The sequence below is a fragment of the Marmota monax genome, unplaced genomic scaffold (assembly GCF_021218885.2).
Source record: "Marmota monax isolate L192 unplaced genomic scaffold, Marmota_monax_Labrador192_F-V1.1 WCK01_AAM20220418_F8-fsc00004, whole genome shotgun sequence".
In the NCBI taxonomy this organism is placed as follows: Eukaryota; Metazoa; Chordata; class Mammalia; order Rodentia; family Sciuridae; genus Marmota; species Marmota monax.
In genome coordinates this window covers 24980591-25124769 of record NW_026692881.1, presented here as the reverse complement: position 1 = coordinate 25124769, position 144179 = coordinate 24980591, and the positions used below count along the sequence as shown (strand labels likewise).

Sequence of the window (144179 nt, the reverse complement as noted above, 5' to 3'; positions counted from 1 at the left end):
TATTATAATAGCAATACCTTGCATGGACTTTGTAGTCTTATATTCCCAGAAGAAATTTGGACTCTGCCATTTACCAGGGATGTGCCCATAGTCAAGTTTCATAATTCTTTCTGAGCCTCAGTTTTCTTGTTTGTAGAGATCATAATGCTTATCTCATGGGTGGCTCAGGATCAGATGAAAGATTATGTGTAAAGTAGCCAGTGACAGAGTGTTTGGCACATGCAGATGCTAATTACAACTACTCTTATTTTACTAATATCAATGACATCTCAAGTTAATTTTCTTGGATGGATTCCTAGAAATTCACTTCCATCTCAAGGTGAATGGATAGTTTTAAGCTTCTTGGTTTGTATTGTCAAATTGAGTTCCAGAAAAAGGATCAGCAGAGATATAATCCCTCACATTAACCACTATTCCTGGGCTCAGATGAACACCTTAACCAATGCATAAGGACAAATTATGAGATTAGTGTTGGGCTTTGAAAAGATTATAATTTATTTGGGGCAAACAAATCATATGCATGAAATAAGTCCAAAAAAAAAAAAAAGGAGTTCATTAAATCAAATGTTTATTGAGCACCTGCTGTGTGCTGGCTACTATCCTAGATGATGGATCTTATACATTGGGGCATGAAACAGTAATGACCCTTACCCCCATTTAGTCTATGGATCAGGACTAAGTTGCAGCATTTCATTCCATGCAGAATTTGGAGGAAGTGGAGACCGATGAGAAGAGGCTTTAAGAAGGAAGAGAACCCAGAAGTAGACCTGGAAAAGGAGCAAGGATTGGGAGCAGTGGGTTCAGAGGTTTATAATGCACTGCCTTAGGTGGTTAATGGAGGGCAGGAAGGAAAAGGGCTGGCAGGGTCTATTATGGAAGACCAGGACAGCCTGGCAAGGTCTAATGTGTTTTGCTTTAGAAAATCAGCGGCTCATAAAATTTTCTGAGCAGGGAAAAGCCAATGAAAGGTGTCTGGGAAGAGGGGAAGGCTCTGGATGGGCCAAGCTGAAGTCTGAAGGCCACCCAGTCTTGGGTGCTGCAATGCTTGGTGCCATAAACCTCGCCCTGTTTCACAAGGAAGGGCTCAGCAGCATGACTTGGTGGCCTGGTAATGCTGCTTGGCACATGGAGTCCTGAGTCCCTGTCCCATGTCCTTCTCCACCTACCATTTCTCTTGATGACCAGCATTGAGCCCTCAGCAAGCTCTGAGTGTCTCTGAGTGGTTGCCATTGTTTTCTGGGGCCCTGGGCCCTGGGGGGTGATCAGACCCTAGATGCTCTAGTCCTAGGGTTCATCAACCTGGAGTTTATTATTAACTTTTTGGTCCATAGGTGTCCCTGGGCCAGTGATTCTTCCAAGAATTTCTTCTGTTTCACTGAAGTGTGTTCCCCAGAGGATGGTGACTATCTAATGATTGACCAACTCTCTGTCCCCTTTGGTGATTAATGTGCTGCTGTAGAGGAATCAGGGTGCAGAGAAAGTGCCTTCTGCACATTTCCACCTGACCACTCAGCATGTTCACGATCCAGTCAGATGTAACAGGAGCTGGGGGGTGGGTGAGGTGGGGTGCTAAGGAACTATAAGGAAACTCCATGTGTGCAGAGACCCGTCATCCAACCCAACCCTCCACCCATTCCTGAGTCACAGGCCCTGGAAGCGAGCAGGGGCTCATTTCGCATCTTCCCTGAACATAGAGCCACTTCTCTGATTTCCTTCCATTCCTGTAAATTGGAGCATTGCTGCCCATATAGAAATGATGATTGTCTTGTCTAGGGACAAGGGCAAACCCACTGAGGCCACCAACATACTCTGAGGCTTTCCAGGGCTTCTCTGCAGTGGAAGAAAGCAACTCCCATGGACACCAAGCTCTGGGAACCCTGGTGAGACAGTTATAGAGCACTCAGGATCACCTGTGAACCCCCTCCAGCCACAGAGAGGGGCAGTGGTGTTCAAGGCCACTGTCAGGGGATGGGGTTAGAGTAGGCTCAGCACCCAGAGCTCCTGCACCCAGGCTGGAGCCCCCACCCACTGCTTTGCCAGGCCTCCGGAAGCCAGTCTGTCCTTCTTGAAGGTGATTTTCACCAAGAGAGGTGTTTTCTCCTTGGCATACTCCTCTTTTATTTAAACAGCAAAGTTCCTGAATAGGTACGGAAAACCCAGATCCATGTAACCTTCAAACCAAAACAATTCAGGTAAAAGCACAAAAGTCTAGAGAATTGCATCCTGGGAAGGCTGCTCTCCCCACCCAACTAAATATGGATGCTGCCAAGGACCAGGGCCAAGGTGGAAGCAAGAGAAACTGGGAGGCTTTCCCAGTGGCCATTTTTTTTTTTTTTTTTTGGAAGGGATGGAGGAAGGGGTTTCAACAGAGTGGGGAAGGGAGGAGAGCTTAGCAGAGGGGCCAAAAGGGGACTTGAGTCAAAGGGTGGCTAAGAAACCCTCTTCTGCCTGTACGTGGTGGGCACTTGGGACCCTGCAGGGAGGGAAAGAATGACAACAGAAGCCTCCAGGTCATGAGGTGCCTTGGGGCTGTCCAGCACATTCAAAGAGCCTGGACTTGAGGAATGACCTGAGCGCTATACTAGCCCTCCATGTCCTCCATGCGTCTACTTCCCCCGGGGAACCTTTGCTCTTGCTGTCTTTGTCCTGAAATGCTCCCTGCTGTCATCTCTGTCTGATGACATCACAACTATCTTTTCATCATCTATTAATTAATTCATTCACTTGTTTATCATCAATGTGTAATAAGAGGTCAGACGGTTTTGGGCACTGGACATGAGATACAACTACAAACATGACCAACAGAGTATTGGCCTCCGGGGCTCACATGGGAGATGATGGGGCAGGGCTGAGGGGGTGGAAGGCAGACCTCAGAACAGTACGGAGATGACTGATTGCACAGGCGATCAATACAAAACAGTCATGATAAGAACCAGGAAGAAGCAGTGCAGTCTATTCTGAACGTGGGATGGATCCAGCCCTCTGGGGCAGTCAGGGAGGGCTTCCTTGAGGAAGTGACACTTAAGTAGTGTTCTGGAGACTGTGTGTGAATTAATTAGTGGGAAGCAGAGGGCCCTCCAGAATGTGTGCAGCACCTGAGCAGGATGGCTTGTGGGAGGGCAGGTGGGGTGGGGGAGCTGAAGTAATCAAAATGAGGGGGTTAATATGTCCTCCACCAGCGGAGGGTTGAGGTCCCAAACTCATGGGCCAGGCAGATGAGTTACGGTGTTGCAGTCCAGTAGAAAGGGAACAGGGAGGGTGGGGACCGGGAAATGCTAAAGGATATTTAAACTGCACCCAAAACATCTGAATTTAATGTCAAGACCTATAATTCACCAAAGCAAAATCTGCTGATTCATAGAGCTTGGGGCTTCTGATTTTAGGGGAACGGGTTGCCTGGAAACAAAGCCTGTGGGGAAGGACCTGGAGCTGCTTGACCAGAGCGCCAGAAAAAGAGCCAAAGGGCCCTTCTGGTCCTTTTTCCTCCCTGAGGCTGTCAGATCAACCACTCTCCACCCGCCCTGCTTTGTGACTTCTTCAGCTTGCTTTTCAGGGCTCATCTGTCCCCAGAGTCATCCCACTTTTACCCAAAGCAGAGTCAAGTCCAGGATGCTAACTGCTGCCTTATGAATGGTGAACCTGCCTTAGCTCAGGAGGGACCATCCACTGACCGCAGCCATCACTGAGCCCAATGAGACTGGCAAGTTCCATACAGATTTATGGGATCAGTGGAGCTGGGGAAATAAACTGAAGGGGGATGCAGAAAGGAGGTGAAACAGATTCATAAGCCGAGAAAATAAGATTAGAGAGTTGACACCCTCCTGTGTTATTCTGGTGTTCATTTCCAAGCACAATTTTGGGTTATTTGCTTCCCATTATTGGTTCCTTCAAAGCTTGAAAGTGGGGGAGCTTATTTAAGGGCTGCTTCTACTTCCCTTGTGAAACATAAAAACATGAGTGAGTTTATCTTAAAAGCAATATCATATTTAATCAAAAACAATCCTTGTTTTCTCCCCTCTGTGCTGATTTAAATTTCCTTATGTGCACAGTGTTGGGGGTTTCTAACCCCCACCATCTTCACAGTCACGTGGAGGGAAGATGCTCAGCCTCCACGTTTCTGCCTTCTTGGCAACACTGAGTAAGAAGTACACTCATTTTTGCCAGATCTTTGTAGGGCAAACCTCTTTATGTGGAAGGAGATGAATTTTCTTCTGTCTCATAAAGGAAGGAATATTTTTAAAGTCCATTTCAGTAGGTAGACACTGCTCTCACCACACACACAGCTAATGGCTTGTTTCCACCACCCTCTAAAGCAGAATGCGAAGATATTCCTTGAAAAGAGCTCAGCTGCCTGAGCCAGAATTTTCAAAGGACAGGCTCGTGAACAGCAAGTCCCCAAAATGTAGAGAGCATCTGTGGCTTCCTCATTGCCCAGTGTCCATGCCTAGAGTGCCAGAAGAGCTCTGGGTTTATCGTCAGAGGTCCACTTTGTCCTTCTCAGTCCACAGGATGCCAATGGCATTGATTCCTCCTTGAGTCCTGGAAAAGGAATTTCATCCAGGCTAAGACAACTAGGCAACCATGTTATCTCTCGGGAAGGGCCATCCGACCTAAACCTGTCCAGAGCCACAGAGGCTTGATTTCAGCTAGGGGGGAAGAGGATCCCATCCATTTCCTGCTGGAACACAGCCTGAGAGGATGCAGAGCTTGGGCTGCTATGGCTGTCCTTCCTGTCTGTGAGATGGACGCACTACACATAAAGGTGGACCAAGATAGAGAAATTGAGTCCAGGTGACTTTTGAATCTAGCCATACCTAAAGCTGGCCCTACCCCCAAGGACTTTGAAGCTATATGGAGGGTCATTTTCTAGTTTTTCCCTAAGGCAATCTGAATCAGGTGTTCTCGATCTTCTGGGTACCATCTATCTTATCATAAAGCAATGTGGCTGGTTCCCATGTATGATTCCAGTAGAATCTGTCCCATTATTTTGTAGTCAGAACTTAGGCTCTGAATGACACTGTCAACTTCTTAAAGCACCATGACCAATGTGCCATCACATTTCATCCAGACCATTCTCAGAGGGGAGTTTTCCTACTTCATCCTCATGTACAGGCGGCTTTCCTGATGAGACACAGGACTACACAGAACAGCCCGATTCCCCAGCAGGCACCTCAGAAGACTGCTTCATTGCACACCATTTTTTTCCCTTCAGAGAAATAGTTTAATATTTAAAAGACTGACCTAGGAAATTCAGTCTGGAGAAGGGCAATTGCAACAGAGATCCTTATTTCACTATAATCCCACTAGGAAAAATCCTAAGCAATCATCCCTTGGACCGCCAAATGCTAGAAAAGTATAAAGTCCTTAACAAGCAGAGCCGAATGTATTGCACAAACAATTGTGAAGAAATAAAGTTTAGTGAAAAGGCCAACACTGGGGATAGTGTGCTATTGCTTCACGTTTTGAAACAGTAAAAGCCGGTGTACACTTAATCTTGCAGATACCATTTCTGGCAGAAACCACCGTGTTACTTCTAGAAGGTGCTCAGGAGGCTGGAGATGGGGATGAGAGCAAGAAGGACTATAATTTTTTTTCTTTTCTAGATGGTACACCTTTCCACCTTTTCATTTTTGCATAATGTGTACGCCTTACCTATTTTATAAGTAGATTAACTTTTGAAAGAGAAATGCAACAACTAACAACTACAAAAGCCCTCATTTTGATGTGAAAGCCTCACAGAGCTTCTGAGGAGTCAGTGACTGGCCTCCTTCGGAAGCTGGAGCTGAGGCTTGATCTAACTGGATGCTGATCTTTTTCAGAGGGGGTTGCAAATTAGAAGTCAATTTTGAGGGTTCCCAAAAGGAAAAAAAAAAAAAACCCTGACAAACACAAAGTCTTTTGGAGCAATCAGGTAACAAGCAAATGAAATCTCTGTGGGGAGTAGAGGGGGAACTGGAAGACGTGCTTCAGGAGTGGGGCTTCAGGGACCCACAGCGAGGAAAGAAAAGAGGCGCTGATTATTTTCTAGAGGAAAAGTCAGGTGCTGAGCACCCAGTCTGTGCATTCATTGCACATTTTAACATTTTCATCATGTGCCTTCCATCCAGCCATCCGCTGGAGCTACATCTGCAGAGGCCAGGGCCAAGACTGCCTCATTGTATGTTGCTTGAAAAATCCCTCATGACAAAAGCTGTTTTAAAATGTACTGAGCTCACAGGGAGAGAAGAAAGGAATGAAGGATGCAAGAACCTAAGAATATCCTGAGGCCCTCAACATCCCCAGACCCTTGAGGAGGTGGCACCAGGAACACAAGGGCCACAGCAGAGAACAGAAGCAGGAGCTGCAAAAACTCTGACCAACAATGCCCCAAGGTATGACTAGATGGTCCCTACTGCTGCTTCCTCTTCTAGAGTGCAAATATGACACGTTTATTTATCCAGTCTGCTATTGGTGGACATTTGGCTTGTTTCCACTTTGTGACCATCACAAGTCATCCTGCTACAAACGTTCCCATACTCATCTTTGGGTCCTCACCCTTTGCCGTTGGTTCCTAGGACTGGGATGGGGCCGAGCTGCAGCTTGGGGTCAGCTGAGCATTCTCAAGGACTTCAGCAGGTTTGATGCCCTCAGCCTGAGCCAGAGCTCCTGCTCTTCAGTGTCCTCAGGAATATTTGAGACTGGGAGACATTTTTGTTTTTGTTGACCTGGTGGCTCTGTGACCTTTGTTATTGTTGTTGTTTGCAGTGCTGGGGATCAAACCCAGGGCCTCAGGCGTGCCGGGAAAGTCCCCTACTTCTGAGCTACAACCCAGCCCTGTTGTGGTTATAGTATCCACTTTCCTGGTGGCAATGAGCTTGAACGCTTCTCGTGTTCACAAGGCATTGGGACTTCCTCAGGCAAAGTGCCTGTTCATGGTTTTTACCCATTTTTGTTTGAATCAATAATTATAACTCTCTTGATGGTATGTCTTTCATTTTATGGCTTATTTTTTAATTCTTTCTATGTCTTTTCATGAAATGAATTTTAAAATTTTAGTGTTGTATATTTCATTGTTTCTCGACCTATCTACAGGTGATGAACCAGTTTTTGTTTGTTGTTTTTATTTCCATTAGTGGCGTTCTGATACATTCTAAAACAAAATAAGATTATTAAAATAAGTTAAAAATAAAAAGGAAAACTGTACTAAAGCAATTGTCATGGAAACCATGCCGATCCCTCTTCTGGGACTTTAGCTCTTCATACTCAGGTTTTCTTCAAATGAAGCACCTGCATTGATCCATACATATTTAGACACGCGAACAGATGCTTTCGAATTTAGAATGGAGAGGATAAAAATAACAGCCCTGGATTGCTAGAAATGGAACATGAAAGAAAACAAAATCGAGCTGGCAGACATGAAAAAGAGGAACACTAGAACACGAGGATAATGACAAAATGTCCTCACAGAGCAGAGTCTGAACACAACCAGATTAAGAATGGAATATATTCTACCTCGGCACATTTCTTACCATATGAAATGGTCTACCAGAATCGGAAGCCAGGAACACAGCGATCTTCATTTACATGCCATTACCCAGAATGTTCTAAGGCTTCATCATTTTGAGGAAGAACACTGCTAGCGTCAGAGTTTGGAAATGAAAGCAAATTAATTTTAGAAATGGCAGAATCATCCATTCCACTTGTTCATGGGATTCTTCATTAAAGTTTTGGTTGTGTATCACTCAACGTCAATTAATCTCTCCAGATTCTATCTGGCATATTCCCTAAGCTTTCAAGCTTAGAGAGTTAACTCAGGATGGTCTGTTTCAAACAGGTTCCCTTTAACAGCCAAGCACACAGTAACTTTTGTTGAGGTTGTTTCTAAGTGGGTCACCTTTCCGGGCCAGCTTTTCTGTAATTAAAGATAGAGATAGACAGGGATAGAGACAGACATAAGAGGGAGATGGAGACAGAGAAACCAGTAGGGAAACCAGCACCCTATGGCAGTTGGGTCTTCATTTGTAAGAATTACCTGCTCATTTTTCTTGATCTTCTTTCTACCAGACTCTGATTTGGCAGATAAGTGACATAAATATTGATAACTGGAGCCAGGCACGGTGGCGCAAGCCTGTAATCCCAGTGGCTTGGGAGACTAAGGCAGGAGAATCGCTAGTTCAAAGCCAGCCTCGGTGATGGCGAGGCACTAAGCAATTCAGCAACTATTTACAACCTTGTTTCTAAATAAAATACAAAAAAGAACTTGGAATGTGGCTCAGTGGTCAAGTGGCCCTGAGTTCAATCCCCCGTATACCCCCCCCCAAAAAAAAATTGATCACTGGGCTGGGACTGTAGCTCAGCGGTAGAACATTTGCCTGCACATATGAGGCACTGGGTTCAATCCTCAGCATTGCATAAAAATAAACAAATAAAATAAAGTCATGCTGTCCATCTACAACTACAAAACAAATATTTTTAAATAATTGATAACTAAGGAGCAGGAAAGTGGTGGATCTTTCCTAAGTCATTTTAGTTCTCCACACTGTCCAGCTTTCAGTTTTCTGGCTAGTAGGCAAAGAAATGGGATATAACTCAGAGTCCTCCAGCAGCACAGATGTTCAGGTTGTGCATGGACGTGTGCATGAGTGTTGAATGTGTGGGCACGGAGTGTGTGTGTTTAATGAGATTATTGCATGTGTATCTGTTCAGTATGTATGTGTGCAATGAGTGTGTGTTGAGTGTGAGTACATGTATACTGAGTTGTGTATCTGTTGGGTGTATGTATGTAGCATGTTTGTGTGTTGAATAACTGTACAGATGAAATATCTGAATGTTGAATGTGTATATTATCGAATATGTATCAATTATGTGTGTGTGTGTGTGTGTGTGTGCACATGTGTGTCCCTGTTAGGAATGTGTGTGTTAACCAGAGTTAAAACTCATCCACTTTAGGTCACAAATGTTGCATCAGGAATCCAAAGGGCTGCTTCCAGCATCTGACTTCTTTTGTGTGGTTTGTACAAATGGGAAAGCAAAGACCTGCTATTATTTATTCAGTGGGAATTATTTTGACAAATTTGGAAAAACAGAGGACACCAGGGCTAACCTCACAGTTGGCTTCTTCTTCATTATGTCTTCCCTGTGACTCCTAACCCACTTTTCTCCCTTTGGAGTTAAAGAATAAAACTAATTATCCAGAGATAATCACCTGATAGAACACAATTTTCACCAAGAAAATGTGTGGGGCAGGGGCAGGCCACGACAACACACTGACCATCCAGAAATGGCTGGCAGGCTCTCTTGTCGAGTCACCTGTGTAATCTAGACCCTCAACCAGAGAAAAAGCTGCTCCAGGTCTGGGGTTTTCTTATCATTTCCTTACCCAGTCCCTCCTCCCCACCTCATACTTCACACTGCCAAGCTCTTCATAATCACTATGGTAGGAGCCCAAACTGGGCACCTGTGTGTCATGCACAGTGGGGAAATTTCACTCCGGTTGACCTCTGCCTTCTCAGCCCTGTGCTCAAGCCACACCAGGCTTTTTTCCTGTTCCTTGATCCCATTAAGCTTGTCCCCAACACGGGGCCTTTGCTCTTGCAGTTCCCTCTGTCTGGAATGCTCCTGCCAACTCTCAGCACAGTCAATCTGTCAAACTCCACTAGAAGGAGAACTGGATTCAAAATGGAGCTGTTGTCGCTGGACTTGGGCAGCACAGACTTAATTGGTCATCCTGACAGGGGTGGTCTCAGTGGCTTTGTGGAGACAGGAGCTCCAACCACAGAGGCTAGAGGAGAGAACAAAGAGTGAATAAGCTGAGATGGTAACTACAAAAATTTTACCACAAAGGGAAACAGAAAATAGGGTGATGGCAAGACAGAGGTGTGAGGTCAGGGAAGGTTTGGTTTGTATATTTCCTCATAAAGCAAGAGAGGACAGCAAGTCTGCATATGGATGGAAGTGACATTGACCTCTGCCATAGGGCTCAGATATAGGGGGAAGGGGGATAATTGCTAGGAAGAATCATTTGGAGAGGAGCAAAGAAGCAATGGGATCTGACTGGAGAGTGTTGTGGGATTTCCAGGCACTATTTAATTTGTTCAATAAATGTAATGCTCACAAAATCCTGTGAGGTACATAGTGTTATGCTCCTTACCTTAAATATAAGAAACCTAAGGATCAGTGATGTTAACTTGTCCAAGATCACATTGCAGACAAAAAGAGGAGTTGGGGTTTGAAGAAAGTTTCTGACTCCTGGTTAATTATGAGATCTGAGTGAAGATTATGAAGGATGGAAAGTCAATTCTAAATAGCCAGTAGAGAGGATTTTGAATGTTCTCAACAGAAGTAATTGATAAACATATGAGGTGGTAAGATATACCAATTACCTTGATCTAACTATTACACATTGTATACATATACTGAAATGTCATGCTATACCCCATAGATAGCTATAATTACTATCTGTCAATTAAAAATAAAAATATATTTAAAAAGCAAAAGAAAAGTCAGCTCCTTAATCAAAGGCTATCAAAGATACAACTAAAACCCCAAGGTGCTACAGAAGTGAAATAACTCCAGTGGTTCATAAATGGGAACATTTTGAAGATTTTGTTTAGGTGCTAAAAAAAAAATATGTCTGTTGGCAATATGCTACCTCTCATACTGGGAGGATGAATTTTGGTTGTTTGCACTTGAGCTAAATCACTAATCCACATGTCTGCTCTGTGTATTTTTGTGTATGAATGTTTTACAATTAAAGGTTTAAAAACAAAGCTGAGCTGCCTTGTTGGTAGATACATTATGGTTTAGATATGGGCATCCTCCCAAAGCTCCTGGGTCAATGCAGGAATGTTCAGAGGTGAAATAATTAGGTTATGAAAGCTATAACCTAATCAGTCCATCCTAATTTGAAAGTACTGCTGCTCTGGGACAATGGGGCATGGCTGGAGGAGGTGAGTTGCTGGGACAAGCCCTAAGGGATTGCATCTTGCCCGCTGGCTCTTCCCTCCCTCTCTCTCTGCTTCCTAGCCATTGGAAGTGGAGCAGTACTTCTCCTCCTCTGATGCCTTCTGCCTTCTGTCATGATGTTTGGCCTCATCTTGAGCCCAGAGCAATGGAGTTGGCTGACCATGGACTGAATCTCTGAAACTGTGAGCCAAAATAAACTTTTATTTCTCTAAGTTGTTCTTGTCAGGTTTTTTGGTCACAGTGACAAAAAGGTGACTAACACAAGATGATATGTGAATGATGCCTTTCAAAATATGGCCTAACTGAGTAGTTCCAAACCTGATCAGTTATCAGAACCACCTGGGAGAACTTCCGAAATAAAGATTTCCACCTAAGACCCAGCAATTTGCTGGAAACTTGCACAGTATCATCAGAGAGCCTCAGTGACTAAGGCTTGATCAAGTCTGGGGACCACCAGCTTCAAATACATCAATTCAGTTAAAATTAATGTTTTTTATGGTACTGTTTCCTATGGCCTGCAGAAATACTCAAAATATGCCTCATGCAATACAGAAGTCTGATTAATTCAGAAATGTTGTATGTTCTCTGTTCCTGCCTTATATGCTGAACTAAACCTGTCCTTTGCCTTCCTTCTGACCTTTCTGTTGCTTTGAATCATAGACAGAAAACATATGCAAATGCAACATAAGAAAACTCTTCAGCTTAACCCCAAATGACCATAAACTCAATTGTATCTCTTCCTTCCCTTTAATGTCTATCTCTCTTGACAGTTCCTGGGGAAAGACCTCCTGCCACTCTGAGAGGAGAGCTTAGTAGGGAGGCCAGGGCATGTGTGGAAGGGTCCATCTTCTCCACCAAATGAAAGCAGTGGCAGGGTCTCCCAGCTAAGAGGACCACAGCAGAGTACTGGGGGAAGGAGCTATTCTCCACACTCATCTTTGATCTAGAGCCACCTAAAGACCCAGAGTCACTGAGGCCACTCCTGGGAAGGAAGGGCAGAGGAGCTCAGATGTGGGCCGACTCTGCGAGAGACAATGAGGCTGCAGCAGAGTCAGACTGTGTCCATCCCGCAGATTCATAGGGGTCTTAAGGCAACCAGCTCTGAGAGCATCATTTTTCCTCATTCTCTAACCAAGAAAGAGCACAATGGAAGCACAGTTCTATTTGCTGCCCTTCCCAGGAAGAAAGAAGAAAGGAGCAGTTTGAATCTCAGGAATGCATAAGAAACAGCAGCACTGCCTCTGAGCAGAGCCACTCTATTGAAATTTGACTCATCTTGGCAGTTTATTGTGTTTCCCCCTCGCCTTCCTTGTGACACAGGAGTGAGGTGAGTAATGCTCTGCGCAGTGAGAGGAAAATAGATTCCCAAATGCCTTCCATTATGCTAAAGGCCTGTGTCACCAGCTGTGGTGTCAGGGGGTGTGGTCACCACCCATTAGCAGGGGAAGATGCAGAATATCTGACTCTCTCGCTGCTGCTGCTGCTGCTGCTGGCAGCAGCGGAGGCTATTTGTGGTTGTAAAAGCCCAAGCAGGATCTGAAAGAGGATCCATGAAGAGGCCACCTAGATCCCCGAGATCCCTGCTGGAGTCTCAAGGGAGCCAGAATGGTCAAGAGGCCCCATGCCAGAGCTACAAGGCCACAAAAAATGTAAACAGTGGGACCTACTTTCTGCAGCCCGATCTTGCCAGCCCCTTCCCCACAGGTATAAGAACTACCTCTTCCAAGAGTAAAACCAGCCAGTATTTCCTGAGTTGTGTTAAATGCTGAGCAATGGGCAAAGCATTTTTTAAGAGTTCTGTTATCTAATAAATTGCAAGCTTGGGCATGCACTTACGCATACACACCTCTGGAAGTACTGTGTTCTTTCTCAGAACAGCAAACCCCAGGAAGGTTCAGTAACATGCTCAGGTTTTCTGGATTCATTCAGGACACAGGCCAAGGCCAGCTCAGGCAACAGTTCCAGATACAGTGCTTGAGCACACCTGCTTGGTTATATGTGCAGTTATTTGAACAATGAACAAGAGAAGGACAGAGAAATGTTTCTGTTGCCCCATTTCTTTTGCTCTATAGATGGATGCATCCAGGTTCTCATCACAGAAACTGGGCCCCAGATCAATAACCCCAGACTTCCTATAGGCATTCTTTTTATTATAGTCTAAGAGGAGGAAATGGGGAGGTAGTTGCTGCTAGAGTTGGATGCTTGTTAACCAGGCAGCAGTGAGTACAAATCACAGCAGAGTCTCCCTCCCCTACAGAAACTTAAAAATAAATAAATAAAATTAAAAGCCTCCTTTTCTCCTATTTAATTTTTTAAAAATATATTAAGTTCTAATAGATCAGAAACATCTTCCCTTTCTGGAATTGACTGCATTATCCTCCTACCCAGGTGGAACCATGCTAGAGAGAAAAATAAATGTGTGTCTCAATGGCATTTTCTGATTCAGCTAATTGATTTTTTAAAATAACAATAATGCTTGAACATCCCGCCGCCTAATTACCAGCAGCTTCTTATTTGCACTACCATTAGCTTCACAGCTGCCTTGTCAGTGACAAGCGGGACCACAGACATGTCAGCTGCAAGTGTTAGTTTCTGAAAGAAGAAACAGGTCCAACTCCTCCTCTGCCAAGGTCGAGGTCCAACTCTTCCTCTGCCAAGGTTGGGGCTAGTTTCAACAGTACTGGTCGAGGAAACATGTTGGGTGGAAGGGACCTTGGAGAGTATCTGGCTCAACTTTCCATTTACAGATAAGGAAACTCAAGGTCCATAGAGGTTAGCTGACTTGCCTAGGATCACACAGCTAATCAACTTCAGTACTGGAACTGAAGTCTAGGCCTCCTGGTTCCTTAGTTATCAGAATTTTTTAAAAAATTGAATCATACAGAAAAAATGTACATAAGTGTATGGCTTAAGTAATTACTTTCACATGAACACATTATTGTAACCATCACTCAAGTCGAGTAAACGACCATCTCTAGCACCTTCTGTTTTCCTTCCTTCATTGCAAACCCTCTCCTCAAAAGTTACTTCTAACACCACAGATTAGCCTGGCTTGTCAATATACTTTGAATAAAGAGCTGTTTTATGTGAAGCTAAGCTATTTGGACCTCAGAAATGAACTTTATCTTTCATGGAGTGAATTAAATGTACTTCTTACTGGGTATGGGGCTTCCTTTGAGGGTGATGAAAATGTTTTTCAATGAGACAGAGATAGTAGTGCCTCTCCAGTTCTACAGTCTTTGCTTTTCTTGCATCATCATTGATCTTCTTGATTTTGCCCCTTGCCTCATTTGCTGGACTATTCCCTCTTATTTCATCCCCTGGAATTTGCTCTATGGTCAGCCCAAAGCCTACCTTCACACAGTCATTTCACATGCCAAGTGACCCTTTCTTAATCCCAGTCACTTCCCTAGAGAAGTCATGGGATCATTCCATTACTTGTGAAAATAATTCATCTAGGGAAGTCTTAAAAGAGAGTCTATCCTACACTAAAATTGCTCTAAAAAAGGCCACTTTCCAATTTAAGCTGGCAGGGACAGTCTTCAAGTAGCCTGCTTCCCTGCAGACAGCAGACCTGGAGATGAACTTGTCTTACCTCTCATGATTACCTTGTATAGACCCAAATATTGACATTAACTCATCAGTTTCCCCTTCTCCTATTTTCACTCATGTATTAAACTCAAGTTCTCTTAACTCTTCCAGATTGTCCCTTCCCATTTGGTCCCTATAATTAACTGTCTTATGCTCTGGGGCTGAGATCTGGGAACCAGAGTACTATAGTTTTTCTTTTTAGTCATAAACATGAAGAAAAAGTATTATTCATGATCCCAGTTGTCATTTCCTTTTTTTTAACTACATAAAGTCACTCTGGTGGTCAGGTGAATTCCTAAGCAGTGATCCTTTGGTGCAGGGTTCCCATTCTACCCACTTATACAAGTTGAACCTACTTACAGAAGCAGAAGCATGAAGCTTATTTTTTTTTAGAGAAGCTACTAATCTGACCTACAAGTGCAGTTTTATTCCTACCAGAATATAAAATCCTCAAGGACAGGGACTTTGTTTAGTTACCGTTTATCGCCACACTTAGCCTTTATATGCACTGACAATTAATTCAATGACAATGAATTCATTCATTTCACAAATGCTTATTGATGTATTTATGAAAGAGGACACTGTGTCAGGTGATGCTTGAGACAGAAAGAACAAATGTAGCCAGGATATTTTGGCCATAAGTAACAGACCTTCCCTAAACACTCTGGCATTTATTAGTGCAGGTAAGTGGAAGTCCAAATTTAGATCAGCTCATGTTTGCTCAATCCACCATCCAGGACCCAGGCTTTATACAGCAACCATCTAAGATTTTTTTCTTTTTGGAAAAGATCATAGGATGAACATCAGGAAATGAGGATAAGAGTAAGAAAGGGTGTGAAACTCCCAGAAGAATGAGGAAGAATCCTCCCAGAAGCCTCCAGCAATCCTCTTGCATTTCAGTGGCCAGAAATGGATTATATACCCCGCTCCTGAATCATAGATTTAACCTTAGACCCATCAGACCCTCACCTACAGTAAGGGTGGGGTCAGTTTATGCTGAAACAAGGGGGCTGTGTGGACAAAGTGGACTTCAGAGCTGATGAGTATACACATGAACACACACCTGCATACAAAGGTATGCTGCACATGTACATATACATATATACACCACACATATACCATACATACATAACTACGTATATATACACCTGTCTACTTGCTATATATATATATGAAAAGTAGAAGTTAGTAAATTATAATTTACTACAAATTATAATTAGCATTTACCAAAAAAGTCTCAAGTTTAAAATAGTGTCTGTCTATATTAACATACAGCTCATTTGATCCTTCAGTGATGGTAAAGCAATGGTCTGTCAGGACCATCTGTGGAATGATTCTGATCCAGAAAGATTGAGATGGGACCTGGTCATTCATAGTTTTTGAAAGCTGCAGACACCCAGCCTGCGTTGCATACCTAAGCTGTATGCTAAGTAGCACCATCTTGCTGGTATCCACATAAGAATTCAGCACACAGTCTCTGCCCTGGAAAGTCCATAGTAAATGTCAGTTAAGAGACTTTCACATACATGCCAGAGCAGTTTCAAGAAAAAGCTCCCTGTAGCCAGAATGTTAGCCAGAAGATTCCTGGGAGACAAAGAAAATGTTGGAAAAGGTTTCTGGAAGACAGAGAGACCTCCAAAGATGATTGAGACTTGAGTCAAGATCCAAGGGGAGCAACACAGCCAGAAGGGCACAGTATGAGCTGGGAGTGGGGAGAATGGAACAGTTGTCACATTCATGTGTCATTTTTGTCAGAGGGCAGGCTGATCTATGGTTTGTTGCCATATTAGTTCATGGGAAAGGGAAATTTTCTCATCTTGAATCAACGACTAGAGAAACTGAGGGTTTTTTTTTTCCAGAATTTGGTGAATCAGTGCTATCTGATATTCCTGATACTTTGCTGGAATTAGCATCTAGCTTCCTCTTAGAGCACAAAGGGGATTTTAAGAGGCAGTACTGGGGCTTTTACATATTTATGTTTTTAAAATCAGATACACTGGATGGAAAAACCCTATGAGATCACCTCTGTGTTCTACCCAAGCTGTGCAAGGGGTACAAAATCATCTTAGAGAAGGAAGCATTTCGATTCTGTCCTTCAAAGCAGACAAAGATAAACCAAATCAAATCCAGCTATGCTGCAAAAGTGATTAGGAGGAAGGTTGGAAACAACCTGAGAGTATGGAGGAAGTTTGTAAACTGGTTGGCAATTGGATTCCATTTAAAAATTCAATTAGTGACAGATTCAGAATAGAGCTTCCTTTAGTGAGTGTGTTAAATTATCAGGCAGAGGCTGGGTGGTTTGCTGATAGCACAAAAGGTGAGTCATCCAGCATCAGCTCCCTCAGCCAGGCTGGGACAAATGTCACCCATTCACTTTGATGGATGCACCTCATGCTAGAAATATGTGGACAGATATTGATTTTTTTTTTAACTCTGCCATTACTCACTATTCTTGACAACTTACCTTCCTCCTTTGGCCTGCCTTTGTTGGTGCTACTTCTGCTGCTTATAAATTGCTTTTTAGTGAACTCTGAAGGGGGCTCCCTTGCTAAAGAACAGAAACTTGGATAGACAGTTGGCAACAGATGTTCAGTGTGTGGCTCGGGCTGGACTCTCAAGAGGAACAGTGCTTCTCCCAGGTTTCAAGAGCCCTCCATATTATATATTAAGTGGGTTCAGGATGAAAACTCTTGGCTAATCAAGAGGTAGCTACAGAAAGCACACGTGGCAATTAACTTCTTAAATAAAAATTAAATGTGTGCATGCCTTCCAAGTAGGGATCATGATGTAACATTTATAAAAGAATGGTTAGCATCTCAGAGGATTACAGAAAAGAAAGAAAGAGAAAGAAAAAAGCACCAGGCCACAGAGGACAGAACTGGCTGAAGCCAATGAGGGAAGAGTTGAGAGCTGGCTCACTCAGTTCCCAGCTCTATGCTCAACCAGCTTTGGCAGAGAAGAGGAAGTAGAAATGATTGTGGAATGTGATGGTCATCATTATCCAAAGTACATGTATGAAGACACAAATTGGTGCGAATATATTTTGTATACAACCAGAGATATGAAAATTTGTGCCCTAAATGTATAATAAGAATTGTAATGCATTCCGCTTTCATATATAAATAATAATAATAATAAAAAGAAACAAAAGGAGTCATGAGAGGGCAACCGATGTGGGGGTGACACAGCAGCAGAGGCCTCCCTACAAAATGTAAGGTGACCTGTTTAGCCAGGAGGGTCAGACCTTTCTGTGAGTCCCATCTTTCCTTGTCTAAGCGGTCCCTAAGTTTAGAGAGAATCATTTTCCTAGTGTTAATTCGGCAGACTTCTCTTTGGGAGAGCCTGAAACCAATAATGCTGATGAGCTGGAAATGATTGTAAACAAAAGATAATATTTGGGAGAAATTTGGGTCTTGTTTTGGCAAATGAGTTGCTTAAAGGTTAGAAGCAAGGACCCTAGAAATATGAACGACAGGCATGAGTGCTATTCTACCAAAAGTAGCATAGAAAGCAAATAAGAGCAGTCTATTACCTATAGCTGAGCAGAATGTGAAAAAATTTTCAGTTTTATATTTCTAAAATTTCCTTTTAGTTCTTTATTGAGTTTCTGTTCCTTTGCTGAGGTTTGCTCTCTGTTCATTCATGATGAACATATTTTTGCTTATGTTCTTGAGCATTCATAATATTTTTAAATAATTATATCCTAATTTCATATCATCTTAAGCTCAATCTCCACTGATTGTCTTTTCTTTTGAATATGGGTCACATTTTTTTAATTATTCAAGAAGTTTGGATTATGATCTGAACAGACTATAATTTCCATTATGCTCCTGTGAAAAGCTTTGAATTGTTTGTTTTACTAAACTGTTAATTTGCCTAGACTAAAACTCCAAACTCTTTCCTCTCTGTGGTGGGCAAGGGCTAATGATTCTGCTCAGTTATTTTATCATTAGCTAGGGTATTTGAAGTCTGCCCTAAGTGTGTTTAATTTAGAGACCAGCCAGAGATTTGGGAAAAGTTGATATATAGAGTTTGGAGCTTCTCTTTCTGTGGTTCCTTTCTTTCTAGGATTCCCATTACCATACCATTTTCTAGTTGCTGTGGTAGCTGTGAAAACCTAAAGCTCTATCTTCTAATTCCTCAAATCAGTTCGTCAAAACTGTGAGTTTCTATCCAAATTCAAACTAGAGCCTGCCTTCAGACAAAAAAAAAAAAAAAAAAAAAAAACACTTAAAAAACAATCAAAACAGGAAACTCATCCAGTACCATTCTCTTCTTCCAAGTGCCAACTTTCTAGTTTTGAGTTCACTCTTTGAGGACTTTAGGTCAATTTTTTCCCTCCAGAGTTTATCATTGCTGTTTGCAGAACGATTAATCCAATGTGAATTACTATATTATTAGTAGACATGGACTTCCAGGTTCTCAATAAATAGTTGTTGATTAAATTCTTGTCCACTTTACATCTCCTTGTTGACCTTCAATAAACAACATAACTTAATTTAGTCCAAATTAAACTCAACTTCTGTTCTTCTTTGTCTCCCACTACCACCTCCAGCAAACCTGCTCCTCCCCAAGTCCAGAAGTATAGATTTTTTTCCAGCTGTCCTGACATTTCCACTTGAATATTTAATAGGTCTTTCAAACTTAATATATCCCAAACTGGCACCCCCACACCTCAGAATCTTTGCATTCGCCATTCCTTCTGTATGGAATGCCTTCCACTAATTCTTACTCCCTTCAGGTCTCAAAGTCAATTTTTCAACAGGGCTTTCTTGACCATTTGTTATAAAACAAATACAACCATCCCCTCCTTTTGTGCCACCCATCTCCTTACTCTTTGGTTTTTCTCCAAAGTGCTTATGTAACTGCTACAGATCTATTTTTTAAATTGCTGCTGTCTCCCCTCACTAAGGCATAAGCTCTCTGAGCACAAGGCCTTTTCAATGCTTGACCCTTGCACAAGGCAACAACTTCATATGAAGTTGGTATTCAGTAAATACTTATTAAATGAATGTGAGAAGAAAACACGAGTGAGGGATGAACACTAATGTTCACAGGCTATATGATAGAACAAGAGCCTATAAAATAGAGGCCACAACAGCCAAAGGGAGAAAATACAGAGAGAATAATGTTACAGAAGACACAGCAGGAGTTTCTATAGGGCAGATGTAAAATATTACAGAGATCAAGTGAGGTGAGAACTGCAGAGTGGCTGTCTACCTTTCGGAATTAGGAGGACCTTGGTGACTTTGTGAATACAGTCATTTCAGTGATGCAATGGAAGAGGAAACCAGATCACAGTGAAATACGAAGTGGCAGCAAATAGAGACACAGGGCAAAGGCTGGGGAAAAGGCTAGAAAGCAGGTAAGGTTGAAGTTGCAAAGATGACAGAATACTGAGGGGACAGTGGAAAAGAGATGAGCTCAGACTAGCTGGAGGGGTTTGCCTCCTGCAGAAGGAAGACCTCTGTTTTTGACTCTGAGATACAAGGAAGGAGGGGAAGAATTTACTACCTGTTTGTTTGCTGGACATTCAGGGATGCTACGTGTGGTTGTATTAGTTATGTCCTGTCTGCAACTCCTAGCTGAGAAAGGCATTCTGTACTCCAAGTCATAAGCCTTGATGTGAGGCTGTGTCTACCCAGAGGGAGAGGCATTTTACTAACATAGTACCTAAGCTGAGCCTCTCTGATGCTGCATCTGCTGGAAGGGCATCTTTTCCTAAGATTTAAATTTCAATATGGTCATTACCTCAGCACATTTCCTGTTGCTACCTAGCCCAAAGACACAGACTGGGTAATTCATAAGGAATAAAGGTTATTTAAGCTCATGGTTCTAGAGGCTGGGAGGCCAAGGTCAAGGGACTGCATCTAACAAGGTCCTTTTGGCTGGTGGGAATTCTGCAGAGTCCCAGCATAGCACAGGGCACATTGTGAGAGGGGTACAAACCCACTCTTGAGATGACCCATTACCCCATTTGTTCCTGAGGGCAGAGCCCTCACTCATGACCTAATCACTTCTTAAAGGTCACCAGTTCGAAATTCTAACACATCACAATGGGGATTAAATTTCAACATGAGTTTTGATGGGGACATTCAAACCATAGCAGTCATATTTTTTCAATCCTTTTCATGATGAATCAACATGAATAATTTTTAGGTGTGTGTGCTGGAGGGGGGAGGTGTCTGAAGAATTCTTGCCAAATGACCTTCCTTTTCTCTGTGAAGGCAGAACAACTTTTAAGAGATAGCTATAGAGTTCTTGAGTGTCCTCCTTCAGTCAACTTACATTAATTGAATCCACACCAAATGTCTAGACCTGGGAGTTGCTGGGACAGGTGGGGGAGGGGAACAAGATAGAATTTCATACATGGCATCCTGCCTTACTAGAACTTACCAGCAGACTAGTACGGTTTAATTTGTGTAGATATGGTACACACTGCAGCAGAAACTCAGAGGGAAAAGAGATGGGTGATTAAGTAATTATCTATGGACTGGTTCCATCAGGGAAGACTCACTATGTTCACTTTCTTGACATTCTATAAACTTAAGAATCAGAGTCTTAGTACTATAAGGAAATAAGAAGATGGGGACCCACTAAAGTTCCAGTCTCTCTGCTGAAGGTCTCAAAGTGAGTGAGATACAGTTTCCACACTAGACCTACAGATTCCTGTCCAGTGTACTATTTTACCTGCTAGCTATGAATACAGAAATATCCTCCTTTGATCATAAAATAGAGATTTGAGAATGATGTAAAAAGTTAAAAAAAAAGAAAGAAAAAAAAATCAAAATATAACCTCAATAATAACCAAATTCAACTATAATGTTCACTGACAGAAAAGCCCTCTGTCATTTAATTTGGGCTTACAAACTGTTGGAACCATCTTTATATCAATTTGTCTTATGAGGATGCAGAGAAATACATTATTCTCATCTTTTTCTCCCAGATAGAACACGAAGAAGTAAAACGTCTTAACCCAGGTCACTTTAAAAGTCATAGCAAGAGAGTAAATTAATGTGGGCACATGTATCTATATATTGCAGTCACTTTTTTGTCCTTTTACTGAGTGTGAGGTTACCCAACTCTACTTCATTTTGCCTGTGGAGAAATCAAGTTTGGATGTTAGTCAGAAATATGAAGAAATAAAGCAGAGATACATTGATGGAATTGTTTATATCCAAGTTGCTGTTACAGTCCTCATTTTTCTTATCTAAATCCTCACCAGCACACATGAGTGTAAAAATCTCTTCCAACTACATGTGAGAGATAAACTGTAATTAGGATCAATCAAAAGATCTGTTCATTATGAAAACACTTAAAACATTAACTCCTTATATTTTCATATAGTAATAAGCTTAGTAAGAAATTGATGTTATGGGCACCAGTGTTAGGAAACATAATACCAATTACAAGGAATCTTTATAGCCACCAAAGTCAACTGTAATGTTCACTGACCAAAAATTTGCTTCCTCCATGTTCCTAAAGAGACTAATACTCAGTCCAATTGGATAGTCATGCTACAGAGAATCCACTAGTGCAGGCACACCTTGCCAGAGGTTGAAAATACAAGAAATGAGATGTAATTACTGCCCCTTACGATATGATATCTAGAGAACTTATTCTAAATACAAATAATCCAGGGTGCTTTAGGTAGATTCAAGATTGCTAAGGGCGCAGAAGAGGGAAGTTCTACCTGTGAAAGCTGGTGTGCCATCACTAATGTCCATCTGAAAGATGCGTTTAAAGACACTCTTGTAGGGGAGAGAGGAAAGCAAGTAAAGTAGAACACACACCCAGGGCAAAAGCAGTAAGGCAGGTTTGTACATGGAGTGTACAAATCTGTTAAGGCTGTGACTACACCATGATGGCTTTATGTGGTAGGATAACAAATTAGGATTTTAATATGTAAGTGTAGGGCTTAGATTGGTGCTTCTAGGTCAGTTGGACAGCCAAGAGGGGAGGAAGGCATCTCAGGGAAGGAATCCCATTCTTAAATTTTTGCATTAGGCTAAGTGAAAAGTGTTGAAAGTCTGGTCTGAAGCATAGGGGTGGAAGGGTTGAAGACATATCCAGAAGACCTTAAGGGGGTCATTAGGATTAGTCAAATGAACGTAGGTGGATAAAGTGATTCCTTCAGTTGAAACTGGAAAAAAATTAGGAAGAATTTTGTTCAGGACCCAGTACGTTTAATAGGTACTTTTTATAGTGACACCCTCATCCCTTGTATTCTGTTAACAGAATATAAAAGAAGCCAAGGTCAGGAAAATTTTAAATTAAAAATCTTTTATAAATAGCTGATCATACATTGATTACCTGCAAAGAGGCTATATTCAGAAAGTACCATTTATGCCTTCTCCCCTTCCTTTTTAAAAATAAAATTCACTCTAATGGCGTTTAATATACTAGAGTAAATAATCACCAACTGTGCCAAAAAAAAAAAAAAATTGAAGAGTATTCTTCAATAGAGGAAGTACTTAATCTTCATACCTGAGAGGCTTATGCATAATTAAGCTCTCCTGAAGCATAAAATATATATATCTGAAATCAATTTGAAACAAACATGGTATCATCTGCAGGAAGCACCAAGGCATTTTTCCATTAGTTTTAATCTGAGGAGAGCAAGATGAGAAGGTGACACTGTTTCATGGGTTCTAAGTAGCCTCTGCACAAGAGGCAGTGTCACAGATCCCAAAACAGGAGTGATATGAGAAAAGTGCCTTCTTCCCGATTGTAGTGGGTTTTGCCCAGTCTCCTCTTCGGCCCTGAGGTACTATCTCCTAACAGTACAAGTGTACTCTGCTGAATTGCTCTTAGCCCTCTTCACAGGGGCGGCTGATCAACTGATTAACAATTAAGGTTGGGCACATAAAAAGCCCAGCCTCCCACATAGAAGGGACTGGCTAAGGCATAGCAGTTCACCTTCTCCCCACCACCTTTTATAGGTGATATTCCCAAGGGCACTCTCTCTTGCACAAAAATCTCAGGAGTCATTGCCCAGAAAGTCCAACCTACAAACCTATCAGGACCACAAAAAGCCTTTCATTAACAATAATTACAAGGGATGAGGGTGTCACTATAAAAAGTACCTATTAAACGTACTGGGTCCTGAACAAAATGACCCATACTTCCTATTTATGTTCTAAAACTAACAACACAAAGATGCAGCACTCAAGTGGTCTAAAGGGCTTTAGATATAAACGAATACACAAAATTTATTAAGGAATCCCATCAAGGACACATAAAAACATGTATTTAGAACCAAACTGAGAGTTGAGTACAGATGATCTGCAACTCTTCATCATTCGGATACTTAGTTGTTTGGGTTAGTAAGCCATAGTTTCAAAGTTTGTTTTAACCCTTCTCCCCATAAACTACTCGGTAATATTCACTAAGGCTCCACAGGCAGTGGGGGTGGTGTAGGAGCATGCTTCCAAAAATGCTTGGATCCTGACTGCCACCTAATGGACTTCTTGAGTATTAGGATCTCTAGTAACTTTGAGGTTGGGTTGTTTAGCTGCTTACAATGTATCAATAAAATGGCTATATGTGGCCATATTAAACCAAAGGTCACTCATCTTGAGAGGGCAAAACTCTAGGGCTCATTTTGGTTTCCGTAAAAAGTCAAGTTCACTGTCTCCTTTTTCCACTCTACCTGTCAGAAGACATATTCCTGGCCTCCATCGTTGTTTGGTTTAACCTTCAAAAAAGATCATTCTGTTACCACTGTGCAGAAAAAGTGATATGAAATATTTCACCCTATTTCTCCTTTTCCTAAAATAAAAAGCTGTAGGTGTTATGAATATGGGGGTATGAAATTCCTAGATAAAAAAGGTGCTTTCACCAAAGCAATCCTTAGCAAGAAGAGTAAAGCAGGAGACATCACAATACCAAACCTTAAATAATACTACAGACCTATAGTAACAAAAACAGCATGGTACTGCACCAAAACAGGCATGTAGACCAATGGTACAGAACAGAAGACACATAGACAAACCCACATAAATACAGTTATCTCATAGTAAACATCAAAAACATATATTGGAGAAAAAACAAATGGTGTTGGGAAACTGGAAATCCATATAAATAGTTGATCATACATTGATTACCTGCAAAGAGGCTTCATTCAGAAAGTACCATTTATGCCTTCTCCCCTTCCTTTTTAAAAATAAAATTCACTCTAATGGCATTTGATATACTGGGGTAAATAATCAACCAACTGTGCCAAAAAAAAAAAAATTGAAGAGTATTCTTCAATAGAGGAAGTACTTAATCTTCATACTTGAGATGCTTATGCACAATTAAGCTCTCCTGAAGCATAAAATATATATCTGAAATCAATTTGAAACAAACATGGTATCATCTGCAGGAAGCATCAAGGCAATTTTCCATTAGTTTTAATCTGAGGAAAGCAAGATGAGAAGGTGACGCTGTTTCATGGGTTCTAAGTAGTCAAATGAAATTAAGCCCTTATCTCTCACCCTGCATGAAACTCAACTCAAAGTGGATCAAAGACAGGCATTAGAATAGAGACTCTATGCCTAATGGAAGAAAAAGTAGGTCCAAATCTTCACCATGTTGGCTTAGGAACTGACTTCCTTAACAAGACTCCTAAAGTGCAAGAAGTAAAATCAAGAATCAATAAATGGGATGTATTAAAACTAAAGAACTTCTCAGCAAAGGAAACAATCAACGATGTGAAGAGAGAGACTATAAAATGGGAGAAAATCTTTACCACAGAGCATTAAACTCCAGGATATTTAAAGAACTCAAAAAACTTAACACCAAAAAAAAAAAAAAAAAAACAATCAATGAATGGGTTAAGGAACTAAACAGACACTTCACAGAAGAAGAAATACAATTGATCAACAAATATATGAAAAAAATGTTCAACATCTCTAGCAATTAGAGAAATGCAAATTAAGACTACACTGAGATTTCTTTTCACTCCAGTCAGAATAACAATAATCAAGAATACAAGCAACGATAAACATTGGTGAGGATATGGGGGAAAGTACACTCATACATTGCTGATGCGACTGCAAACTGGTGCAACCATCTTGAAAGCAGTATGAAGATTCCTCAGAAAACTTGGAATGGAACCAACATTTGACCCAGCTATCCCACTGCTCAGTTTATACCCAAAGGACTTAAAATCAGCATACTACAGTGACACAGCCACAACAATGTTTATAGCAGCTCAATTCACAATAACTAAACTATGGTCCCAACCTAGGTGCCCTTCAACAGATGAATGGATAAAGAAAATATGGTGTACATACACAATGGAATGTTACTCAGCCTTACAGAAGAATGAAATGAGGGCATTTGCCAGTAAATGAACAGAGCTGGAAAATAACATGCTAAGCCAAATAAGCCAATCCCAAAGAACCAAAGGCCAAATGTTTTCTCTGATATACGGATGCTAATTCACAATAAGGAGGGGGGCTAAGTAAGAATAGAGGTACTTTGGGTTAGATAAAGGTGAGTGAAGGGTATATGGGGGTAGGAAGGATAGTAGAATGAATCAGACATTATGACCCTATGTGTATATATGATTATACAACTGGTTTAATTCTACATCGTGTGCAATCAGAATGAGAACTTATTCTCCATTTATATATAATATGTCAAAATGCATTCTGCTTTGTATGACTATTTAGAACAAATTAAAAATTTTTAAAAATAATGATTTAATATATTCAATAATTGGGTCCAAGACTTTCCTACATCTTTATATAAGTACTGTGGAAATCCAGTGATGAATTTAAGCATGACATTATTCAGGATTAAAAGATTCTATGTCTTCAGTGGAAGTTTAAGAGGACTTCCAAGACACACATGCCTAAGCTTAAAAGTACCCAAACCTTTCTAATGTTTCCTAGGGTTAAATTATACATGCAAATGACATATGGATTTCATTTGCAATCATCATTTATTGCTTAACATTATGCCATAGTACATGGAGTAAGAGGAGGTAATAAGTTTGCTTACTCAGTTCTGAAGCCCATCTGTGCATGTTATTCACCCTAATAAAGAAAATTAATCACACACACAAAAAGGTGTTTTCAGAGCCCATGAAACAGATGAGTCCAATTAACTCCAAGTTTAAAAGCCAACCCTGAAGGACTGCTGCTAGAGCTGTCCTCTAAGAAAACCAAACAAGGCCAAAAAATGTAAACTGCTCCTATCCCCATACATCAGAGGGCAAGGCCTATTGGACCCTCTTGTATGTAGAGAATTCAAAATAATTATTTCACATTTTAATTACACTTTCTTTCCTAGCCTTCGAAGACCTGCTGGTGACGGCTTCTTTGGCCTCCACTGCCCCCATCTTTCCCATTAAGCCTTGACCCATTCACCTTTCTACTTTTGTTTCTGATAACCACATATACATTTGTCATCTCCCATATTACTTCTGATCTTTCTAAGCTATTCTAATTCCAAGAGTTTCTTCCTGAACTTCCCCACCATTCCCAAACACATCCCTTCCCCAAACTATTCTAAAAGGTGTTCTAACCAGGCTATGAATACTTTTCCTCATCTTTTTATTTTGAAAAATATCAAACATACAGAAAAGCTGAAAGACTTGTACAGTGAACACTTAACATACCCTCCACCTAGACTCAGTGACTGCTAATGTTTTGCCATGTTTTTCTGTCTCTCTATATAAGTATATATATTCATACACACATTTTGTAAAATTTTATGCAGTTTTTTGGCCAATTTGAGAGTAAATTTATTATTTGTTTTTATCCATAGCAGAAATGAGTTTCAAAATTGTACTACCATTGGTACGATATTTGAGGGTTTTTGCTTTTTTGGGTTCTTTTTATGCCCAGAATATATACCACAAGAAAGGTATACTTGTAAGTTGAGTACGCTTAGTTTGAAAATCCCAAATCCAAAATGCCCCCAAATCTGAAACCTTTTGAGTGCCAAAAAGACATCACAAGTAGAAAATTCCACAACTGACCTAGTGTGATAGGTCATAGTCAAAATGCAAGTGCACTAAAAATACTGTATAAAATTATCTTCAGGTTATGTGTAAAGGTATATATTAAATAGAAATAAGTTTTATGTTTAAACTTGCATTCTGTCCCTAAAATACCTCATTATATACAAGGAAATATTCCAAATCTAAAATGCTTCTGGCCTCAAGTATTTAAAAAAAGGGATACTGAACATGTGCTGTTAAACAACACTTCTGAATAGGTCTAAAGAATTTTGAATAACAGTGATTTCTGATCCTTGTAAAGCTTTAGATTATCATCTTTTTCAAACTGATGAAATCCTTTTCTATTTTTAGTGGCATGTTTTCTATTCCTTTGTGATTGTTTTCTGTTATTTAGTGATAGAGAAAAAACAAAATGGCTGGAAATGTACATCCTAAGACCAGCAAATTTAAATGGACTGCTACAACCTATGAATATCTAATCATCTGCACTTACCAATATCTATCTAAGCCTTTAAAGTATGATGCCATCTAAGTATCATCCCAGAATATATGTATTAAATGCCATGTACCCTAAAACACTCAAACACAAAAAAGCAAATAGTTCACCCAGTAGCAAATTTCCATGCAAACATTTGAAACCTTTTATGACTAAAGAAAGCAAAAAATATATAAGCAAGTGTTAATACTGTGCACATTTCTAATGCAACTTAGGCATTTGTGGAAATAGGAAATTTGCGGGAAAATCTGAGGCTACTTTTAATCAGGTAGGATACAATAAAAGTGAAATAATGCAGTATCTCATTTGACCAACACATTTTGTTTATTGTTTTCTCTTTGTCCTATGGTGGGTGGAGTTTTTCCTAAGGCAGCAGCTATACTTCTATTTTATTTAGTAGTCCTTCAGTTTTCTTTAGATGTGAAGGAAAATAGTTATATAATCTGATGGCAATTTGGAGACTTTACATTTTATTTACTCACTGGGTTTCAATGAAATAAAGAACTGGAGGTTTACATACTGCTCTTTGTTTTTGCTGTTCTAGGATTGAATCCAGGGCCTCATGCATGCTAAGATACTGCTCTTTTTGAATAATAAACATGATTACATTTAAGTGAGTGTTTTAAGAAAAATCAGACATGGTAGATTTTGACACTTCAAAGGTGGTAAGTCAGAAAGCCTATCTGAAGTATCACTTTTCATCAAAGCTTATAATAACACCACACAGAACTGAAAAAGTTGAATACATGTAAAGTGTTCAGAATGGTGTCTGGTACATACAACTGCTATCATATCTTAGTGATAATTAAAATTCAATGTAGCTTTTCTTTATAAATCAATATTACCTAGTTTGAGAATTAAAAATAATACTGAAAACAAAACTGCCAAGATGGTATAGAAATCTATGTTGGAATTTATAATAAATATTTCCCTATTTTCTGATTTAGAAGGTTCAGGGAGACTTCTCATTTGAGAGATTTTTCACACGTTTTAGCATCAGTTCTTAAAATGCAAAATTAGGATAAGAACCGTTGTCAAAAATTACATTTTATTTCAAATCAATCTCTATTTAAGGAAATGTACATCTTTTTTGGTTTGTCTTCTTAATTAGAACTACATACTGCTGCCCTCTGCAGTATTTTCACACTTGCAAGTTGACTTCCATCCCAATCACACTCACATACCTGTCCTGATTTTCTTCTCCATGGTTATCTAACTTACTGTATGGAATGTGTGTGTGTGTAGACAAAAATGGAGCTCCTTCAAAAGAAAGCAAGGAACTAAAGCAAGATGTTGCACAAATTCAAGAGGAGGAACTGAGAGAAGGGTCTTCTTAGTTAATCCCCCAGGGAGGTAGATATTTGGATAGCTTTAGTTTCAAGTTTTTATCTTTTTTTTAAAGAAATGAAATAAAATTATATAAATATGGTGGGAAAAGAGGAGGGGGAAGAGGAGGGGAAGATAGAGGAGGAAAAAGGGGAAACAGTAAAAAAGATAATGAAAACATTTGGCCTCCATTCCAAACCTTAGATAGGTTTGTGCGTCAGAACTCACATATATTGTATTATTGCAAACATGCACATTTAATGAGCATTTCTTTTTGGACATAAATGGAAGTCTAATACCAGTCTACTTATCACTCAAGACTATAACCCGAGATTGTTCTCTATTAGGCAAGATAATTAACAACAAATAGGTTAAACGGATTTTAAATAAATCAACCTCTTCTCAATAGTTTTTGCCACAATTAACTTTCTCTTCCTATTAAGGAATTTATTATTACACAATGTAGAGGTTCTCAAACTTCAGTGGACATCATTATCACCTGGACAGCTAATTCAAACAGACTGCGAGTCTACTGGCAGAGTTTCTGAATTCCAGAGGTCTCGGGCTGGACTTAAAAATTTGCATTTCCACTAAAGTCCCAGGCGATGCTGATGCTGCGGACTCAGGGACTACACTCTGAAAACTAACCACTAGTATAAAAGCTGCATTAAATTCCACCATAGCTAGCTTAAGAAGGCAGTCAGAAAGAGCCTAACAGAACACGCTTCACGATGAATATCCAATGACTACCCACTTAAAGCCGGAACTTACGTATGAAGATCCTATACACTGCGCCCGGCGCAGCCCGGTTACGCCATTTCCTTCCTATTAAGCCCCGCCTACTTCACCTCCCTAGCGAGAGCAAGCTTGACCGTCTAGAGGGCGCCAGGAATCATGTGAGTCGAGTGACATCTCGCGATGTTTTTTCATATCTCGCGAGACTTCGTTTGCCTTGTCTTTTCCTCCTTCCAGCGCCCGGTTTTCCTTCCCCTCCCCCTCGCCACCGACGGAGTTCTTCCTTTAGAGACCGGGTTGCCCTGTTGTCGTCGCGAAGATTTTTTTCCTACTGCTACTGCCTCTGCCGCCACCGCCGCCACCGGGCTCATTTCCCCGACCCCTTCCCGCCGCCCCATCCCCAACCCCACACAAGGTAACAAATCCTGTGAGGGAGCGTCAGGCCTCGCCGGGCCTTGGTCTCCCCAGAGTTAGAGCAGAGGCCCGAGACCGAGGAGCCAGCCTCACAAGAGAGGTCTGGGCGTGGGCTGTCGGGTAGGAGCCCCAGCTCCTCTCCCACCCAGAGTTGATCGTGAGCGGCCCGGCCTGCGTTGGGGCCTCTGTGCGAAAGGGCGAACACGGCCGGACTGGGGCGGCCGTCGGGTCGGGTAGGGACGCCCGCGCGGTTCTGCAAAGCCTCGGACAGCCGATGTTTAGGTTTCCAGGCCTGAAACAATCGACAAAGTTGTGGCGGGCTTAAAGGTGTTGGGTGACTGGCACAAGAGCTGCCTGGCTTGCTTTAACCCTTTAGGGTCTTTCCAGATTCCAGGCTTTCGCTGGACGAGAATTTAAGAAAGCCCCATACGATTGCTTACAAATCATCAAGGAAGGGTTCATTCATATCTTGTTTGCTGGAGAATGTGCGAGCTACGTTTGGCAAATGGCAGCGTTTCTGGGAATGCCTACATGCGAGAGTATTTTTGTTTTTGTTTTGAAGCGCTGGGGATCGAACCTAGGGCCTTGTGCATGCTCTAGCGCTGAGCTACATCCTCAGCCCAGCGGAGTATTTGTGTTGCTACTTAAGAAAATGAATCGACAACTGCAAATTTAAGTTGACTGAGTGAAAGATTTTTATTCTGGAGAAGAACTTCTACATACATGCTTAATTGATTTGTTCAAATAAAGAGAGTTATTTGTGTAGATAACTTGGAATCAGTTTTATTTCGCCGTGGATGTATTCTTTCATGCTTAAAGATATGATAATAACCTTAATTATTGAGCTGATCACAGTGCTTTCCTATAATAAGTTAAGAAAATTAAAGAAGTTTTTCTTCTTATCCCATGCTTTTTCAACCTTTTTAAATGGAATTGAACTGACATGTTCTGTATTCTTCAGAATATGTTACCTTGAAGTTTGTGATTTAGCTCAAGTCTAAAGTAAAAGTAAAAATAATGGTGATAAATATAAGCTGCAGGAGTAGTTTATGATAAAACATTCTTTCTGCCTGGTTGATTCAGGCAGGTTAAGGAAATATTTTTTGTGCTTTGATATTTGACTTAGTTTTCATGGTCTTAACCTCTTTATTTTCCCCAGATGTCAGAGGATCTAGCAAAACAGCTGGCAAGCTACAAAGCTCAACTCCAGCAAGTAGAAGCTGCATTATCTGGAAATGGAGAAAATGAAGATTTGCTAAAATTGAAGAAAGATTTACAAGTAAGTACGAGTGAACAATTGTAGTTAACATTGCTTGGAAAAAAATTTCTATGGCTTTCAATTGATCTATTTTTTTAGAATCCATAGGTACTCAAAACACCCTTGGAGCAGGTTCCCCTCCTATGTGTGTACACATATGTGTAGGCACTGAGGCTTGTAGAGAAATATGGTTACTTCCTCAATTTATATGCATCAAAAAGAATAAACATTGTTTTTAATTAGGTAAATCTTGTGTGCTCATAGGATTTCTTAAAAATTAGTTGATTTTGAAAGTGTCAGACTTTCAACAGAAGAAACTTTACAAAGGAATTTGCTTTTATTTTTCAAGTTTTGGCAAAGAAATTGAGTTCAAAAGGTAACTTAAGATTTAAAAAAAAAGAAAATATAATCAGATTAAAACTTTTTTAGTGATATAATATTGAGAGTGAAACATTTAATAACTTTTTATTTCATTGCTAGTGGGTTACACCTTATATTAAAAACACATCATTAAGATATCCCAAAGAGATACATGTTTTTGGTATTAATGTTAGTTAGGTGTTTGAACTTAAGACTAGATTTTATAGTGTAGTTTTGACCTTTGTCAAGTTGAGATCTTAATTTATTATGGGATAGTTCAGTAAGTATAACATTTTTAAACCTGCAGTGGGTTTCAAGATAAACATAAAAACATGATAGTAAATACTGTTGTTTCTCAGGACACCAGGTTAAGAAAAGTACCATATGTAATTTGTAAATACTAGTATTATAACTTTTCATCTTAAGAACTTCCTTAAAATTCTGAACCTGATTTTTTAAAGTTTTCAGGGGGTTTTGATTAGATGATCTCTGTACTGGTTCTATATCCTGTCTAATTAATCTGTCCCTTTATCATCCTGTTACCCACTAAATCTTAAATTTTAGGGATTTTATAACTGAAAATGAGTGAAACTTTTCTGAATTGGGGTCTAGGTTTTAGATTCTGAAAGAGGTTATCCAGGCATAAAATGAATGAATATTTTCAAATTCAGTTCTAGATTTAGGATAAACTTGCAAGTGTATGTTGTTTTAAAAAACATAGAAAATATCTGGAATAATTTCAGTTCAAACAGAATCCTTCATAGAAGCCAGGCCTGTGGATTGTAGGGCCTACTTCAAGGCCCTTATGTAAAAATAACCTGATGGTTTGCTCCTGTCCATTCAGTGAATTACTCACGTGTTCTGTGAGTATGCATTGCAGATATAACAAAAGCAAACCGACCTCTTTTCGACTTCAAGTATTGTTTTTTTTTTTTTTTCCTTGCCTCAAAGAGATGCTCAGTCTACTTTACCAACTTAAAAGCAGTCCTTTTTTCTTTGAAGAAAAGAAAACATTGTGTGCAATGTTGTATTGTACCTTGCTTCCTGGGCAATGGGAGGAGAGATGTGGAACTGGTGGAAGGGGAATTGGGAGTGGAGTTTAAAACAGGATTATTATCAGGTCTTTTTAATATTTCTAGAGTAAATTATCTTTTAGGCTCTGGGCACAACTGTCTTAATATGACACAGTTTATAGCAGTAGATACTGTAGGGAGAAACCACTATAGTAGACATTGTAGTGAGTACATAAAAAACTTATCTAGGGTTCGGTTAATGACTTGGGAATTGTTTTTTTATAAAATATATCTTTTCTATGCTGACCTGGTGGTGCTATAGGCCTGTAGTTTGATCTACTCAGAAGCCTGAAGCAGGAGAATCACTTGAGCCCAGTAGTTTGAGGGCATTCTGGGAAACATTGAAAGGCCCTTTCTCAAAAACAAAAAGACAATAAAAATATTGTGTAACTATTTAGAACAGCACTGTCCAGTAGACCTTTCTGTGATCGTGGAAATATTCTGTGTTTGATATTCAGTACCATAGCCACTGGACACGTATGGCTATTAAATATTTGAAATACAGCTAGGGTAATTGAGGGACTGAATTTTTAATTTTACTCAATTAAATGACTACATATGGAATGGCACAGATTTAGAAGTTTAAGTGCTAATCCTTCAGATAGTGATAAATCAGAATGTTTTAACTAACCAGTCTTGATGAGTTACTTTTTTTATTCTCATGATGAGTAAAAAATTTGATTTTGATTATTAGATAGAAGCCTGTTTTGAACTGAAACTACTCAAAGATGGAAAGCATCTTTTAATATTTAGATAAAATTCTGAATGGTGTGTGGATATATGTTTCCACCTAGTAGTTGTTGTCTTCTTTGAGACTATAGTTATAGTTTCTGTTCTGCAATGTTTTTTTTCCCCCTTTTCTGCTTTCTGCAATGTATCTTGTGCCATTAGTATTCAATACTGCTTATCACCTTTAATGAAAAGCTTGTTCAGATTGATTATTAAGTCTCTGGCTTTATCATTTTCATGTTTTTGGATCATCATATGTTTTTAATTTCTTGTGTTCTTATGGAATCATATCCTGATTCTTAATTTATTTGCCCTTTGATTTATGATAAAACATTCTTTCTGAACTTTTTTCAGTGACATATTTTTCCAATAAGGTTTCCATATTTATCTCTTTTATTGTCTTTCATAGTAGTATTCAGCAGGCAGCAAATTAATCTACTGAAGTTCTATCAGCCTTTCTTTTCACTTAAAAGATAAAATAGGTATATTAAAATTCGGGCTAGCCAGCTGATTAGCTCCCCAGGCAGTGTATGATAATCACAAAAATAGTCAATTTATTAGGCTGTTTTGCTGAATAAACTGGTTCTAAAGGAGGCAGGGGTCAAGTCACTTGTCTCATATATTACAGTGGCTCTCTGCATCCCCGAAACGCCTTCCTTCAGTAAGCAGAGTGCTTGAGTGCACCCCCTTTGACCTGCTGATATGTAGATCACAACACCTGATGCTTCCTGGAATTGCCGATTACTGTAACTGCTGCCCATCTGTCAATGAAGGAGCAGTTTCAAAACTTGGGGGAGGAAAAGTAATTAATGGTATGTACCTTCAAGAACCCCCTCATACGTGAAATAGTTTTCTGATACTTTCGTCCATATGCACATGTGAAGAAAACAAAAAATTAGAAAGCTCTTCATAGTTTGTTGGGAAGTATATATAAAACCATGGCAAAGTCAGTTACAGGACATTAGGGGTAAATGCTCTGGATTTTGTTTTTGTTGAGAAGGGGTCGTTTCAGAGCAAAGCTCTGAACATGCACAGCTTTTTAGGACCATTTTCTTTAAAAATATCTTTTCTTATGAGTATAGTGGGAAAATGTTCTGTCTGAAAAGATAATAGAGTTTTAACTATGAGATGTACAAATGAAAAATTTGTGTTTGAGCTTCAATGGTTAAACCATCCATAGGAGGATGTGGAAGTATTTAATGATAGAAGTATTATAGGCTCTTGAGTCAGGTTTATTGGATTATATCCTTGGCTTTAAAAGGGGTTAACTAAAAACAAGACTGGGTAATTTACTCTCTTCTGTGTACTACTTTATGTGGCACTTCTTTGCTTTATTTGCAAAGGACTGTCTAATTAAAAAGTATTCAAGAGGCTGGGGTTATGGCTCAGTGGCAGAGCACTTGCCTGGCATGTGTGAAGCGCTGGGTTTGATCCTCAGCATCACATAAAAATAAATAAAATAAAGATATTGTGTCCATCTACAAGTAGGTGGGGAGAAAGGTATTTGAGGACTGGTGCGTGCTATAGCTCAATGGTAGAGTACTTAGTATGCACAAGACCTCCAGTACCACCAAAAAACGTCATGTCCTATCTTTAGGGACTATGCAAAAGGAAAAAAAAAGTGTTCAAATAACTATTGGCAGCTAATAAAACTTAGAGGTGCTACTGTACTAAATCTACAACTTAAGTCTGACTCTTCTAGTTCTTTAATCCACAAAATCAGCCTTTCTCCAAAGGCTTACTATTTCTTTCTTTTTTTTTTTTTTAAGACCCAAATATTAGTTTTTCAAAAGTAGCCAGTAAGTTTTAAAAACTTTAGGAAAGAGCTAATATTTAACTGTCTTGGCTACTGAACCAGAATTACTATTTCAAAAACTCAAAGAGTGTGCCAGAAGAAACTAAGTAGAGTTAATTTTGCCAGTTTTTCTCCCCCAAACACACAGAATATTTTAAATAAAACAATGTGGAGGAATAGGTATGCAGTATGTTAAAATAAATCAGATAAAATGGTACAGACCTTGGATTTTCGTTAGAGTAAAAATTCAGTAGACCGCAGAATCTATAAATTTGTACTATTTCTCATGTTTTGGAACCATCCCTAACATACCTTTGAAGGAAACCAATAAATGTGAGCCTGAATTAGAAAATTATTAGCCACACAGAGGCATTGCCTGCCTGTGTTAGGTTTTTTTGTTTTTTTTTTTTTTTTTCCTTTTAAATTAAGCTGTGCTGGTGTGATTAATAAATATCAAGGTATATTTAAATTAACTTGATGTGTGCTTATTACTCAGTTGACGTGAGATTTATAATAAATGAATAGGAAGACTACTGGTTTCTTTTACATATGCCTACAGTGTTTTAGTAGAAATATGTGGAAGTAGGAATATTTTTGTTCACAAATAAGGCTGCTTCAAGTGTTTTGGGAATGGGGGGGTATTGACTAGACAGGTAATAAAACTGCTAAGTAATACCTAGAAGACAGAACAGTTGCATGAAGTATACATGATGATAGAAGTAAAAGGGACCTCAAATCTAATTCAATCCCTCATACTGTATTTCTCATCTTTAGAGAGATTTATTTACTAATAAGCACTTTGAAATAATGCATGGCACAAGCTCAAGTCTATTTTATTTTTATTAGTATTTATGATTAAGATGAAGATTGTTAGGCTTAAATCACAGCTTCACTACTTATGTAAAATATTATCTCAGTTTCAACATGGAGTAAATCTCAATATTTCTTAGTGTTATAAACTATATCAGCTCTCAAACCAAATAGCATTTATTATCAAAAACTAAGAAAGTAATTGATAATATGTTAATGTTATGATTTTGTCATCTTTTTTTAGGAAGTTATAGAACTAACCAAAGACCTCCTGTCAACTCAACCATCAGAAACTCTTGCAAGTTCAGATAGTTTTGCTTCTGCTCAGCCCACTCATTCATGGAAAGTCGGAGACAAGTGTATGGCAATCTGGAGTGAAGATGGACAGTAAGTGTAGAAAAAAAAAAAAAAGCCCTCTAACTGTAACATGCAATAATAAAATACAATGGTAAGATTTTTTATTCAGTTTGAACTACCCTATTTTAATCTTTCCATATAGGCAATGTGATTTACAGAGCCAGTTTTTGGGTGGTTGCCATTAATGAAGTTTAGGTTTAGCTTTAGATTAAGTTTGAGGGAGAAGAATGGTTTACATCCCAGAGGAGAGAAAAATAAATAGTTGTTTTCCGAAATAATCTAAATTATTTCCTCCTTAAGTTGAAAACTGAGCAAATGGTAGATTACCTCAGATTTCTGTGAAGTGCATACACTGAAATCACTCCTATAAGAATTTATTTTTTTCTCAGAGAGTTGAACTAAAGCATATTGAATAGATATATGTTTAAGAAACTTTCTTGGCAATATTTTGATTAGGGCTTCTTTTTTAATACCAGATGTGTAACTCCAGCCACTCTTGAATTATTTTTGTCAGAAGGGCCATTTAACTTCAGAAGTTTCATTTTAATCACATATAATAATTGAATCTCTGCAGTATAAGTCTTGTAGGCTGAGTACTAAATCTTTACTCACCTGCTTACAGCCATGATATCTTTACAGGTGTTACGAAGCGGAGATCGAGGAGATAGATGAAGAAAATGGCACCGCTGCAATTACCTTTGCTGGTTATGGCAATGCTGAAGTGACTCCACTGTTGAACCTGAAGCCTGTAGAAGAAGGAAGGAAGGCAAAGGAGGACAGTGGGAATAAACCCATGTCAAAGTAAGTAACTTTGGCATTTTAGATGTTCCCCATTTGGGTACTTGAAGTAATCTGCAAATGGAAGCTATATGTAGCCTAAATTGGGGTGAGGAAGTTAGAATACTATTATTGTTCTAAAGATTTAGGAGTGACACAGGCTCAGCATGGTCTGTTATGTGTATGCCTAAGTGATGACATATTGGTTCCCTCTTGGGCATTCCATATTAGGAGGATACCGTACTGTACTGAGGACATCTTCCTACTATATTTTTTATAAGCCAGGAGCTGAGGCTGTATCACAATGAAGACCAACTTAGGCTTCCTCTGAGTATACTGAGTTTATATCCAAAGAGAACACTTAATCAAAGCACTTTAATAATAAAGTGAAGATATTAGGAAGGGATAGAACATACTTACAAAGGGAACAAAGATAAAGTACTGGCACTGCAGTTATCAGTAGAGGTAACAGAAAGGTACCTGTGGTAAAAACTTGGGACTAGAAGGTGGGGTTTTCAAATTTTTAAGTTACAACGTAAATATATTTGGAAAAATTCTGTCACTTGTTAAAATAACACATAAACATCCCCAGTAAGAAAAATCAGATTGTAAAACTGTGTGTAATCTCTGATTTTAGTTTTTTGGCTTCTGTATACAAAGCCATACTTGGCTTCATGGTGGCAATTATATAGTATGGGGATCTAGATTTTATTGCCTCTCTTAAAAGATTTTTTTCTTCATCCTTCATTTGGTTGGTTTTAACTGAGTGCATATTATTGATAGTTTTAAGCTCTAATCCTATTTAGAATCCTATGTAGGATTTTTGACACACACCACCCCCCACCCCCGCCGCCATGTTTTTGCTTTTTGTTTTTTTTTAACAATTGTTAGCTGTGAGGGTGGGGTTGTAGCTCAGTGGTAGAGCACTTGCCTAGCACACATGAGGCACTGGGTTCAATCCTCAGCACCACATAGAAATAAATTTTAAAAAATAAAGGTGTCCACCTACAATTAAAAAAAAAAACTATGATTTCCCTTGTGCTGCTGCATTCTTCTGGGTGAAATAGTTTTATCTGTATTCAGTCCATTCATACACTTTTTCAAATGCTCTGCATTATACTTCTATGTCTATTTGGGAATTGATTTGTAGGCAGCTAATTATTTGAAATTTAACATGTTTCTAAAACACAACTGATAGAAGCTATATAAAAGTGAAATAAAAAGTGCCAGGCTTGTGGTACACGCCTATAATCCTGGCAAGTTGGAAGCTAAGGTAGGAGGCAAGTTTGAGGCCAGCATTACCAACTTAGCAAGACCCTGTTTCAAAAAATAAAAAGGGGCTTGGAATTTGGCTCAGTGGTTAAATATCCCCTGGATTAATCCCCAGTACCCCCCAAAAAAGGTCAAATATATAGTTAAGTGCATGTATGAATACAGCATAATGAATACCACTATTATATATAATGATATTGCACCAGTAAAAAATACTTTTTTAAAAGGCTTAGCTGAAATATTTGATTTATATTTGTGAGAGATTACGTATGAAAGCTTTTAAGGATACTTTTTTAAAAAAAAAAACAATTTGTATACTAGTGCCAGGTGATTGGCATTGATTTTAATGATTCAGTGCTTTTATTCATGGAGAGAAGTATGTGTAAGTTTATTGGATTTTTTTTGTGTGTGTGCCGTGCCGCGTCTAAGGTTCACAAGGAGGTCATCTTTTAAATCTTAATAGTTGACATTTAGCTGTTTTTACCACACAGAAAGGAAATGATTGCCCAGCAGCGTGAATACAAAAAGAAGAAAGCTTTGAAAAAAGCACAGAGAATAAAAGAACTTGAACAGGAAAGAGAGGACCAGAAGGTGAAATGGCAACAATTCAACAACAGAGCCTATTCTAAAAACAAAAAAGGCCAGGTTGGTAAATCTATTCATCACACTTTGCAAATCTGAAAAATGCAATTGTCACTAAAATGTTTAAAATGAAAAAGGAGGTACATAGATTTTTGAAACTATTATAATCAAAATCATTGCCATTCCTCAATTTTGCTTTTTGAAAAATGTCTCTTATTAGCCACTGTCTCTACAATAAAAACATTATTCATGAGAGTTTATGTTAGGAATGACAAATTTGAAAAATTATTTGCTGCTTTACATACCATTTAGGGACAGTGTGCTGAACTCTGCTTTATAACATGTCTTTATGTGCATTGCTGTTAGATCTTATTTAAAAAAAGCTTTTAAGTTCCGTTGGTTAACTTTCTGAGTTAGGTAAAATATACTCATAACATCCATGGAAGTTCACAGTCAGGATAACCTGGCTATTGTACACATCTTTGTTTTTTGTTTAGTCACCTCCATTGGTAGACATGATTTCTGGAAAAATAGTACTTCCTTTTCATAAAGATGTTCATTTTATGACTTAACAAAGGGCAAGGGATTTCATAATTTAGATATCCAATAGACACTGCTATAAACTTCAATATAGTCAGAGTTGTAGTTATGCTAGAACTGAAGACTCATATTGTAAATTAGGGTTAGATTTGAGACTGCAAACTATAATCTGGAGACAGGTAAATGTCCAAGTGTTATGAGTGTTTGTAGTGTGTAGTGATAATTTCCACATGTTATAAGTTAGAATAAATGGCTTCTGTTTAGTGAATTTTGACACTAGCAAACAAAAGCAATGAGCTTTTCTTTTTTAAAATATTGAAGCTAGACTGTTTTAATACTAAAGTTTAAAATTTACTTTTTTCCCAAAACTAATCAGAAATGGTTTCTGTTCTTTCCCTTAGGTAAAGAGGAGTATTTTTGCTTCACCTGAGAGTGTTACTGGCAAAGTTGGAGTAGGAACTTGTGGAATTGCTGATAAACCTATGACACAGTATCAAGATACCTCTAAATACAATGTCAGGCATTTGATGCCTCAATAATCAGAAAAACTGTTGGATTTCATCTCTGCAGGGCTTTACATTTACCTTTTTATCCTTATATTTTTCTAAAGGTAAATTATTTGTTAGATGAGTAAGGAAGATATCATTGTTGTCATTGTTTGACTTCAATAGAATGAAACTTGAAGAAATTGCATTTGATAACTGCTATTCATTTAACTTTTCATTTATACTACCACAGTTCCCTCAGAGTTTGTTGAATAAGGCAACTTTTCTAGATAGATGCTGCTTAAATCAGCACTTAAAATGAATTGTTGATCTTCCTAATATCAGGCCCCCCACTTGATGGTGTAAACTTTTTGTAAGTCATAATTTTAATTTTCAAACACTTTGAACTTGACACATATTCTAGCAATTCATTTGGAACATCAAGACAAAACACCAACTTGCTAAGGAGATCTTTTTGGGGTTTTCCCCCTTTGTCTTCAACTTTAAAACTGAGCTCTTAACCAGACAAGCCAAAATATGGGTTAATTTGTAAATGGTAAAGTTTGTTTGAGGTTTTTTTCCTTCAATAACTTGTTTTCTAAGCCTGTACGCCATCTCTTCAAAATTGATCTAGATTTTACTTTTATTCACTGAGTTAGTTTTATGTAAGAAACCATGTTAGGATGAGCTACCTTTCTAAGGTGTTTTTTTTTGGTGTTTTGTGGTTTTGTATGTTTGCTTTTTCCTTTGTCAGTTTTTCACATATGGTTAGTGGTACCATTTTTGGATGTGTAATGTTTATATGGGAAAACAAAAAGCTGATGTATAGCCCTGTATACAGTGTAGATACTATTTTTGTAAAAAACCAAGGCTAAATTAATGAACAAGAGTACTGAATGTTTCATCATTAAAATTTCTTGTATTTCTTGTGCATTAATCTGACCATAATTTCCCTGTATATTATGTTCATGTAGCTGAGTTTTTAATTTTTATTAACTAGATCAAGTTGCCAGCATTTGTTGGTGTGACATCAGTTATCCTGAGTTGAGTTAAAGCCAAATACATGCATAGAAAAGGGTCTTCCTATTAATGGGAGATGATTTTTAGAATGTGTGTTAATTTCAGTTTTGTATGTTTAACTTTTATTAAATAAAGTGTTTTTAAAATCTCCAGGGTGTGTTAACAAGAAGATGAAGTCTTTAGCTTTAACATGCCTCAAACTTGCACACAGAATTGCCACTAAAAAGAATTTTGATTATGGGATAAAGGTTTCAGTAAATCCTAAGTATTCCTTCCATTAGACATTAAGAGTTGGATACTAAGGATTGCCTAGTTTTATTTTATTGGCTTGTGCTATGTATGGGGTATTCACAAATTTTTGCACAAGGGGAAAAATTGAAGTTTTTATTTCACAAATTTTAATTTCATTAGTAAATTGAGACTTTTAGGATGGCGGTAAGAAGTAGCATTCTTTTCCTTCCTCCAGACCCCAAAACAGGCATAGAGAAAAGGCTACTTAAACCTGAAAACTTAGAAATAAAAAATTTTGAAGTATACTATTATTCATCTTTTACCATTGTAACAAAACATCTTTTAAAATTTTTATTAGAGATTATTCAATCTTAAGATTGAGATTCAGTAGCTGCATGATTTTCCCATTGTAAAAACATCTTAAAAGCATAACTAAATAACCAGTAGTAGCCTTAAAAGATAACAAGATAATTATTTGAATGAAAATGCACTGGCAAGAAATTTGTTGTAATTATGTGACCCCAGTTATGTTTTTTATTGAGATTATCTTTTTATGTTTGTTGGGATAGTAGTTCACTTGGTGTTTGTACAGACAATACTGTTGGAACTGAGACTTATTCCTCCTTTAACCCTAAAGACTTTCCTTTGTGCATATGAATTTTCCTGGAAGGCTTTGCAATAGGATAGAGAAAAGGAATAAAAGTAACCATATCATAACAAGTATTTGTTTAGAAAATAGGAGCCATACAGAATAAGATCAGGACCTCTTGTGTCAAAGACCTGGATATGGCCCTTTGGAAAATCCTAGTGTCAGGAAGGAAGATGTTGATGTCTCTGGACTAAACTGAAAGAACTTATGGGGAGATAATACCTGCCACAGTTCGATGCTGAAGTTGAGAAAATACTTAATGAGAAGCATGATAGCAATAGTATTTTACAAATGAAAACGTAAGCTCTGTGTATTCTAAAACTGAATAGGAATCTTATCCTTATAGAGCTTTGTTATAAATTTAAATGTAGAATTTCTCCTGTCAAGAAAGGAGACTTGAAGCTCTGAAATGTAAAAATACCGAGTTATGACTCCTGAGTAGGAATGCCTGCATATATCTTCTCAAGTTTGTGACATTTCACTTCAGTTACCATTTCAAGAAATGAATGATCTGAACACTCCAAAAGTTAATAACCCAAATTAATTTTAATAATTGTATAACTAATGCTATTAACATGTAGAAAGGTCAATAGGGCATATTGGAAGAGCAAGGATTCCTGACTCCCTATTTATTAGCTACTGTGTATAACTCCTCTGCCTCATTTTTCTCCATAGAATGGATTTAATAATACCAGTTTCCCTAGGTTTTAAGAATTGAGTTAATATATGTAAAGAGCTACAGTGTCTGGCATATGGTAAGCATTATAGAAGAATCTGCCATTTACTGTAAAGTGGCAATGGTGAATATCTGAACTTTTTTTCCTTAACTTGAACAACAGTTGTTCACATTGCAATGGATAATAATACCCACTTGCTTATGATTTCTGGTCCCCAGACCCACAATTTTAACTTATTACTGAAATGTTACCAAATTGCCAAGAAACATAAAATAAATCTTAGTAAAGGTTTAAAATTCTTCATATGAAGGCATGTTTCTTAGTGGGAAAGGGAGAAATTTATAATAAAAGTCACCCTTAATTCTTAAAGAGGAAATCTTGGGGTCTGGTTCCTATCCTAAACATTTCCAGGCCAAGGTATATGGTTTGACAAACACCATAGAGGATTCTGATGTGTTTCCTTTGCTGAGAACCATGTTTTTAGGTTAAATGTAAGAGAAGTTTGATTCTTGAAGAAAAATTCCATTTAGTGGCAGTTTTTTTTAGTCTAGTTTTGAAAACTAGGCATCCAACGTAAAATACATTGATTATTCTAAAACTTCCATTTTTTTTAAACTTGTTTTTGTCATAGTGAAAGGTGGTATGTCTGTTTTTATATGATGTAGTTTCAATGCTGAGTATATCTCATTTATAAATAGCAAGGGAAAACATCAGGGGACAGAGGAAAATTTGATTTTTTTGTGATTGTGTGTCTGTAGATTATAATTTTATAGTTACAACTTATACGATGAAAAATAACATTTGTAAATTTAGCCAAAAATATATTTAAAGCTTTTAGCTAAATTGGATAATAACTGAAATACAAAAGAAGAATATCTATTTAAGCCAGCAAGGTTTTGTGTTTGTTAAAATCTTTAGAAGATTCAATAAATATTTGCTGAATTGTATTAAGTATTTGTATTATACTATGAAAGTCAGTATAAATAGCAGTTTATTAATTCGACAGTAAATATAAACGTTCTTTATATCTAGGATTTTTGAGTTCCAAGTTAAACAGAATTTTTACTGCAGTGGAGAGGAAGAGCATAGCAGGCAAAATAACAGGTAATTCTGTAGTTTTAAACAACAACCAAAAAAACCCCCAATAATTGAATCCCTGTCATCCTGTATGATTTTTTTTTTAAAGCATATCTATCTGTATAGATAAGTTCTTAAGAGGTTCAGAAACTGGTATTAAAAGAGATGGGACAGCTTAAGAATGTTTTGGATTAGGTTAGAGTGAGTAGAAAAGATGACATAAGATAGAATTACATCTGTGTAGTTTTTTTCAGTTTTTTCCCCCTGACTTTTCAATTTATGTGTAAAGGTGGTTCTTTTGTGGCCTTTAGTGGGATAAAACAGATCTGAGAATTAACAGTGGGTTTGTAGTGATTGACAGCTTAACTAGCTAAGAAAATCTCAAATTTTGGATACTCTATTTATCATTCAGTTCCCAGGCAGTAAAAACTAGACATTTGCTTCTTTTACACTTCATTAGTTGATTTCATGAAACCACTCAAGTCACAGAGATTTTTAAAATTGTAATTTGTTTCCCCAGTTAGTCTTTTTTTTTTAAAGCAAAGCTAAAGGAGCCATTCTTAGGAGAAGGAAAAGTTTGAAGAGCTACTTTTTCAAGTTGGGCCCCCCAAATCATGGTTATTAATTTGCTCTTTGATTTCCCTTTCTTGGTGAAACTGATGTGCTTTTGTTTTTTTCCCTTTCAAGCCCTGTACTTACTTTAGCAAGATGCAGTGAATTTGTGACCCAAGAAAGAATTCAGGCTTGGAGAAAACTTGATTCCATATCCTGAGAAACTAGAGTTGAAACCTGAGATCTACAGCTAGGCTAGTCTTTAATAGATGGTAATTGTCCAGTTGTTCATTGCTCAGAAGTAGCAGGAAGGAAGAGTAAGTATCCCTTTGGTTCTTTTGCCTGGAGTGTTTTTTTTTTTTCCTCCAAAAGTGCTGTCAGGTTAGTTGACCTAGCTTTCAGAAAGTGTGATGCGTTACTAATTTAGAAACAACTGACCTCTTAAATTTATATTCTTTTAATACACATTTTAGAAGTACTTGGCTTTTGTTATATTTTTGCAATGCTATTCTTTGCCCTGGTGTGAACATCTAAAATAAATATCCCAATTATTGCCCTACCAAGAAAAACTTTTTAAGCATTACCCATGGCAGGGAGCAAAAGAATTGAGGGACTAGAAACATTTCCAAAATTACAGTAGATTAATTGGGAGTATTTTAAGTGCATTTCATTTGAGTCAAAATGACTTGGAGGAGATATAAAACAACCAAGAGTAGAATCCTCATCCAGTACATCTTTTTCAAATACACTGTATCAAAGAATCTGACATAGTCCACAAGAAAAGCAGTTTCCTACTATCTGGACCATGGGCCAAGAAGATAGCTACTGATTTTACTTGGCAAGGTCAGCACTAAATATTAACTAGGACACTTATTTTCACAGAGGTTTATAGTATGCAGTATGATGTTAGTCCATAAAGACCAGATAATCACTAAAAATTGATAACACGTTAATCTTATAAAGCCTTTATTTAAGAAATAAGATGATCAAAAGTCAAGCCAGGAATAAATGCCTGTAGTTCCAGCTATTTGGGAGTCTGAGGCAGGAGGATCACTTGAGCTCACAAGATCCAGACCAGCTTGGGCAACATGGTGAAACACTATCTCAAAAGAAAAGTACTACTACCATGGAATTGTGTTAATAGTAGACACTGAGCAAGTTATTTTCAGGGATGGAAGTGTAGCTCAGTGATAAGAGTATATTCCTAGTATGCATGAGGCCTTAGGTTCAATCCCCAGCACCACAATTTTTGGGGGTACTTGGGATTGACCCCGGGGGTGTCTCACTATTAAGCTACAGCCTCTCAGACAGGGTCTCCATTGCTAAGGCTGGCCTTGAATTTGGCAATCTTACTGCCTCAGGCTTCTGAGTCACTGGGATTATAGCCATGTGCCACCACACCTGAGCTAAAATTCAGTATTAAGGAAATTAGAAGATTGCATTCATCAGAAAAAGTAGAGAAGTATATATACCTCTTATGGATGGAGGTACTATTCACATGGATTTTAGGAGTAGGGTGATAAGTTGCATGTATCAGCGAAATCCTTATTTTTCAAGATGAAGATAGTATTTATAGCAACTTTTCAGGAAGGCAACAGGCTCCATGAAGAGATTGAATAACTTGCTCAGTGTCTACTAAATGTTATAATGGGATTAAATGTAATTAAAACCCTTGCTTTTCCCCCATTATGCTACATTTGGTAGGTGTGTTGGAATCTGACTTTGATTTGGGTTAAGAATATTTAGGTGGAAGGATAATAAAAAACAGGGGAAAAGCAGCTGTTTAGTCAAGCGAAGGAAAAAAGCTTCTCAAAATTCCTAAAAGGCTAAACAGTTTCTTTAGGAGACAGGAACCAGGAGGCAGTATGGCCTTAGAGTTAAGGAGCTCGGCCTCAACAATTCTCATTGCCTTTTAAAACCCCTTCATGATTCTAAAAACAGGTATTGCCATATAGACACTGTCATGGGGACTAGAAAAAGCATTTTTTCTGTATTTTCATATCTATGCTAGTCTGAGTCAATGACTTCATTAGAATCCTTTGGTAATATTAAGGGTCACTCAACAAGCATTTTACTAAAAGATCCTAAATAAGATTAATGAGGGTTAAGGCATCAAATGGGAACATGGAGACTTCAGTTTGCATAATGCTATAGTCAAAGGGATTCTCTAAAATGTTTCAAAATCAGATGAGGATGACAAATGTTTGTGTGACCTACTTGAAGCAGTTACTAGGTACCTGCAGTTAGGTTATGTAAAAACAGATGTTTAAATTTTAGAACAGAAGAGTGATTAAATTTCAAATTGTTATTAATTCTGGACTTCTGACATAGTACCAATGTAAACATTTGGGAGACAGTTGTGACTACTGATCCATATTTTTGCCTTCACGGAGAAGGGTGTTTGTTAGAAAATAATTCTGGTATTCATTATTCAGTTTCTGTTTCTTGTGTTAACTTTTGTGTCTTCACTTGTCTTTTAAAAAATTAATACTTCTTACTCATACAATCTATCCATATCCTCCACCCCCACAAAAGGAAAACCAACCAGGGAAAGAAGAGTTTAGGGGCAAATGAAATATGTACTATAGGTTTGTACAGCCCATTATCCTGTACACATACAACAAAATGGCAGCCCCTCAAGTTTGCCTGAATGTTGTCCCAAATTCCAGCCCTATGCCAAAGATGCCAGTGAATGCCATGGGAATAACAAAAGTCATTGGCTTCCATTTACTTTCCATGGTAATTTTAGTACAATCTTAAACTCTCACTTGGGAAAGTCAAAAGTAAGCAAATATATAGAGCAACATCTTGACCTAGCCAGGAATAATTATAAACGAAACTAGAAACAGTTTACTTGGGCCACAGAAATGAATCTGTTTTGTCATGTTTTTCATTAATTCCCAGCACCTGAAATGTAGCAAGTCCTAGTACTGGGTTTTAAAGGCATGCAGTTTTCAAACACACATCTATTTCAAAGAATTTCTTCCACTCAAACACAGCACAATCAAGGAAGATTTTTTTGAAGGAGGCACAGGGAGAGCACAAGAACAAGTGAGATTATATATATATATGCTGAGGTCTTATGTATGACCAAGATGGTACACTCCATATAAAAGTTGTGAATGCTGTTTAAGTGCTACTCACAAAAGAATAGTCTAACATTAACACACAACTCAACTGCACTGCTAAATATGGTTGTCTTTATTTTCTTTTTCCTTGCCCAGCCCTATCTAAACATAAAATAAAACTACAGGACTGAAATTAACAACCCATTAAAATCAGCAATAAGTTATGAAAATCATAAAGCTTTTTTTTTTTTTTAAGTAATTAAGGATAGTTAAATTATTTAAAGTATACAAAGTCCAAACAGCTGGGGGTAAGGTCTCCAGGAAGGCTTCCCAGGGTAAGAGAGGACCAAAGGAAAACCTTGCAGTTTGAAAGACAAAGGGAACACATGACATCAAAGTGCAGGCTAGAAATTTCACTTCGAAGAAAATAACATTTCTGGAAACATTTATAAGAGCAACAATAGCACCTGCACAGGGGGATTGTGAAGAAGACTGCTTGTAGAAAATGGAAGCAAATCTTTACATTAAAATGAGACAAGTGCTGAACTTAACTATGTTAACTATGATAGTGTGTCTACTATGGATATCAGATGGTTAAAAGCTGGTAAAAGGTAATGATTCTAAAAGAAAACAAAAACAGCATTGACCTTTTTTCTACCTAGCCCAGACCTCATTCATTTTGTGCACTATAAAGAGTGAGGTGTGAGGTGTTTTATCATTATCAAATGCTGCATCAAAATAGATGATTTTTCCCATGTGTTTTTCCACTATAAAAGACATCTATGTTTACTTATGGACAAGCCTTAAAAAGATGTCATTTTGGTTTTCAACACATATAAACAGTTATCAAAATCTCAAATAAAAATGCTGCCGTGGCTCAGACCTTGGCCTGCTAATCTGCGTGCACAACTCTTCTGACCCATGCAGACACAGGCACATGGAGCTTTTTCCTTTTGGCTCCCCAATCCATACTCATAGGCCTTGTGTGATAGAGGCTGTCATGCATGGACTGCCCCCATGCAGCCCTTAGGCCGCGGGCTGGCGAGATGGCAGTTGGGTGCCCTAGTGCTAACAATGCAGGATAAGGTTAGCTTGTTTAGCATGGAATCCAACAGAAAGCTGAGCTGCATGATGATCCCTTTCAAAAGGCTTCATGGGAGTCTCTCCTTTTGTAGAGCATGAAATGAGTTTGGGTTTGTTTCATTTTTGTTTTAAAGAATTGATCATCCACAGGCTTCATGATAAACTGTCCCAGGCTGAGTTTTAATAGCTCCTTAGCTATCGAAGATTAATGCCTGATTATCTTTTCTTTACTATAGGTTTGATTTTTTTTTTCCCTAGGGCCATAAAGCTCAGGAAGGGTTCATAATCCCATTTTTAAATGTGTCTACTCAATGTAGTATGAGCAAACGAGAAAAAGAAGATGGAATCTCCAGTGTCCTCTTTGAAATCAATTAGATCAAATCAAGATAATTTCACACAAGTTTTCCATTGCCATTAGAAATTGTGAATTTTTCCGATGTGAATATTCTGAATATATTTGTTCTGCTGGGGAGGCTCTACCCCACTTTTTGCTAAGTATTTGCTTAAATACAGGTCTTCTGACCCTTTGTTCAAGTATAGTTTTGTTTAGCTTTATAGAGGAGACTGCATCATGAACCCAATTTAAGAGATTGTACTGAATTGGCCCAGTGAATATTTTGCCCTGCACTGTTATGTCATGCTGGGTTCTAGGAAGTGAACGAAAGTTTCACACTGGCACTGGAGTAACCCTCATCACTCCCAATACTCTGCAGGCTGCTGTGGTCATCAATGTCACTGATGCTGGTGGTACTTATATTGTCCACTTCTCCATGGGAGAACTCTGTGCTTTCAACATCCACTTCAATCTCCTCTGCCAAAGGGGGGGGAAAAAAAAAGAAAAACATTAATAATCTACTCTATGTGCACCTTCAAAAATTAAAAGGCATGAGGAAAAGTGGCATAAAACAAAAGTTATACAACCAGTTTTTTTATCAGTGAGCTCTGGAGAACAGAGAAACTGAAGATCAAAGAAATACTTTCTGTACAGGGGAATCTCTGGTATACAATGGTGGTCTTAATTTGGGCAGCAAGTTTACTAAAACCCTGTTGACGCCAGTCCGTCTGGACCTCCCACCAATCTGGGAATTATTAATTAATATTAAAAGATCCCAACCCAAGTGGTTTAACAACATCTGTCTTACATTAAACCAAAAACTAATTCTCAGTGTTGTTTACTAATCAGGGTTGACTAGCAGAGGGGGAGCACAAACCTAAAAACAGACTAGGGGCTGAAGGTATAGCTCAGTGGTAAAGCACTTGCCTCGCATGCACAAAGCCTGATTCCAACACTGGAAGGAAAAGAAAATAGCAAACTAGAAAATCTACTCATTCAAGCCTTTGGAGATACCATTCTACAGATAGTTCTACAGACTTCAAAGGTTCATAGTGAAGATATTTTGCTATTTAGTAATTAAAATAAGCCATTTGTTATAAAGTAGATTTTTGAGGGATTTGTCTTTAATTTTCTTGCACCAAATATAGTTTGAAGTTCCCACCTCCTCCCTTATCTTTTCGGTTTGTTAGGGATGAAACCCACAGTCTTGTACATGGTAAGTGGTCTGCCACTGAGTTACATTCTCAGCCCCAAATATAGCTTGAAATAAAGACCTGAAGCTTAAAATAAGTCTCTGAATTATAGTGAGATCTATAGGATTACAGGAAAGGCATTTTGGGTGGTGGTATTTAACTTCAAAAACCCAAACAAACCCTTAAACACATATATGATGTCTATATAGACCTTGTCAAGTACTACATATACTATCACCAATACGTTATAACAACAATACACAGTTTAAAAATAAAAGTTAAAAATTGTTTTATCCAATAAGGGCTAGAATAAAAATAGGATTTTCCATTCCTCTATGACAAACTCTAAATATGTGTTTCATATTTGAATTAGATGAAACAAGAATGACAGAATGTTGACAGCTATTATAACTGAATGATGAGTACATGAGAGTTAATCTATTTTCTCTATTTTTGAATATTTTGGAAATTTCCATTAAAAAGGGCAAAACAAAAAAAAAGACTTAAAAACTTAGTGTCACTTGTATAATATTTTAGAATGTTTAAGATCTCATTAATTCTGTTTTCTCAAATTTAAGGCTCAAAATCATCAAGGTTCACCTCAGGGTTTTCTATTATGGTATAAGGCCTGAGCTATAAAGTTTAGACTGTTTCTTTTTTGGCTGACTTCTTTTCTATAATTCTGCCAAAGACAAATGTTTGAGGACAGGCAGAAAGAGTAATGAAGGGTGTGGTACTTTAAAATATACATTAAGAAATTAATATCACCAGTAATAAAACATAATTCAGTATTTTTCTGAAACAATGAAATGAAGGGCACAACATCACTTAAGTGATATTTCTTGCCCCAATTCAATAATTTTAAAACTTCAAACTCAAATTGAGGAACACTGTATAAAAAGATTGGCAAATACTCCAAAATGTTATGGTCATGAAAGAAAGACTGAGGAATAGCTAATGCAACAGGGAACGCTGCATAGGATCCTAGACCAGACAAAGGATATCAGTGGGAAAAACTACTAAATTTTGAGTAAAGTCTGCAGATTACTTACTAGTATTATGTCAGTTTAATTTCCTGGTTTTAATAACTCTATTATGGTTATATAAGATGTTAACATAAGGGAAAACTGAGTTAAGGTAGGTGAGGGCCCTACAATTTTCTACAGAAAACTTTAAAAGTATTTCAGAATGAAAAGTTTTAGGTAGGTAGATAGATAATCCCCACCTCCCCAGAATAAGAATTACATAGTTCACACAGGCAGGACTATACAATGTTGTGAATACAAAAAATGTCAGTGTTGGCTAAAAAGAAAGCAAATACAGTGTGCCTCCCTAACTCCAGATACAGAGATGCTTAGTATTTCATTAGAGAAAAGGCACACTGCCTACCTCGCTCTGAATCAGAACGATCTGAAGAAATAGTTGATCCAATGCTGTCCATTCGTATTCGTTCCATTTCTTGAGGACCCTGCAGCTGTTCCAGTCGCCGCTTTAAAAATCTCTGTTCTCGTTCCAAGTTCTCAAGCTGGTGCTGGCTTTTCCTTTCAGCTTCTTCAAGTTTCTAGGATGATGAAATGATATTTACATTGTGGATAGTACAATACAAACATTAACTTATTTCTACCTGATATCTTAAAAGATTTCTTCTTTGGCTGAGAAAACAAGTGAATATACAAGTGTCTGCATATATGAAAACATATAAATTCATATTTTTAAACATCAAAAGAGTCCTGTCTTATTTGTGTATGACTGCATATAAACAAGACAGAATTTTAAAAGTCTGTAATCTCTATAAAGGACAGACTTCCTCTGCAGTGTGGTATTTGATGGAAAAATACTGAAGGACACAGTCAAATGAAGTCATCTCCACCAGAGGGCACAATGGTCTTCCTTGTAGATATCACAAGAGTAATTGTTATTTTTCTAGCATTCTCAGATCTTCAAATGGCCACACTGTCAAAACAATTTAGTTTTATCAGGTTATGTTGCTCCACTCAGATTAGGTGATCAATTTTTAGAAAGATTTCTCTTAAGGTCAGTTATTAAGGAGGGCATGGTGAGCCAGCTAAAGTATATGAACAGGAATCATTGGTAATAACTAAACTAGGACCCAGAGAATCATGTGCAAATCTGAAAGTAAAAACTCTCACCTTGATGTGTGCTTTGGCTTTATTGAGCAAACCAAGGGTTGTGTGCCTGGTGCAGTCTGGTCCTAGTGGAATCAGAACTTTTAAGCGTTCTAAACACAGGCGCAGATGAGCTCGTCTGAGACCAAAAAAAAAAAAGTCAAATGAGCACAACCTGAATATTTTACTGGAAACAGCATAAAACCTATTTTAAGAAAATAATTTGGGATTATTCAGCCTATAAACAATTCTTCAAAGTATCTGCAAGTATAGAGGTGTCTGCATTTCAGTCCCTCCCATTTCCATTGTAGTCTGAAGACACCAGTCACTTCATACTATCCCCAATGGTAATCTGTCAAGAGACAGTTTATTTTTTAGTCTACCTCATAAACTGTCAACTGTATTAATGTAGAATACTAATAATACAGCAAAAAGTACTTGATTTTGAATGCCTAAAACCATGCACTAGAATAGGGGTTTTCAGATAGGGTACCCCCAAGAGGTATAAAATGCACACAAGTTTCCATTTCCCCTCTCTCATCTTTTAATTATACAAATACAACCCTACCTCTCTGCATTTATAGCCACCCTACAGTGTGTTACGTGTTGTCATTATGTATTATGCTGAACCAAATGAACTTCCTGATCCTCAACCATTTCTCACTTAAATAGTTCCCAGTTTCCTATCCATGTACAAGAAGAGCTCATTAGCTTTTATTTTTCTCTCTTCCTCTCTCTCACTCCTTAACTCTTCTATACAAGAAAATAGATGATAATTCTTTATTGAAGTCACTGCATCCTCAAATCCATCTATCTTATGGAAAAGTCAGGTTTCCTGGGAATGCTAGGAAAGCCTCATGGATTTATCTTCCTCCCTGTGCTCTAAAAGAAGCCATGATTGTGATGATGAGAATGACTACCTAGTTTCATCCTAAAACAGTATCTGTTCTTATCTTTGGTTCTGTGCTTCTTAAAACATAATTCAGTAGTTAACAGATACGGGAAAAAATACGCAAATGTATTCATAATTTCCCCTTAACTCGTTGAGAGAGCTGTAAATGAAATGTTTAGCAACTAATTTAGCTGCACTGGGAACAAAACACACTCTCCTCATTTTCTTCTCAAAGAGGACCAAAATGGGTTTACTAGCTCTGTCAAAAAACATTCTTTCTATTTCTTAATACACAAGAAATAAAAAGTGAAATACCCAAATGCTAGCAATGTTAAAAGGTGGAAGAAGGCAATAAGCAGCCAATTATGTCACTGACAAGCAAGGACGATTAAAGGTAGTGAAGTCAGGGGTTTGGCTGATGAACTGTCAAGATTCTTATAGTGCCCACTAGTCTAGCTACAGTTAAAGATCTTTTAAGACTTTCCATTCCAAATCTATTGCATTCATCATCTCAAGTTTAATATTTGGCTCAAGGCTGTGCTGACATACTTGATGTGGATAAAGGCATGTTTTTATTTTCTCTGAATTAAAGGTTTATCAATGGAGTCCCCTTAGGATATTTAATGATTTTTAAAGTCACTATGCTCCTCTACTATGCTACCCAAATCTCTTTAAAATGAAGAATTTCACATGATCAGACTGCTCTAGATGAGCAGATCAAAAACAAAAACCATACACAAAGTAAAAACTGCCTTTATATTCTTCATTAGATTATTATGGCATATGCCAAACAAGTGCACTCATATAAGACTGTAGGATGGAGAGAGAGACTGGTGGTTCTCTGCTAATTAAAGGTTCAGCTCTGGATTCAGCCTTATTTTTTTTTTTTAAATGCAACAAACAAAAGCAACTAGTAATGTTTGCACATAGTACCTTGCTACAAGAACAGCTCTGTCAATTTTGTTCAAATTTCTAATTTCAGAAATCTGGTATATAATTGTTTCTTATACTTTAGTTTAAGAAACTTCTGACTCCTTACTATAGTTTCATATCAAGAATAAAAAGGGTGGGTCAATTTTCTGTTTTGTTAGACTTATTGAAACCTACACGTAACATTACAGTCTTTTTTCTCTCTTTTAAACATTATTTGTGTACTTATTAAATGACTTTTGTGAACTCGGCATTGTTCCAGGTATCTGCCTGAGGGAGAAGAGTATAAAGTGAACTTTTAAGAGTTTATAAGCAGACTACAACATGAAACATACTATTTGTTTAGTATCATTCTGAAGTAAGTTGTATAGATATCAAGGGCAACACACTGAAAAAGTGGAGACATTCCAAATGAAGGAGACAGACTTGTAAAGGAGGCTGAAACTTGACTTTGGATTTGAAGGACGTTGAACTTCTCTATGAAGAAGAAAGTATTTTCCATGTAATTAAGAGAATGAAAGGACTTAGGTTTATAGTTGGAAAATAAATTTAATTCTAAGATTAAAAATATCTGTTTCATTCATTCAAGAGAAAACAACTTAGTTGACATTCTATAAGGAAGATCAGCTAAGTTGAACTGTCTGGTGACCTTCAATAAATTACTTTAAAATTTATTAAGTAATAAATCAGGAGCCGAGACCAAAGGAGTAAAGGCTTAAATAATGCTTAAATGAACTGAAAAGGCAGAGTCCCCTTTAAAAAAAAATCTGTTTTATTAGACACTCCTGAACATTTCTTCAGTTATTTAATTGTAAATCTGCTCTTAAGATACAGCTTAAACTAAGAAAACACCCTGAGAAGACTTATCTCACAAAGACCAGGGATGCCATTCTCCATGCTTTGCAAATACAGTTCTCCAAAACAGACACTGGCTTGAAGGATGAGCAGTAAGTGATGTTTGCTCTTCTAAGGGAAGAGGTCTATTTGTGGGAGCTAAGTATAATTTCCTTCAGTGTTTACACTTATGAAACAGGCATTTGGAGAGTAAAAATAACAAAGGGTTAATGGCAGCTGAAAGTCAGTAGCTGATCAGGTGGGAGCCACACTTTTCAGAACACGATTCACAAAATACACTTTCCACTTGTGTCTATGTGCCACTTAGGCAAAGGCATCCTTCAAAGAGCAATGGATATAAATCGCGAAGAGTTAAATCATATTCTCCTTGTTGTGTAAGTTTTTTTTCTCCAACAAATTCCTAGAAGAAGAAATGTATGGCAAATTACTCTTCCCTTACCATGGTGCTGCTCTCTACACTTTACTCTATAGTCTCCCTGCTGTTAACCAGATTGCAAGCTTAACCACCAATGACCTAGAAAGGCATATCTTTTGATGCCATCTGGCCTTTTCTTTTCTTGTCTTCATTCTCATGTGACTGGTAGCTCAGGATCCTCCTGTATGGGGTTGCCAAATCATGGGCTGTACAACTTTGGGGAAAAGAAAGCAGACAAGAAACAAAGAAGATAAAAGCTTGGTTTGGTTTGAAAATCCTTATTTACTGAGAAAAGATAACATGCAAGTATCATACAATGTTTTTCAAGTCTCCAGAGAGTAGAAGAGCTGACACAGAGAATAAAGGTCTGGGAAAGGCATGGTCCTGCACCTGACATTATAAGATTGATGGAACCGGACTTAATGGAAAATTACTTTTTAAAAAAAATTTAGCCCCCTTGTTAGCATTTACTTAACTTTTTATTTAACACACAGGTATTCTTTTAAACACATGGAGAGCTCAATAAAAGCTATAAAAGCCAAAATCATTCCTAAATTAGTATGAGTTATAGTAAAGCAAAATTAGGATTAGATACTGTAGCAAGGAGGTGACCTATGAGAAAACTCAAGTCTCTTGGCAGGGGCGGTGTTACTAGAGAATGGAGAGATACTAATGTTCTTTTATTTTCAAAGACAATATGAAGGTTGTTATTTTAAAATGAGATTCAAAAGTGGGTTTTAGCCAGGGAAAAGGCAATTTGCAGTTACTAACCCTGTTAAGTGCACATACCTTTAGAAAGGACAAGCCCTTATGGGAAAGAGAACAATTAAAGTCTGTTTGCTTTTTGTTTGAGTAGAGTGGGATCATTTTTCCCTAAAGGAACCAATGTTGCTTTTGGTCTCAAATCCTGTAAATATACTGCCAAACTGATGTATCATAGAATAATGAAGGGAAATGATTTTGCTGTAAAATGGCCCCTTGTAGCAGCTATAATATTTTAAAGCACAGGTATATCAATCTATAAGAAGCACACGTTGTGGGAGAAGAAAGAATTTCCTTTCAGGGTGGAAAAAAAACAACATACAAACTGCAAGCATCATATGACTATGCTTTTCAATTCTTAAATTTTGTCAACTTGCCTCTGGAAACTCTAATCCCCCTAACCCAACAATAAGAAATCTAACCCTTGCCCACCCCACAAACTGTTTATTGGCTGATGCTGCTGGAGGCACAGTCCTGCACTGGAACTTGCTCGCCTTTCATTCCTCCACTACAGGATACCAAGACTTTGCCAAGTAACTAAATCAAAATGGAAAACAAGTCAAGTGATAGGGACAGAGCTAGTATTTTCCTCTCTGCTGAATGTTACACAATGGCCTGTGAGTCCTCCCATGAGCCACATTCTTCAAAGCTGTGGTGGCTTGTGGCCAGGTTTCTCAACTCCCCACAAACACACCCCTGCAAGCACATGACAGCAGCTAGCTGCTTATCCTGAATACCAAAGTTTTTCTAAAATTTAGTTTATGTTGAGAATATTATAAAACTCTCCAAAGATACACAAACCTGGCCTGACTTTTATGTGAAACATGGATCCAGATAGGTCAAACACTACACTGTTCATGAATTTTAATTACTAAAACATATATGATCACATTCTACTGTTCAGCTTTTTCTGTTTATGAAATAAGCTAGATAAGCTATTCCTATAAAATGGTATTTGATAATTATATGTTTCACCTAAAACTTACAGATTATCTACTTCACAGAAAATAAACAGACTATTAACTCCCAGGTAGTAACTTGGCAAGTGACATTTCCCTAGCGTCAGACTTGACTATGGTAGTCATGGGACTCAATAACAACAAATAAAAACAGGAGAGTAGCTTGGACCCTCTTTTCACTTTTCAAACTGAGACCCTCTTCTCACTTTTCAAAAAGCAGCTGATTTCACTTAATATTCCTCTTAATTGGTAACTTGTATAATAACCAAATTGGAGTATCAAGTATCATAATGAAGTTGCAAATTACATAATGTATGCTACATTATGGTCCAGTAATACAAATTTTTCTATTGTACCATTATTAACCTCAGCATGAAAGGGGTTCATCTATATACAAAATAAGAATTAAAATCAGTTGAAATATGTGTTATTGGTTGATGCCGCTGGATGCACAGTCCTACACTGGAACTTGCTCGCCTTTCATTCCTCTGGGAAAACTTTTTAAAATGACTTTCTCTCAATAAAATCTGAACAGTTCTAAAGGTTGGCTATGTATACCCCTAGAAGTATCTATCACTAAGACAGAGGGTATTTGAAGTCATAAGGTTAAATAAGGTATCTTTTCCAGAAGTCATCATTTTCCCAGATTAGGAAGAAAGACACTATTTTACATAAAAGCAGACACAGAAAATGCAAAATGTTCACTTGTTAATTAATTTATTCATTTCTTTTGCAGTCCTGGGAACTGAACTCAGGGCCTCACATATGCTAGGCAAGCAATGAGTTACATTGCCAGCCCTTTTTATTTTGAGACAAGGTCTTGCTAAGGTGCTCAGGCTAGCCTCAACTTGTAATCCTCCTACCTTAGCCTCTAGGTGCCTGGGATCATAGGCATGTGCCACTGTGCCCAGAAAAATACACTTTTAAAATAAAAGAAGGCTTCAAATAAATTCCACATTATTTCATACCACATTTCTGAAACTCCAGAAATCTATGTTCATACTGCTAGATCAAATTACTACAGATCATTATTAAAGCTTTGAACTTCAGAACATCATGTATGATTTACAGCTAGAATTATATCCCCCAAATTTAGAGAGAAGGGACAAGGGAGCAGGGATGAGGGAATATAGGAAAGGAGAGGGCAGTAGGGAGAAGGAAAAGGAAAAGGAAGAAAGCTTTGAATACTTAGTAAATTCATAATGATGAAATTGTAGTCGTTTTTTTCTCAAACTACATGGTTTCCCAGTAGGTTGAAATATTAAGCCTTTACAACTCAGACATATAAAGAACATGAAGTGTCACTCTGTCAATAACAGTGATCACCAGTAAACAACCCCAACCTATTATGCCACTGAGCTAGATGCTATGAAGATTTTTAAAGTTGCCAGTAGTAATCTTTATCTGTTTGAAGATTATAATTTTGCTCTCTGCTTCCTACAGTCTCATTCCCATTACTCATACCCTTACAAACCTCTTCTACAACCAAATGTGCTTTCTAATTGCGAATTACCTGGAATGCCCTTCTTTCCACTCTCTTCCTGATGGCATCTAACACATTTGTCTGCCCACAGACAAATTAATGTTTCTTCCATGAGACCTTCCTTGCCAGACTCCTTCCTCAGATAATTAATACTTGATTTTTATACTAATCACACTGTATTTTAATCAATACATACTTTTATTGCATTGCTTATTTTTAATCATTTCCATTTTCTCAACACCAAACAGACTGACTAGCACACAATGGGAGGAAGAGCTGTAACATAATTTCTAATGGATGTTTCTGGAACTCTTCAACTTACCAAAGTTGAGGTAACAATCAATACTGTTATCTCTAAACAGTATAATCAGATGCCAGGTCAGCATTTGGGAGAGATGTGCTTATGAATCTGTTATTTCTGAAGTAGCTGAGGTCACCAATGAATGTTAAGGTGAGCCATATCAAAGGTATCTACATGTAGAGCAACTGACAGTCTCCAACTGAATCCTGATTAGAGATGACAACTCTTTTGTGTGTGTGTGTGGTGGTGAGGACTGAACCCAGAGTCTTGCACCTGCTAAGCAAGTGCTCTACCACTGAGCTACATTCCTAGTCCCAGGTCCCAGTCCTCTTGACACCTTATTTTGAACTGTAGCCTTTACAACAAAATGACTTTATTATTAAAGTATTTAAAATGATAAAAAACTACAACAATAATGCCAAATGAAATTAATTCAGAAGGAATTTTCTTACAATTTTCTTTCAACGTTCTGGCCTTAATGGGCCTCCAAAATTGGGCCTGGTGGCACATGCCTGTAATCCCAGCAACTTGTGAGGCTGAGGCACAAGGATGGCAAGTTCATGGCCAGCCTGAGCAACACAGAGAGACCTGTCTTTAAAAAACAAAAACAGGCCTCCTAACATGTAGAATATTTGACCTGACCTAAAAGTTTGGCACGTTCCAGCTGTTGTTCAAGAAGTAGTGACCATATTAAGTATAATGGTAGAAGGCAATCACTAAGGAAAAAATAGAAAAGAACCAGCTAAGAAAACCAAGGTATGAGAGGGAATTCTAAAAAGAAATACTCCACAGTCAGAAACTACTGTATGGACAAGCTTACAAGATCTCTGGACTGCTGTTCATTTGACAACTGTAGTGTAGAGAATATACAAGTAATTTTTTATTGTCCTATATTCATCTCTAAGGAGGACTTCATTTCTGACAGCATCATTTGAAAATAATAATTAAAACTGTGTCCCAAAAGCATATATTCTTCACTAGAACCTCCTACAAGGAACATAAAGTGACTTAAATTGCTCCACTGATGTCCATTCTGTTTTAAATTTAGTTTCTATATATACATCTCCTCTTATCTGTTTATAAGGATTTGATTCTTAAAAAACAAAAACAAACTTGATCATTCATTCAACATATTTTTTCTTGGGTCACACAAGAACTTTCTGTATTCCAAGTTTCAAAGTCTGGGAAATAGGACTACATCACTGGAGAAAACAGTGGCAATTTGTTCTAAATACAAAATAGCTTATTTTGCTTTGGCAAATCTCCAGGGGATTTGGGTGGAGGGAAAAGATACTCCTCTCTGGAGAGATCAGGCTCTGAACCTGGACAACTGTCAAAACTTGCTGTGGGTGGAAGAGAATTTTTTAAAAATTATTTATCTTTCACATCACTCTGGAAACAGATTAAAGATTTCTGCCTTATTAACAGTTTTCTACTCTTTGGCCTTTTGTTGGTGTTCATCTCTATTCTGGCAGCACCCATTAGCTGATTTAATGGTACCAAAGGGCTGAGAAGTATTGCTGTCCAAAAGAAAAAGCATTCTCTCACAGGGACTGGGAAGGCAATCTGCAATCACAACAGTAGCTACTTGTTAATTTTCTATTTGAAATGCAGTGATGTCAATAGTATTGTACCCTGCCAGCCACCATGGGGTAAAGTATATTTTGAAACCAAAACAAACTTCCTACGTGCTGGCAAGTCAGAAGTGAGAAAACGGTTGATAACCATGGTGTAAGACACTGCCTTAGTTTTATATATAAAAAGCACACAAGAATTACATCTATTTTTTTTTTTACATAAGTTTAATTCTCTCACAGCACCATTCCTACCCAGAGCTCAGTGTAATTGTTTTATTATATCAAATTATCCTCTGGGACGACAGAGAAAGATGAAGAAATATTGTCAGGGATCTCTAATAAAACAGAGATCCTTACATAGCATGAACACCACACTTGAAGAATGCTTTGTAATGTAACTGTTCATTTAAAAGCATAAAATGAAAATAACAAAAGTGCCTTTAAAAATGGCCCTACTAATTAGATGTGATTAGTAGAATCATTTTAAGGCTGTGTTTCACTTAGGAGGAAAGATATGTTTTATTAACACTATGACTTAAGAAGTAATTTATCCCTAGAAGGTAAATATTCACAACTTGTATGGAATGCAAGTGACCTAAAATGGAGCACTACATGATTAAAAGTGGTAAATAACAAAGCTTACTATTGGCAGATGGCAAATGGTTTGACACTGCTGGACATCTGCCAATTTAGTCAAGTCAGACAAGAATTATTTTTAAGGTTCCATTTTTGGCACAATTTTCCTAAAATTAAAAAAAAAAAGTTTTTTTCATTTGTTGACAGGGAAGGATATAAAAGTTGGGGCAAGAAAAGGATACAAGAGAGCAATTGTTGGCCCATGTGCTTGTTTTGTTTAATAGCCCTGAAGCATATCAGTCATTTGGAACCTCTAGAAAAATAAAATTCACAGAATTTAAAATATGCCATAGTTCTGTAATGACAGACAATTGACATTTTGATGTATGTTTTTATTTCTAAATTACTTAATTGTTCTGAGTTTTCGCTTTCATTGTACTATATCACTTTTTTTTTCTGACCCAACTAAAAAGAAGTTTTTGAATTATTTTTGGAGGCAACCTAGCATAACACAATTCTCCTGAGCATGCTTTCCTTTGATAAGGCAGAAATTTCTTTAGCTTTATATTAGGGCACTGACAGACGAGCACTCTTCCGCAGGTAGACTGTGAACATGCCTTAAGCAATACTTTACTTTATAAAACCCTTCTGAGAAGGAAAAGGTGTTCAATGGATTAACAACATTACAATAATCTCCTAAAAGGTTTTACCAAGTAAAAGACAGGGTTCAAGTTGTGAGTGGGTGGTAACACTACACTTTGTGACTTAATTCTATTCATATTTGTCTAAATCTTAGTTTGACTCTCCTCTGGAAAAGCCCAGAAAAAGATTAATTGAGAGAGGAATCTGAGCTCTAGTATTTATATAATAAATATAAGTATTAAGCCTCAGCTCAGTACTTCACAAGTAATACTGTACTTCATTCTTTGCTTTTTAATTTATAAACAATAACTGTATACCGATTCTTTCAATAGCTCAGAAAAATTATATAGTTCCATGAAATTGGGAAACAGAAAGAGTCAGGCTGAGAGAAAATGCTCCATTTTTGTTACCACTGCCAGTCAAAATTCTGGCTGTTCATCACAAAACGACAGTTTGTGTGGCTCTCTTGCCTAAACACATTTCAACGTAAGAATATAAGAACTATTTCTCTAACTAAAGAAGCCAGTAAAGTCTAGAGATTACATTTCCAAAATATAGCTACATTTCCTTTCAGATACTGCAGGATAAAAGTCCTGAAACATTTTTCAGGATCAGCAACATTTCTCATCTCATAGAACAAAAGATATATGAAGGGTCCTTTGAAATGGTGAAAATTAAGACTTAACATTTATTCAGTATTTTCTTCCAAGAATACCAACATTTCTCAAATACTGCAAGTCAGCAAAACCAAGCTTCCTCTTCATGTGACCCAATACAAAAAGCAGCAAGTTCTAACTACTTTCAAGAGAGCTCTAAGAGCTCAGTATCACCAAGTTGCTCTTTAAGAAAGCCTTCTCCATTTACAAAAATAGCAGTCTTGTAAAGTCGTTCGGCTCTGTCTAAATTGTGTTATGTTTACAAATGTTTTAACTGCAAAGATGGAATTTCTAATTGAAAAAGAACCTTATTTAGAAGAGACTAATTTTTTTTTTTAACAGCTCTGCCAAACACAAGCTGTTCTGTAAAGGAATAATTGTGAATCAAGCTGGAATAAAGTGAATAAATACTAAAAATAAAATAAAGACATCACAATCCTAAAGAAAATGCTACAATTGGTCATACCAATGACCCAAATGCCAGAGTTATGTCTGTCAGTGACACCACAGTAAAACTATGATTGCTTCCCTCAAAAGTAGCCCTATATATTAACATACCTATAGCATCTTTTACTAAAGCCTAACAGCACTATCAAAAAATTGATCTAAACTTGGTTTGATTTTTTCACTTACATTTAGGAAAATAAGTTCCTGTATAGTTACCACACCTTGTATTTAGTACTACTGTTTGGTTTTTTCCTAATCTGAAAATTTTCTTCAAGTTTCAAAGGAGATATATGCCCTATTTTTAGTCATTACGATTTTGGTGAAGAAATCTAAGTGTACTCTTCCTTAACTTCTAGATTTTTCCCTTATTCCAATTTAGTCATTGCATTCTCAGATTAGAAAGCTCATATATTTTTATATTTAACTTTAGGTTATTTTAATGACTGGAAATTCAAGCATGTATGTATGTATGTATGTATTGTGGTATGGAGATTGATCCTAGGGATGCTTTACAACTGAACCACATCTCCAGCTCTATTTTTATTTTAAGGGTCTCATTAAGTTGTCAAGGCTGGCCTCAAACTTGCCATCCTTCTGACTCAGTCTACCAAGTTGCTGCAATTTTAGATATGCCCCACTATGCCTGGTTGAGTAGATTTTGTGATCGCAGAAAATCTCATGTCAACCTCAGTTTTTAGGCAAGGGTAAAAGAGACAGGTTTGGGGTTAAAAATTTTAAATGCACAGGGTTTCCCATACAGGTATCTTGAGATTTTTCTATTAAAACAACAATCTGAGAAGCGCACTCAAATAAAATGTAATTGACATGACCCTTGATCAATGTGGGTTTGAACTAAAAATTTAGATGCAGATTTTTTTTGGAGATGTTTGATAATTTTTAAAACTTCCAGATGAACCATATAGCCTAGAAATATCAAAAAAAAAAAAAAACCTAATGCGTTACCTAATTAATTTGCTGAATTTTTATTTTTGTATAAAGTATCAGTTGAAAAGTAAACAGTTATTTTTAAAAGTTAGGTATGTCATAAAAGCATAAAGCATATATGGGTAAGAGTTTATCATTTACCCACAAAATATTCATAAATCTATCATAAGAAGTTAAAATTTATAAGAATTTATGCGCACAGACCACAGGTGGCAGCATTCACAAATGAGAGAAACGGAAACAATGGAAAAATGCAGCATTAAACTGCAACTGAACAAAATCAACTGCAGTACATACTGTACTACTGTAATAATTTTATAGCCACCTCCTGTTGCTATTTCAGTGAGCTCAAGTGTTGCCAGTATTTGCCTCAGACACCATGTGACATTAATCATCTCCCCATGAGCAGTTCATCTCTTCAGTAAATTTTATATGGCAGTAAAAAGTGTTATCTTGCAGTTCTTGAGTATTTTTCTCCATATATAATATATATCGAGTACAAAATATGATTAACAGAATGTTTATGTTATCAGTAAGGCTTCTGGTCAAAGCAGACTGTAAGTTGTTAAGTCTGTAGGGAGTCAAAAGTTACATGCTGGTTTTTTAAAAAACATTTTTTATTTTAGGTGGACACAATATATTTTATTTGTATGTGGTACTAAGGGTCAAACCCAGTGCCTCCTCACACATGCCAGGCGAGTGCTCTACCACTGAGCCACAACCCCAGCCCCTATACTGTTTTTTTTTTTTTTTTTACTACACAGGAAGTTGGAACCCCTAACTCTCGTGTTGTCCAAAGGTCAACTATACATTATCTCAAAAGTTACTAGGCTCTTCATCATATAGGACTTACTAAAATAAAATTGACATTAATTTGGAGTATTCTCCAAAACAAGGCTGGGGTTGTGGCTCAGAGGTAGAATGTTCACCTAGCATGTGTGAGGCACTGGGTTCGGTCCTTAGCACCACTATAAAAATAAAAAATAAAGACATTATGTCCATCTATAACTAAAAAATAAATATATATAAAAATAATACTCCAAAACAAAATAACAGAATCTAAGAGATTCTGAAGGTCTAAGGAAATGGTATTTCTTTCAGTTTCCTTATATACCCACAGCTATAACATTTATCCACACAAGTTGAAGTTTTTGGTTGTTTTCACTAGACACTTAGATCTTTACCAACACTGCCCCCACAAAGAAAGGGAAAACCACAGTAGACACCCCTCTTCACAAGGAAAACATAGTCATTAAAAATGACAATTTTTTGCTATCATTAGACATATATAATAGAAAAGCAACTATAAGAGAATAAAAATGCTATATCACTTTCTCCAAAGGGATTCCCAGGCCCATACTTATCCTATTCATGTAGAAGCACTTTTACCCCAGAATAATCATACCTAAAGATTTAAGACAGAGATTCAGATATAGCATTCTCTTCCTAAACGTCCTTTCACAAACCAACATACTGAAAACATGATGAGACCAGTTATGGCAAACTACTAAGACAGAACCATGCCAGCTAGCTTCAGTCCATGGTAAACCCCTGCTATGTTTACCTCAACTCCCATCTGAGACATATACACTTAGCACTTAATTATATTGTGGTGATGTTGTTTTGTTTTGTTTTATTTTACAGAACTAGAGAATGAACTCAGGGACGCTCACACTCTACCAGTGAGTGAGCTATACTCCAAGGCTTTGTAAATTTTTATTATTCTGGGACAGGGTCTTTCTTAAATAGCCAAGGCTGGCCTCAAACTTGCCATCCTTCTGCCTCAGTCTTCCCAGTAGCTGGGATTACAGGCATGCACTGCTGTGCCTGGCTAATCATATACTTCTCAAAGGGGCTTTATAATAATATATTTTGTATTTTACCTAGACTATAAATCCTCAAGGGCAGGGCTCAGCACTTCTACTTGTTTTACCCTATCTCTAGTACCTAGTGCACAGTCAATGCCTAATAGGTGCTTGTCAGTTGATCTGTACTTGCCTTTAGGAGTCCTTTGTCAGTGCCAGGAACTAAGCCACTTCATATGAATTCCCATTTTCACCAAAGATTTCAAATTAGAAAACATGATCTTAATGGTTAATGGTATGTAGGACTGTTAAGACATAGTCTCATATGTATTTGACAACCACCCATTATTAGTCATACTAGACTGAGTGTTCAAAGGAAGTTCAAAACAAACTCTAAATTATCTCACCTAAAAGTACAAAGGATAGGAAAGAAGAAAGTTTGCAAGAAAGGCCAAGTTGTATTTTACTGGGTATAGTAAAAATGCTGCTAAAAGATGAATAATCTTAACTACTGCTTATTCCTAACCACTATTGGACCTGTAATAGTATCCTAAAAGTACTCAAATTTTCATTTTAAAAAAGACTGAGAAACTTCTAATTAACCTTCACTTGACAAAAAAGACAGGTTCACTTTGCAAAGAGAAGGTATCAAACTCAAATATGTTTGTGATAATGGCTCAAACTAAAAATCCTAGACAAAAATAGAATACAGTTTTTTTATACGATTTCCAAAAAAGTTTCTCCATTAGAAAAATTCCATTTAGAAAAAAGTTTATTTTAATATTGAATCACTAACCAGTGCTAACCCTCAAGCTCTTGCCTAAAAAATCATTTTTTATATTACTAAACTAAGCATTGTTGACTGCAATTTTTTAAAAAGGAATTTTATTATCTTACTATGGTAAATTCTAAGGCCAACTGAAATTCAGAAAGTAACAGGCAAATGCCTATTCATCATGAGTAAATTAACCTACATAAATTCAAATGAAAATTAAAAATGTATGAGTTAAAAAATAGTGAAAAATCAACCACAAATATCTTTCCTTCCAAGCATAGCGGATCAGAATGTGCTAAACAAACATTTTTAATTTCTAATAAAATGCTCAACAGAGCAAGAACAAAATTTTAATATACCATATTTGAAATTCACTAAAATAGTTTCAGATCACTTCTTATTTAATACACTCCTATCTTTACCTTAATTATTTCAAAGCTTTCAAATGAGCCAAATTCATAATCACTTTTTTACAAAGAGAAGAATCTCTGTAAAGATATAAAGATGTGTACATGTATGTATATATCATATACTCATACATGAGCACACACATACTTTTTAATTGTGGTAACATAAGAATGACTCAAGATAACACCTGTAAGCACCAACTGGCTATTTCAATAACAGTCTCCACTGTTAGCAGTATTTACGGAAATTCATGGAATCCTATTATGTTTTCCTAAAGCAATTAATTCTAAAGGAAGAGAGACATTAGCTTTCAAAAAAAGTTGTCTTCCGAAACCCCCCCTCCAAACCTCCCCCCCAAAGAATACTGTTCCAGCTAGTCATGGAAACTTCCATGAAAGACTCTATTTGTTTAAATAATTTTACAGGCTTTTAACAAGTCAAATTAAACTTATGAGGAGGGCTTGGGTTGTAGCTCAGTGGTAGAGTGCTTGCCTCTCATGTATGGTGCCCTGGGTTCAATCCTTAGCACCACATAAAAATAAAGATATTGTATCCATCTACAACTAGAAAAAAGAATTTTTTAAAAAAACTTTTGAGAATAAAAGTTACCCACACAAAGAAAAGGCCAGAAGCAAAACAGATTGACATAACTGCAGATGAAAATCACCGAAAAGAGTCTATATCCTAAATCAGCTGAAACTCATGTTAATATTAAGATAAAAAACTATGTAGACAGAACAAGTTGACACCATTTCAAGGACAAGATACCTATATAAATTTGAGACATGTTGAGGAAATGTTTTCATAATAATCAAAAAAGATTTGTAGCAGCTTCTATGCTAATTATAGTAAGACTCTTAAGACTCAATTGAGGTTCTCCATCTGCTGTACCAATTCAAATACTGAAAGACATGTACCCTCATCCATAAAACCATCACACTCAGGAGGCATTTTCCCATGGTACAACAATCTTATCAGAAGTCCCATTATAAAGCACAATCACTAAGTATCTTCTAAGTGGGTCATATTACCTAGAATATACTATAGGGACAAACTGTTCTCTTTGAAGCAGGAGTAGAGAACAAAACTATTATCCTTGGAAAGGGAAGATGTTTTGAGGATAGCAGATAGATATCTCTCTGTGTATCTTCCTAAAATATTTTCAATCTTCAAATGGGAGATTTCTCACACAAACACACAAAACACAATTATTTTGATTTGGCATTTAAACTAAATAATCTTAATAACAAAAGGTGGATAGCCTGCTAAAGAAACATTCATTATAAATTGTTGTTTAAAAATACAAAGAAAACCAAGATGTTTATGTCCTCATGGAATGCATACAATTTAGAAAAAACATACATGATCTACAAAGAGGGAAATGTATAATATAAAGTGGTGTGGATTAAATTCATGTAAGTGACAAAAATAATGAATCCCATGAATTTAGAGAGACAACTTTGGATAATCAGACTTTGTGAAAAGTATGTATCTTAGCTATGTCTTAAAGGTAGTGTGAAAGCTGATCTGTGAATCAGAAAACCTAGGCTCTCATTCTGATTCTGTCATCAACCAGCTTGGTGGAACTGTTGAACAAATATACAGAGGGACTTTAAATTTTGAGGACTAGACAAGGTGATGATTTTTTTTTTTTTTTTTTTTTTTTGGTGGTGGTGGTGCTGCTGCTGCTGGAGATTGAACCCAGAGCTTCACACACACAAGGCAAGCACTCAACCACTGGCTATATCCCCAATACAAGACTAAATGATTTTCTAACATCCCTTGCAACTTTATGATCTATGGAAGTGTATGGATAGATTTACATTTATTACCTTTTAAGAAAAAAATTTTTTTTTTATTCACAAGTAAGTCACTCTTAGGAGCTACAAAGACTCTAACAATAAAATCAACATGATAACATGCCCTGGAATCTCACTTCCTTCAGCTACAAGTATATCATTTTGACAAGTATCTTTTATGACATATATCTTTCGTGTGTGTGTGTGTGTGTAAATAAGATTATACTGGAAATATTAAGTTGCAATTCGCTTTTTTATATAATGTATCTTGGAAATCTCTCCACATATATAAATATAGGTCTACATCATTGTTTTTACCTGTTGCAAAGTACAGATGTATCATCATTTACTTAGCCATTTCTCTAATGACAGAATTCAGATTACTTCTGACTTGGGGTTGTTATAAACAATTTTGGTTTTTTTGTTGTTTCGGGTTTTTTTTTTTTTTGGTTCTGGGGGTTGAACTCAGACCACTGAGCCACATCCACCAGCCCTATTTTGTATTTTATTTAGAGACAGAGTCTCACTAAGTTGTTTAGCACCTTGCTTTTGTTGAGGGTGGCTTTGAAATAAAAAAGTGAGTTATAGCCAATAATGTTTACAGACTAATTTGAAAAATTCCCTTAGAAGTCAGTGGTAATGTTTTGTAAAAGTGACACAATCCTTAATATTCATTACCATTTAAATCTCAGAACTTACATTTACATTTATGTTTGTATATGTTGAGTATATATACATGTGTATTTGTGTGTGTGTATGTATATACACACACTCACACATATACATATATCTCTACATATAAAATAGATTCAGCTTTGAGAAATGTGTTTATGGTATATATGCACACACAAATATATGCTTCTAAGGAAAATTTAAGTTTTATAATATTTACAACTTATCAAAGTACTTAATTATAAAATAAAACCTTATCATCATAGCTACAGAACCACAAGTACCAAATTTTAAATGAAATACAGTGAGTTCTAAGCTAATTTTTCCAGCAACTCTTTCACTATGTGTGTTGGGACAGGGTTTGTTTGTTTGTTTGTTTATACACACACGGGTGTGTGTACATATATATACACACACAGACATATTTATATATTTTAATATATAAATACATATGCATGTGTATATATACATAAGAGATATATTCATATCAAGGAAAATGCTTCAGAGATATCAGAAAAAAACAAGTTTCTGTTAATACCTATTATTTACTGCACTTAAAAATGCATATAACTGGGACTGGGGTTGTGGCTCAGTGGCAGAGTGCTCACCTAGCACATGCGAAGCCCTGGGGTTCAATCCTCAGCACCGCATAAAAATAAATAAATAAAATAAAGATATTGTGTGCAACTAAAAACTAAATATTCAAAAAAATGCACATAACTACAAAAAAGGATTTCAGAGATCATCTAGGTTTCCTTTTTTGTTGTTGTTTGTTTTTTTGAGATAGGTTCTCATGTTGCCTAGACTGGTCTTAAACTCCTAAACCAAGTGATCCTCCACCTCAACCTCATGAGTAGCTGAGACTATTAGATGTGTACCATCATACCCAGCTGGTCTCCTCCCTGTACAGCCAAGAAAAACAAGATGCCCCAAAGCCAAATAACTTACACAAAATCTATAGCCTATTAGTGGGAGAAATGAAAGGAAAAATGGAATCTTTTGAATTCTGGTACAATTCTCTCACCAATTCATTACATATCTCAAAGAAGCCATTTGTGTAGGATTCCAGGTATCCTTTTTCACCATTTGGCTGCTATATATTGTAAGTATTAAAAACTACTTCTTCATTGGCTTTTCCCAAAATAAAAACAAAACAAGGAAGTCATTTGCTTCTGAGGTAAGTTCCAACTTTTCCTGATTATAGAAAAAGCAAAGAATATGTCATGCTTGTTCCAGTGCTGAATTAATTATTTTTCAAATTGTTTTCAAGAACTGGTTAGCAAGTAATCATATTCAGAAATTATATTCTCATTACTGAATCCTTATTTATACCTGTGGTTTTTCACTAGCTAGTAACACTCATGAGAATTTCAATTGACATTATGCACTAGAGTAAGTAGAAAAAAATAAAAGTACAAAAAATAATTACCCTCTCCCCACAACAGCTAAAATATATTTTAAAATATCTGAATCTCTTCATTTTTTAAAGAAAAATGAAAAAAAGAAAACTGAAGGCTAGTAAAAAGATTTCTGACTGATACACCTCTTGGTATAACTTGCCTACAATTTTATCTAAATAGAAATTTCTTTAAATGAAGATACTAGTTTATGAAAAAATATTTGAATTCTGGTTTATTAAACTTTCAATATTTATCAGGACTATATACACTGCATTAATTCCTTTACCATATGCAGTGAAAGAATTCAGTAAAACAGTGTACTGACTTACAAGTCTAGTAGAATTCTGAGTAATTATTATAAGCACAATTACTAATGGCATAATCAATTTTATAGATCCAAAAAATTTCTCAAAGATGCAAATAAAGTAAATTTTAGTGTACTGCATCACCTAAAATATCCCAGGAAAATGAAATAAAATTTTCCCCTTTTTTAACTATAAATTCGTAGTTTGAAAAATGCATTCTTAAAAAAAGGTACAGCTACACTGAGGTAGACCTCTGCGGTCACCTGCTATGATATTTGCCATATCAATTATTCAGGGTCTGACTTAATTACATGTTTACTTCTAGAAATAATTTTAGAATTCAAATTTTAAGTTATAAAACTTCTGGATTTTTTTTAAGAGCCAGTAATCTTATCTCTTTCCATACATGAGTTGTAGGACTATATAAACTTTGGGAATTGGACAGATGTAATACTGAGAACACTTTTTTCTAGAAAGCATTTGTTGTCTTTGAGTCAGCCTGTCACCTTACAGTATATGTAGCTAGGTTGGGGAACAGAAAGCATAGTCTTAATGAGCTATTTCTGACAAAGGTCCATACAGAAACTGTCACTCTATCTGGACACAACTGCAATGACTTAATTTGCACAGACTGCATTTTATTTTATTTTTTTTTTTTTTATTTTTTTTTTTTTTAAATATATTTATTTTTTAGTTTTCGGCGGACACAACATCTTTGTTGGTATGTGGTGCTGAGGATCGAACCTGGGCCGCGCGCATGCCAGGCGAGCGCGCTACCGCTTGAGCCACATCCCCGGCCAGACTGCATTTTAGATGTTAATTTTGTCCTGGAATACTTCCTCTATTAACCCAAAATTTTATCTCCAAAATTCACCCATTAGTTCATCTGTATCTCATATAACATTCAATTCTAACTCTAACAGGTGCTTATCTTTGAACTTGGACAGCTATTTTTAGTTGTCCACAGTTTTCAGCAGTCTTACTCATATAAAATGTTTAAAACATGCATTTACTTATTTATAAAATACATCAATTATATGTCTCTGACAAATAAATGATGGTGCTATTCTTCATACTATTTGATAATGTTAACTTACTTTATTTACTTATTTTTTTTGGGGGGGGGGGCAGTACTGGAGATTGAACCCCAGGGATGTTCACCACTGTACTACACCCCAAGACCTTTTTATTTTTCCTTTTGAAACAGAGTCTTACTAAGTTTCCCAAACTGGCCTTAAACTTGCCATCTGTCTGTCTCAGCCTCCCAAGTAGCTGGGCCATATGTGACACTGCACCTGGCTTAAGAATTTTCCATACATAAGATTATGATATCTACATATATAAATGTTTTTTCTTCTTTTCCAATCAAGATGGCTAACTACCTTGGATAGGACTTCTAGGACAATGCTAAGTGTAAGTCGTGAGGGTAAATATCCTTATCTTATTCCTGATCTTATGGGAAAAGCATTCAGTAGTTTACCATTATATATCTTATTAGTTGATACAGACATCAGATGATATACTAAGAAACCAATGCCCAATGATTTATTCATGTTTTGTTAAAAAATAAGGCAGACTAAAACTCCATCAAAATATCCATGTTTAATGGGAGCACAGTAGAGTCTAGGAAAAAATATGGCGTTCATTATCACATCCAAACAATTGTGATAAACATAAAACTTCTAATATATATGAAAGTTAAAATTATTTATGGAATTCTAGTCTTCAAATACATATAAAACGTTTTCCTTGTGGGTTGAGGTTGTGGCTCAATGGTAGAGCACTTGCCTAGCATGTGTAAGACATTGGATTCGATTCTCAGCACCACATATAAATAAATGGATAAAATAAACATTTGTCAACATCTAAAAAATATTTTTAAAAAATATTTTCCTTGAAAAAATGTTTACCAATTTCAAATCATGGAATGAAAAAGGAATAAGTCTCTTACAACTGAAACATAAACTCTATTAAATTGTTCTCCTTTATAAAAATTACATGTCCTTGTCTTAGTGCAATATATGATGCTCCAAATGAACTAAAGAGTCAATAAGCTTCTAAAAAAATTTACAGATTTTCTTCTTACAAGCAGGACGAAATCCTGCATAGCAAAAATCCTTTAAGATCTTCCCACTTATTGAGTTCTCTCCTATAATTTATTTACATTTTAGGAGTTCATTAAATTTCTATTCCCTACTAAAATTATTTTTGTCTGCTGAGCTCTCATGAGTACATGTATACACACACACACACACACACACACACACACCCCACTTTTCACTTAGTCATAGTTTAATAACTTGTTGATTTTATTTATTTTCTACTTTTTATGGTACTCGGGTTTGAACCCAGGACTTCACACAATACTAGGCAAGCACTCTACCATTAAGCATACCTCCAACCCTTGTAGATTTTAAAATCTATTCAATATCACCTATTATTCTTTCACTCAGTGAATATTTACTCAATGACTACTATGTGCTAAGGGTAAATAATACAAAGTCCCTACCTTCTTGAGACTTATATTTTAGCAAAAGAAGTCAAATAACACAAATGAATAAATAAGTAATCCAGGCATATATAAATGTTATGGTAACATAAAAGGCAATGTAATAGAGAGTAACTGGCAGGCAAATGTTCTCTAAGATGACTTAAGAACTAAATAATGATGAACTAGAGATGAACTAGAGCAAGCGCTTTATAAGCAGAAAAAACACCAGGTACAAAAGCCCTAATATGGAAATAAGCTTGGTATGTTTGAGGAAAAATTAAAAAAGCAATATCAGGTGCACCACAGGAAACAAGTGAGAGTGCTAGGACTTTGTAGGCCATAGATTTTATCTAGTTGCAATAGGAAGCCAGGGAAGGATTGTAAAGAGAGAAATGACTTTATGTGATAGATCCTCTAAGAAGATCAGACTTGCTATTATGTAAAGAATGAAATGTTAGAGAGAAATGAACAATAACAGTTAACAAAATATAATATTGTTCCTTTACAATGTTTCTTACTTCTCTTTCTCTCTGTTCCCACTTCTAATAATGGATTAACTCAAAAGCATCCAAGCTATTCTTCCATAGCTAGACAATACCTTTTTTTAAATGCTTTAATCATGCCTTTCTGCTACAAAAGTCTCAAATCACTTACCACTGCCAACAAAATAAAATCCAAATTCTCTGACACTCACTTAATAATATTCCACAATCTAATCCCAAACCACCTTTCCACCTTTGTCTTCCACTCTACTATTCCATTCAACATGGTTGACTCAATCTTTCCTGAACACAACTTACGATGCCAACTTCCTTAAAATAGCTCTATGCACACTGACCCTTTTCCTTATTCTTTTCCTATATTCAAATTCTCTCTCTTCCCATGGCTCAACATTCATTATTCTTGGCTATCCAAAGCAGTAGTTTTTTAATTGATCCATAAGATATCATGATCCAGTTTACATAAGTTTCACAATTCTACATTTAACTTACTTCGTGCAATCCATTTTGGCATTTTCTATTGTTTTCAATTTCTTTTTCAACATAAACGGTCACACAGAACACTAACGATTTTCAGTTTTCCATTATTAGTGCACCTAGACATTAACTGGACACTTAAGTAGATCATAGTACTGAAAGATGAAACAAGTAAATACCAAACTATAATAGCCTTAACTGTAAGGATATAACAGGGTCACTATTTATACTTCATTTTATTTATCATCATACCAGCAGACTATTTATTAATCATCACTGTAAAGAAAGACTGATATTAAACACAGTTATCATAATTCATGATCAGATAAGATCATGATTTAGGAGTGCTTTATATTCACATCACCTTGTTTCAAACTGTAACTATCAAAGTCAAAATGGTCATTTTCAATGATACTGTAACCAACGCTTCCTGCCTTCCAACCTCATAGAATTACATAATAGCTTTGTAAAATGTGGGGATATAGTAACTCCGTAAGTGCTAGTTTTCCTCTTTCCTTAAGGGGTAAGTGAAAGTCCATATGTATGGAGGATACCTAATACCACTTTGTAAGACATCGTTCTCTTTTATTACAAATAGTCACTTCTCTGCGTAGGAAGGAATTATTAATTCTGTGTCCTCATTTGGCCCTTCCAATTTTGCCAAAGTTTAATAAGGGTAAGCCTTTTGTTTTGATGGAATGACAGCTATTAAAGTTGAATGGCCTCTCCTGCAGTCAGCACTAAGGTTCTTGACCATTAAAGTCCTGTTTAAAGTTGTTGACTCTGTTAAAAAACATCATCAGTAATTTGAATTAAGAAAATGAAAAAGCAATGAAGCGACCTAAAATCTGTCCTGAATCCTTTCTTCTCTGGCAAAGGACCCAATTCATAAGCAAAATAAATTCTTAGTTCTTCAGTCTCAAAGAGTCATTAAGTTTACCATGAGATAATTCATATAGGTTCCTGAGGAATACAGAATATTTAAAGGTATTCTGTTTTCTCTCCATTTTCACCTTCTTGGACTGTTATGACCTGTTGTAGGTCTAGGGGACCAGGGATGGCATACAGGTAACAAATGCTCTGAACCATCTAGACCAAGTTCAACACAATCCACATGGTTTTAGGCAGAAATCAGCCCCCAGGACAAAATCAAGAAAGAATGCAAACTTCCATATTCAATCTAAATCACCCAAAGGTCCTTGATATGCTGTAGATATCTGGTATAATACTCTGAGTATTCCAGACCCCAAATCTCCACCATTAGGCTTCCCTCTGTAATCTGGGAGTATGAACCTCAACATTTGTTAGCTATTGTCTCAAGGACAGAACACAGGTTTTTAACAATCTTACAACTTTATTTAAGAGAGCCATCTGGAATTACTTTGCCAATCACTAACAATTTAAAATTACTTAACTTTAATTATCACAGCATTTGCCCAAGTAAAAAAACAGACTCAGAGATTTATATCTAAGATTTTAGAACCCAGCTTAAAAGGAAAAAAAGCATTTTCTTAAATGAAGATTTATATGCATATGTGTGTATATGGATACATATAATACATATATTTATAGTGGCCAAATTTCAAGAATATGAATTATTTGAATTTCAAGAATATGAATTATAAAAATGTCTTTTCAGAATAAAGACAAAATTAAATTTACCATTTTGATGGTGAGATACCTTCTTCACATAAGATCATGCTTAAAGGCAAAGGACAGGTAAAGCCAAAATTCTATTTATCTCAAAGGATGCCAAAGCTGGTTTAACGTTTTTCTGTAACACATCAAATAAAAAACCATGCCTGATAAAAAGGACTATTAAATAAAACTAGGTGGGGGCCTAAAAATTTAATAACAATATAGTGGGGCTGGAGTTGTGGCTCAGTGGCAGAGCGCTTGCCTAGTATGTGTGAGGCACTGGGTTCAATTCTCAGTACCACATACAAATAAATAAAATAAAAAATTTCATCGACAATTAATAAAAATAGTTTTTAAAAAGCTGATGTTTTAAAAATATATATATAGGCTTAAATTTTTAAAAATATTTCTGTGCTGCTTTCCTGGTAAACACCTCCCCAGCCTTAAATCTCCCTGTGTCCTGTTAAGTCACAAGCTGGTAAATTTTCAAAAGTGGGAATGGGTTATTAAATCTGGTTTTGTTTTGGCACTGACCCTGTGACACATGCTACTAAATTAAGAGTTTTATTTATAGTGATAAAAAAAACTTTGAAAAACATATCTTCAAAAGGTTAATCCTGTATCACCTTTCAGCAAAGGCTTAGAGAAGAAAGGGAGGGAAGAAGACAAAAAATTAAAAAAATAAAGGAAGAGGAAGAAATAATTTGAGAAATAAAGAAATGAAAAATGTGTACTAGCCCTTCTAGATTAATAAAGAATGTATGTCTATTAGCCCTTTTAGGGCTAGCAGAAGAGAATGAGAGAATCATACCGTAAGTATTATAGCTTAGTAAACTATTCAGAAAGTCTCATACCTAAGTAAATAAAAGACCTTCACTGGAGATGTCATACAGCCCAGGTAATACAGAGATGCATGCTGTACATGTGTCACAATCAGACACTAGATTAAACAACTTATAGGGTATATCTAAGTAAATACTATGAGTGATACACATGTCATTTTCTCTGAGGTTTTGTAAGTTATCAGTAAGTCAGAAATGATATCCAGAATGCCTGAAACAAAATTTGCTCAAAAGATTTTAAAACCTCCATTCCAAAGAGTTACTTAAAAAAAAAAAAATCTCTTTCAAATGTTAAAAGAAGTTTTTGCCAGGTTTCCAATGGGGGTCTATCAAGGGCCACATCCAAATGGACGACAGAATTATAAAAGTCACATATTTATCAGTAGTTAATCCTTGTAGCCCAAAATATACTCTACACTTCTATTTAAAGTTCAATGTTAGAGTTTAGTTTTAGAATCCTCAGAGAGATCATTTCTTCATCTTTTCATGGTCTTTCCTGCAATGTTTTAAATCATCCATATCTTTAATATACTAGAAATGTAATTCAGAAAATATTTTTTTTTTTAAAAAAAAGGAAGATCTCCTGCTGAACTGCATTGTCACTAACAAAATGTCTTTTACCAGACCCCTGAACTTTGAGTTCCAATTTTATCCTTCATTCAATATTAACGCCATCGTGTACTATATATCCAAATCTCAGGCACTGAGGATACAAAAGTGAACAAAACAGAATCCTTGCCTTTGAGGCAGTCATAGTCTAGTCATCTGACAGAAGAGACACATCAACAAATAATTACAGTGCTACTTAATCAGTCTTACCATAGGAGATAAGAACAGAGCAGTGTGCACACAAAGTGGTAAAAGTCACTAAGCCTGCCTGAAGGACTATGCTAAGTTTTTCAAAACGTTGTGACATTTAAACTTATCAACAAGGAGGCAGCTAGGCAGTCAACCTGTAGGATCCCTTCTATTTAAAAAAAAAAAAAAAAAAAAAAGTATCACAAAAAGTTGAAAATCTAGTTAAAACTTGAGAACATTATGTTGAGTGAAATAAGCCAAACTCAGAAAGTCAAGGGTCATGTTTTCTCTCATATGTGAAAGCTAGAGAGGAACAAGAAAGATGTGGGGGGTTGTCATGAAAATCAAAGGGAAATCAACAGAATAGAGGAAAGGGGCACAGGATGGGGGAAGTACTGGGAAGTGACAGTGGCCAAATTCTATTGCTATATTATATTCATATACAAATATGTAACAACAAATTCCACCATGAAGCAGAATTATAATGCACCAATTAAAAAAAAAAATGCGGAGGGCTGGGGTTGTAGCTTGGTGATAGAGTGCTTGCCTCCCACACATGAGGCCCTGGATTCAATCCTCAGCACCACATAAAAAATAATAAATAAATAAAAATAAAGATATTGTGATCATCTACAAATAAAAAAATTTGGAAAAAATGATTGGTGTAAACAGTTCAGAGCTTGTTGGTTATTATCTAATCTCTCTTTACCAAATGAGTATATTTGACTTCTACAGTCATGTTTTCTCTCAAACTTGTCCTCTTCCTATATTCCTTTTCTGAAAAATTGGCACTTCCATCTAAAATTTAACTATCCAAATCCAACTAATCACTAATTTCTATTGTTTCTTCTCCATACTTTTTTGTCTGCCTCTACAGCTACTATCATGTCTTACCTATGTTACAACAACAGCTTTTAAAAGGGTCTTCATGTCCCTGGTTAGGCTCCCAACCAACCAATTCTTCACATTATAGCCAAAGTGATTTTACTGTTCCTTTTTTTTTTTTTTTTTAAACTAGGGATTGAATCTAGGGGTGTTTTCCCACTGAGTTAAGGCCCCAAACCTTTTTTTTTTTCTTTCTAATTTTGAGATAGGGTCTCACTAAGTTGCTCAGGGCCTCAATAAATCACTGAGGAACTTGTGATCTCTGGGATTATAGGCATATGTGCCACCATGCCCAGCCTCAAAGTGATCTTTTCAAAACACAAATCTTTTATTCAGTTAGTTTTTTTAGGAGGTGATACTGGGGATTGAACCCAGGGGTGCCCTACTACTGAGTTAGAATTCCAACCTCCACTCCCCCACTTTTAAAAAAAATTTTAGACAGGCTCTCACTAAGTTGCAGAGGCTGGCCTTAAAGTTGGGATCCTCCCGCCTCAGTCTCTCAAGTAGCTCAGATTATAAATGCGCACTGCCAGGCCAGCTCCAAAACACAAATACCATCATACGTATGACAACTCATTTTAAAATGAATAAATGCTACCTATTGCTGAGAGAAAACTTTTCAGTATAGCTGACAAAACTCTTCAACATCTGGCCTGGTTTACCCTATACTATAATCTTTCATATTCATACTAAACCTCTTGCAGTTTCCTTAGTATTCATTGCTCACCCATCAACCTCTGCAGTCTTCCAAGACTCTATACAAAAGGGAATCAAGTGATCTTCCAAAATAATCTTTCTGCACCCTCAACCACCCTCTGCCTCCCATCACATACTTATTATGTTACACAGTATTTTAATTACTTCTTCTCTAACAAAGATATGAGTTCCTTGAGGACAGAAACTATGTTAAACATTCTTATATTTCCTATGTAAAGCTTGCTGCTTGCTTACAATGATGTATATAGTTCGTGCTTGATAAATATTTGTTGAAAGCATGAATAAATGAACAAACTGCAAATAAAGAATTAATGCACTCCAATTTTTCATATTTATTACCTATTCCAGAAACCTAATCCTTTAGCAAGACCATATTTAAGCCATGAGCCTATCATGATTTTTTAAAATATTTTTTTAGTTGTCAATGGACCTTTATTTCACTTATTTATATGTAGTGCTGAGAATCGAACCCTGTGCCTCACACATGCTAAGCAAGTGCTCTACCACTAAACCGCAACCCCAGCCCGCCTATCATGATTAACCTGTTCTGAAAGGCAGAAATAAAAGAAAGCTACCCCATGAACTAAAAATTCAAATGAGCTTAAAATGTGTTTATTTCTTCTAGTTTAGGTAGCAAAAGCTTACTTTTTTAGTCATTTATTGAAAAAAAAAACACATATATATCAGAATCATGACAGGCTTTACATTTTAAAAAATAAAATTACAGTTATATATGTACTGTTACATTATTTTCACAGGTAAAATTATGAGTTTGCTTTTTAAATATAAGTAAGAACTACACCCATTACTGACTCACCGGTTCTTTTCCAGCTCATTATGTGTGGATCTAAAAGGAAAAAAAACAAAAAAAGAACATTAGCCACACTTGTTAATAAAGCTATAGAAAGGGGAGTTAGTTTAGTTACTGCTATGCCATGACCCTATAATTTAACAATGAAACATATGGTCACACTTCTACAATGTCATGCATCAAAAGGCAAAGTCTACATTTATTAGAACTTTTCTTTCAGACAGTGTTTTCAGTTAACAGTGTTAAATATTCTGAAATTGAAATTTGTTATTCTAATAAAATTAATACTAGCACATGCCTTCCTGCCTATACCTAGAGCATCCTGTATTTTGTTGAATACATTATATCAGAAATTTTTATTAAAATATTTAATTCAAAATTAAAATGAGCTTAAAATGTGTTTACTACTTCAAGTTTAGATAATACCATTTTTATCTAAAAATACTATTTTTATTTAGAAAGAAAAAAAATGTGCATAGTCCTCTTCTATCTCCATCTATCTACTACTAAAAGAAGAAAAAAAAAAGTTTTCCCTAACATAGAAACAAAACAAGCTTGCCTTACTGCTAGGTGACACAAGCAAATTAAGCCTTTCTGACTTTAATGTGAAACAAATGAGAAAAGATACACAAGAAAAATATAAAACATAAGGAAAAGATACACATAATAAAATCAAGAAACAAGCTTAAAGACAGGAAAGATGTGACTCAAAATGCTAGCAATGGTTATTTTCTTTTGCTGACCTTTTTTCATTTGCCTTTCAGTATTTGTTAGGATACTTCCCATCTACTGAGCAAGCATAGTACTTGTTAAGGCAACATGATAGCAGTTAACACAAGTTATCTCACTTTATTCCTAAAACAACCTTTGTTTTATAATCACGAATACTGACTCAGAGACATCAAAAAACAAACTCCTGAGGCTGGGGCTGGGGCTGTAGCTCAGTGGCAGAGCGCTTGCCTGGCACACGTGAGGCACTGGGGTTGATCCTCAGCATCACATAAAATAAACAAACAAAATAAAGAATGCTGTCCCTCTACAACTACAAAAAAAAACAAACAAACTCCCATCTCAATAGTATTAGCAGCAATAAATTAAGCCCAGATCTCTCTTACTTCAAAGCCCCAAGTTCTTAACCACCTGATAAAAAGCAATTCTGAATAAAGATTAAGGGCATACTCAAAGGCCAGACTGCCTGAGTTCAAATACTGTGTGGCTTTGGTAAAATTCCTTCATTTTTCTCTGCTGTTTTCTCATCTATGAAATAAGAAAAAAGACAATATAATTAACCTTCCATATCTATGGGTTGCACATCTGTGGATTCAGATTGAAAATATTTGGAGGAAAAAATGCATTCACACTGAACACATACAAAAATTTTTGTCATCCTTCACTAAAATATAGTATAGCAACTATTTACATAGCTTTAAATCATATTAGGTATTATAAGTAATCTAGATATAACTTAAATAATACAGGAAGATGTGAATAGGTTACAAGCAAATATACATTTTATATAGAGGACTTGAGCACCCACTGATTTTGTTTATCTTTGGGAGTTCCTGGAATCAATTCCCCACAGATACTGAGGAACAGCTGGAATTGCCTCATAGGATTGTTACAAGAACTAACAAATTTATACTAAACAGCAATATATAATAAACTATATAAAGTTTGCTACTATTAGGATTATGTTATACTAACCTAGTTCCCTTGAATGACACTGTATTACTTTTATGATAATTTAGCATTAATAAGAATTTTATAAAGGAGAATTTAAGTTTCTATCACTAGACCTAAAACTTTAATCATTTTATACATTCTGGTAAATGTCATATGACTTCAGAATATTTTACATAACATTACTTTAATCTGATTTATTATTTCAATGGATATTTAATAAAAACAGCAGAATTTCCAAACCTTAAAATAAATGTTTTTGCAAGCCTCATAATTTGTGAAAATTTTACCTACTGTTTTAGTTTAAGAGCTGAAAGACTTGAGTTACTCTCTCCTGTCTACCTTTTGCTTTCTTAGCAGTTTCATAAAGTACAGTGAAATGGATGAAAAAGAATCTTAGGATGTTTTAAAACTTCAGCCATATTAATAGCAAATATGAATAAATCAGGTGGAAGAAACTATAAAAACATAGTCAAAACTTGTAGAATTTAATAAAATTCAATACTCAACAATTACAATGAAACCCCATCTTAACCGTTAAGTATTATGTTTTTTTAATTTATTTTCTATTTGAATGAAATGTTAAAGCAGAAAGATAGAAGAGAAAAATGGCATATTTTAAAGAGCTTTAAAACTAAACATTACTTCAAAATATGAATGGGTTTATTGATAACAAGATTTCCAGCCTCGTACGTTTTGGTTTAATGGCCTTTCTCTAAGAAGAAAACTAAGAACAAGTAAAACAAAAACAAAAAACAATCCACATATAAAACACTAGAAGTAATAAATTAAAACATATTCAAAGAAAAATAGATTCTAGTTTAGCATAAACTTTTTCTAAACAATCTGGAAATCTCCCTGGTAGCCATAAATACAAAAGACAATATACTCAATGATAACCAGTTGCTGAATAACAATATTATATTGAGCCTATTACAAAAACAAAGCACCAAAGGAACATAATCTGACCCACTGATATGAACAAAATTAAAACATCAGGTCTTTCTACCTCTCTCAAACAGATTTTTTACTATTTGTCTTCTTCAAAAAAGAAAGAAAGCTAAATATGAACTTTTCCACCAAACCAACTAATGTATGCCATCTTTAATTATTCCATCAGGAAAAAAAGTTTTCCAAATAACAAGAAGCAAAAATTATCATAAATATACTAATCATTACCATATTAATTTTTTTAAAAATCGCGTCAGTATTCACTATAATTTTGATGAGCTTTTGCCTATAATATCAAGTCAACAAATATTAAGTACCTTGTTCAAAACTGATTTGGGGGCTCTCTAGTTCACAAATTAAAACATGGATAAGAATAATTAAAACTCAAGGCAACATAAAAATATGAAGAAAGGTACAGAGTATTGTAAGAATTTAAAAGAGGCAGAGTTTACTTCCAAATGGGGCTTTAGAGAAAATTTAGAAAAAAATGGCATTTCAGCTGGGGCTTAAACAATAGGTACGTTTGCTATTAGCAAAGTCTGGAACCAGCTAAGGAGATAACCATTCCAAGTAGAATGGACAAGATAAGCAAAAAAGCAAAGTTGTACAGTCCAAACAAAGCAAAACCAGGAAACAATGTACAGGGATCATAAAGACCAATGGTGTAGAGAAAAAAAGTTCTGAGAATTCTCATTCACACTAGTTATGTAAAATTTGGGATAAATTATTTAATGCCCCTGATTCAGTTTCTTCATTTGTAAAACTGGAAATATTACCATATCCCTTGGCAGGGTTACTGTGAGACCTAGAAAAATACATAAATAAAGCATCTAGCACAGAGTAAGTATTCAATAAATACTAGTTACTACTCATATTATTTTGAACAAGACTAAATATATTCTTCTCAAAACATGTGAAGTATGTTATGAGACAACAATTTGACAGGTATATTCAATAAACTTGGAATTAGCCTGAAAACAAACAAGCAAACAATCATAATAACAAAAAGAAAAGGTAGGTGACTAAAAGACACCTGATCATTTAATCAGTTATGAGGCCAGTAGAAGGTTTAAGAATATAACAAAGAGAAAGAAGAAAATAACAGTCCAAACAGTGCTGGCAATAAATTAGTAATTGAGTGTACACACACTAGCACACTGAGAAACGATCCCTTTACTTCTCTGAGCCTACGTGTCCAACCAGGTCCTTCCAATAATGTCACTAAAATACTCAAAAGTGATCAATTTCCTGTAAGATTCAGATGTTCTGAATAATCCATTATGTATCAGCCCACTTTTTTCCTCCAAATAAAATGCACCTCTGAGAAAAAACACTAAGGAACTGAATGACTTCCTTTTAGACATCCTTACTTTTTTTTTTTTTTTTTTTTTTTTTAGTTGTAGATGGATAGCATGCCTTTATTTTGTTTCATTTTTATATGGTGCTAAGGATCGAACCCAGTGCCTCACACATGCTAGGCAAGTGCTCTGCCACTGAGCTATAGCCCCAGCCCCAACATCCTTACTCTTAATGCTTAACAACTTCCAAGAGTAGAAAGAAAGACATTTCTATAATTTTATCATGAAGTACAGGTAATCTTTTTTTTTTTTTTTTACAAATAATATCCTTTTGAGAAAGACATCCTAATGCCTTTCCTATTTAAATGAGAGCCATTATCTCAACCAGGTCTGAGTTTTCATTGACTACAACATGCCTCTAATACATAAACTTTTAATTCTTTATGGTATAGTTTGGTGGCAATCAATAAAACAATACATAGAATTCAAACTGCACAAAACAGCACAATTTGGTTCAAGAATAGTGCTGCCATGGAAGGAAAATAAAAGCCCCCATTCCCAGAATACTCTACTAGACTTGTTGAATTAATGAGCCAACCCCCAATTCATTAACATTTTTGTTTCACTTACTTTCTAAACCTAAAGTACCTAACAGATGCTGCCTTCTACACTATGAAAAGAACACATTCTATGAAGCTAGATAAGTAGCTTCTAACTGGTAATCTTAAAGGGGTGGGGTGGGGGGAATTTATCCATCCATACCCCAAGGCAAGAAAAACAAAATTTCAGCTAGAGTAAAGCAGGGGTATCTCTAAAGTTTATATCCAAAGGGGGTTACACCTGGAATTAGCCTGGAAACAAACAAGCAAAGAATCATAAGGTCAAAGCTAGAGATGCTACTAAACATCCCATGATGCACAAAACATTATCTTGCCCAAAATGTCAATAGTGTGGAAGCTGAGAAACACTGAGACAGAGAAAAGGAAAGAATGAAACAGAAAGTGGGAAAGAAAAGTGAATATTAATAAACATTAAAGATGATTTTTTTAAAAAATCAAAAAATTGATAAATAACTTCTAAGACTAATGAAAAGAGAGACAAAAATTACAATTCAAAAAGAAACAGCATGGGCTGGGGCTGCAGCTGGGGCTCAGCGGTAGCACATTTGTGTGGCATGAGTGAGGCACTGGGATAGATTCTCAGCATCACGTATAAATAAATTTAAATAAAGGTCTACCAACAACTAAAAAAATATTTTAAAAACAAAACAAAACAGGAAACAGTACCAGAAAACAAAAGTGTGCATCAGTACAACTCCAATGTACAATAAGAGGGCTGAGATTATAGTTCAGTAGAAGAGTGCATGCTAAAGGCCCTGGGCTTGATTTGGAAAAAAAAAAAGGAAAGGAAAGGAAAGAAAGCCATGGTGGCTCATACCTGTAATCCCAGCTACTCAGTGAGGCTGAGGCAGGAGGATCATAAATGTAAGGCTAGCTTAGGCAACTAACTTAGTGAGTCCCTGTCTCAAAATGAAAAATAAGGGCTGGGGGTATAGCTCAGTGACAGAACACCCCTAGGTTCAATCCCTAGTAAAAGCGCGTGCGCGCACGCACGCACGCACACACACACACACACACACACACACCCCGAATATTATGAACAACTTTATGCCAGTCATGTTTTTCCATATAACTAGACAACAATCAAGTTTTGTGAAAGAAATTATCAAACTAACTCTTAATTCTAGAATAGAAACACTGAATAAACCTGAATCTATCAAAGAAATTGAATTAATAGTAAAAACCTTCCCACAAAAAAAAAAAAGAAAGAAAAAATCCAGGATCATAGTCTTCACTAGAAAATTTTAGGAATTAAAAAAAAAAACCTACATAAAATCTTTTGTTAAAAAACACCAAAAAACAAAAACAAGGGGAAGAGGGAATACTTCCCAATTAATTTTTATGAGACCAGTATTAGCCTGATACTAGCCACCCAGAATTAGCCTGATACCAAAACCTGACAAAGAAATTAGAAGTCAATGTGGGATATAAGGCCTGCAATTACAGCTATTCAGAAGGCTGAGGTGGGAGAAACACAAGCTCCAGTCCGCCTAGGACAACTTAGCAAGACCCTGTCTCAAAAAAAAATAAAAGGACTGGGGATATGGCTCAGAGGTAAAGCACTTGCTTAGCATGTCCAAATCCCTAGGTTCAATCCCCATACCTTAGAGAAAAGAAATTACATGGAAAACAAACAAAAAGCAAACAACCATATCTTTCATGAATATAAACACAAAAATTGTTTGGTTTTTTGGTGGATTTTTTTTTTTTTTCAGTGCTAGAGATTGAACCCAGTCTCATGCATTCCAGGCAGTAAGCCACAAAAAAATCCTTTTTTTTTTTTGGCACCTGAGATTGAACTCAGGGGCATTCAACTACTGAGCCACATCCCCAGCCCTATTTTATACATTAATTTAGAGACAGGATCTCACTGAGTTGCTTAGTACCTTGCTTTTGCTGAGACTGGTAATCCTCCTGACTCAGCCTCCAGAGCCTCTGAGATTACAGGCATGCACCACTGTGCCCAGCTCACAAAAATTCTTAACAAAATATTAGTAAATCAAACAACATCATTCAGAAAGTATCATTGTTACAGTCTGGTTTTATGCCTAGGTCCTGAGATACAGCTTCTAAAACCTTAGAATTCTGTGAATAGGAGTGTCTTCATCATTCATGATGGGCTCCTGTACTACAACTGAGTTCATGTTTAGTTATGGTGAAAAGACCAATAATGTGATTAAAGAGCTGAGACTTTGAATAATTAATATCACCTCAATATCCAGGGTAAGGAGAAGTGCCAGGAATTGAGTTCAATCACATAACCAATGATTCAATCAATGATGCCTACATAACAGTACCCCAATAAAAATTCTGGAAAGTGAGGGTTGGGTACACATCCTAGTTAGTGGACGTGTCCACACACCAAGAAAGCAATGCATTCACCCTGATTTTATTAGGAGGGAGCAAAGAAGCTTTGGGTCCAGAACTCTCCCATATGTAATTCTTTGTGTCTCTTCATTTGGCTGGCCCCAATTTATATCACTTATAATAAACCTTGCAATTAAAGTATAATGCCTTTCTGAGTTCTATGAATAGTCTTAGCAAATTATCAAGCCTAAGAGGGGTGTGGGAATTCCTAAACCTGTCATCAGAAGTGAGAATGGGGGGCTGGGTCAGCAGTAGAGTGGTCACCTTGCACGTGCAAGGCCCTGGGTTCAATCCTCAACACCACATAAAAATAAATAAATAAATAAATAAAGTTTTTGTGTGCAACCACAAAAAAATATTTTAAAAATTAAAAAAAAAAAAGAAGTGAGAATGGCTTGGGAACTCTTAAACTACGTCTGCCTTCTATAAGGGCAGACATTTTGTAGACTGTGCCCTTAAACTAGGGAAATCTGTGCTAATTCTGGGTGGTTAGTTATCAATGCTACTCTGGTATGAAATATAATATGATGAAGAAGGGCTTACTCCAAGAACACAAGGTTTATTCAAGACTTAAAAATCATGCACATTAACAGGGGGAGGGGGGAAGAAAAATCATAATATCAAGATAATAAGAGAAAAAGCATTCAAAAAAAATTCAGCATCTATTCATGATTTTTAAAAAGTTAATAAGAGGGGCTGGGGTTGTGGCTCAGTGGTAGAGTGTTTTCCTAGCATATGTGAGGCACCATATATAAACAAATAAATGAATAAACATCCATCAATAACTAATAAAATTTTTTTAAAAAGTTAATAAGGAACTTTCTCAGTTTACAAGGCATCTATAAAAAAAACAAAACCTACAGATATTATACTGAATGGTAAAAGAATGCATTTTTTCCAAGACTGGGAACAAGACAAGGCTGTTCACTTACAACTTCTATTCAGCACTGTACTAGAGGTTCCAGAACATGAAATAAGAAAAGAACATCAAACACAATGAAAAAGAGAAAATAAAAATGTCTCACAAACAATGTTATTATCTATTTAAGAAGCTAGGAGTGTACCTTAGTGGTAAAGTACATGCTTAGAATGTGTATGGGCCTGGGTTCAATCTCGATCACCCCTCCTTCCCAAAGAGAACATTATTATTTAGGAAATCCAAGGAATATATAATTTACTAGAACATATAAGTTTGCAAGGTCAGTATGCCAAATTCAATTGCCATTTACAACAGCATCAAAAAATACTTAAGGATATAGAAGAAGAAAAAGAAGGCCAAATTTTCATCATGTTGGCTTAGAAGCTGATTTCCTTAACAAGACTCCTAAATCCTAAAGCACAAGAAAACCAAGAATCGAAAATTGGGGGCTGGGGCTATAGCTCAGTGGTAGAATGCTTGCCTTGCAGGTGTGAGGCCCTGGGTTCAATCCTCAGCACCACCTAAAAATAAACAAACAAATAAAGATACTGTGTCCATCTAAAACTCAAAAAATACTTAAAAAAAAGAAGAAGAAGAAGTGGATGGATTGACACTAAAAAGCTTCTTCTCAGCAAAGGAAAACAATAACTTGATGAGAAAGCCTACAGAATGGGAAAAAATCTCTAGGATACATAAAGAACTCAAGTCAGGTACAGTGGCGCATGGCTATAATCTCAGCAGCTCAGGAGTCTGAGGCAGGAGGATCACAAGTTCAAAGCCAGCCTCAGCAAGGGCAAGGTGCTAAGCAATTCAGTGAGACTCTGAAACTAAATAAAATATAAAAAACGGTTGGGGATGTTGCGCAGTGATCAATGCTCTTCAGTTTGATCCCCAGTACAAAAAAAAAGAAACACCCAATCAATAAATGGGCTAAGGAATTAAATAGACACTTCACAGAAGAAGAAAAATAATTGATCAACAAACATATGAAAAAATGTTTATCATCTCTAGCAATTGCAGAAATGCAAATCAAAACTAAGATTTCATCTCACTTCAGTAAGAATGGCAATTGTCAAGAACACAAGCAATAATAAGTGTTGGCGAGGATGTAGGGAAAAAGGTACACTCATACGTTGCTGGTGAGACTGTAAATTGGTGCAGCCATCTGGAAAGCAATATGAAGATTCCTCAGAAAATTTGGAATGGAACCACCATTTGACCTAGCTATCCACTCCTTGGTCTATACCAAAAGGACTTAAAATCTGCATACTACGGTAACACAGCCTCATCTGTTTATAAGCAGCTCAATTCACAATAGCTAAACTATGGAACCAAACTAGATGCCCTTCAACAGATGAATGGATAAAAAAAGGTGGTACATATACACAATGTAATATTTCTCAACCTTAAAAGAGAAAATTTATGGCATTTGCTGATAAATGGATGGAACCAGAAAATATCACGCTAAGTGAAATAAGTCAATCCCAAAAAACCAAAGGCAGAATGTTCTCTTTGATAATGGATGCTGGTCCATAGTGGGGAAGGGCAGGGAAGAATAAAAGAACTTTGGTTTGCGAAGAGGGGAGTGTGGGGAGGGATGGGGCTGTGGGGATGGGAAGGACGGTACAATGAGACAGACATTATTACCCTATATACATATAAGGTTACACTACTGACGTGACTCTGCATCACGTACAGTCAGAGGAATCAGAAATTATGCTCCATTTGTATACAATATGTCAAAATGCATTCTACGGTAAAAAATAAATAAATTAGAATTTTTTTTTAAATCCAGTACTGCTACCTGTCACAACATGGATGAACCTTGATAACATGCTCAGTGAAAGAAGTCTGCCATAAAGGACCATATATTATGTTTCCATTTATGTGAAATTCTATAATAGGCAAATCTATAGAAACAGAATTGGTGTTTGTTCAGTGCTGGCACAGAGAAGAATTTGGAGAATGACAGCCAATGAGCACAGGATTTCTTTTGAGGTAGTGAAAATGTTCTAAAATTGATTGTGGTGATTGTTAGAAAACTCTGTAAATATACTAAAATTCATTGACATTTAATAAAAAATACTTACGGATAAATTTAACAAAGTATATGCATGACCTTAACTCTGAATAACTATATTGAAATTTTACAACACCTAAATAACTGAATAAATGGAGACATACCATGTTCATGAAATAAAAGATTCAATATTACTAAGATAAGCCAAGTCTCCCCAAATCAATCTACAAATTCAATTCAATCCAAATCAAAAATTTTTAAAAATATTTTTTAGTTGTTGATGGACTTTTATTTTTATTTATTTGTATGTGGTGCTGAGAATCGAACCCTGTGCCTCACGCATGCTAGGCAAGCGTGCTACCACTGAGCCACAGCCCCAGCCCTCAAATCAAAATTCGAGTAGTCTTTGTCATAGAAATTGACAAGCTAATTCTAAATTTATGTAAAAATGTAAATAACCAAGAACAGCTAAAAGAGTATTTATAGAAATAAGCTCAAAGACATCCACTACCTTATCTCATGACTTATTTAGAAAAACCATAGTAATTAAAACTATAATATTAGGATAAATATTTAGACCAAAGAAACAAAGTAGAGAATCCAGAAATACACTGACACATATGTGATCAACTGGTTTTTCACAAAGGCGCCAAGGCAATTTAATGTAGAAGTTTAGCCTTTTTAACAAATGGTACTAGAACAACTAGATGATCACTTTCCAAAAAATGAACTTCAACCCTACCTCACACTTTTTATAAAAATTAACTATAGCATGTTTCATGAAGTCCTGGGTTCCATCCCCAGCAAACATACACATATGTATGCACACTCACAAACCCCTCTAAATTTCAGATCTAAGTGTAAAACCTCCCACTATAAAACTACTAGAAGAAAATGTAAGAGAAAATTTTTGTGATCCTGTATTATTGTATTTCAGAAGCATGAACCATAAAAGAAACATGACAAACTGACTTCATCATAACAAACACTTTCATCCTTCAAAAGACAGTTATGACAAAAAAAAATCCACCAAGTATGGAAACTATTTGCAAAACACATAATAATAAACTCTTATGTTCAGAATTTACAAAGAAATCTTATAATTCAGTAACAATTCAAACAAAAAAGAAAAATAGACAAAATATTTGAAAAGACACTTCACCAAAAAAAAAAAAAAAATATATATATATATATATATATACACACACACTAATGTCCAATAAGAACATTAAAAAAAAAAAAAAAGAGGGCTGGAGTTGTGGCTCAGTGGTAATGCGCTTGTCTAACAAGTGCAAGGCCTTGGGTTCGATCCTCAGCAGCACATAAAAACAAACAAAGGTATTGTGTCCAACTACAATTAAAAATAAATAAATACTTTTTTAAAAAAAGATGTTCAAGATCATTAGTCATAAGGAAAACACAAGTGAAAACACAATTACTATGATCTAAAATACCTAAAATTAAAATTATAAAGACTGACAATAGGGCTGGGGATGTGGCTCAAGTGGTAGCGTGCTCGCCTCGCATGAGTGTGGCCCGGGTTCGATCCTCAGCACCACATACAAACAAAGATGTTGTGTCCGCCGAAAAATAAATAAATAAATATTAAAAGATTCTCTCTCTCTTTAAAAAAAAAAAGACTGACAATACCACATGTTATCCAAGATGTGGAGCTAGCTACCTTGAAGTCTTGCACACTACTACTAAGAATTTAAATGGTAGCAGACACTTGGGAGACAGGAAGTTTCTTTATAAAATTAAATATATGCTTACTATGATTCAACAATTCCTCTTGGGTATTTACCTAGGAGAAAAAAAAGACCTGTTCATAAAGATTCATAAGATCTTATAGGTAAAAGCAAAGAGCAACCTAAATGTCGATAAGTTGATGAACAAACAAACAAATTATGGTTAAGTCCATATGATGGAATATTACTCAATAAAAAGGACTGAACTATGAATACACATACAACATAAATGAATCTCAAAAGACATAATGCTAAATGAAAGAAGTCAGACACACAAAAGTACACACATGGTTACAGTTACATAAAATTCCAGAAATGGTAAAGCTGTACTAACAGAGAGGAGATCAGAAGTTTTCAGAGAACAAAGCTGGAAAAAGAAGAGCATAAAGGGTCATGAGGTAATGTTTGGGAGTGATGAAAATTGTCTACCTCATAAATGTGTAGACAACGGAATGACTATATACATAAGTTACATCCCTGAATTGTAAAACAAATGGAATTCTGTTTTGTGGAAATTATATCTCAATAAAGCTTTCTTTTTTCAACTAATAAACTTCACCATGAAACCGAGATAACAATGTACCACTAAGTACTCAGGGATTAGAGTAAGTTTCCAATTCCTTAATGAGTAGCACACTACTAACATAAATTACTAAAACATTCATAACTTAAAAGCAATTCAGGGCTGGGGTTCTGGCTCAGCGGTAGAGTGCTTGCCTAGCACATGCAAGGCCCTGGGTTCGATCCCCAGCACCACATAAAAATAAATAAAATATAGGTATTGTGTCCAACTACAACTAAAAAGTAAATATTTAAAAAATACAAATAAAAACAATTATTTGGGTAATTTTTGCTCTCATGTACTTTTTAAATTTTTTTATTTCGGGTATATGATTAATTTGCTACTAGTCAAGAGTATAAAGTACAACCTCATCATCTACATCAGGAATTTCATAGATAGCATGCAAGATAACATTCTTATTTAGAAATATAAGGGCTTGAAATATGATATATCAAGAAATTTGTAATGTTTTGAACAACCAACAATAAAAAAATTAAAAAATAAATAAATAAAAATAAAAAATAAAAAAAGAAAGAAATATAAGGGCAAATGAAGAAGAAATTATTAAATTATTAGAAGTGGTAGCCTATATAGGAAGTAGAAACTGTATGGAAGATATGGGGCAGTTATTTTTCTTTATAAGGTATTTTGTATTAGTTGATTTTTTAGACTATATGCATATGTTAAAAACAGATTAAAAATAATTAGTTTACCTTCTATTCTTTATGAAGAAACACACAGGGGGGACTGGGGGTGGGGCTCAGCGGTAGCACACTTGCCTCGCATGTGTGAGGCACTGGATTTGATTCTCAGCACCCCATATAAATACATAAATAAAATGAAGGCCTATCAACAACCAAAAACAAGAAAAAAGAAAGAAACATACAGGGCTGGGGTTGTGGCTGGGAGGAAGAGTGCTTGCATAGCATGTGTGAGGCACTGGGTTCAATCCTCACCATCAATCAAAATAAAATAAATGTATTGTGTCCACCTACAACTAAAAAATGTTAAAAAAAAAAAAAAAAAAGAAAAGAAACATAGGTACTATTGTTATATATTACTTGTGAAACAATCACTTTTAGGTAAGAAAAATATTGGAAACTACAGAAATTTTAAGATTAAAATGACTGCTCCTTTTTTTTTTTTTTTTGAGAAAATACAAAGCCTTTAAAAATAGGGAAAATATCAATGATGTTCTGAATCATCTGATTTCCAAATGGTAATTCAATAAGAATCAAGCATGAAATATACATTCAGTAAATACTTGTTGAGAACAAAATGAACAGCAGCATAATTAACAGCATCACCCATAAATATAAAGCCTATTTCTTAAAGTTGATACTAAATTTTATTGTTAACCTACTCCACTACTCTTATCAACCAATTACGCCACACAAAAAAAGTGGTCCTGGGTAAGAGAGGTTCACAAGACAGCTAAAATCTCCTTGATCCTGGAGCTGTTAGGAAGTGGAGATACCATCTTTCAACTGGCAACACTCTCTACTCCTCACCCCTTACTGGTTTCAGTTTTAAAGAAATTACTGCTTAATATTCACTCATTCAGGGCTGGGGATGGGGCTCAAGCGGTAGCGAGCTCTCCTGGCACATGTGCGGCCCGGGTTCGGTCCTCAGCACTACATACAAACAAAGATGCTGTGTCCGCCGAAAACTAAAAAAATAAATATTAAAATTCTCTCTCTCTCTCTCTCTCTCTAAAAAAAAAAATTCCATTCATTCCATTAGTTCCTCTTATCATCTGTCATGTGTTCCAAGACTCTCCTTACTGCAATAAATAAGAACAATCTTTAAAAAAAAAAAAAAAACAGCTTTACTGATGTATAACTGACATGCTATAAAATTGAGTTCAATGGCTTTAGTAAATTTGTAACATTGTGGAACCTTTACTAAAATTCAGTTTTAGAACACTTCTGTCACTCCAAATGTCCACTTGAAGTTAATCTCTACTCCCACCCTCAGACTACCACTGATCTGCTTTCTGTCTCTATATTTTGTCTTTTCTATAGATTTCTTATAATGGGATCAGACAAGATATAATTTTATTTATTTGATTTCAGTCTTTCCATATGTTTTGTGGCTCATTCATTTTGCTGTATATAAGAGTAGTTTGTTTCTTTTTGTTGCTGAACAGTATTCCATTGTATGAATACATCACATTTTGTTTCTTTTTCTTTTTTTTTCTTTTTTTGGTGGTACTAGGGATTGAACCCAGGGCTTTGTGAATGCTAAACAAACACTCTACCAACTGAGCTATAGTCCCAGCCCCTCCATATTTTGTTTATCCATTAATCAGGTGGTGGACATTTAAACGGCTTCCAGTTTGGGGTGTCTACGAACACTGCTTTGATCACTTATATGTGTCTTTGTGTGGACATGTAGAATAGGAGATCTTCATCTTCAAGGATTGTGCCTTACACTTGTTACACTTTGACATTAATATCCAAGTTACCTTTCACTTATAAAATGGCCAACAGTATGAGCCACATACTCGTACTTAATAAATTGACATTTATCAAAAAATTAAGAGAAACATGGTACTCTGCTTGCTCTGATAATATGGACCTCAGTTTCAAATTTTTTTTTTTAAACTATCTTTAAAGCTGGGGTTGTAGCTCAGTGACAGAGCGCTCACCTACCATGAGTGAGGCACTGGGTATGATCCTCAGCACCACCTAAAAATAAAAAACTAAGGTATTATGTCCACCTACAACGTGTGTGTGTGTGTGTGTGTATATGTGCATATGTGTATGTGTATATACGTGTACATATATACACACATATATACATGTATATATAAGTTTATTTTCAATGAGTATTCCTGCTACAAATAAAATGACAATAAGAATAAAGATATTCAGTTTCATACAAAGCAATCAATTGAGCCTGCTTCTCTAAAAGTCTTCTCAGATACCAATTTTTCATCAAAAAATAACTTCAGATCTCTGATCTTGCTCAAAGTAGTCAATGATTCATTTATTCAGTATTTACTAACTACCTATATTAATACAGATACTCTAAAATTACAGTGCCTCGCCTCACTGAGCTCAATTTCTTTCTCTTTTGCAAATACATAAAGCAAGACATTACATAACAGACAAAATGACACCATATTTTTACATGGCTAAATAACTATATGACCGTTAACTTATATCCATTTATATTTATATACAAAATTTTGTTCCTTAAAAGAAAATATTAGAGTATGATAATGATAAATTCTATAAAAATATTGGACTTTGAGCTTTTAGTAACTGTAACCCCAAATCAACAATGATTCTATAGAAAAATTAAATCAATTGCTTCTTTTGACTTATTGTACTATTTCCAGGGAAATAATCTGTCTTACAAAAGACAATTTTCTGGATAATAACATGCAGATGTTAAAGTGATACCAAGTATACCAAATGGTTTAGCAGAGCCATGCCCAGAATTCTAAACTTTAAATTAGTAAACACAAGTGCATTAACTGTTACCAAAAAGAATACAAAAACCAATTCTAGTACACTCAGCACTGATGATAATACAATGTCCAATTTTTGTGGGGTCTGAAGATCATTGAGGTCTATTATCCATCTAGAAGATATATCCTACCACAAGAGATGATGGTGGTGTCAAAATCAAACACCTGAAAACTCACATTTTTTCTTAATACCAAGACAAACTTATTCTCTCTTTTACTTATAAAAGGAAAAGTTCTTGAGGCTGGGGTTGTGACTCAGCGATAGCGCGCTAGCCTAGTACATGTGAGGTGCTGGGTTCAATCCTCAGCACATAAGAATAAATAAATAAAGGTACTGTGTCCAACTACAACTAAAAAAAAAAAAAAAAAACCTGTGTGTGTATACATATATAAAAGAAAAAGCTCTTTACAATTTCTCAAAAGAGAATCCTAAATTGTCCATCTCAATAATCAAAATCAGAATAAAGAAAAATTAGTTGCTCTATCAAAATGTATTACTCAATGAAGACTAAAATTGTGTTTTTCTATATAAAATTGTGTTCTTTAGAAATGCCCATTTCAGAGGGCTGGGGATGTGGCTCAAGTGGTAGCGCGCTCGCCTGGCATGCGTGCGGCCCGGGTTCAATCCTCAGCACCACATACAAACAAAGATGTTGTGTCCGCGGAGAACTAAAAAATAAATGTTAAAAAAACTCTTTCTCTCTCTCCCTCTCTCTCACTCTCTCTTAAAAAAAAAAAAAAAAAAAAAAAAAAAGAAATGCCCATTTCAACGTTCTGGTCACTTAGCCTCCCAAAATAGTGTCCTCCAGGGCTAGGGGTTAAGTTCAAAGGTAGAGCACTTGTCAAACATGTGTGAGGCCCTGGGTTCGATCCTCAACATTACAAAGAAAAAGTAATCAAAATTACTTCCCATAATAAACAAAGGCAAGGAAATAAGCACCACATAGAAATCCTTTTATCCAATGTCATAAAACTAAATAAAAAGAACTCCCCTGAAATGTATGCAGTAACATTAACAAAATCATGTACTAATACAAATATTTCTTATGAGAAATTAGTTTTCCTTACCTAAAACAGAAGGAACTTTGAACAAGTATCATAACTCTACATTTCCCTAAATATGTTTTGAAGTTAATCAATGAACAAGTACAGATTACAAATCCATAGCATTCCTGTAACATATTAGAATCTTTTTTATATAAATTTAAACAACTTACACTCTGTACTTTGCATCTGACACAAATAAAAATGGCTGTTTACAACATCTTACTGCCTTGTATATTTACCGTTTTATATATGTATATGGTATCTTTCTAAACATACAATAGTTCCTCTATGGCAGGAAAGCATATAAGGCAACAGTTTTACAAAAGTTCAATGAATGTGGCCGCTAATTACCTTCATGAGAGCAGTTTCAATAGCTAATGAACTGCAAAGAGTTAAAAAAAAGATTGAACACTGGTAGGAAGGCATTAAAAACAACAAGCACAGACCACACATTTAAAAAATTTGGCAGAGCACAAACACATAAAATCTCAGGTTACAGTCACTGAGTCTTAACTTTTAAGTAAATTATTACCAAAAAATGTTTTCAGAGAAGTCCCAGGGCTTTATTTCATCTTCTAGTTCTACCTGTGGAAGTAACTGGACAAAAGCCCAGTTTCCTCAGTGGAAGGAAAATAATTGTACTTTTACACCTCAGAATTTCAGATTTCCAAATGAGATGATTATATTAAAAGTCTTTAAATATTAGTGATATAATAAATGTAAGATATTATTATTATTATTATTGCACATGGAACCTACCTTTGACCCAACAATTCTAAATCATATTTATGCTACAGATACACGTGAACAAAAGCCAATGAATATGTACAACAGTGTTCAGAGAAGCCTTGTTTGGAGTGCAAAAAAAAGGAACATCTGAAAATAACATCAATGTCATTACCTATTTGGAAATTCCAGGAAAAAATCTGAAAATAACTTAAATATCATCAATGGATCACTAGCTTAATAAATTATAATACATGAAATAGAGTATCATACAGTAATTTAAGATGATGTCAAAAATATGTAAATATGAACAGAAAAAAATGCTCAGGACAGTAAAAGCAAGATTACAAAATGTTTAATCCCAAGAAGGCTTCCCTTATCCATCAAATTTGATCAAGTCCTCTGCTATCTACCTTATAGTATCTTCTACTTTTCCTATATAAAGCTCATCAAATTTTGAAATACTACATTCACATGTTTATTTGATAGCATGTTTTCTTCATTAAATGGTATATGTTTCACAAAAATGAGAAATACAGGGGCTGGGATTGTGGCTCAGTGGTAGAGCACTTGCCTAGCATGTGTGAGGCACTGGGTTAGATTCTCAGCACCACGTAAACAAATTAAATAAATAAAATGAAGTTATTGTGTCCATCTAAACTAAAAAACACAAAAAAAAACTTCTTTCACGTCAACAGCCTTGCCTGGTTAGAATGATGTATATATTATTTAAAATCTAGCTTGCTAGTAAAAATCAACTACCACCCGTGCTTAAGCAAATCGCTTAAACCATTCCTTGGCTACATGTACCTGAATCATAAAATGAACGATAATATCTTACCTTCATAAAGCAGGGAACTATACCAGATGAAATCCTGAATTCCCTATGATTTGTGATTTTCTATGTCATATATTCTATATCTTGACAAAAAGCCCTCTCAATCAAATAGGAAGAAAAGCAGCTGTCCTATTGATTTACAGGGCATGATCATGAAGTCTCCTTCAAACAATACCCTGTAGAAGGATACATCCATAAGAACACCAACAACAGCCAACTTATGCTTCAATGAAGCATTTAATGGAAAGCCTCAGTTAGCTTAGTGTGAGACATATAAATAATTCTTGAGAATTTTTCACTGAACCCAGTTTTGAAGAAGACATAAAACACATCTCAAAAGGTGTGTTCATCACTCATCACGTAGAAAATAGTGAAAAATCCTAACATTGGGGCTGGGGATGTGGCTCAAGCGGTAGCGCGCTCTCCTGGCATGCGTGCGGCCCGGGTTCGATCCTCAGCACCACATACAAAACAAAGATGTTGTGTCCGCCGAAAACTAAAAAATAAATATTAAAAATTCTCTCCCCCCCCCCTCACTCTATCTTTAAAAAAAAAAAAAAAAGAAAGAAAAAGAAAAATCCTAACATTACTAAGAATTTAATTTCTACTACTGCTCTCCATTTTTGCCCTAAAACTTTATGAGTTCCCTATTGGACAAGAACGCAGAAACTATATTTGGTTTGTTTTTAATATCTTTATTTTATTTGTTTATTTTTATGGTGCTGAGGATGGAACCCTGTGCCTCACACATGCTAGATGAGTGCTCTACCACTGAGCTATAGCCCCAGCCCAGAAAATATGTTTTTAATATAGAAAACTTGAAAACCAGAATAGAAGTTTCACATAAATTAGTCCTTATTCAATTCTTCTATGAAAAAATAGGTACATATTTAAGGATTAAAACAGAAGATAAAAGATCATGAATTACTTCTACTGGAAAAAATCCTCCATAACTATTCTAGAAAAAGAATTCACCACCTCTCCTTGCCAAAATTAAAATAAAATACAAATCCATGAAGATAGCCAAAAAGAATGTAATGCTAAAACTATAACAATACAATCCTTTTAAATAAGACAAAAAGATTTCTTTATTCTTTAGTTTAAGAAAAGTTAAACCAAAGCATTACAAGCAACAGGAAAGGTGTGTGTTTGTTTAATGACCTTGGTCTTAGTAGGTGGAACTGCTGACATTGTGAGATTCTTTAGTATCCACAGGACTCTAAAGAGAAAAAAATTACCCATCAACTGAAATCCAAACATAAACTGGTTACAACTTTCTAGGTCTCCTCAAAACAATGCAATTATTATGGATGTGTCACAGGGTCATAACAATATTTATTCCAAGTATCCCCTTACAAATGCACTATTTTCCAAATGTCCCAGGTATTGCAATTTTACAGTTTTCCTACTTCCATGAAACAGAAATTTTAAAGAAATTTCCATTTAGGCTAAGGAGAAAAATAACTCTTGAGTGTTTCATTTTAATATATTAGCTCTCTTTCATAGGCCCCATGCCAATATTGACAGACTTCTGGTTCTTTTGATATCACTTTATTCTGATAACATAGTATGGCAGTTAATGTTCTTTAAAGGAAGTGTAGCTTTCTGTAGTCTATAGTTTTTTAAATACACAGTTAAAAGAACTGGCAATTTGGAGATTTTTATTCTTCAAATACTGTAGATTGTTTTTATTTCCAAGTGTATTAACATCTCTTAGAACACAAAATAAAATCAAAAAGCCTGCCAAAGCAGGGGTTTCATTTTCTTCCATCAGTTCTCCCCCCAATCTAATATGGTACTCAGCAAGAAACAAACAAAAACTCAGTTTTCATTTGAGACAGCCTAACTGGGGTTGAAAAATCTTTCATTCTTCAGAAAACACCTACTGTGTACAAAACACTATATGACAGGTAGTAAAGATAAATGTTTAAACAGAAGAGACTCAATTCCTGTCCCCTTGGAGTTTTTAGTCCAACAAATGGACCACAAATTTACAAAATATTCAGATAACTATACTTCTACAAATGTGATGAACACTATGAAGAAAAAGTAGGAGTGCCATAAAGTATATAAAGACTCGATCTACCTTGTGAAGCGAGGAATGGCTTTCCTGAGGAAGTCATGCTTGCACTGAAGGAAGAGTATTATTAGATAGAGATAGCTTGGCAAAGAGCAAGAAAAAATTATTGTCAGCAGGGAACAAGAGTACATGCAAAGACCTTGAGGTAAAAGGAAACGTGATGTTAAAGGCACTGAAAGAAAGCCAACTGATAGAATTCATGAGAATGTGGTTACAAGGATACCAAGGAGGAGGTTACTGCAGTTGTGAGAGATAATAGCTGAAATTAGGATAGCAATGAAGTTAAGAGAACAGAAGCCAGATTCAAGAGATATTTAGATATATCAGGGCTAGTGTTTTAAAGATGATAGATCTCAATTTCAGCTGTGAGACAAAATCTAAGTTTTGATGTTCCCCAACAAGCCAGATAGTTATTGCAGAGAGATTCTCTAGAGGCAGTCACATCTTACAAGGTTGATTATACGAAGAGTACCAGAAAGCTATGACCAGGATTACAGTGAAATCAAGCATGTATTTAAAAATAATTATATATTACAGGTCTCACCTCCCAATTGTCAGTTAGATAAAGATTACTAGGATATGCAAGGTTCACATTGGTAACATCACAATATATCATTTATTTTCTCTCCTTTGTGCTTCATGAAAAGAAGATTTCAAGATTTAGGGGGAAGGAGGCTTAAAAATTTATATTATGAGTCAACTAATTCTCAGCATAAATCTATAAAATAACATTTTGTCTTAGGAATATCATAGTATACTTGAGAACATTAGGCAAAAGAAGTCAGCCACCACTTAATTATATCTTAAAAGATACTACACTGTCAGAGAAACAAATGTTGGGGTTTTTTATTTGTTTTGAGCTCTGGGGATTGAACCCATGAGTTCTTTATCACTGAGCTACATCCCGGTTCCTTTTTTTTTTTTTTTCAATTTTGAGACAGGATCTCTCTTGCTAAGTTGCTTAGGGCCTCCCTAAATTGCTGAGGCTGGTCTAGAACTTGTGATCCTCCTGCCTCAGCCTCCACAGTCACTGAGTTAGAGGTATGAATCATCATGCCTGGCACAAATATTGTTTTATGACATAAGTTATCTATGTTTAAGATGTATAGTAAGAGTAGCCACTTCTACACAAGTAGCTTTTTAATCTGGAAAAAAAAAATACAATACATACACTTGTCATTCCTTTCTTTGTTTCAGATAATAAACACATTTCTACGAGTCATCTGTTTTATGTAACCAGTATAAAAAAATTTTCTATTAAATCCAATAATAAGCTTAGTTAATAGGAAGCCTACAGTGCCCCTTTACAAAAGGACTATTTCCTACATACCCCAGTACTGGAATTTTGTAGTTAGTTTCCCTACTTCCATGGACAAGACATTTTAAATAAATAGCTTAGGAAAACAATGTCTAGTGTTTCACTTTAACATACTAGTTCTCGTTCATATGCCTCAGCCTAAACCACACACATGATGGACCTACCTTAAGAAAATACATTTGAAAATCTTTCTTTTTCTTGCTACTTGAAATTCCCATAAAAAATTACCCCGTTTTAGTCCTAACCCTAAGTGGTCCAATGCATATGTATTCTCCCTTGGATACTACCCCACTAATATAGCATGCTTGTAAATTTACAAACTTTCTAACACACCGTGCTAAAAGACAGTAATTAATACTGTAGTACTGAACAGGAATACTAGCACGAAAAAAAAAACAACCCTTAGTCAAAATTCTAAACTGAGCACATACAAGAAAACTAAATTACACTTTCCTATTAGTGACCTATAATATAATTAGTAAAATCCAGAAATGTCTTATTTATGCTTCTGAAATCCTTGAATTGATAGTAAAAATGACATATCTGCACTGACAGGAAGATATACTGAATATATACTAATAAACTAACTAATCTCTAAACTATCAATAAATCAGTCACAGAACTTCAGGGGAAAAGAGGACCTTGGTGAGTATCTAACACTCTCATTGTACAGATGAAAACAGTAAGGGACAAAGGAGAAATGTAATGAGATCATATATACATGATTTCTGAATAAAACTTAATACATACAGCATGAGAGAACTCAGGTCTGGTTTCCCATATGGTACTTTTCCTAAATTTTCAAATTTAAAAAACTTTTTTTGTTCTAATCTACGTATGAATTGAAGCATACATAATTCCTGAATAGGATTTAATTCCTGATAGTTTAAGGGCAAACAAATTTATATTTTTAAGTGCTATATATCATACTACATAGTTTCACTTCATACACACTATATGACACCAAATTCTCTAGACTCACAAATTAAAATATTAAACTAAGGGCTATTTTTTTTAATTAAAAAAATAAGTTTAAAAAATGCAGAACAGTCTTAAGAAGTCAAAAAGTAAATATGCAACTCTAAAGGCTAGTCAAAGGGAGAACAAATCCTAGTTTTGCCTCAGTGATATCTGAAAAGTAGAGTGGGAAGATCTAACCTCATGTTCTGTTATCTAGGACCCTCAGGTTTTTCCGCATCAAGATCTCCTACTGCTCCCTCTTCAACCTCCCTCCCCAAATAACTACCCAACCACCTGGATGGAGTTTCCCAAAGCCTCAGGGAAGCTTCATTACTCACAATTCACTCTGCTCCATCCCCAAAAATGAATCATTCTCTATGTTCTCTGTGTTTAGGAAATCAGAAATAGAGGTCTCATTTAACTTCCTTTTATGGATGGAAAAGGTGGCAAATGTTTTAAGAAATGACTTTTGAAACCGAGTACAGTGGTACACACCTGTAATCCCAGCAACTGAGGAGGCTGAGGCAGGAGTATATAAAGGAGTATAAGAAGCCCCTAAGTTGCAGACCCAGAAATTTAGGGAGACCTTGTCTCAAAATAAAAAAAATAAAAAGGGCTTAGGATATAGCTCAGTTGTAGTGCCCCTGGGTTCAATCCCCCAGTACCAAAAAGATAAATAAATAAAAGACTTTTGAAAACTTCCAGGAGATTAAGCCTTGGGAGTCACTGGCTTCCCAGAAAAAATTTAAAGAGACAGTCAGACAGTACCAAAAATTTTCAGAAACTGAAGTCAACTAAGTCTGAGTACCTCTAAGACAAGCATATCCTGAAAAATCTACCTACTTTAAAAGTAACCATCTTTTATCTCTTTGTAGTAGAGCTCCAATACCAATCCAATCTTCTAATAATGTAAAACTTCCACAGCATGTCTTTCCCCTCTGCCTTGAACAACAAACAGACCATGCCCACAAACTTCCTATTCTAACTAAATATTTTTATTCCTTTAACAATGCTCTTGATTCTGCTTTATATCTTGCGAGAGCTGTTTCTGATTTTTAAAAACTCTTCTTGGATCATCTTAAACTTGGAAAGAAAAATGAAAGCTGGACCAAGATTACATTTGGCATGTGGCTACAGGCATGGATACATGCTGCCAAGTCTGCGGACTTGCTGTCAGCACAGTCAAGAGACCTCTCATCTGAACAGTCCCAGCAAGAACTTTTTGTCTTTCTATATTCTATTCCTTCTCTTCAACAGAAAGTCAGGCTATGATTCCTAGACCTTATTATTTTAAAAGTGCCAAATCTCCAGGGTAGTGGTAAAGAAACCCATTTTGTATTGCTCTGGAAGTGGCATTAGAGGAAAAACACAGGTCAGTAGGACAGGGACTCTGGATTTGTGTTCCCTCCCTCCTAGACTGCTACCTGTTGGCAGTGCTGGTGGTGCTGCTCCCGCTGCTGTGTTTCTGTGCCCGGCTCAACCTCCGTGGGGGCTTTGAATGCTGTAGCCGGGGGTTCGGCATGGAGGGGAATGATGAGGCGTAGCCATGTTCACACTCTAAAGAGAGCAAGAAAAAGAGACTTCAAAATAGACATCGCTAGAAGAACACATCCAGGGTCCCTGCAGCCACAGGCTTTGGAGAGTGGTAAGAGGCAAAGGGTTCCCTTCTCTATTCAGAAGACAACCGCGCTGGCCAGGACACGGTTCCCGCGGCTGACTCGAGCCCCTCCAAGGTGCCCGACGGCCCTCCAACCCAGTCCCGCCTCCTCCCACCTCCTCTCCGAGAGCGCCCCCTGACTAAACACCCGCATATCCCAGACCCATTACCAGCCACCCCACGACGTCCCCTCAGAATTCCCCATTAACTCTCTTCATGCCCCAGGATGTCCTCCACATACCTCAACGACCGAGTCCCTGGGGCCTCCTCCCTCCCGACGCCAAGCTTCCCGCTCCCGGTTTCGGCGTCGCCTCCCACCCCGCACTGCCCAGTCTCGACGCGCGACGCCCACGTCCCTTTTCCCAGTGCGGTCGCCGAGCCCCCGAACCCCCGCCCCGCCCCAAGGCGGTCACGCTTGCTGCGGTCGCCTAGCCAGCTCGCTGGCCACCGGGATTCTGCCCTCGCGCGCAGGGGGTCCCGCATGCCCCACCCTTAGAGCACAAATGCACGCCCACGCGCGCCCCCCCTCTCGCACAGCTGTCTGCCCTCCCACGTGTGCGTCTCTCACATAACTCGCCCGCACCTCTAGGCACACAAATCTCCCCTCGCAGGCGCGCGCACCGCCACTCACGCGCGCCCCCTCACTAACAGACGCGCGCACCTTGCCTCACGCGCGCGCCGCTCCTCACACATACGCGCGCACCTCCCCTCACCAGCGGCACCGCACATTCCACGCGGAGCAGAAGCGCGCGGGCTCAGACAGCGGTGCCCAGCCGTTACCTCGCTCCCGGCGCTCCAAAAACTCGGCGGCCTCCAGCAGGCGCTGCACGTTGATCATCCGCACCCGCTCCATGGGCACCGCGGGTGGCGACCCCGCTACTCCGCGCTCCCGTCCCTGGCCGACAGGAGGCGCCGCAGGCGGCTATAGCCCCGCGCCGTCCCGGGACATGTGCGGCGGGCGGGCGGGCCAGCCCGGCCGCGGCTCGGCGCGCTCTCCGCCGCCCCTGCCGCCTCCGCCGAGCCCGCCGCGCCCGCCGCGCAGCCTGCAGCCCGCGCGCGGTTTGTTTACCTCTCAGCGCGAGCACGGGGGAGGGGCGGGAGCAGCTCTCTGGCCCGCCTCCTCCCGCCCCTTCCTCTGCCCCCTCGGGAAATGTAGTCCCTCCCCGCCCACTGCACACTGGGAGTCGTAGTTCGCATGCCGCCTCATAGCGCCTGCGCCCTGCGGAATTCCGCGATGGCCGCTGGGAGATGTAGTGTCCTGTGTTTCCTTTTCTCCCTCGAGGGTGAAAAGACTAAGAAGTTACCAGGGCTTTACTTCTGAACGGGAAGGATTTGAGCGTGCTATCTACTCCCAAGGCGGCTCGTTTCTCAGCAACTACCCGCGGGGAGTATAAGGAGTATTTCTTATCCAAAACTGCCGCATTCCAGTCCTCTACTACTACTTTCTCCTGTAACTTCTGTGCCTCGCTTTCTTTATCTACAAAATGAGCAAAGTAATACGTTGCAAGAATAGCACACACAGAAACACTTGGGAAGTCATGATCGCTGTTCAAAAATAAGGGATCATTTCATCAGAACCGGAGAGAGAATTTTTTAACATTATCTTTTCCTCAGTCCTTCACTAGTGCTTTTTAAAACACCAGTAAAATCATTCTGGTGCCGCAAGAGAAGGATATAATTCAGTGGATACGTGATTTGGTGCTGGAGTTACACCAAGTTCAGTTGGATCTGGATTCTGCTACTTAAGCTAGCTGTATGAATTCTGCACGCCTCACTTTCTTCTCTTTTTTCCCCCCCCAATAATTTTTTAGTTGTCAATGGACCTTTATTTTATTTATTTATATGCAGTGCTGAGAATCGAACCCAGTGCCTCACACACGCTAGGCAAGCGCTCTACCACTGAGCTACAAACCTAGCCCCTGCTTTTTTTTTTTTTTTTTTTTAATGTATAAAAGATATAATTCCTCCACTTGTCCATTATGTTGAGGTCCTGCTATATGCCTGGCACTGAACCGGACAATGTGTATTGTAGTCACAAAAACAGACATGGACGCTGCTTTCAGCAGCTTTTTAGCAAGCTTGTGGTGAAGATTAAGTGAGATAATTTCAATACTCAGCTCATACTGGGCACTCAAATGGAAGCTATGATGATGACTGTTTCCTCCCAAGCTGAAGGAAGGAAAAAGGTTGAAAAGTAACTGAAAGCAGTGGCTAAAGAAAGGAGACCATATTAAAAGCTCTCATTACCACTCTCTCCAATTTCTTCATCTAACAAATCCTCCAAGTCCACACCGCAGTTTCTCAATCTTGGCATTATTGCCATTATTTGCCAGATAATTCTTTCTTGGAGGAGCAAGGAGTTCTGTTCTGTGCATTGTAGGATGATTAGCCACATCCCTGGCTTCTACCCACTAGATGCCAGTAGCACACCACCACCCCTCAGGCATGACACCCCAAAATGCCTCCAGACATTGCCACATATCTCCTGAGACACAAAATCACCCCCAATTCAGAACAACTATCTAGGGAGAGGAAGACAAGAGGATTAGAACTGCAAATGATCTAGGAACATGCTAGGAACTGTGTCAACATATCCATAACTTCTTCCCACTCTGATTATTTAAAACTGCTGGTGGACATACAAAGTAATATGAAGCTCTTAGAGGAGAATTCCCCTTTCCTTGTGGTCATTCCACTAGCTACTGCAGAAAATATCATCTTGGGATGAACATCTTATCCTCTCAAAAATGTTATGGGTTTCGTGCTTTCATGCTGCATCTTAACACCCTCTCCCTCTTCTCCACCCCCCCCCAAGTGAACAGGAGCTCCAATGAGGTCACAAACTGCAAAGTTCTGCTAGCCCATTTAAATGTTATACTTGGCACAACATTTAAGAAGCAGATGTTCCATCAAATTCAGGGAGACCCAAAATGAGAGGTGTTCATAAGCCACAGGAGAATTTTTTTTTTTAGGGCTTTGAAAAAGGGATTGTGCTTTTTCAGCTGTTGGTTAGGTCACTTCAGATCTCTGCTTTCCCACTGGGTGTTCGTAAAGACCACCCTACATCCTCAACAAGGGATGTGTCAGGTAGAGGTGGCAAGAAATGGCTTAAAATGCCACTCAGAACATCTGTTGAAGGAAGAAATTATTTGGTTGAAAGTTAGTTTCCACCATTTCCAGAACCACTCTAAAGCGTTAGAGTCTCAATTGTAAAAGGCTACCCCAAGAACTTGAAGGAGGCAGTTTATGACAAATAAAAGTTTACTTTACCCAATGGCAGGTAAACCTGCGTGATATGCAACCAATAAAAGTAACACAACCTGAAAATATACATGAATTCAAGACGGGTTGAATTCCATAGATCATAGAGCCAGAGCACATTAGTAACAGAAAGTTAAATAGATGTGTGAGGCCTGTGGGTGGCCCTTCACAGTTGAATTTGACAGCCTTTTCTCAAAAGCCATGGCCAAGAGGCAGATGAGGAGATGGATACAGCATGAGAGTCACTCAAAGGTCACCAGCCCATGGTGAAGAGGAGAAGAGGTAGTGGTGATGGTGGGCAGTTGGCAGTGTGAAGGGCTAGTTTATGCACAGACATCTCCAGCATTTTCTAGCAGTAACTGAGGAATGAGGAGCCGCTGCTTCTCCCTGTTCAGGATGCCTCCTGAAGGCCTTGCTTGGCCACCAGGACCTCCCACAGCAAAAAGCGCTGGGTATTATCATCAGGAGAGTGATGCTACCCCAAACCATCCTGAGCACCAGCTTCAGTCTGGGGCAACTCAGAGACAGCCATGGCTTTTCTTTTGCTCAGATGAACCCAGCTTGCACTACAAATGTAGATGGGCAAATGGGAAAGATAAGGCTGCCAAAATCTACTGGCATAAAGAATCTGGAATCTTACCGGTAGTCTCTGATTCTGTCTTCTCTTTCCAGTATTTCTCGCTGGGGAAATCTCCTTTGAAAATGGAAAAAGTCTCCCAGAGTCCCCAGGCCCTTTAATAATCACGACCTGGACAGGGACAACCTACCTTCTGAAGAAAGTTGGTGAAGCTCTCAATTGTTTGGGTGCCCTCTCCTCTCCTCCCCCCCATCCCTACACAGTGTACTAAATGCAAATTTCTAAGTGATTATTGCAACTTCATAACACTGAAGACTGATGTGTTATATCTCTTCTGCAGAGAGGAGAGATGGAGAGGGAGGGGGGCCTGAGGTTAAGTTACAAGTCCAAAGTCACCGCGTTGACACTTGGTGCTTCAGACAGTTTCCCCGGATCTGCAAAGTGCTTTAGCCATGTAAGCACTGTTTTCTGCAATTATCTTGAAGGGTGGAGGTTTTCAAATAATCAAGGTTGCCCACAGGGGAGGGTAAGCTCTAAGGTCCTAAATGAGAACAGTAACAGTTAGATATCTTTCCATCCCCCACCCCAAAACAAGGACCACAGCTTCCTCCCCTCCTCTTCCCCCAGGGCCCAGAAACGTGAAGAACTGCAGAAAACCTTCCTCTGCCCAGTGAGTCAGCCCTGCCTAACTTCATGCGTAAGCTCTCCGAGTCAGCGGCAGCTCAGAGCTGCGGGTCTGTGTGCAGCCGAGATAAATTTGGGTCTAGAAGGGATGACGTAATGCTAAACCCGAGAGGTGGCTGCCTCCTCCCAGGGCTCTGGTCTCCAGGGCTGCCGGCTGACATCCCAACCTCACGGAAAAGCACCAAGCTACCCAGGTGCCCCAGATGGGAAGAAAGGGAAAGGACGCCGGGAGGGGGCAGCGGCAGGGGGGCAGTGTTAATCCGAGATGGCTGAATCTGGAAGTTTGTTGTTTTTTAACTCCAGTTTTTCTGGTGAGATCAGACCACTGGCAAAAGCTCAAACAGCTGCACTTGACTTCCATCCTGACCCAGCTCTTCTCATAGGAAAGGGCTTCTTCCATTTTATTAAAAGCCCCTTATTTCAGCAGCCTATTTCGGTGATTATAATGGATGCATTAATCTCTTGAATGTCCTTTTCCTTCTTTCTTGCATGAACTTGGACCCAAGAAGAAATCTGCATTGCAGGACTCAGTTAATATGTACATGTAACTGGCTCCAGAGCACCCCATTTGGGGGCATACTAGGGTGCAACTGAGAAGGTATTCTGAAGGGTTTGCTAGGGTTGTGCCAAGTGAATGTTCACCCAAATGGTTTCATGGTTTATGCCATAGAAGTGTATATTACTGAACTAATGTCTCAATCCAGTCTCTATTTTTCAGTTGAGGGCACTGAAGCTCAGAGAGGCATGGTAACTTGCCCAAGGCCACACAGCTTAACTATCAAATTGATGGAGAAGGATTAGAACCCAGGCTTAAACCCTATGCTCTCTTCTCATCTCCATAATTCTTTTTCTGGTTGATTCATGTTTAAAGGGGGAATAAAACCAAAATGGAGCAAGTCGTCTTTTAAACCTGTGAAGCCCCAATCCTTTAAATATCAAGATCAAGTAACATTCCAAAAGAATCTGAAAGCTGCTTTGGTTTTCTGTTCAGGTTTCATTCTTCCCTAAGAAAAGGCTACTCCCAGAATAACTCCTTCTCTGCTGGTGATGAACACAAGCTCTGGGGCCACTATGGCACTTTAATTAAAAGACCACCCATCACAGACAAACTAGCTTTTGTTGTATCAAGTATTTGCCTCCATTAGGAATGCCTCCCAAATACTTTTGTCGAATGATTTTTCATCATTTGCAGCTGGAGTCACACACTATTCTCCTGTCATTTGTGCCTGTAATTGTTTATACTGGTAGATTTCAGGACTTTCAGCCATAGCTGGCAATGACCTGGTCAGCCATGGTATGTTATTCTTCTGAAGCACTGCTCAATTCCACAAGTGACTATTTTGTTTAGAATTTTTGCAGCTATATTCAGAAGCAAGAATAAACTAGTTTTCCTTTGTGTTGCATTTGTCAGGTTTCAGTATGGCAAGGATCTAGTCTTTCAAGTTAGATGCAACTTGAGTTTAAAGCCTTAAAAAACAAAAAGACTGTCAGAGACTTTTTGCGGCTTCTAAGAGGATGCCCCAGATTCTTGCCCCCAACCTGGGTCACCCTAACTCCCTGCCAGGAGCTGGCTTAGAGTGGCCCTGACCCCACCCCTTGGCATCACCACTCGCCTTCAGGTGGCACAAACTTGTAGAGGTTACTCTTCGGCCCTGGCAGGTCTTGGGCACTAAATCACACATTCAGCCCCTGCTGGCTCTTGCCAGGGCCCAGCCTCGGGTGCAGCGTTTATAGTAAAAAGACCAGGCTCTTGTGTGTCCAAAGACATGGGTGATCTCACCCTCTCTTCCAGCTCTAGCATTCTGATTCTAGGACACTGGGATTCTCCAGAAAGTTCAGGACAAAATGTCAGCCTTCTAGCTGTTGGGATAAACAGAACCAACTGTGTGCATGGTGATGGTAAGACAAAATTGGCTAGGCCAATGGTCTCAATGAAGGGCAATCCTATTTCTCCAGGGGGCTTTAGAAATGTCTTAGTATTGCAATGATTAGGGGATTCCAGTGGAATTCAGTGCATGGGAACCAAGGATGTTAAGTTTTGCAATATTCCACACTCATCTGCCCAAGAACTGTGCCCCCAATAGCTCTCCTGCTAAGAAACACTAGGTCAGAAAGTCAAAGGCAGAAAACTCATCATTCATTCAACATATATTTCTTAAGTATCTATCATACACTGGGCACTATGCTGAAGATAGAATAATGAACTAAACTACTTCTGGTCCCTGTCCTCAAGGTGCTTATATTTTAGCCTGACTGACTCATGATAAGTAAAACAACTGTAAATTGTAATAAGTAGCCTGGCTAAGGGTTCAATGATAAAGAGGGAGGTAGCTTTAATGAGAGGGGGTCTGGAGAGTCACAAAGATTATCTAGGACATCTTCTCAGACTTTAAGGAGCACACAGATGTCTGAGAATGATGGTAAATGCAGATTCTGATTCAGCAGGTCTGGGCTGGGGCCTGGGAGCCCCGTGTCTGGCAAGCTCCTGGGGGATGCCAACCCTGCCGACCCCTGAATCACACTCTCTCTAAAAAGCACAGGTGAAGCCATGGCAGGCAGTGACACAGAAAAGAAACTTTTTAAAAATATATATTTATTTTTTAGTTATAGGAGGACACAATATCTTGATTTTATGTGGATGTGGTGCTGGGGATCGAACCCAGTGCCTCACACATGGTAGGCAAGCACTCTTACCTCTGAGCTACAGCCCCAACCCAGAAAAGAAACTTCTGAAGTGCTTTAAACAAGGGAGTAACATGAACCTGGTAATACTTAAGATCACTGTTGCTTCCTAGATCTCATTCTGGGAGAGGAAGAGGCTGGCTAGACCTACGTCGCTTGACAGGACCCAGCTGGCCCACAGTGTCACAGTGGCAGCCGAGGCCTCCAGCTCATCTCTGCAGCGCACATTCACCTCTCTCCTCTGGCTTCTCTCAGAAGCTCTTGGCTCCAACCACAGGCCAGCCCAGTTGCCCTACAAGCTCGGGCACCCTCCGGGAGCCTAGTGTGGCCTGACAGGGTGTGGAGTCACAGCCTTGAGAACCCAACGTGCAAAGCCACAGGAGCCCTACTGGTCGGGTGAGTTCCCCAGGGGCTGCTGGGCAAGGTGGCACTGTACACGTCAGCAGCAACACCCTAGACCATCATCCTCCAGGGAAAGGGCTTCAGTGTCAGTCCCCGAAACACCACTAAGGTTTTGGCTGCCTTTTCTCTGCCTAGGACAAGAAGGGAGAAAAGGAAGTCACTCCAGGGAAGCATCCCCAAGGGACCCTCAGCCTGGACTTCCATTCATTCTCTTGCCTCTTACTAGCTTCATGCTCCCTGAGGCTTCTCCCAGAGCCTAAGGAAGAAAGAGTGTCAGCTCCACTGTGGTCAGCAGGTGGCCTTGGGAAAGCTGGGGCTCTCCTCCTCTAGAAAATGAGGATGATTATTGCACCTGCCTCTTGGATGTTCATGAGGATTCCATTTAAAGCACTTAGCATTGTGCTGGCATATAGTAAATGCCCAGTAAAAGGGGACCATTGTCACTATTCCTTTGGAAAACAGAAAAGAGATTGCACTTATCAGCAGCCCTCTTGGGGACAGGCTATCAGACTCCCAGGAGACAGACTAGAATTGTTTATTGGTTTCTATTTGGCTAATATTTGAGCTGGAATACACAACTTGAACTGGAAGCCATACATGCTTCACTTTTTAGAATCACTTTTGGTTCTTCTAAAATTATCTGTTGCATTGAACTAAACTTTACAGCTGGTACAAAGAATGAGGGTTATATGCAAGGCACTTACAAGTTTGGAGCTGAGAAACAGGACAGGGATGGTCGGGCTATGAATGGAAGTAAGAGGGAGATGGCACAGAGACCCCAGAAGGTAGCTCTGGACCCTGAAGAAATAAAATCAAAGGTCATACCAGCTCCCACTTGCCACCCATGGCCAGAAACAGGTCTGCCCTCCACTTCAGTACAACAGCCTACCTCGTCCAAACCATCTTCACTCGGTGTCCTTGATAATGGCAGTAAGATACAGAGTAAAATATTTCAGATAGCGGGCAATCCAGATCCCCCTTTTGGGCTTCAGTTTGAATTTCCCAATCTCCTTCTCCTTCAGGACAGTGTTGATCTTTCTAATTTGGCTGTGTTTAAATCTCCTTAGCAGACACTAGAGCTGGATATTAGAGGTTTGTGACCAAGGGCATCTTATACGGGAGAGTGGGCTCCACAGTGAGTGGAATGGACAACTCCTCCAAGGGCAGGAGACCCCATTTGTAAAGAACTGAGAGCAGAATATGTTTACTTACAAGGCTACTTACATGGTACTTGGATTCCTAAGCTCAGGCAGTTTTTTTTTTGTTGTTGTTTTTTTTAAGTCAGGTCTGTAGAAATTACAAGGACAAACCCAAAAATGTAAAACATTTTAAACACTGGACTGGGGGCGGGGAGCAGCAAGGAAAAGGATTACTCCTTTTAGAAGTCCAGGATAAGTTTTTATTCTATCTGTGCTAATGTTTAGAACCACACACACAAAGCCTAAGTCAAACGCCATACTATGGGGGCTCACGGTAAGACAACCGAATTTCCAAAACCCGGCACTGGGATCCAGTCCGCACTCCATGAGGGCAGGACAATACTGCCAGGACCAGCAAGTATGTGCTTCTTAAATACCCATTTAATCACCAAATGAGAAACAAAAAAATGCACAGAACAAATTCAGAGAGCGATACTGGCATGCAGCCTAATTCTACAACCTATCAAAGAAGTTGTTGCAATAACCTTTTCAAGACAATATTTCTAATCTAAATTTTATAAAAAAGGGATTCTGTTTGCATATATTTCCTGAGGAAATTTATTGCTCAAAGCAAGGGCCACCTGAACTTTCAAAATGTTTCATAAGGAGTTCATACGTACAGCATTCTGCCAAGATGTCAGAAAGGAGGAGCCTTTAGCCCAGAATAACGATGGCAAGTGCCCATCAAGTCAGACGGTGACAGCCTTAACTCCTCTGGCCAGGCCCCCTAGGGACAATGATATCAGAGACAATTGCTTCCCTTAAATTTAGCACAAAACTCAGATAGCAGGTGTCTGTTCCTGGAGAACTGAAGTCAGGTTCTCCCCCAGCCCCAACCCCCTATCCCTGCCTCAGTATGAGTTCTGAACACCCACCATCTTCAGAAGGAAGCCCCCTTGGGAAGACTGAATTCCTCCTCCTTAGTTAGGATTTGGGGTAACATGGTCATTACTGTCACCACCTTCTGGCTCCTCCCCATCCCCCATATGTAAAAGAAAATATTTTTCTAAGTATGGCAAATTCAAATTAGCTTCATTTTGAAAGACCATTAAGAATGTTGCAATGACCTCAGCAATAACCGGACACACCCTGGGATCAGTAAACCAGGCTGGAGAATTGCTGACTTTATGAGCACCTGACCTGTAAAACAAAAGCTGTTTGAGGCTCTGTCTGTGACCCATTCTCATATCAGGCAGGAGGGACCTGGTTCTGTCTCTGCTGTGTTACCTTGAGTGAGCTACTGTCCCTCTCTGGTCCTCCGCCTCCTTGACTGTTTAGAGAGGGTGATAGAAGCTCTGTGACCTCAGGGGCTCCTTCTGGTTCTGATGCTCTTTTTTACCACCTGCCGCCTTTAAACATGAAACCCAAAATGGAAAGGAAGAAAGAATGGGAAAAGGAGAGGATGGTACAGAAGGCAGACTGTCATAAGCCTCCCCCATTCCTGCCTACTGAGAATTGCTTACTTCACTCTGCAAGAAGATTTCAATTTCTTGCTGGGTTATTGCTTTTTTACTTTTTCTCCTTTTTTTTCTTTCTTTCTTTCTTTCTTTTTTTTTAACCTCAAAAGCCACAAAACCACAACTCACCTCCCCAAAGCCGGTCACTTGGAAGCCAGAGCTGTCGGGGGTTAGGTGTGTCAGGCCTGACATACTGGTGGTATCTAAGTGAAGACCAAGCCAGGGCAAGCATGTGCTTCTCCTCCAGAAACCCAGTTTCAATCAATATTTATCCAACTGTATTTATAGAAAGCAGTGGTGGTAAGGAGGAGGGGGTGGGGTGGGGAGCAGGGGGATCTAAAACAGAAAAAGCCACAATGACTGATGCAAATCTTTGTGGCCAATTCGTTTCTGCAGGGCCTGGTTTTTTGCCTTTTTTTTTTTTTATTTTTTAAGGAAAAAGACCCGGCTTTTGATGAACCTGCTGTTGGCCCCAGTACCATAGCAACAGCCCCAAGTCCTCTAATATGCCCAGAGGATAGACTTGGGAAAAGCTGCGGGAGGGGGTGTTGTTTCCTAGGAACCCTAAACTTGAGTTAGGGCCAGACGGGTTGACGGACTCAGAAAAACAAAAAATCCCTCTCTGGCTGGCTATTCTGCGGCCAACCTCACTTCCAAGCCTTTTCTAAGCAAGGTGTATTGCAGGAAGACCTTGGACAATCAACAGGGTGTTCCAAATACCAGCTCTGTTTCACGTTGCTGGGTGACCTTGAGCAAGTCATTTCACCCATTTGGACTTCATTCCTTGGCTGTAAAATGAGCACACGTGTGTCTAGTTAAGACTGCAGGCTCTGGAATTGGAGGCCTAGGTTGCAAGTTCAGCTCTGCCACTTACTAACCATGTGACCTTTGGGAGAGTTACCAGCACCCCTGGCAACTTCCTTGGTTACCTCCTCTGTAAAATGGGGATAATAGAACTGCACGCATCATAGGCTTGCTGTGAACACTGGAGGAGGTGACCCGCGTTCAGCTTTATATTGAGTATACAGTCCATGCTCAATCAATGGCAGCCAGTACTTATATTATACAATGCAAGTAGCTGCTGCTGCTGCATGATGGTGTCTTCTTCATACCCAGTTTTGTTTTCCCTTGGTACCTGAGGGAATCTCCTTTTCCCCCCAAAGCAGGAATGACTCAATTCAGCTTGCCTAACTTCCAAAGGCCTTGTCCCCACTCCCTACATCCCCTTCCCAGTCCCTGGAAGCTCTGGGACTCTGAAAAGTCACAGTGATATGCTCAAAAGTCTACCTTTGGCATTGACCACTGGGCAGAGATCATACTTAAATCGGGGGGAAAAGAAAGTTAAATACAGGGAACACAATTTAAGAGGCAGAGAAAATAGAGGACCGATTTAACTATGCTCTTCACACAAGTCTCCTAAGAACAAATACCCTGTTCCTCCATGCACACCATAAATCAACCCACAGAGTTAGCAGAAAAAAAGCAATCACACATAGTAGATGCTCAATCCATAATTGTGGAATGAATTAATTCATCATAAAATGCCCCCCCTGCAGAAGTGTGACCCAATTGAGTGTTACTTGCCACCAAAGCCCTCCATGTTAGCATAAGTCGCACCAGCGCCCTGCTTTCTAAGCCAGTTAACTTACTCATTCTCAGGGTCACAGCTAAGGACAAAATGCAGTTTCAGCTCTCTAAGTCTGACCCATCATCTCACAGGCCCTGGTCTTATCAACCAATGGCAGTCAGAGATCAGTATTTCCAACTCTTCTCCGAGTCTTCAGAAAATCTGTTATGTTCCCTGGCCTTCTAACCTGATCACCATGCCATACCAGGAAAGGACAAATCCAACCAATCGAGAAATTTATATCAAGTGTCTACTTGTATGCCCAGTGTCGTACTATATATAACAGGTGACATATACAGAAATACGGTAGTTGATCTTTTCCCTTAAGATACTAATGATCTTCCTGTGAGGATAAAGCCAACACACAGGAAGCAAGTAGAGAATCACATGGTAATGGCTGCCAAAGCTCAGAGAAGTTACTATTTATTCAGCACCTATTATATTTCAGGTCCTCTTTTAAATGTCTAAAAACGGTGCTTCCTTTAGTTGTTTAGCAGTGATGAGGTGCTATTATTATGTCCATTTTACAAATGGAACCTCAGAGAAGCTAAGTAACTTGTGTCCAAGGTCACACAGCCAGTAAGTAGCAGAGTAGAAATCTAGGTTCCTGCTCCTTATGACTGCAAAGCTTTCACTCTCTCACCTCTCTGATTCAAGAAATAGAGCCAAGTGGGCTGAAATAGCAGGGAGGCCTCATGAGCAAGTTTCAAAGGGAGGGTATGAGATAGAAAACCCAGGGGAGTGAGAGAAGGAGGGTATTCTAAACAGAAGGAGGAGTCTGAGTCAAGCACAGAGGCATGACTGTGAAGTCTGCTTGCTGGTGGACCTGCTGGACAGGAGCAGAGGTTTCATGGTTGGGCAGAGGAGATTAAGTCAGGAAGGCAGGGTGGGGCCAAGTGACACCACACAGTGGCAACTCCCCAAAGCAGCTTCCTCCACTAGGAGGAAGAGGCTGCTGTGTAGCCTATCTGTGCCCTTCCTAACACTCCACCCCCAAACTCAGGTAATCCACTCCAGAGAGCCACACAACCTTGGGCTTTCTGCTCCCATTCTAATCATCCTTCCCTATCTTAAGTGTTGCCTCCAAAGCCACTGTCCCCTGACACTGGGAAGCTAGTTTCTCTTCTCTAGACTGTATCTGCTCTCATAGCTATGAAACAGCTTTTTTGCGTGTAACATCCCTTTTGTAAACCTCTTCTTCCCTTTTAGTTTTAACCTTTTCCAAAGCAGGAACTAAATCTTGTTTCTAGTTATTAGTCCTTAATTGCCTCCCTTCCACTGGATTCCACAAGCATATAGGTGATGATGCCATAGGTATGTTTACTTACATATACGTTCTGAATTTGTGATAACAGGGTCACAGCCTTCATGACTAATATTTCTGGAGGCCTTCAATTGGAGACTCCTAAGTATTCATATCAGTGTGGCATTTGAGGAGAATGTACCTGCATTTCCTAGGAAATCCCTTACCTGGCTCACCCAGGATGGTCAACACTGAGTAACTCAATTTGAACCCCTTTCCCAAGAAAACTCACCCTATCTACTGGAAATAGTTCAGCGCTGTGGCCACAGCTTGGTGAACTCTCCTAGTAAGGAAACCTCAAGGAGGCAATGAAAAGCAGTTCTGGCTACAATGGAAAATAAGGCAAGTTCCTGCCAAGTGACTACTTTGCAAACAGTAAAAACGGAACTTGTGAACTCATGACCAGGGGCTATCGGTGCATCTCGAGAAGGTCTCACAGAACCCAAAATGGAAGGGCCAACATTAGTCTCTGGGGAGAAAAGCGTCCCTTTAAGAAGCGACTGCACCAGCTGGCTGCACTACAGCTCCCAGAGATTTCCTGGCCTGCATCCTGGCCCCGCCCCCAAGTCTCCGGCCTCAGCAACGCGTGACGTCATACGAGATTGAGGCTGCGGATTGGCTGAACGACGCAGCTAGGTCAAGTCCAGTCGGAGGAAAGAAGTTTGTCTCCATGTGGAAACCATGTGTCTCGAGCTGGGAGGGGGAGGAGGAGGAGGCGGAGAAACTGAGATCAAGTGATTACAGGGGAACTCGCTGAAATGAAGGCGGAGAGGTTGTGCACCTGAGCCGGCCAGCAATGCCCTTTGCAGTAGTGACCTATAAAGAAGATGCACAACAAACAAAACCTGAACACCCCCCACACCATCTTACTAACTAAGAGCTAGGGGTCCTTGCTTCCTTCCAAAAACTAGGGACCTGGGAATTGCTGGAATCCTATCGGAACGCCTAGATCCCTCTCCCTCCCCCAACAACTGAATGATGTAAGCGTTTCGGAAAGCAGAGCTCCGGAGCAAAACAAGCCCCGCGCGCGCGGAGCGACCCGCAGTGCCCGAGCCCGGCGCACGCACGACCCGCCCCCCGACTCGCGTTATTGCTGTGCACACGCGGACCGCCGTGACGCGCGGGCATTGTGTGCAGCCAGCAGAAAACAACGGCGAGCGCCGCCAGCGCGAAGAAGCGCCCCCAATAAAACGACATAGATGTAGGGCCCGCCGTTTTCCGTACCGGGAGACCAAGACCTGGGGGCGGGGGGAGAGTGGGGAGGGAGGATAAGTGGCCCCGGTGGGCAGCTCCAGTTTGCCGCGGGGATAATAGAGGGTCCTGCGGGTGGTCGCCTGGAGTTTGCTGGACATCACCCCCGCCCCCCGTCTCCGAGCTGCTGGGGAGCGGGTGAGGGCCTGGAGCCGGGCCCCTGCAGCGGAGCCCAACACGGTGCAGCGCCCCACGCTCTCGGGGAAATCTGGGGGCCGTTGGCATCACGTCATTTACAGCCAAACAGCGGTGGCGAAAAGAGCCGAGAGAGCTAAAAATACTCCCTTGGGGAGCCTGCAGAAGGAGGGGGGCTGCGGGGCCGAGGGGCTGATTACGTGCACGAAGTTGACTTTGACTGGGGCGCTAAGGCTCCCGAGCCCCTCTGGGGGGCTGGCAGGTTTGCAGCGCTGGTGCTTCGGGAGAGGGGCCAGGAGAAAGCCCCTTGGCTTCACCGGCCTCTAGAGCCCCGCTCGACCGCCGCGGGCCCTCCCCACACGGGGCAGCCCGGCCCGGCGCGCCCGGCTTTCTGCTTACGTGACTGGTGGCCACGCCGGAGCCCCGGCACCGGGTAAACAAGGAGGTGGCGGCGGCGAGGGCGGCGGGGGGGTGGGGTGGGGCGGAGGGAGGTCTCCGATTGTCTGCGGGTGCGAAAGGGGGGGGGGGCGCGGGACGCTGAGGAAGCTCTGGCCGCCTCCTCAATACGCCTCGCTGGGGTATGTTGGGGGGCAAGCCATGTTCGCTACACACTGCCAAGGTGCCCTCTTTGGGTGCACTCCCAGTTAGGGCCGGCGCCACGGGACAGACTCCAGAGACCGGGAACCCGGGAGGGGACGGCTAAAGAAATCGCGCCCCTCCCCCTGCAACAAAAGCAAACACACCAAACAAAACCACGTCTTCACCCAGCTCCCCATCGGCTCTCGCTTTTCAGAAACTATCCTCCAGATGAATGCACACCTCCCCCCCCCGACACACATACACACACATACACACACACACACACACCCTTAGTAATCTCCCAGCGACTCGGTTACACAGCCTGCGATGCACCTCTCTCGCAACCCAAGCATTCCGAGAAAACAGGCGAGAAGAGAAAGAAAAGAATGCACCACCGACCTCCCAACACAAAAATCCTTGTTTTGGTCTTACAACGTCTGCACAATTGCACTGCCATCACACCGTTACTATACCCCTGAAGGCCTGGAGTGTCGGTCAGCGATGATGTTTTTGTATTTGAGGGTTGTTGTTGTGTTGGGCTGGGGGGGGGGGGGGGTGCAAGATCTGACACGTTGCAATCGGATTTCTCTCTCTTGCTTGCTCTCTTGCTCGCTCTCTCACGTCTCATTGATCATCCTACTTGTTCAGACAGATTAAACATCCCAGTTTCCTTCGGTCTGACGTTCTATCTGTCTTGGCCCCTTCTTCCTTTTCCTAGCTATTATTCTGAGGACGGTGTTGGAGACGCCGCACACGCGTGCCCCCGTAAGGGCTGTGAGTCTACTGCCTGGGGAGAGCTGGGGACCCACTGGCAGTGACAAAAATGAAACAAACAAATACAAAAAGGAAGCCAGGCCTGGGTGGAGTTCTCAGCACCCCCCCGCAACACACCGCAACACTCTCCACCTGAATCTGGGGGTCGGGGGACAGTAGAAATCGACCCTGGAAGGGGTTTGCCTTGCTCGCTCTGCGCGCTCACTCGGGAGTTCTCTCCCGAAAAATAAAGAAATCGCACACAACAGCCCACACCTTCTTCCCCAACTATTGTTTCTGTGAGATTTCAAAGTTTCCTCCTAGCCACGTCTCCCTCGCCAAGTTTCCCCAGCGCAGGACAGCGGGTCCGCGGCGAGCTGCTGGTGCTGTCTGGCCCCGCCGGCCTGTTTCTTTGGGGGCTGGGGGCAGTGGCACCCCAGGGCAACGGAGGCGGGGGGGGGGGGCTGTGTCCGTGGACCTGACGGCCTGAGCTCAGTCCTCCTGCGAGTGGGGAGGAAAACCCGAAGTAGACAGAAGGGAGAGCCAGAGCCCGAGCCCACGCCGTGGGTAGCTGCCTGGTGGCAGTGGTGGTGTGGTAGTGGTTGTTATTGTTTTAGCGTGTCTGTGCGTTTTCTTTCTGGAACCCCTGAGCTTGCTACGATTTCCAACTTTCGGCTTCTAATCCCCACCCAACCCAGGAACGAGCAACAGAAAAACAACACTTGTCTGCCCAAGAAGGCTCCGAGGAGGTGGGGGGGGTGGGGGGAAGGCGACCTCGAAGAGATGAGCTCTCGGCTCAGTTGTCAGCAAACAACAACACTCCCCCGCTCCGCTACGGGGCTGTCCTCGCAGCCTGCCGGAGACGGACAGACCAACGCACGGACAGGCCCCCCTCTCCCCCTCACTAGTCTTTGTTACATCTTTAGCAGCTTTGTGCGTGCGTGCGTGTCCTTTCTCCGGTGTCATCGGCTTTACTGCCGAGGGTTGATGTGTGTGTTGGGGAGGAGGGGCGCGGGCCGAGCAGGCGACAGGGGTCGCCCAAGTGGGCGAGAAAGAAAGAGCAGGGAGCGGAGGAGGAGCCGGGGCCCCCAAACTTACTTTTGTTTTCTTTCTCGATCTGCTCCAGGTAGCTGGCGGCCTCGAGCAGAATCTGCACGTTCTGCAGAAAAGTGTTGATGTGCTTCTCCATCGAGTTCTCGCTGGTGTTGAAAATGTCCGAGAAGGGGCACCTGGGCTTGGCCCCCGCCGGCTCCTCGGGTTGGGCCGGGGGCTGGGGCGCGGCCGCGGCCAGGGGCGCGGCGGGGGCCAGCCCCGCGCCCTCGCAGCGCGCCTCCTTGCGCGGCCGCCCGCGTTTGCCCATGGAGGACCGGGGGTCCGCCGAGCTCGTCCTCTTACGGGTCTTCGCGGCCGGGCCGAGCTCTGGGGCCCCAGGGAGACCCGGCCTGCTGAAGCGGAGGAGGCGCCGGGGCGAGGAGCCGGCCTGACTTCCAGAGCCTCGCTGCGTGCAGTTGTGTGTGTGAGTGTGTGTGTGTCTCTGTCTCGCGCTGTGGGTCTGTGTGTATGGGAGATTGAATGAACCTACAGGACAGACGGAGGCGCTCTGGTGCCTGGGTCCTAGTGCGAGACTGTCACCATCCCACCGGTCAAAATAAAAGGTGGAGACAAGCGAGGCAGGGACCGCCCCCTGCCTAAATCCGCACCCTTCCCCGCCTCTCCCCAAATCTTAGCGCAAGTAGAGCTCTGTATTTTGATGAGAATGGAAAAAATACCTGATATCTCTAGTGCGCACCTGCCTAAAACATTTTTTTCTTCCCAGAAAAAAATAGTATCTCGGGGCCAGGGTTGTGGTTCAGTGGTTGAGTGCTTGCCTAGCATGCACGAGGCACTGGGTTCGATTCTCAGCACCACATAAATGTAAAATGAAGATATTGTGTCCACCTAAAACTAAAAAATAAATATAAAAAAAATCTCCAAAAGCATCCAGCACAGTGCCTGGCACTCAGTAAGTCCCCCCAAAATGGTAGCTACTATGAATTTTTAAATATATTTTTGAATTTATTTATTTTATTTTTAATTAATTAACTTATTTATTTTTTAATTTTTTAAAATTATTTTTATTTATTTTTCTTTTTCATTTTGCTGTACTGGGGATCCAGGAACACCCTACTACTGAACTACGTTTTTTTTTTAAACTTTATTTATTTTAATCTCTTTTAGTTGTAGTTGGGCACAATACCTTTATTTTATTTATTTATTTATTTTTATGTGATGCTGAGGATCCAACCCAGCACCTTGCACATGCTAGGTGAACATTCTACCGCCGAACCCCCACTGAGCTACATTTTTATTTTTCATTTTGAGACAGGGTCTTGCTAAATTGCAGAAGCTGGTTCAAACTTGCTTCTGCCTCAGTCTCCCTTGTAGTTGGGATTACATGTTGGCCACAACATTCAGTTTTTTTCTTTACTTCTTTTTCAATAAAGGCCCAATTCAAATGAGAAGAATTGAATTATATAAACTAAAACTCCTTTCCCCATTCTGCTCTCATACACACATGCACAGAGGCACCTGTGTTGTGTCTTCACACAGCTAAATGAAATCCCCAGGCCTCCCAAGTCCAGGTTACAGATTTACTCACTCCTTTGCAACCCTTAAAATGCAAAGTTATTTTGCAGGAAAGAGGAGGAGATGTAAGCATCTCTCCAAGTCCTCTGCCTAGCCTCGGTCCAGCTGTGCAAAGCTCACACCCTAGCACCTCCACACTTGACTCCCTTTTATTTGTCAGAGGGGCACAAAGGCAGAAGTAGCAGCCCAGGAACCACCCCTTACCCCTAGTTGAACTCCATCTTTTGGATCTGAAGACCCCTACCTATCCCAGTTGACGTGGTTTCAATGTTGCTGCTGTCAGCAGTCATGGATGTTTTTCAGGCCTGAGCATGTAGTGGGAGACACAGGAGTAGTAGAGGGTTGCTCTGGTGTGCTGTTGAGAAGACTCCCAGGTCTGCTTCATGCAGACTGTCTGAACTTTAGCAAATTCCTTTACCCCTCTTGGCCTAAGTTTCCACATCTTTGAAACCTCTGAGAATTTGTTTGTGTGGATTAAATCATATCTGCACTTAGCATACTCAGTTCCATAATACCATCTTTTTCAGTCAGAGCCTGAGTCTCTGACTCTGACGTAACTCAAATGCAGTGAACAAGATTCTTCTACCCCTCTGTGGAAAGCATCCCTATGAAAAATCCATCCAAACACTGTCAACTTGCAAGATCATCTGGAATTTTCTTTCAGGGGAACCATACATGGAGCACACAGAGAATGCTGCCACTTGGAAGTGTTCCATACCCTCCCCCCACCCCTTTCAGGGGCAGCTTCATGCACATCTGCCACAAAGCCTCTTACTGGAAATGGAAACTTTTTGAAAAAAAAAAAGGACAGTAAGTACATTTCTTTGTAAAATATAAAACGTACAGAGTATATGTACACACACCCTCAAAGAGCCTGCAAAAAAGCCTTTGTGCACTTCAAAAAAAAAAAAAAAAACCTACTGCTGATATGACAGGAACAATCAGAAACTTTAAAGCCAATGCATTCACATTTTGAACCATAGTATAATCATTATACACATACTCTTTGCTCATTTTTTCATGACAAATTTTGCATAGTTGATCCCTGCATCTTTTGGTTAGGGTGAAGTAGAAGCATCTAAGTGCTATGAGATAAAAGTTCATATTCCATTATCAGCATAATTACTGGCATTTTTTGTTTTGTTTCTGTCAGAACCACAACTTGAGCTATCTGTGTTTAAATGTCCACAAATGTCTAAGGACTTTAGGAAGACCTTGTACATAAACAATTTCAAACATGCTTCCTCCAATGCCATTTTGCAAACAAAACAAAACACAAAACAAAATTGATGCATCTGAGCAAAACAACTCTGATCTCCCTTGCCCCAAATGAAAGGTGATAGAAAGACAATGAACCAGCCAGCCCAGAGAAAACCTTGATTTCTCTTTAATTCCCTAGTGGTGGTTTGGGTCACGCATACAGTACTGCAACCCACATGTATGGGCACACCCACCGAGCCAGGCACACTCCACACATGAGTGCTGAGGCAGGGGAAGGCTGTTTTGTAATTATTTATTTATCCCTGTTCCATCTCTCATAGGTCTGTGAGCTTCAGAAAGCCCAGTGGGAATCTTCAAGCTGGGCTACAGATCTGACCAAAGCCAAAATAAACAATGGCTTGAAGAAAATCTACAAAAAAGTGCTGATTTGCACTATTCCCACAGTCAGCCATGCCCCCCCCCCACCATTCCCATGGAAAACACCACTGCTGGTGCCAAATCAAGTTGTCCCCCCATCATAGGGGCATTGTTTTTTGTTATTATGTGAGTTCTTAGCATCAGACAATGGCACCACAAGAGACACAGTGGAGGCAGGAGAAATGCCTTTTTGTTTCACAAAGTCTTTGCTATTGTACCCCCAGAGTCTTGCATACAGTTTGCTTGCATATATTCATTTTGGTAACATGTATATGGAAGGATGAATGTGCCTAGCTAAAGCCTGAAGCCCCTTCTTTCTTTTTGTTTTTTCAGAGCCCATCAAGTGTTAAATCATATTAGCATTGCATTGCTCCCTCCTCCTTCCATCCCCCAATTAACAGATTTCTCTAATAAACTTTGGCCCCAGTAGAAAGAGTAGTGTTTCAAGGGTTATACCACGGGACAGGCATCCAGGATGCTGGGTTACAAGCTCAGCTCCATTCCCGATTAGCTTTGCTTCCCAGGAGGAGCCATTCAAACCCTTTGTAACCCCCTTTCTCTGGGGCTTTGATTCCAAAAGTAAACAGGCCTCTTTGGAAACTTGCTGAGAATATCTGCAGAGAACAGGTAGGGGAGGAGAAGGCAGCCACCCCCATAAGAAGGTGTGTGAATTCTGACAGAAAAGCAAAAATGCCCAGTGAGGTGGTTGGCCCAGATTATCTGGTGTGCCTGTTCAGCCTAGGTCTTATTTTCCCAGCCTTCTATTTATTGGCTTGTTTGTTTGGACTATTTGTTTGTTGGGTAACATTTTTCCATTGGCCTTGTTTGCATTTTAAAACAAGATTGTTCTCTCTTTTATTTACCCCTCTTCCCCCCCAGACATTCTATATTCTTACATCAAAGGAATTGTTTTGCCTGTAATTATGTCTTTTATGTACACAGAGGCTGGTTAATTACTGAGAAGGGGGTGGGAGAGTTGCTTGGAGACCTCCCCACCTTGCATTGGGATGGGATGCTCTTCCCTCCATCATGGACCACTTGGGCCATCCTGGACTCTTTAGCTGTGCTCTTCCTCCCTCTTCCATTCTCCCCTCACTAGCTTTTTCTGCCTAAATTCATCACTCCAACCTCTAGCTTTTCCTTGGAGCTTGCCACAATGTCCCAGTCTCTTCCCCACTCTTTGTTCTGTGGTCTTTGTACTCAGACTTGGTAAACAATCTTCATTGTCATTTGAATCCTAATCCCCAGAATTTTCCTGGCCTTCCCCCCCCCCCCCCCCCCCGCACTTTTTCCCTTTGGAAAGGAAACATCCAGCAATGAACTGAGGAACTGGCTCACAGTTCCTTCTCTTTGGAGGCCTTATTTTTGCCTTCATCCGTTAGGAAGTCTCCAAGAAAGGCCCAGGAAGAGGGTAGGCACTATAAGACAAGCAGGATGACAGAACAAGGAGGACTCTGAGATTGTTTCTCCTATTGCCTTGAAAGTGCTGGCTGGTCTTCTTCAACCACTCCCCATGTCCCAACCCCCACCCCCACACTCACCAGTGTGTATAGACATGGGCAGAGGATAACTAGGCTCCACCCTAAACTGGAGCTCACTGAGTGTCACCAGCTACTTGGGCTTTATCTCTGCTCTCCTGGATTCTGCCCTCCTTTCTCCTGGACTTCTGAGCCTGGCAGTCCCTTCCTGGCTCAGCTAAGTCTAGGCTTCTCCTATCCAATGTCCAGAACTTACAGGGCTCATTAGACTACAAACACATCAAGGGCAGGTGGCACACCTTGCTCCTCTCTCACACCCCTGCCCCCACCTCCACCATGCATCTCCAGCCCCTGGTGTCTGGCACAGAACATGAGTGGCACAAAACAGGGATCTGGGGTAAAGAAATGAATGTCCTTTTCGCCTGGCCAAAGACTTGGTGCCTGGCCCTTCGTGGCTTTCTTGCTCCACTGCAGCAAGAAGAGGCATTTGACAGTCTGCAAAACTATTCCTGCATTACTCACATTAAAGTTTAAATACCTAAATGCTGTCTCTCTGTAGAAGCCAGAAACCCATGGAGACGGATGATTTGAGGTTTCCCGACCAAAAACTGCAGAGGCTCACTGTTGCTTCCCCAGACTTACTGTTATTAACAGATCTGGTGACAAGATGGGATTCTTCTGTCATAAGATGCCTCTGATGAAAAATTTTCAAAAATCACCAGGTGATGAAGGCAGTAGCCTGGGACCAAATAGGGAATCTTATGGCGCTCCCCCCCCACACACATCTCCATATTCTAGGTTGTCTCAGTTCTTCAGACTCCTGGTTTCTTTTAACATCTCCATATTCTTAAAAATGAATTCAATAAAGAATTCTAAAATTTGGGGGGAGGGTTTTCTGGGGATTGAATTCGGAGGCACTCAACCACTGACCCAATCCCCAGCCCTATTTTGTATTTTATTTTAAAACAGGGTCTCACTGAGTTGCTTAGCACCTCGCTTTTGCTGAGGCTGGCTTTGAACTTGCAATCCTCCCACTTCAGCCTCCAGAACTGCTGGGATTACAGATGTGCGAGCAGGATTCTAAATTTGTTTACGTTAAGGTATCAGCGACTGATGCTAGCTTAAACACGATTCTTTTCCCAGAGGCATTTGGAATTAAGGATGGTGGGTGCCTTAAGCAAAAGGAATCAAGTTCTAATGGTGAAGCCTAGTTATCAGGAGAGAGAAGGGAAAGGTAGTTCACAGGTGGCAAATGTTCTTCCTCCTGAGCTTCAGTTGTCCGAACCTATGTAAATTACTTGATCTCTTAGAGACTCAGTGTTCCCATCTACAAAGTGTAGAGGGTAATGTTTTTGCCTTGCTGAAGAGGTACATATAAAGGAAGCTTGGATGCTATAAAGTGTTGTGCACCTGTCAGAACAAGAGAGCATCAGGCTAGGAGAGTCCTGCAGATTTTCAGAGAAAACAAAAGCAACAAAGAAGATGGGATTAAGAGTTACAAGACCAGAGTTTGGGGGCAGTTCTTTCATTGCAGTGAAAATTTTGGACAGTAGTGCCATCTGGGGCTTCTGTGTCTTCGCCTATGAAGGAAAGGTTCCAGTAGCTCAGAGACTACCTCATTCCCCCATTCCAAAAAACAAACTTTATTAATTCATCTTCCCTGTGTTCATTAATCACAGACTGGGATGCAAGTGCCCATCAGGGCTTTGGATCAGTGTGAGAAGGCCAGCGTGACCACACGACACTGGTAAATTTCTACACAGAAGCAAAGAAACGCATTTTAGGTCACCCAATCTGTCTTATCTCTGGGAAACAGCTGCTTCTCATTGATTCTTTTTTGAAAAACAAAACAAAAATTGGAGGAACCCCATTCCTGTCTTCAAGTATATCTGGGAGCTTAAGACCCCACATTAGAAACCACGAGGCCGAATAATCTGGAAGATGGCTCCCACATTGAGGGATATACAAAATCTGCTGATTTTAACCCCCAACCTTCTGCCTGGACGCCTGCCCACAGCTGGCCCTCTCCTCCTCTCTGAAGCCTATCTGCTCTTTTTTTTTTTCCTACCTCTTCTGCCTGAGGCCTTCAAGTTATTCCTCTCCCTTTCCTGACCCAAAGCACAGTTTTCACAGGTGACAAAGGTGATGAGCTCTGAAGTGAGTATATCTTCCTGGGATGACAGTTTCATGGGCACATCCTCAATATACACATTTACTTGCTCCACCAGAAGTCACCAAGAGTCTTCCAAGTGCCAGACCCATTCCAGGTATAGGGATATAGCAAAGAGCAAACTCAGAACCTCCCACACTCAAGCACTTATTTCCAATCCAGGTGGTAGATATACACATAGGCACACACATGGCACACAAAGATAGGCCCCCTGACTCAAGCATCTTTCAGACAATGAAATGTAAACTCCAAGTTAGGGTCAAAGTGGAAGGGCTGCTGCATCCTCTTGTGCATCATAGGAATAGTCATAAAAAGAATAAAAAGGGAGAATATTTTTCTTGATGTCCCTGTCTTCTTACTTATATTGGAAATTAATTTTTGTTCACATACAACTGACTCTTTGCACGTCTCAACTCCACAAAAGCACCAGGATAATGTTTTTAAAATTTCTTTTTCTTTTTCTTTTCTTTTATTTTTTTGCATTACTGGGGATTGAATCCTGGGCCTTATACATGTTAGGAAAATGCCCGACTACTGAGCCACACTCCCAAACCTTAGAATAGTTAATTTAAAAAAAAAATTCATATGTCATTCTAATTCACAGAGGTCCGAAGATCATACAGATATGTGTGCCTTGCCAAAGAGTCAGGTCAAAACAACTGTCTGAAATTATAACCTACCTGGAAAAGTCAGAAACATAATCAGAGGCTGTTTCCATATAACTACACCCTAAAAACACCCATCCCAGACAGGCCGGCACATGAGAATAACATGTCCGCATACAGTTGCAAGAATCTGTTCTAGACTTTTGAGACTTAATTGCATCATTGTTAAAGTAGAATTGAGTAGAAAATCCCAAACACAGAAGCTAGAATTCTCCATTTCCTGGTTTAGTTTTCAAAGTGTTGGAAAACTGAGTTGTATCAAATCTTAGGCTGGACTGATGTTAAGGAAAATGCCTTCGCATCATATAAATTTTAATCTTACATCCTTTGTACATGAGCAAATTTGAGCATCATAAATGCATATATTGTATCATATTACTTTAAAGATACTGTAATTGTAGCTGAGGGTGTAGCTCAGAGCTCAGAGCTTGCCTAGCATGGACCAGGCCCTGGGTTCAATCCCCAGTGGTGGAAATAAACAAAACCCAAGAAAACCCACCATTGTTGTAAGAGCTAACATTCATAGAATGCTTAAAATATTCCAGGTTCCATTCTCCACACATAATTTCATTCCATCCTTATAGTCATCCCATTCAATTATTATCACTCCCATTTCACAGATGAAGAAATGGAAATGGAGGAAAAATAAGTTCCCAGATATGTCAAATGAGATTATGTCTCTAAAATACTTAGCAGTCCTTCGATAGATGAGTTATTCAGTAAGTACAGTTACTATTATTTCATTGCCTTTCCCAAAAGCTCCTTGTATTCCCGCCTCCCACAAGGCTTGGCAGCTAATGGAGAGCAGGGGTCATTAGTCCACATGGGTGGGGCTGCACTACTGCACACCTTGGAGTTCCCCAAGAAGTTTCTCTGCTGAACAGAACATAGGTTTGAACCCCCTTTTCCCACCTTTGAGGCTTTGAGGGGAAAACCAAACCATTGGCTTTGCCTGTTAAAATAGGATTACTCATAACATAAGGAAAGGACCAAGACAGACGAAAGGGACCTAACTCCTTGAATCTCAGTTGTGAGTTTTCTAGTCATGGCTGTAGGCAGGTGGTTGCAATTCTCAGGGTGCAGTTTCTTCATCTATAAAATGGGTATAGGCCAGATAATCACTTTCTTCCATAATTCTGTGATCTGCTCACTTGTAGAAATTCTGGCCATAATTCCACAGCCATACTCCACAAAGAATTAAGATTCTTCTTCAACCTATTCCCAGGGTTTGAAGTAGGACACCAGGCTCTCACACAAGGTGGAGCTTTGTGAGTTGTGGTTTTCCTGCCTTCTCTTCAAGCACATATGTACATCTGTTTTGCTAAAAAGTACAACATACAGGGCTGGGTCTGGGGTTCAGTGGTAGAGTGCTTGCCTGGCATGCATGAAGCACTGGGTTTGATCCTCAGCACCACATAAATATACTGTATCCACCTACAACTATATATATATATATATATATATATATATATATATATATATATATAATATAATATAATATAATATAATATAAAAAAGTACATGTTTTCCCTTCAAAAACTGGAGAGACACTTCTGTGCTCATTCCACTGTTTGCTTAATTCCTTATGATGACCTCAAAAGCACCAACACTGACCACTGTCAAAGTCCATGGGTGTAAATGGAACTGAGATAGGAAAGAGCTATTTTGAGAGTGTCATTCAAAAACTGAAGCCCCTCCCTCCTCAGTGGAGCACCGTGGATGCACCTGTTCTTTTTCTTGTAGGTAATCCTTTCCTAATCCATTTTCAAATTTCACCTGCCATTGAGAGTCCACTGCTGTTGTCATTTTTGAAGGACAAACCTGTTTTTCAAGTGATAATTGCATTGGCCATCTGTCTCCATTAGCTATCCCCCACCCTCCCCCCAACCCTCTTTCTCCAAATCCCCAAATGACTGAAGTAAAAGTGCAATAAAAGACTATGTTTTGTATGATTGCAACAGACAGCATTTTGTCCATGTTTGTTCAATATCAGGGTGGAGCCAAGTAGAAACCCACAGAAAAGTCTTCGTTGGGTTTGCAGAAGTTTTTCTTCCACAGGGCTCAGAGCTGAAGAAACAGCTGCCTCTTGATTCTAGTGAAGAAAATCATTTATTAGCATGCATCTCAAGGAGAGGTTATGTTGCTTTTCTCACAAGTAGACATAACTCACTAACATTCACACTGATGGGTTTTCTGGGCAAACCTGTCTGCATCCAGATTTAAGATAAAGTCTAGCCAAAGTGGTCATGAACTCCTTTTGAAGCTATTCAGGAAATCTCTGGGAAACATAGTTAAAAAGACTCTAGCTCAAAGGAAACCCCTCCTTTATTGATGATATCTAGAGATTTGTTTCTGATTAGGTTTTGGTAACTTCCCTTGCTGAAAGAAATGTAATAGGAATTTAGGTTGTATCTCCAAGAAACCAAACCCAGAAGATGAGGTTAGAATTACAGATAATTAATTTTGGGGACACCATCAGCTACCAAAGAGAGTTTCTGCGTAGTGAAAGAAAACCCAGCAATTGGTCATGTTGGTGTTTTTAAGGTGGCTATTCTAAGTATAACTCTCTTTCCCCTCTGAGCTACCAAGATTACTACCCCTTGATGGGGTTAATTTTACTGTGATAACAGATTTACCTAGAACGGATCCCTGAATTATTCATGCCTGATTATCTCTCTAGAAGGATGGACCCAAAATATCTCATGGAGACATTCTCCTAGCAAAAGACTTTGAGCACCTAAAAATGTTGGTGAGTTACAATAAAAATTGGGATGACACTGAAATTCCAGTGAGTTTTGATTCAGTGAAGAGATATAAATAAACACAGAGAGGAAAGAATGTCAACTTTTTTTTGTGGGGATACCAGGATTGAACTCAGGGGCATTCAACCACTGAGATCATCCCCAGTCCTATTTTGTATTTTATTTAGAGACAGGGTCTCACTGAGTTGCTTAGTGCCTCGATTTTGCTGAGGCTGGCTTTTTACGATTTTCCTGTCTCAGCCTCTAGAGCTGCTGGGATTACAAGTGTGTGCCACCGCGTCTGACTTGGATAGACATACTTCTATTTGTTCCTCCTAAGTTCAACTAAAAACCTTGGACATTACATATAAAACAAACATAAGATACAGAAAAGAGGAGAGAAAAAGGCAGACTTGGCTAGGAGCCTCAGGACCCAAGAAGAATTCCCTGGATTTTACTTTTGCTTTATATTATACATGCCAGCCATGAGTTGAAGAAGCTAACAACCCTGAACATATCAAGAATGCACGCATATGCGCAAACACACACACACACACACCCCACACAAAGCCCAACAAAAGCCTGCTTTTTCTAGCCAAAGGACTTAGGAAAGAGACAGTCTAGCAGGACGAAAGACTTTAAGATAATAACAGCTCTATTCCAGCCAAACACCATAGAAAAACCCACCCACACTGTCACCAGAAAGGGCCAAGTGAGGAGCCTAACCCTGCCAGGCTCCAACAAGCCTCCCCAACACCTCTACCAGAATGATGTCAGAAAAGGCAGAATAGGGAGTCAGAAACCTCAATTCTACATTGTTTTTAGGTAGTGTCCAAGGTTTTTAGTTGCACTTAGGAGGAACAAATAGAAGGGAGTCAGAAATTCAATTCCCCTGCTGCTAATGGAGACCACAGAAAGTAGTCCCATCCCTTCACAGTTTAACAGGTGACATCCCCAGGTGTCATCGGAAGCAAGAAGGGGAACTCAAAACTTCAGTTTTTCCCTTACAGTAACTTTCCCTGCCATAGTGGTGTCAGAGAAAGCCATGTGAAACGGAAAGTTTAAATAAGATGTAGAGCCTTATAATAATAGGAAAATGTCCAGGTTTCAAGTTGAAAAATCATTCCTCATTCCAAAAACCAAGATGTCAAATCAATGACAATCAGTAGATATGGTGTGCATGTTGAGGGGGAGATTGGGCAAATGTTGGACAAGGAATCAGAATTTCAGTTAGATAGGAAGAATAAGTTCAAGAGATGTATTTAGAACCTGCTAACTTCAGTTAACAACATTGTATTGTATATTTGAAAACTGCCAAGAGAATAGGGTTTAAAGGTTCTCACCACAAAAGAGAGGAGAAATATGTGAGGTGGTAAATATGTTCTTTCACTGGCTTTAGTCATTCCACAGTATATAGATATTTCAACACATCATGCTGAACATTTGAAATAGATATACTTTTATTTATCAATTTAAAACACTTAAATAATTAAAAATAGATGTCAGCAACTAGATCAAGAGGAATAGCTGAGATAAAAATGCTTTATTGAAGTTTTACAAACTTTTGGAAACAAATGGAAAAAAAAAAACAGAAGTTTTCAGCAATGAAATAGAAGATATAGAAAGAACCAAATGGAAATTCTGGAACTGAAAAATATAATAACCAAAATAAAAAGCTCAGTGGATGGGATTAACAGCAGAATGGAAGGGACAGAAGAATGAATTGATGAACCAGAAGGTAAAACAATAGAAATTACCCAATCTGAACAAATAGGAGAAAATAAACTGCAAGGAAAAAAAATGCAGAGCCTCACAGACACAGTAAGGCTATAACAAATGATCTGACAATCATGTTATTGGAGATCCAGAAGGAGAGAAGAAAGAGGGCAAGGCTGAAAAAGTGCTAGACGAAATGATTAATGATTGCGAATTCCTCGTATTGTCAAAAGATATAAACCTACAGATTCAAGAAGCTGAGTGAAACCCCAAACAGGATTGATCCAAAGAAGTGTATTCTAAGACACACCATAATTAAATTTCTAAAAGCTAAAAGCAAAGCAAAAGTCTTGAAAGCAGCAGAAAAAAACCTTTATTTACCTATAAGGTAAAACAATTTGAATGACATCATATTCTTTGTCAAAAACCACAGAAGTCAGAGGAAGTGGCACAATGTTCTTCAAGTACTGAAAGAACTGTCACATCAGAATATATATATATATATATATATATATATATATATATATATATAGATCTCTCTCTCTCTCTCTCTCTCTCTCTCTCTCTATATATATATATATATATATATATATATATATATATATATATATCCATATATCTCTATTTTCTAGAGTCAGAAATTGTGACCTAGGTGCCCTTTACAGATGAATGGATAAAGAAAATGTGGTATATATACACAGTGGAATATTACTCAACCCTTAAAGAAGAATGAAATTATGGCATTTGCCGGTGAATGGATGGAACTGGAGACTATTATGCTAAGCAAATTAAGCCAATCCCCCAAAACCAAAGGCTGAATGTTTTCTCTGATATGTGGATACTAATTCACAATAAGGGTGGAGCTAGGGAAGAACAGAGGTACTTTGGATTTTTCAGAGAGGGAAGGGAGAGAAGGGGATATAGGGATAGGCAGGATAGTAGAATGAATAGAGCATTCTTACCCTGTGTGCATATATGACTATATGACCAGTGTGATTCTACATCATGTACAACCAGAAGAATGAGGAGTTATACTCCATTTATGTATGCTGCGTCAAAATGCATTCTACTTTCATATATAACTAATTAGAACAATAAGAGCAACAATAAAAAAAGAATGGTGGAAGAGCAGTCCAATATCTATATGGGGAAATAACATTTTAAAGTGACCTTGAAACATCAGGAAGAAAGAAAAGACAGATAGTAAGCAAAAATATGGGTAACACACTAGGGTTTCTTTCTCTAGAATTTTCTAAATTATGTTTAATGTTGAAAGCAAATATTATAAGACTGTCTGGCATGGCTCTAAATATATGAAGAGAAAATAGGCAAGATAATTATGAATGAGGAAGGGTAAAGAGAAGTCCGTGGAAGTAAGGTATTATGCTCCATATAAACTGATAACTTATCAGTAGACTTAAATAAGTTACATTTATAGAATACTACAGCAACTCCTTACAAAGCTTTAAAAGTCATACACAGAGATACCCTGCAAATTTTATCCAAAATATAATTCAAAAAAATGTAACCTCAAGTAACTAATAGAAAAAAAAGACAAACAAAAAACATAATAGAACAAAAAATAAAATGCCAAATTAAAACAATGTCAATCCTATGGTTATATATAACTAAAAATAAGCAATAAAACAATATATCAATAATTACATTAAATATCAATGATCTAATTTACCAAATAAAAGAGATTGACAGGATGGATTTAAAAACATGGCAATACTAGCTCATTGTGAACATAATAACATAGGCAGGTTGAAAATAAAAAGATGAAAAAAGATACAACATGCAAACATTAATCAAGGGAATATAGAATAGATATGGCTAGGGTTGGGCTTGTGGCTCAGTGATAGAGTGCTTACCTAGCACGCATAAGGCCCTGGGTTCGATCCTCAGCACCACATAAAAATAAAAAATAAAAATATTGTGTCCACCTAAAAAATAAAATAAAATAAAATAAATATTAAATAAATAAATAAGTAAAATAAAGGTATTGTGCTGAACTACAACTAAAAAGTAAACAAATATTTTTTTTTAAAAAAAGAATAGATATGACTATACAGATATCAGAATAGAGTTCAGAGCAAAAAACAAACAAAAACCCCACCAGATACAGAGAGGAATGTAATATAATGAAAAAGGGATCAATAATAAAGAAGATGTAATAATCCTAAATGTATGCCCCAAACAACAGGGCTGCAAAATTAAAAGTTAAACTGGAAAGATAAATAGATACATAATTACAGTTGAAGACTTCAGTAGCTTTATCTTGAGGGAGGAAGAGAGGGAAAGGGGAAAGACTGGGGAGTGAAATTGATCATATTAGGTTATGTGCCTGTACAGATATGTCACAATGAATCCCACTCTTATGTATATTTATAATGTAGCAATGAAGACATTTTAAAAAGTTAAACAGAAAAAACATTCTATTTCATACCTGACAGAATATCTCTACAATAAATCAGCAAGGATTAAGAAGAATTGAACAACACCATCAACCAACATGATATAATTGACGTTTATGTAACATTCTACCCAACTACAGCAGAATAGACATTCTTTTCAGGTGGCCACAGAAAATATCAAGAAAGACCATATCTCAGGTGGCAAAACAAACTTCAACATAATTGTAAAATAATTAAAATTCAAAATAATTGTAAAATAATTAAAATTCTTAGAGTATGTTTTTCAACTCTCATAGAATCAAATTAGAAGTCAATAACAGAAAGATAACAGAGGGCTGGGGCTGTAGCTCAGTGGTAGAGCTCTTGCCTTGCATGCGTGAGGCACTGGGTTCGATCCTCAGCGCTACATAAAAATAAATAAATAAATATATTGTGTCCATATCATAGTCTATGGATCAAAATGGAAGCTACAAGGAAAATTTAAAAAATACATTGAACTGAATCAAAATTAAAACAAAATATATCAAAATTTGAGGAAAAAAAATAAATACTGAAGGACATTTATGGTACCAAATGAATACATTAGAAAAGTTACAAATCAATAATCTAAGCTTATACTTCAACAACTTAGAAAAAAAAGAACAAAATAAACCTGAAGCAAGCAAAAGGGAGTAATAAAGGACAGAAATCAACCAAACTTAAAACAGAAAAAAAAATAGAGAAAAATCAATAAAAAAGAGGGCTGTTTCTTTGAAAAAATCAATAGAATTGACAAATCCCTACAAGTCTGATATAGGAAAGAAAGGGAGAGACACAAATTATCAATATCCGGAATGGAACAGGGAATATTACTATAGACTCTGAAGGCATAAAAAAGATAAGAGAACATTATGAAATCTACATAAAAATGAACCAATTCCTTAAAAAACACAAAGTAACACAAGCCATCCAATATGAGATATATATATATAACATGAATATTCCTTTAACTATTAAGAAAATTGAATCTATATTTAAAACCCCCCCCAAAAAGAAAGATGGCTCCACAGGAGAAATCTATCAAACATATAAAGAAGAATAACAATCTCTTTCAGAAAATAGAAGAAGAAGAAGAAAAACTTCTCAATTCATTTTATGTAGTTGGTATTACCCTAACATCCAAATTAGAAAAAGATAGCACATAAAAAGAAATATACAAACCAATCTCTCTCATGAGTATGAATGCAAAACTCCTTAAAAAATGTTAAGAAATAAAAATATTTTGTGTTACATCAAAATAGTTATATGTCATAATCAAACATGATTTAGTCCAGAGATGCAAGATTGATTCAATACTTGGAAATCAGTGAGTTTAATGTAGCCACAATATTAATAGTTTAAAAATCACATGATACTATGAACTTGCTCAGAAAAGCATTTGGCAGAATGCAATACCCATTCATGACAAAAATCTCTCAGAAAAATAGGAATGAAGGGAAACTTCCTCAACTTGATAAAGAGTGTCTACAAAACCCACAGCTAACATCATACTTAATGGTGAAAGACTAGACAATTTCCTCCTACATTTGGAAATATGGCAATTTTTATTCAACATAGTGCTGAAAGTTCTAGCTAGTGCAATAAGGCAAGAAGAAGAAATAATAGGGTTGCAATTGGAAAGGAAGGAATAAAGTTAGCTCTATTTGCAGATATCATCATTGTCTATGTAGAAACTCCCAAGAAACCACACAAAAATCCTAAAATTTAAAGTACAAGTGAGTTCAGCAGGGTTGCAGAATATGAGATAAAATTACAACAAGCAATTATATTTCTCTATACTTTATGAGCATATGAACATGAATAAAAATAAAAATATGAATAAAAATAAAATACCTAAATCATTCAAAACCAACCAAGTAAATAAAATAATAATTAGACGTACATACAGTAAAAATGTACAGGACTAGTGTGTTGAATACTACATAGTGCTGATAAAAAATCAAAGGGGATTTAAACAAATGAAAGACATACATTGTTCATGGATTAGAAGACTCAACATAGTAAGGATGTCAATTTTCTCCAAATTGATTATTCTAACTAATTTTCTAGAAAAATTTTAGTAGATTTTTTTTGTAGATATAAACAAAATTATTATTTTAAAATTTATATGGAAAGTCATCTCTCTCTCTCTCTCTCTCTCTCTCTCTATATATATATATATATATATATATATATATATATCCCAATCCCAATGTAAGTTGAAGAGGATCTGTGTATGCACACATTTATACAGCTTCTCTTCAGATTATAATGGGATTGGGTTCTAATAAACTCATTGTGAAAGAAAATATCATAAGTAAAAAATGCACTTAATACACCTAACCTGCCAAACATCATAGCTTAGCAACAAAGTATGCCACACGTGGAGTATCATTGTTTACCCTGTGATAGTGTGGCTGGGAGCTACAGCTCACTGCTGCAGCCCGGCACCATGAGACATAATCTTACTGAATATCACTAGCCTGAGAAAAGATCAAATTCAAAATTTAAAGTACAATTTCTAGTGAACCCATATCACTTCCATAGCCAATGTAAAGTAAAAAAAAAAAAAAATCTTAAACTGAAACATCATTAGTCGGGGACTGCCTTGTGTATATACACACATTCACTGGGACCAGTAGAGGCTCTCTGCTTCCTATCTGCAACTCTCCTGCATAGCAGTGGTTTGGTTTCCTTTGTTGTTGTTCTCTCATTTGCATGTTCACTTAAAATGAGGTAGCTGAGTGGCAGAGACTCAATGTCTGCCCAGACACAAAATCTAGCACAGGTCCACACCATCACCCTAAGGAGACAGGACCACAAAAAAGAGGGTCTGGATATTAATTGGTGGCATGTGTCCCTAGAAAGATCATGGGCCTGGGTTCCTGAGAGATTGCAAATGAAATTCTGAAGAAATTGGAGATTGGTGCTTCCTCAACTCCCCTCACCTCCCTCTCAGCTCATGGAGAACTTGGGTTCTAATTTGAATCACCATTAATCTTTTATTTATTTGTTTGTTTTTAGGTGTAGATGGACACAACACAATGCCTTTATTTTTATGTGGTGCTGAGAATCGAAGCGGGTCCACCGGTGCTAGGCATGCTAGGCATTCTACCACTGAGCCACAATCCCAACCCTAATCTTTAATTTAAAAAACAATACTTTAAAAATTTCAAATAACCATTAAGGAAATAAGAAATTTATAAAAATAACATAACACAAATTATCCAAATCTTACTTGCTTCTGATAACATTTTTGATTGATACACACACACAATCATACACACACACACACACACATACACAAACACACTAATTTTCCCACTTTGTACTTCCTTTTCGCAGTAACATAAAAACATATTAAGTGAAAAGGCCATATTGCCACAATGCAGAAACATTCTGAGTAAGATCCTGCATTACATATTTCTGTAGCAAAATTCTCCCTAAAAGATGCTTTCCTTAGCTACACAGTGAGTGTGTGTGTGTGTGTGTGTGTGTATGCATGTGTATAGTTGGTGAAAATGGTGTCATAACATACAGAATGTTTACTACCCCTTTTTCCCCCCACTCAATAATGAATTGTGAACATCTTTCCAGGTCAATGAGTATGCTTTTACAATATTTTAATGGCTGCACAGTATTCCATTGTAGGGATGTACTATATTTAACTAGTCTCCCAATGTAAATTGTTTCCAAATATGTTTTTGCTGCTATTAACAATGTTACAATAAACATCCTGTACTAAAATCTTTGCCCATCCCCTCTTCTTTCCTTAAGTTCCCTCCTAAGAAGGGAATAGCTGGGTGCACATATGCACATCTTTAAGATCATAGAAAGGTTTTCTCAAATTGCCCCGAAGGTTTATTTATTCTTGCCAGCTGTGTGTAACCATGTCTATTTCCCACTCCTGCTCTCCAATGGACACAGAGTGTCTCCATGACATGGAAGTTGTTCTGCTTTTCAAGGAACTGCTGATTAGTTCTCAATAGCTGCTTAAGGTTTGGGCCGATGACCTTGCCCATGGCAGTTGGCACATTAACCGAGGTGTCTGAGAAAGGTGATGTTGGTGGTGTGGCTCTTCTACAATGTCTACTGCCAGCAGGTGCCTCTCCTCTGCCGCTCCTGCAGTGGAAGGTGATTTGCAGGGAGCGCTATCCCTTTAGGGAAGGAGTGACGGTTAGACACAGCTGAGCCCAAGTCTGAGCAGTGCCTGCCCAGGAGAACAGACCTAGATCTGACTTTCAGGTTTGCCAACTTCAGGGGCAACAGCACCCACAGACCATCTCTGCTTTCAAACATCACTCAGGAGGCCTACAGTTGCCATCCTCCATCCCCTGGGGCCTAGCCAAGGCTGTGCAGCTAGTGGACACTCAGACCATGTCTCTGGCTGTCTGGCCAGGCTGCCTTAGCACTGCATCTACAGAAAGAGAGTAGTGGTCCTAAAACCAGGAAAATGAGGGTCTTGGGTCTCAACTCTCCAACAGAGGCAGCTGGGAACATGGCATACAACCTCTCCCCTCTCTGTCTTACCTGTCTGGGCAACCGGAAGAAGGGATGGCCTGTTCTATATCCCTTCCAACGTACTAGGAGTGGACAGTGAGAGAATGTCTGCTGAGAAAGAAAACACTAGGCCCTCAGAACAAGTTGCCCTGTGTTTACATCATTATTGCTAGTAGCCCCTACCTATGGCCCAGGCACGTATTACTTCAATAACCTTAGCAACAACTCTATGAGGTAAGTACAGTATATTTTACGGATAATTAAACGAAGACATATATTGGTCAAGGGATTGCCCAAGTCCCATAGCTAGGAAGTAAAGAAGCTGGGACTCTTTTTTCTTTTCCCTTTTTTAAGCTGGGGCTCTCCTCTGGGCAGTTTGACTCTATAGCCCATGTCCTTAGCCACCTCATGAACTGCCTGTGTAATAGTCACAGTGACATCAGTTGCCAGTAACAAAGCTGTGACCAGGTGCCTGGCACTGTGCTGAGAACGGGAAATACAGAATCTCACCTAATCCTCTCCTCCCTGGTGAGGCAGAGATTACAGCCGCTAGTTTATACGTCAGTAAACTGACATCCTGACAGATTCCATAGCTTGTCCGGAGGCCAGGAGAGCCTTGACCATAATCACTGCATACCGTTTCTCCAGCAGCCTGCCACCCTGGTCAGCCTGATCGTGGGACGGACAAGGGGGACAGCATCCATGTCCACGCTCTCCAGGACCCTTGGCCAGCAACACCCCTCCCACGGCTCCATGGCTTATCTCCTAATTAAGCATTTTGTCAGGGCTAGTGGCTTTCTGTCCTCAAAACAGAACTCCTCTTTCCTACAGAAGAAAGCAATTTCCTCCATGTCAGAGTTGCCAATATCTTTTCATTGTTGCTTCCTGGAGCCAGGCCCCGGTGACAGCACCAACAATTCAGTTTGTAGCAGCTCCCCTGGCCTTCCCACCCTCTCCAGCCTTCCTGGGGGTTTCAGGTACAGCACCCTCAGTTTTCACAGCCAGCAGGCTTTCTTTATTTCCAGGAAAGAGAAGCTTTGAGGCCTTTACTAGATTTGGGATACTTGTCCAATCCTGGGGCTGAAGGAGCTTTCAAGGGCCTATGGAACCTCACCTCCCTCAGGATAGGTACTCTTAGGCCAATTATGGCCTCAGGCCCTTTTAAAAATCTAAAAGTTATATATTTTTACACATTATATATTTTTACACATAAAAACGTTTGAAATAATATAAACATATAAAAATAGTGCAAAAAGTACAATTCTCATTCCTCCTTTAACACCACATGCATAGTATAATCCTTCCAGATTTTTCTTCATATGTTTGCATTCATTTATGCAAACATAGACATATGGAATTTTTTTTTTTTTTTTTTTTTTTTTTTAAAGAGAGAGTGAGAGAGATAGAGGTAGAGAGAGAGAGAATTTTTTTTTTTTAATATTTATTTTTTAGTATTTGGCGGACACAACATCTTTGTTTGTATGTGGTGCTGAGGATCGAACCCGGGCCGCACGCATGCCAGGCGAGCGCGCTACCGCTTGAGCCACATCCCAGCCCCGACATATGGAATTTTGTAGATGTACTTTTTTATACACAGAGAAAATAATACAGTATATACATATTGTAAATTTTTTTTCATACATAAGAACATATCTTCGTGTTCTTTCCATTCCATTGAATAGGTACCTAGTGTTCAATAGTGTATATGTGCTCCCCACCTCCCCGTTTTACTTATTAAAATGATTATTTTTTCAAATGGTTACTAGGAGTTGAATCCAGGGGCATTTGACCTCTGACCTACAACCTCAGTTTCCTGCACCAGGCTTTTTAAAAATTTTGAGGCAGGGTCTCACCTAGTTGCCCAGGCTGTAACCTGAGGACTTGGAAGAGCTCCTGTGCTTAGTGGCAGTGAGGGTGGGTGGGCAGGAGAACTGACCTTGAGAAGCCCCTGTGCAGGCCAGAGGCCAACTCAGCAACCTGGAGAGGGAAGGGGAGGGTGCCAAGTCAGTGGGCCACTTTGAAGGCGGAGAGACAAGTGACTGGGGAGAAGGCATGGAAACACGAGAATGCTCTTTCTAGAAGCCTAGTGTGGAACAGAAAAGGGAGAGGGAGCTGAGGGAAGGGTTTTCCTATTTGCTTATTGGTTGATATCATTTCTTTTCTTTTTTTTTTATCATGGTGAAGCTTAAATGTGATTTTCAGCTGAGGGGAGAGGATAAGACAATGGAAGAAAAGGAGATTCAGAGGAATTAAAAGACTGAACAATATTATGTAATTCTTCAATTTGAAAAACTTGTGTTTTAGGGCGCTCAGCTATAGGACTTTGCTCATTTTCTTTCGTTCTGTCCAAAACTTTTGGCTCTAAGATCAAAATTCACTAGAGGGTATTTCTAAAGAACATTTATCTACCATCTGATTCAGGAAGGGTGAGTTCTTTCTATCTATATTGTTTTTACTCTTTTTTGTATTGGCTTTTTCAAAAAATGTGAGCTAAAGGTAAGTCAAGCCCTCTGGTTCTGGGCTCTGATAACATCTCGGCCTGCTGATGGTTTGCCCTAGGAAACCTTCTCTTATACACTGTTCCAGGGCATGCAGAGGTCGAGAGATAGAGTTGGAGACCTGGGTTCAAGTCTCAGCTCCAGACACACATGCACATTATGTGACTTGGACACAGTTCCCTTGTTCTTGGAGCTGTGGCTTCCTCCTTTGTGAAATGAGAATCATTATAATACCTGTCTGCTCACCTCATGGTGTTGTTATGAGAGAGCTGGTTGACATAGTGTCCACAAAGGGCTCTGTAATTGGAAAAGCACCATACAATTATGGGGGCACTATTATTATTTTTTCATGCCCAGACACTGATTCTGTTATTTCCCCATCTAAAAGTAGGGAAAGGAGTTTTGGGCTGAGCTGATTATGGGGCAGCAGAGAGGTGGACAAAGTTATCGTAATTTCTCCTCTTCCTCTTCCCCCTCACCCAGAAGGATCCTGGCAGGGGCTCTGGAGCTACCTCCCTTTGCCCTCAGGGGGCTCACAGGCCAGTGGGGGATGGGAGATCACCGGAAGTGACCATTACCACTCGTGTGGTTAGTGTGGCAGATATCACCCTAAGGCCTGAGGGGAGCAAATTCCTCCAAAATGGGGAATCTGATGCTTGGAACTGGTGGTCAGGGCTGGCTCCTAGGGAGGTGACTTAAATGCTAGTTCAACCAAAGAAAGGGGAAAGGACATTCTATGTGGAAGGAATAGCCATGAGCTAAGGCTTGGTGGTTTTGAGGACTTTAATAGGTTCAGAGATCTTCAATGGACCAGCAAAATTCATGCAATGATTGCTGGCTCATACTTTTATCTTATGGACTCTCCAAAGCCCAAAGCACATCACAGTTTGTTCTTATCTAGATGAGGGGTCCTGCAGGCTGCATCTGTGCTCTGCAGCATAACTCCACAAAGTTATGGAACCCAGGGAGCTCCAACAGTAGGCTGGTCAACCCAGACACCTTTTCCATAAAAAAGGCTTCGGCTGCAGATTCATCTCCTGGAATACGTCTGCCTTGTAAACAGCCAGTCTGTCATGCAAGAGTTTCTCACTGAAGGCGATTTTGTTATTAGGGAAGAAGGGAAAAAAAAAAAAAAAGACCCTGTCCCCTCCCCTCCCTTCTTCCTGCAACTCCCTGACATGTGAGTCCGTGTCATTAGTTACTCGCTTCGGCAGTTTTATTATGGAAATGACATATTGAAATACAAATTGGGACGCATACAG

At 38.5% G+C, this 144179-nt stretch overlaps 2 protein-coding genes across 5 annotated transcripts; one reads left to right on the top strand and one right to left on the bottom strand.

Annotated features, from left to right (window-relative positions):
- Nucleotides 1-30262: 30262 nt before the first annotated feature.
- Smndc1 (survival motor neuron domain containing 1) lies at nt 30263-41669 on the top strand. Of its 2 annotated transcripts, none has more exons than XM_046449719.1 (6): nt 30263-30462; nt 31621-31740; nt 36731-36873; nt 37483-37644; nt 39384-39537; nt 40416-41669. In XM_046449719.1, exons 2-6 carry the CDS (start codon nt 31621-31623, stop codon nt 40551-40553), a joined length of 717 nt encoding a protein of 238 aa, XP_046305675.1. In that variant the 5' UTR covers nt 30263-30462; the 3' UTR covers nt 40554-41669. The 2 variants fall into 2 exon arrangements, with proteins under 2 accessions (XP_046305675.1, XP_046305676.1); XM_046449720.2 differs by lacking the exon at nt 30263-30462 and adding an exon at nt 34510-34693.
- Nucleotides 41670-47883: 6214 nt separating this feature from the next.
- Mxi1 (MAX interactor 1, dimerization protein) lies at nt 47884-122009 on the bottom strand. Of its 3 annotated transcripts, none has more exons than XM_046449717.2 (6): nt 121550-122009; nt 104309-104441; nt 80279-80308; nt 52534-52648; nt 51773-51944; nt 47884-49667 (listed from the first exon to the last, which is right to left on the bottom strand). In XM_046449717.2, the coding sequence occupies exons 1-6, from the start codon at nt 121809-121811 to the stop codon at nt 49504-49506; spliced, it is 876 nt and encodes a 291-aa protein (XP_046305673.1). In that variant the 5' UTR covers nt 121812-122009; the 3' UTR covers nt 47884-49503. The 3 variants fall into 3 exon arrangements, with proteins under 3 accessions (XP_046305673.1, XP_046305674.1, XP_058437282.1); XM_046449718.2 differs by lacking the exon at nt 121550-122009 and adding an exon at nt 105322-105505; XM_058581299.1 differs by lacking the exon at nt 121550-122009 and adding an exon at nt 104783-104801.
- Between the last annotated feature and the right edge of the window lie 22170 nt (nt 122010-144179).

What these genes read in the sequence shown, in the direction of transcription:
- Mxi1 (XM_046449717.2), bottom strand. Translation starts at nt 121,811, where the DNA reads ATGGGCAAACGCGGGCGGCCGCGCAAGGAGGCGCGCTGCGAGGGCGCG. An exon ending in AATGAGCTGGAAAAGAACCG is followed by an intron (nt 52,649 to 80,278) that starts GTGAGTCAGTAA and finishes TTTTGGTCTCAG; the next exon opens with ACGAGCTCATCTGCGCCTGT. An exon ending in TCGTTCTGATTCAGAGCGAG is followed by an intron (nt 49,668 to 51,772) that starts GTAGGCAGTGTG and finishes CCCCTTTGGCAG; the next exon opens with AGGAGATTGAAGTGGATGTT.
- Smndc1 (XM_046449719.1), top strand. Translation starts at nt 31,621, where the DNA reads ATGTCAGAGGATCTAGCAAAACAGCTGGCAAGCTACAAAGCTCAACTC. An exon ending in AATTGAAGAAAGATTTACAA is followed by an intron (nt 31,741 to 36,730) that starts GTAAGTACGAGT and finishes ATCTTTTTTTAG; the next exon opens with GAAGTTATAGAACTAACCAA. An exon ending in CTAAAAACAAAAAAGGCCAG is followed by an intron (nt 39,538 to 40,415) that starts GTTGGTAAATCT and finishes TCTTTCCCTTAG; the next exon opens with GTAAAGAGGAGTATTTTTGC.